A 144,179-nucleotide genomic window follows, 5' to 3' on the forward strand; every position below is an offset into this window, starting at 1 on the left:
GCAGAATTCTATCAAACCTTCATAGAAGACCTCATACCAATATTATCCAAACTATTCCACAAAATTGAAACAGATGGATCACTACCGAATACCTTCTACGAATCTACAATTACTCTTATACCTAAACCACACAAAGACACAACAAAGAAAGAGAACTTCAGACCAATTTCCCTTATGAATATCGACGCAAAAATACTCAACAAAATTCTGGCAAACCGAATCCAAGAGCACATCAAAACAATCATCCACCATGACCAAGTAGGCTTCATCCCAGGCATGCAGGGATGGTTTAATATACGGAAAACCATCATCGTGATCCATTATATAAACAAACTGAAAGAACAAAACCACATGATCATTTCATTAGACGCTGAGAAAGCATTCGACAAAATTCAACACCCCTTCATGATAAAAGTCCTGGAAAGAATAGGAATTCAAGGCCCATACCTGAACATAGTAAAAGCCATATACAGCAAACCAGTTGCTAACATTAAACTAAATGGAGAGAAACTTGAAGCAATCCCACTAAAATCAGGGACTAGACAAGGCTGCCCACTCTCTCCCTACTTATTCAATATAGTTCTTGAAGTTCTAGTCAGAGCAATCAGACAACAAAAGGAGGTCAAGGGGATACAGATCGGAAAAGAAGAAGTCAAAATATCACTATTTGCAGATGATATGATAGTATATTCGAGTGATCCCAAAAGTTCCACCAGAGAACTACTAAAGCTGATAAACAACTTCAGCAAAGTGGCTGGGTATAAAATTAACTCAAATAAATCAGTTGCCTTCCTCTATACAAAAGAGAAACAAGCCGAGAAAGAAATTAGGGAAACGACACCCTTCATAATAGAGCCAAATAATATAAAGTACCTCGGTGTGACTTTAACAAAGCAAGTAAAAGATCTGTACAATAAGAACTTCAAGACACTGAAGAAGGAAATTGAAGAAGACCTCAGAAGATGGAAAGATCTCCCATGCTCATGGATTGGCAGGATTAATATAGTAAAAATGGCCATTTTACCAAAAGCGATCTACAGATTCAATGCAATCCCCATTAAAAATACCAATCCAATTCTTCAAAGAGTTAGACAGAACAATTTGCAAATTCATCTGGTATAACAAAAAACCCAGGATAGCTAAAGCTATCCTCAACAATAAAAGGACTTCAGGGGGAATCACTATCCCTGAACTCAAGCAGTATTACAGAGCAATAGTGATAAAAACTGCATGGTATTGGTACAGAGACAGACAGATAGACCAATGGAATAGAATTGAAGACCCAGAAATGAACCCACACACCTATGGTCACTTAATTTTTGACAAAGGAGCCAAAACCATCCAATGGAAAAAAGATAGCATTTTCAGCAAATGGTGCTGGTTCAACTGGAGGTCAACATGTAGAAGAATGCAGATTGATCCATGTTTATCACCCTGTACAAAGCTTAAGTCCAAGTGGATCAAGGACCTTCACATCAAACCAGATACACTCAAACTAATAGAAGAAAAACTAGGGAAGCATCTGGAACACATGGGCACTGGAAAAAATTTCCTGAACAAAACACCAATGGCTTATGCTCTAAGATCAAGAATCGACAAATGGGATCTCATAAAACTGCAAAGCTTCTGTAAGGCAAAGGACACTGTGGTTAGGACAAAACGGCAACCAACAGATTGGGAAAAGATCTTTACCAATCCTACAACAGATAGAGGCCTTATATCCAAAATATACAAAGAACTCAAGAAGTTAGACCGCAGGGAAACAAATAACCCTATTAAAAAATGGGGCTCAGAGCTAAACAAAGAATTCACAGCTGAGGAATGCCGAATGGCTGAGAAACACCTAAAGAAATGTTCAACATCTTTAGTCATAAGGGAAATGCAAATCAAAACAACCCTGAGATTTCACCTCACACCAGTGAGAATGGCTAAGATCACAAACTCAGGGGACAGCAGATGCTGGCGAGGATGTGGAGAAAGAGGAACACTCCTCCATTGTTGGTGGGATTGCAAACTGGTACAACCATTCTGGAAATCAGTCTGGAGGATCCTCAGAAAATTGGACATTGAACCTGCCTGAGGATCCAGCTATACCTCTCTTGGGCATATACCCAAAAGATGCCCCAACATATAAAAAAGACACGTGCTCCACTATGTTCATTGCAGCCTTATTTATAATAGCCAGAAGCTGGAAAGAACCCAGATGCCCTTCAACAGAGGAATGGATACAGAAAATGTGGTACATCTACACAATGGAATATTACTCAGCTATCAAAAACAACGAGTTTATGAAATTCGTAGGCAAATGGTTGGAACTGGAAAACATCATCCTGAGTGAGCTAACCGAATCACAGAAAGACATACATGGTATGCACTCATTGATAAGTGGCTATTAGCCCAAATGCTTGAATTACCCTAGATGCCTAGAACAAATGAAACTCAAGACGGATGATCAAAACGTGAATGCTTCACTCCTTCTTTAAAAGGGGAACAAGAATACCCTTGGCAGGGAAGAGAGAGGCAAAGATTAAAACAGAGACTGAAGGAACACCCATTCAGAGCCTGCCCTACATGTGGCCCATACATATACAGCCACCCAATTAGACAAGATGGATGAAGCAAAGAAGTGCAGACCGACAGGAGCCGGATGTACATCGCTCCTGAGAGACACAGCCAGAATACAGCAAATACAGAGGCGAATACCAGCAGCAAACCACTGAACTGAGAATAGAACCCCCGTTGAAGGAATCAGAGAAAGAACTGGAAGAGCTTGAAGGGGCTCGAGACCCCATATGTACAACAATGCCAAGCAACCAGAGCTTCCAGGGACTAAGCCACTACCTAAAGACTATACATGGACTGACCCTGGACTCTGACCCCATAGGTAGCAATGAATATCCTAGTAAGAGCACCAGTGGAAGGGGAAGCCCTGGGTCCTGCTAAGACTGAACCCCCAGTGAACTAGATTGTTGGGGGGAGGGCGGCAATGGGGGGAGGGTTGGGAGGGGAACACCCATAAGGAAGGGGAGGGGGTTGGGGTATGTTTGCCCGGATACCGGGAAAGGGAATAACACTCGAAATGAATATAAGAAATACTCAAGTTAATAAAAAAAAAACTGTGATAAATAAAAAAAAATGTGTTCCTTTTGTTCAATCCTCATACACTCCTTACTAAAGTTCAGGAATGTTTATGTGGGAGATGGGAGGAAATTGTTAGCGGGAAAATGGCCAGTGTGTATGACAGGTATTAAACCATCAACTTTGTTTTTTCACGTCCCCATGATTGATTGCTGTGGGTTGGATCATAAATGCCCCTCCACCAAAGGTCACTGTGTTAAAGGTGTCGTCTTTGTGAAGTATTGCAAGCTTGTGGGCAATCATAGACACCCCCTGCACAGGTCCCTGTTGTGGTAAATAATAAAAATAATGAAACACCAACCCACACTATCGCTGGCACCGTCAAGCCCCAGCGGTCTCACTACCATGGCTAGCCCCATCAGTGGCCATCCATCTAGTTCCCAAGGGTGGTCGCTGCCATACCAGTCCCATACAGAGATTGTCTATCTTGTGGCTCTCTTGCTGCAAACCCTGTTCACATTCCCAGCAACCTGATAAAATCAAAACACTAGAGGCTTTATCTACAGACAAAGTACTGTCCCAAAAAGGACACACTATACAGAATAGTTTACTGATAATCTCTGCTGAGTCAGGATAATCAGTCCTGCATTACTAAGGTCCGTTAGATGATTCTAGGCTGGACGGCTGAAGATTGATGGTCCTACGTGTTGCAAACAGAGGATTGTATGGATAGGCAACGGCCTCTACAATTATCTCAGTTCTAGAAGCTGTGTTAGACTTCCTGTATTTTCAGATAGTGTTGGTTGTTCTCAGATTTCTAACGGGGTTGAAGGCTAATTATAGTCTCATAGCCTACCCAGGCTATTTAGCATTGAGAAAACATATTTAATTAGATAGTTTTCAGATAGTATATAAGCTAGTCAAGTCCTAACATATAGATTTTAAGCCTTTCTTAAGCTAGGATAGATAACCGAATGTTCTATTTATTTGACAGAAATGATGGACTGCGTGTAAGATGTATTTTGTACTTGGTAAATTACAGAATGGTAGTAGTTGTGCTTGGCTTACATCTGAGAGAGAAAAGGGTTTTTTTGTAATTAGACAGAAAGGGCAAAATGTGGATTGATGTCTATATGTAGGTGAGGGCAGACATAAGATAAGGCAAAGCCTGCTATTGGGCAGTGAAAAAGAAAGGTGGGGATAGGGTTTTTAAAATGTAGGAAGGAAGAGGAGAAAAGGAAATGAAGGAGGAGAAGGATGGCCCACCCCTTGTGGCTTTAATTAGCCACAGGTAGCTATGAATAAGGACAATTCGTCTTATTTAGATGCGCAGTTTATATCAATATCAGTTGGCTCTGAGTTTATTATGTGAACATCTTGCGGAGTGAGAATTTACTGACATAAATCTGATTGATAAAGAGAGGGTAGGGTGGGATGGAAATTGGGAATATAAAGAGTCAGGTGGAGACATTTTGAGAGCTCTGGGCCAGAGTCTGCCAAATCTGAGACGAAAATACCCTGCTGATGCCATGTGACCTGGTGGTGCCGGTGATAGTGTGGGATGGGGTTCAGTTTTTTAAATATTACTGCAATAGGTCCCCAGATACTTAAGAATCCTTAATTCCTCATGAGGGGCCAGGGCTAGAAGTACATATTCCACCATTTCCTTTTATCTCCTATATATATCTATCAGGGGAAACCACAGTGGAGAACATTCATCTTTTGGAGATTTAAGAACCATTTGTGCTGTGCTGTATTGTCTTTAAGGGCTGCTCTTTTTTTAGGGCATCACTAGAGATGAGAAAAGCTGCATTTGAGAAATGCTGTCATAGTGGTTTTAGCACATTTTACCCTAATTACTGATGCTATTTTGTAGAAGAAGAATAACCTTGACACATTTGGGGGCTTTTAAATATAATACACTTTGAAAGAACCTCAGACTTCTATTTTTAAGTGTAACAATTTCATTGCACTTTTTTTTAAAACTGGAGCCATGTCACAAGTATGGGTAGAATGGAGCTTGTTTCGACAATTTTTAGGCAGAAATACAAAGATACCTAGAGCTCATTTACCTTTCTGTTTAATTAAAATTGTATTTCCCTATTAAGGAAATAAAACAATTGGTGCAAAGGAAGGGGGGAGATGTCAACCACTTTAATCCAAGAATGTAGCAGAATTTGTGTAAACATTGCTTTTACCAGGTATTGGGGGAGAATTAAAACATTTTCACAAAGATTTTACAAGGTGGGAGAGAAGAAAAGATTTGAATTCTTTGTCATAAACACACATTTTATAGGAGTCAATAGAAAAAAACCCACATATTTAATATTCTCTACATTCTTGGACATAAAAATTCATTTAGACGTCACCGGAGTAGCTTTGGTGACAATGGGATGTCTACACCCTAGGTGCCTCAGTTAAGCTTACCAAGAGCTGAGAATGGTTCTTCATACAAAGACGCCACACAGGAATGTCACAAACTCTGAGTGAAATTTAACTTTTCTGTTGGTAAGTTGAGTATCATGGTTATTTTTGTTGGGATGATGGAAAACTGACCTACTAGGGACATAGCTCAGTATACAATTAGTATACAGAGTCACTAAATATGTAAACATCATTTAAGTGTCCAGTGTGTCCCCCACTGCCCCAGTGTGTCTCCCACTCCCCCAGCCTCTACTGCTAAACTGCCTTTAAGAGGGTGTCTTCTATGGGGAAGTGCTGTCTCCTGGGTTTTCATGGACACTCTCTCATTTGATGCTGCTGTGCTACTAGGATGAAATTTACTTGTGTATTTGTTATCCTTTTGCTCACACATTTATCTAGCATATATTTATAATGCATTCAATCTATTTCTGGCCTGTCTCACAGGAAGGAAGAGATGCCTTTGTCACTCTCTGATTGTCACTCATGGTAGATGCTGTGTTCATTCTTCATACTTGTGGCCGGTTTTGGTACCTCTGTCTTCTTGCCTATATACTTTCTAAACATAACTTTCCTACTTTTGTGTTCTTGGTCAAAAATCGGCAGTGGTTTTAAAAAGTAGCATAATGACTGGCTGAAAAGATGAATTTTTAACATTTAAAGTTGGAAAAATAAGTGATTTGAACATCACTATTCATTTTTGCTTCTAATTCAGAAAATATTTGTTTTTATATTTGTCTTTTGTTTTCGCTAATGTATCAACATTTTTTTTTAAAAAAAACTCATCTTTTTTTAAAGCTATTATAGTATGACAATGCCAATCACTCATCTAGATCCCAAGGATCAATTAGTGAACAAAACTGACAAGATCCCTCCAAAAATCACATTCTGGAGAGGGGAGAGAAATCCCACTGATACCGGGGTCAGCTTTTTAGCATGTCAGGAGGATGCATAACAAGGATAAAGAGACACAAAGATTGGCAGGGGTCAGAGAGCTGGAGGGCATGTCAGAGTTCTCCATGCACAGCAAATAGCCTCGCACTGGTTTTGAACAAAATCTTGTGTCTTTCTCACACTAAAAGCAGACATTTTCAATGAAATGTTATCTATCGCATAGACAAGTGGGCGATTTCTTCAGACACAGGGGCTAGACTGGAATCACCTGGAATGAGCCATCTGCTTTTCAGGTCCTGCTACTTTCTGTAGAAAACACGTCTTCTTCCTCAGATGAATGGTCTGTGGGGATGGAAAGATCACTTAATGGTTAAGAGCACTGGCTGCTCTTCCAGAGGACCAGCGTTTGATTCTCAGCACCTACATAGAAACGTATACCTGTCTGTAACTCTAGTCCCAGGAGATCCTATGCTCTCTTCTGTTCTCCAAGGGTATTGCACGAACTTGGTGCATAAAAAGGACACAAGAGCCAAACAACTGTACACATAAAAAAGAAAAGAAAGAAAAGAAAGGAGGGAAGGAGGGAGAAAAAGAGAGGCAGAGAGAGATGGAGAGAGAGAGAGAGAGAGAGAGAGAGAGAGAGAGAGAGAGAGAGAGAGAGAGAGAAAGGTAGAGGTAGAGAGGGCTCTGCTTGACCAGGGCACTGTGTCTGATTTCTGATTCCACTCAAAAGTCCTGGAGCTCGGGGCAGTGGGACTGTGGGACTCTGGAACCACTGTGGGGCTGTAGGACTGTGGGGCTGCAGAGATTCTTCTGAGATTGAATAGTTCTTCCTTGCTCAGGACCTGGGAGAGTCTTTCCTTAGTTGGTATGAAGAGCCATTTTCCTCTCAAGGCAGCCCATAGGCAGAGCCAGTAGTAATTTTCCAGGGACACCTTGTTTGATGTAGCGATTATTTCTGAGTGCAAATCTAGCAACAGAGGGGTAGACTTTTCATTTTGCAGCCAAACCCAGTTCTAACTGGTGTCAACATACTAATTAGACACTCGAGAGACTCGGTTCTAGCTAGGGTACAGTCTGACTGCTTGTCACATCAGTGTTGCTTGTTAGAACTCTAGGAGTTCTGACCTACACTAATAAGACAGAAAACATGAGAAGTGCAACTATCACAAGAAAAGATGATTACTTAGAAATGTCAAAATAATCAGCTGAAAGACCTTCATAATTCAGAGCACTCAGCTACATGTGTGAATACTAGGTACGACTTAAAGAGCTAGGAAATTATGCTGCACTAACGTGAAACTTGAAAATATATGTATTTAAGAAAAAAGAAATTCCACTGGGGAAATAAAAATCATAAGGCTTTTAGCAATCAATACATTGATAAATATTTAGAACTTCTATGTTAAAAATGTTAAATGCTCTCTATGAAATACAAGTAGGTATATGGGAATCCAAACTGTACAGTGAGTGGGGTTTCAGGAAGCAGAGGTGTAAATTATGTGAGTAAGCTGGCTCCCCTCTCATTATTTTTAGGTGGATAGCAATTATATTTAGTGCGTTAGTTATAGTTTTATGAGGTAGCGAGTAGGAAGTAAACTATAAAGAGGAGGCATGCATATTTTTCTATACCACACATGCCTGTTTCTGCATTTCTTCTATTATCCTTTCTCGTTGGCAACGTGAAACTTACTTTGGCCAGCTCAACACTCCCTTCTCACCAATTTCTTTCCATTTCACCCACTTCAAACTTCTTCATGAAATGATGCTAGACTTAGTGGTCCTACAGACATCATCATCATTTATCTGATTCCATTCGTGACAACATGTCTTAGCCTGCATTTTTATCACAGCATCTGAAAAATCTTTGCCTGATACATATGAGGTGATGATGCAGAAGTGATAATGACTGAAGAGAATGCTTATGAAAGGGAAGAGGTAGAGAGGGCTGGAGTAAGTAGAAAAACATAAATCAGGATGTGAGTACTCGAGACTTCGCCAAGGATTGTTAATCTGCCTTCATTAACAGCAGCCTTATATGTCTTCATTTATGGACGTTTAAGTCAGCAACTCTTTACATGAAACCTGTCTTCAAATGCTGCCAAAGCAAAAACACCGAGGTGGCTAAGAAATGGATTCAAAGAATCTATTGCAATGATGGCTCACATTAACTGCGTGTTAGGAAAACTTCATTGATTGCTTTCAAGTGTTAGCTATCACTGAGAAGGCAAAGAACAGACATCTTTCAAGATTTTTGTGGAAGATCAAAGTTTGATAAAGCAATTACAAAGATTAAATAATTATTTTAAACAGAGACTTAATAATTCCTATGCTTCCTTGTCTCTGATGATGTGCATGGGAAACAGTATTCTCCCTTTTGCCGTACAAGGTAAAACATTATGGGTAGCACCTTGTATCGTCTTTCTCGTTTCCATACTCTAAGGCATGATTTCCTCTCATGTAACATATATAGTTTGCCTGGCGTGGTGGCATATGCCTGTTATCTTTAGACTCAGGAGACCAACTCAGCAGAATCACAAATTCAAAGCCTACCTGGGCTAATAATAAGACCTAGTCTCAAAAGAAAAAAAAAAAACAAAGGAAAAGAGAAAAAACAAATACAAAAGAAAAAAAAAAGCATGTAATACAACCAAATCCAACTAAGACACAACCAACCAACCAAAGAAACAAACAAAAACAAACAAATCCAATCAACTTAGGAGCCAAGAAGTAAGGGAAATATCACAAAATAGGTAAGAGACTAAGAAACAACGTATGATCAAATGGAATTCTAAAGTTCATGGTTAACAATCTCTAATGGCTGAAACTGCTATTTATCAAGTATTCTCTGTGTGCTGTGTACTGTCTCAGTCCTTTTTTGCATGGAAAGACATTTGCCTTTTGTAACTCTGGGCTAATAAAAGCCTCATTTTACCAAAAGAGATCATTGCTTGTAGAAGTTGAGCAGATGTGAGCTTAAATTCAGATTTCAAGCGAGCCCATTTGAAGGTTCTTCTTTTCTTTCCCACACTAGAGGCAAGCACAGCTTTGGTGATGTGGATTTATTACTGCTTTCATCCCAGACAGAAGTTTTCTGAATGGGAGCTTTCTTTGATCCTGCAAGAATCCGATGCCAGCACCGCCCTGATGGGAGGTGGCATGAGGAGAGACAGTTGTAATATTCAATGGTCTGCAACCAATGCGCCAGGAGTCGCCGTCTTTCATCCAGACTGTGTGGACACATTTTAAAAATGACATCTATTACCACATTAGAAGCAGCCCATAATAGTCTCTTATACAATGTTTGTCTCAATTGTGGTTATTTAATGGCGATATACCAAATTCCAAAGGGCTCTTATGGTAAACAGACATAGTTCTCAGAGTCTGGTCCTCCCTCCTTCCCTCCCTTCCCCCATCCGCACCTCTCCCTCCCTCCCTCCCTCCCTCTCTCTCTCTCTCTCTCTCTCTCTCTCTCTACCTCTTGCCCATTCTCCATCTTTCCCTCTGTAATTTATTTTCTTCAGTCTCTAATTTTCTGGTCTTAGGAGTTTCCTCTCTAAAGGAGAAAGTTACATAAATTCTGTGATTAACACAAGTAAGACTTAAGTGTTAATGACATTGTTATTATGAAGAGGGAAAATTACATAAACCCAGTTGATCCTGGCATATGTGCAGAGGCACTCTAATGTTCCCCAGGTTAAAACTCCATGTTAAGCTCTGACTCAGGGCAAATTTGAAAGCTGAGTTAAGCCATGAATAAAGCCAGACTGGAGTTGGTGACAGCCCTCATCTTCAGCCGTACATGTAGGTATTAAGTGGGATGGGAAAAGCCTCAGGGGACAGTGACATACATGCTGCTGCAGGTCCCTAGCCTTTAGCAAAAGCAGAGGAATATCCTGTTTCACACTGTGGTTACATTTGTGGTTTCTAAGTGTTTCTTACCCTCCTTTCTCTCTTCTTTGAGCACAGGGCATGGTTATAATGATATGTAAACAAAATAAAAAATAATGAGCAATATCTTTTACAGTTCTAATTTAACATTATTAAAACGACACAATATTGCCTCAGAAGAAAGTGGTAGAGGGCAAATGCTGCTAAACAGAAATTAAGTACCAATATGCTGGCATATTATTGTCTACATGCTTGGCTAGATAGTGCTTTGTTATCGCTGCCACAGGCGAGCTATGCGTATGGGAAGATAAAAGAAATCTAGAAAAAATGTCCGACATTTTCTGAACTGTTTTGACACTTTTAAGAGCTGAAAGCAGAAGAATTTCAAGTACACTGAGCCTTTCCCAAGGCAGACACTCCACATTTGCTGCCAAGGATTCCAGGTAAGTGAACCAATCAAAATACCCAAGTGGGTTCTTGAAAGGACCATTCACAGGAACATGAACCAATTCTAAATATTGACAGATGTTGACTTTGGGATTCAGTGTCAAAAACATGTCAGCAACTTCAGCAAAGGAAAGAAAAAATCAGAATAAACAAAACGAATAGAGCGACCTTGAATATTTGTTGGATCTGGGGCTATAGGGATTTATTGTCTTAGGATTTCTGGTCTGTGTGCTTTTGACATTTTTAATGGGAGAGTTCATTTTGAAGAGTCATCACTTCCAAAACGGCTTATTTGATGCGTTCTTCACTTTCCTTCATGCCTAGGCATGAATATGTGTATTTTGCTGGATTGTTGTCAACAAAACGTCCCAACCCTTTTCACTGCCCTTGAAATTTTTGCATTTTATATAGGATGAAAGAAAGCATCGGGAGATTCTTCCCAGAATGGCAATATTTGTATAGTGCTTGGATTTGTCAAATTTTACTTATGGCCTTTGCAAAGAAAAGTACCTTGCAGACAGAACTCCCATCTGTATGTGAGCAACTGGGACGTCTCTTGAGCGGTGGGATCCTTACACTTGTCAACACATTTTGAAAGCTGTGTGCTGCAAACATTGAGTTACCTCAGACATGAACTAGGCAGTAGAGTTCGTACACTGGGAATGGTATAGCTAACAGATGGAAAGGAAGCTAGAGGGATGGGAATTGAGAAACATCTGCAATCCAGCAAACACTACTGAGACCTTCACGGCCCTCTGCAGGACCCCTGGTCTTAATCTTAACTGGGAATGGATTCTCTTCAGGTCGCTGGAATCATCTTTAGTTTCTCTCTTTAGTGTTTGACACTACCTATCTCACCCAACCGAAGCTCACAGAAATACAATTTCAGGTCTTGGAAAGTTTCCTGGGTCTTCTCCTGAGCCAGGGAGAAAGCCATGCACATTGTACAGTTTGTTCAGTCATCATGGTGCTTCTGTGAATGTGTCCACCCCTCTGGATGCCAGCTTCTCTTGTTTGTACTTTTTCAGTTCTGTCATCGAATCTCTCAGATAGTCATTTGCCTTCCTAAGCCAAAATGGCGCTAGATAGGGGTTCTTTTCCTATCAAGATAGTTGTTTTGGGAATACCATGCACCTCATTAATACTTTGGATATTTGAATATATACTTGCTAGCTCTGCCAGACTGGAATCCTTTTTTTTCCCCTACTTTTTTTCAAACCTGCTTTGGGAATGGTTTTTTTTTTATCTATGCTGATGTCATTACCTTCTCTCCTGAAGGTCCTTTGGTTTGTTTTTGTTTCTCTCGTGTCTTCCATGGAGCACTTCATTCATTCTACTGCCAACAGGCAGCCCTCTCCTTCTTCATGAGGATCCTGAGCAACAAACTTGGGTCACCAGGCCTTGGAGAAAAGCACCTTTACCTGCCAATTCTCCTCATCAGCCTCTATCTAACTTTAAGCACAGCCAATGGGCTTATAAATATATGTTGGCTTCTGTTTTCTGTTGAATAAAAGGTGGTGTATTTTGATGCAGAGGTGGAAATCTCTAGTTTTGTAATTACTCACATGTATACATCAGAAGGCCACAAACAGGTTGAGTGCCTTTGTGCTGCGAATTGTCAAATGTCACACTCCCTCTTTCAACTTTATAAGGACTTAGCTTTCCAGTCAGTCCGCCAGAGTTGCTTGTAGCCTTGTTTTGTTAAGATCTAGAGACGTTTTAGCGATTTTACCTGTCAGTAATAAACAGCGTAGGATCCATCTATAGTTCTGAAATGGCCCCAGCCATTCTGTAAGGCTCTGACCCATTGAAATCGGTGATTGCAATGGAAGACAGTGTGGCCTTGGTCTTGTAGCCAGTTTGTCCTTGTCAACTTTAATTTGAACACCATCCTCCCTCGCACATATGGCTGAGACATACAGAGTAATGCTTTCAATCTCTCTCTTCCCTTTGTTAACATTTACTACTTCTGTGGATGAGAATACGGATCTACCTAATTCATGAGCTTTCTAGTCTATGTTGAACAATTAAGTAAGGAATATCTATGCATTTTCTCTAGGTCCTATGTCTGCAAAAGAGAACCATGTTGAAAATTATCATGTGAGTACAGACAGATCCAGAATGGTCTGGCTTTTGTGTTGATGCAATAGATTTATTTTTCAATTTACCACCCATTCATCCAGAAAACTAAGTGACATCACCTTGTGGCTGAATTTGGGTATCTTCGAAATTGCCTTCTTAACGTTGATCCTCTATCATAGTGGTCCTCAACCTTCCTAATGCTGTGACCCTTCAGTACAGTTCATCATGTGGTGGTGACCACCCCAACCCTAAAATGATTTCATCGATATTGCTTAACTGTCATTTTTTACTGTTGTAAATTATAATGCAAATGTTGGACATGCAGGATATCTGGCATGTGATCCTCAAATGGGTCACGACCCAAAGGTTGAGCTCCACAGCCTATCACTATGCTCCAGGCTCAGAGTGGAAGACATATTGCAGCCTTATTTCTTGTGGCCTTCTAACATCCATACACAGTCTATAAATAGAAGCACACAATTACCAAGACAGTGAGGCTCGCTCATTCATTTCCTGGCAGATGAAGTGCAAGTTGCCAGTTTTCTAGCTATAAGGCTGACAGATATGCTCCTTGGGAACTTACGTCCTAGAAGATACACCTTTCAGAGAAATGAAGGATCAGAGAGTTACCTTGCTTTGCTTCCTTCTCATCAACCATTGTTGGAGGAGGCCTACATACGTTCAAATTCCTTTGGAAGTATCAAAATATAAGTACTTCGTGGGTTTAATGCTTCTTAAATGTTCAGTTTTAAAGTAAATATGCCATTCACCACTAACAATGTTTTTTCACTTTTTTACATTAACTATTAGTCCTCACATTTATTTATAAATTCCAGAACTCACTTGCTACAGTCTTGAAATGATCACAGTTACCATGATTACCCAGTAATTACTGAAGTTACATAAAAATATATGGGGGGTAAGCAATGTGCTTTAGCCTGCTGGTTCCACTGTAATGTAATGTCACAGGCTAGGCAATTTTTAAACAACAGAAAGCAATTTTCCTTTAGTTCTGGAGGCTAGAATTTCAAGGTGATGGAGGGTTTGGTGTTTGGTGAGGTGCCAGGCTCTCTGTGCTCCAAATGGCAGCTTGGAAGAGACACATTCAAGACCTAGCATGATGTTAACAATTATTAAACCAGTCATTAGTACATCTTGAATGTTACTGTGTGTCAAGTTTTGGGTAGGAGCAGCTATGAAGAAGAATTAAGCATGAGAAGGATAATGTAAACTAGTTTACCAGGACTGAAGTGAGTCTCATTAGGAGGAAACCTCAGAAAGCAAGGAAATCCCATTCATCGTAATAGGAACAGGTTGATGGAATCTGAGATTGAATGCCTGACACAAAGTGTAATCAATATACAATGATGTGAAGTGGAATGTGCATCAAATAAGAACGAATGTGTGAAGTGTTTGATGTGGGAAATCCAATGTGTGACTCCGAATTCTGCAGGTAATATGTGGAAGATATTCCGATTGATTCCAACCAACCATGATAGACCATGAAATAGGAAAAATAGTTAAGCGAGCAAGGTTAAACAGGTCCCCCGTGCCTCTACTGCAGGCAGCTATTTCCCCTTTGGAATTCAGAAAGGAATGTGGAGCATTTTTTTCAACACCACTTGGGATGCTTGTAACTGAGAAGATGATAAAATTCTATGAAAAGGTTGGCTCCATAAGAAAAAGAAAAAAAAAATCATGGCCATCACATAGACCCAAGAATGAGCATTAAGTATCGTTGGAACCAGGTGATGATGTAGTTGGCTGGAGAGAAGCTGAAGAATGAATGCATTTACTTGTAGATAGGAGATATGAAATGTATGGGCAAGTGCGATGCAGAAAGGTTGGGGACAGACGCTTGTTAGTTGTCTCCCATGGGACACAACTTGCAAAGCTGTAGGGAAGAGTTACCTTTGTAAAGTTTATCAAGTTTTAAAAATACTGCTGTGGAATTTTCATCAGATAACCCCATGGGGGAATCATCTAGAATCTCAAAGGTAGCTTTATACTAAAGTACAAACACCTCCCTGTGCTTTTAAACATGAAACCAGAATGTATTTCTCAAGCCATTTTTAGTGATCATTAGATAAAAATGTAACCAACGTTTGACAATTAATGGATTTATAAAAAAAATAGCTTAAGTATAAAAGGAAAGGTCATAGTACTTTTTGTTTGTTTATTTTGTTCTGTTTGAGAAAACACTTTACAGGCTACTCTGGAACTTGCAAAGTAGCACGGGATAGATTTACACTCTTGGTCCCACACCTGGCATGCTTTCTACTTTAAATAGAAATTGTTAGTGTCCTCCACAGTGTGACTGATGCTGACCTTCTCACTGTTCCCTTAAGCACATTTCCTGAGAACTCATGGTGACCATTGCTGAGCATTTACAATAACCCTCTAGTCACTGTGAGAAATAAACAACCTGGTGTTGTCTCAAAGATATCCTACCTCTAAATATACAAACTTAGACTCTTGCGTGACTGTAAAAGGTCACAGGTCAACTTTTTGTGTTGGATTTCAGCTGTGCATACAGAGCCATTCAAACACCTTCCTTTTTTCTTCTCAGGGGATAGACAAGATACGTTTCCCAGGTTGGACAGGAAAATAAGCAGGAAGATGAAGTGGAGCTTACAATCTCAGATAACTCGAATGAAACAGCCGTGTAGACCTGAGCCTCAAAGTTCACCCAGTATGAGCCAGTGTTAAAGATACAGGACTTAAAAGACAAGAATTTATTTTGAATTACATGCACAGACACACGCACACATAAAACTTCTAGCCCAGATACCCAAAACTACAAAGGCATTGGATTCTCTCGGAGTAAGAGTTTCTGGTAGTTGTGAGCTGCCTCATGTGGGTTCTGGGGACCAACCTCAGGTCCTCTGAAAGAGCAGGAAGCTCTCTTAACCACTGAGTCATCATCTCTCTAGCCCCGCAAACACACTTGCAATCTAGTGTTATTTTAGTAATCTGTCATTTTGGGTCTTTGCATAATGAAATATGTTACGACTGTTACGATTTCTAGAAGCAATTAATATATCATGTTTAGAAAACATTTGGCATAAAGAAATGTATCTATACTTATAACCGCAGAAACATCTGCAAGTCTGCCTTTTATTTAATTAAGGCACATAAAAGGATGAATCTTGTATGTCTTCTCCAAAACAAGTTATTTTAGATAAGCTTATTTAGTTGTTCTGCATATGTATCAAGTTTCATTTTTGGGGGGCTGATTAGAAGGCACAGTGGTTGCGAGCACTGGCTGTTCTGGAGCACCTAGATTTTGTTCTCAGAATTGTCTGCAACTTCAGTTTTAGGGCATCCCATACTCCTTTAGGGCCTTTGATGGCACTAACCATTTCTATGGCATACAGACATACATGAGGCAAACAGTCATACTCATCATGGTTTTTTTCTTAAATCTTCAGTTTTATTCTAGTTCTCGAGGCTATTATAATTAATATACAGATTTTGCTCAAACGTTTAACCTTTTTGTTAGAAGCATTCTGAGAATTTTCAAAGCCAAGTAGAGCTTAGAAAAAAAATACTTGCCTAGCCATCACCAGTAACAGACATTCACAGTCTGCTGTCCAGCATCAAATAAGGTTACACGAGGTTAAGGCATTTTGTACAGTTGACTGAGGATCACTTAGTAAATATGGAGAAGCCAAGACACGGCCATGGCTGATTCCCCTGAACTGGCATTGTATTGTTATTCATGTATGCAGATAAATATATGATGAAGTAAAGAACTAAATGTTTCCTGGTGCATATACCTAAACTCTTAATGTCCTACTGTCCTACTGTTCTATGCGGTATTAACTATTGAAAAGACCTTCCCTTCTCATAGTTCTAGTGAGAAAATAGGAAGAATAGAAAAGATGGAAGGGACATACAATTTTGATCAAAAACAATGATGTAGCTCATAGAAGGGACATCTGCAAAGCGTTAAAATAGAAAAGAGAAAATGATTGTGGGCTTCTGATTACATGAAATGGACCTAAACCTTGTCCCTTCTTCCTTTATGATGTCATGCACTCTCTTGACTCATTGCTGAGGAATTTGCAGTTACCATCATTTGTAGAACAGGCACATAATTTCCCTCAAGCTATCTGGAGGAGCTACAGAAAATAAAACAATGATTTTATGTCATTGCTGTCTAATGCCCTGGGAGCTATCCAGCCCACCCACACTCTATCAAGATGCCATTATGGGAAGAATAAGCTCCTTGTAACCCAGGGCAATACAATTTCAAGTATGTGGTGCTGTGTGTGCCTCTGATCATTACAAAAATATCCATTCAAGTAACTCTCAGCCATCACAGTATTCATTGCCCGCATCTAATTCTGCACTAGACCATTTGAATATAAAAGTTTCCAAAGAAGATATTTTGTCAGTTGAAATGGAGGGAGGGCCTAGTTTACTTATAGATTCCTTTCAAGTCCCTGTACCAAGCGTCTCTTTCCATGTGCGTGCCAAAGGAAACAGATCCGAATGTGTGGCTAAATGGGTTCCTTCTTACCATCTTCCTGATATATGTGATGACTGGGCCCCATTCCCAGAGATTCTGAATAAATGGGGTTGAGACAAAGCCTAGAACAGTACAATTTTGATGTTTCAGATTGTGTGAATACTGGTCTAAAGACCAGATGTTAGGTCAATTTCTTTTCTCATCTGGCTTAACAACAATAGCTCCTGTAGAAGGAAGTTGTTTGTGACTATGCAAAATGTTATTTAGAGCAAACTGCAACACTCCTTATCCATGCAAATTATAATCAATCGAACACACAGTACCTTTGCATTTGAGCTGTTTTAAAACATTATTGCTTTGAGAGTATAATATAGTTACATCATTCACCATTTCCCTTTCCTCCCCCACAAGCCCTCCCATCTACCCTTCCTTGATTTCTCTTCACAATCAGGGTCTCTTTTCTCAGTTTTTGATGCAAACACACACACACACACACACACACACACACACACACACACCAATTGAAATGTGACAATTGAGCTATTTGGAATAAATGCTATGTGATAACTGGGGTTTATACTACAGACATGTCTATGAAGGTGTTCCCAGAGAGTTTTGATTGGGACAGGAGACTCACTTTGAATGTGGGCAGCATCATTCCGTCAGTTGTAGTTATAGATGAATGGAAGCCTGAAAGGGGCAAAGCAATAGCACAGCATCTCTTCCTCCTTACTGTAGCTACAGTGTGATCAGTAGCCTCACCTTCCCGTTACCATGTCTCCTTTCCTATGGTAGACTGTATCCCCTCAAACTGTAAGCCCAAATAAACTCTTCCTGCCTTAAGTTATTTCTTGCCTGGTATTGATCACAGCAATTAGAAAAGTGACTAAAGCAAAATAAATAAATAAATAAACAAACAAATAAGTAAATAAATAAATATTGGTCACTAAGAAGTGAGGCCATTGCTGGCAAAAACTAGACTGCTTCTTAATTGGCATAAAACACTTAATAAGGAATTATAATCAAGCTATGAGTATCTTCCATGTTGCCTCTTTGGATCAACTTTGATTCATAACCAAAGGCATGCTCAGGTATAACAGGCTTTCTATTGCCTTCTGGTTATTTCTACTTTCCTTGATGCTTAATTCCTAATGGTCACGTGCTCTATAGGATGGAGGCTAGTTCAACACCTCACAGTGGTCCTATTCCTTGAGCAGAGGACGCAATTTTTAAAGTCAGCTAGAACGGTGAGCCAAAATGTCTTCGTTCACATGAAATGATATTCAGAGAGCATGAGCCGCCTTTGACTGCTGGTTATGGTTTCCTGGGAATGTTGCCATATCTCCTTACTGTAAGGGGAGCCAGCCTGAAGTCAGGCTGCAGATGAGGGAACAGAAAGATGGGAGGAAACCTAAGTCATTTATTATACAGTTAAATCATTGAATCAAGTGTCCCTAGAATTTCTTTCATGCTTCCTGTTTATATATGGATATCTTGTAATATATTTTCCATATTCTGTAGGCCATTTTCAATTTTGTTTCCATCTATTTGCTATTAGGGGTATCTTTACTGAAATACCAATTTTAAAAGCATATTCACCTTAAAATTAATTGAAATGATCAGAGTGTTGCTATACTGGAGTCTCATTTTAGCACAGCCTAAATGGACAATATGGCTGCACAAATGATTTAACTTCTGTTGGCTTCACTTTCCTCATTTGTATAATGGTACAGCTGGGCGGGACCATCTCTAAAGCCATCCTAAGTTTCAGTCCTTGGAACTATTTAATTGCCATGTGAAATATATTGCTGCTTTAGGGCCTCAACAATGGGGTCACACGTATATGCTCTAACAGCTACAGAACACAATGACACATATGTAACATGATGACCACATGTATGCTTTGATGATGCTCCAATATCACTCTAGTTACATGCTCTGATTGATAGAGAATGAATTATTACTACTATGGAGTTACTCGACAATTACAGTCCTTTAAATGATGCTGTAATTTAAAAAATAGCATATCTCTAATATTTAGAACTTTGAGGGGAGGGAAAAACAACCCAAGTAATACTTCAAACTTTTCTCATATGACACCTCTATTTACATAAATATGGGCATGACTGTTTAAGATGCAAAGTTAGCCGTCCAAATGGGACCAAAAAGGAAAATACTGGTTCTTTTTCTCTCTAGAAGTATACATTCTTCACCTTTGTGTGGCTATGAAGATTAGTTACATGGGGGAAGTGACATACAAATCCATGTATTGTATGCTCCATTAAAGCAGAGCTATCATGGTGGGGACATCTTTCACATACCATAAAACTGGTACCTGCAAATATTTTTCTGAGCAACCTTAAGTTGGATTTTTGTTTCCTGTCCCTTGTGACAAAAAAAAAATAATACAGCAAAATAAGCAAGATGCCAAGGATTACTATACATTGTTTCAAAATTAAAACTTAAGATGGGGCATGGACCCAGCTCAGTGGTTAAGCCTTTGTCTAGTCTGCACAAAGCCTTGTAGTTAGCATTGAGTAACACATGCACGTATGCACAGACACACAAGCATACATACACATGCATATACATATGTAATTTAATGCTTTTGGATAAATAGTAACCAGTTCAACAATGCCTTTTCCATCTCTTCTTTTTAGTCGTCACAGGCCTATGTCTGCTTGGGGAAGAGTTTCCTGGTTCAGTTCTGGCCATTAGTATCCAACCCCAGAATTTTCCACTCATAAGCATATTCCTGTGCTTTTTTTTTTTTTACAAAAAAATAGAAATATCATAGGATGCACCACCCTCAAAGATGAGCATTTTAATGTTTTAGTTGTGAATGAAATAAAATTAAAAGTAAAAATGATGATAGAAAATTAAGTACATGTAAAACAATATTTTAGAATACCATTTCTGATCTTTAAATTTATTTTTTGATAGGTTCATGCACACAGATAATGCATTTTAGTCATTTCAACCTCATCCCCTTCCTTACCCAGTCCTGTCCTAGTGAAACTCCTCTTCCCACGCAGTCCCTATCCTAGCTTCGTATCTTCCTTTCGGGTGTGACCCACTAGGTTTAAATAAGGCCACCTGCACTGGCATGAGCGGGAGATTATTTACTTGAGAATGGACAACTTATCAGTGGCCATACCACTGAAGAGAATGACACCGTCTCCCCAGCAACTGTTAACTGATCATGGTTCCTCATCTAGGGATGGAGGCCTCACGAGTGCTCCCCACTCCAAGATAAATTATTTCCAGGCCCAGTCTTATGTATTTCTTTCCCAGGCAGCCACAGCTGCAGGGAGTTCATGAGTGCAACTGTCACAGGCCAAAAGGAAAATGCCTGCGTCTTCTGTCTGTCCCATTCTTTCTTCCTACTCTTTAGCAGTACGCTCCGAGCCTTGACTAGGATGACAGAGGCGTCATATGTAAGGTCAAACCCTGTACTGTAAGTTATTCTGGACACTTGGATCAGTCATGAGTCTCACTAAATGGCATATGCTACAATTATCCCTTTCTTCTTTTTTTTTTTCTTTTTTCTTTTTTTTTCGAAGCTGGGGACCGAACCCAGGACCTTGCACTTGCTAGGCAAGCGCTCTACCACTGAGCTAAATCCCCAACCCCTATCCCTTTCTTCTTATTCCCTCAGACCCAATAAGCTGAGCTGCTGTAGCTACCTATTATTTTAGTTATTAGTCCATGCAATTTATTTTTGGTCTTCCTTGCCTCAAACACTTCTCTAGTTCTTAATTCCATAAAATTCTTTGGCAACCCCTTGTTCCTATGAGAGACAGAGGGAAAGATTAAACCCTTTCCCATTGGCCTGGTGAGCTCCTGTGGTAGGCCCTCTTTATTTAATCCTTCCTTTACTGTGTCAGATACCTTTACCTATGAATCTGCATTTGTATTTAATAATGCCTCTGTTGTGTGCCTTCCATTTCTTGGTGTGGTTGGAAATGTGTTAGCTATGATTAGCAAGATTCTCACGTCTCTGTTCTAGTAAGACAGAATGAAGTGAGAATGGGTTTAAGCATCGCCGATTTCCTGGTCCTCACTCGAGGTCAGATCTCTAGTGGCCGTCCGAAGCTCTGCGTTCTTTATCAATTGTTCTGTCCTGGCGCTTAACTTGGAAAAGGAGACAGGGGACTTCTGGGTCCCCAGTGTCAGGGTCAGATCTTCATTTGTGTACTTTGGAATCTACACTTCACACTTGACTAAATGTTTAGTCATTAAAAGCAGAACACTCTTCTGAAATCAGCTCGAAGTCATTTTAACCTGAACTCTGTGCTGGGACCCTCTCGATTTGCAAAGTTGTATGTTAGGATAAAAATCTCCTCATAAGTTAGACCTCTGATAGTCAAGGTTACTGGATCTGCTATTTGAAATCATGAATATGTCCACGCCCTTTTTCTTTCTTCTTTTTTACCTTCCCTCTTCCTTTCCAATCTTTAATATGTTTGTGTGTGTGTGTGTAATTGTGTAATACATAATTTATAACTTATAAAACTATATATAATTATACATATATCTTCATTGGTTCATTTACCCATTCATTCATCCATAGGGGCATAGCTGGCCTAGATGTTGTCAATATGACACAGAGAAAAGAACAAAGAGCCTATACTTAGCTTAGCAACTTTATAGTCCATTAGGAAGAGAGACTGAAAACTGAAAGATGAAAAGAGTGTGGCTGGAGCCATGAAGGCAGGAGTGAGCACAGACCTACAGGTTAAACATCCGGGACATCTAGTCTAGCCAGGACGACCGGAAGTGCTTCCTGCAGAGCTGATAATAGATGGAAGAATTTTCTTGGCAAGAGAAATTGTGAAAGGACCAGAAATTATAGGGAATGAAAGGAAAACAATAAACTTACATTTTACTCAAGACGAAAGCCTCTGTGTCTTAAGGGCAGAATGAGTATGGAGAGACTGTCCAGGAAAGGCCACTGAGGGCAGTTTTATAAGCTGCGTGTTGTCTGAGGGCACTGATCCATGATGGCGCCTGTAGTTCAACTAACCGGAAGTGGGCAATTCGGGACCCTGTTCTTTAAGTTATCTTACTAACAGTCACACTTCCGTTGTATTTTTGTACTACCATTTTGTAAGCTGTCGTCATTGGTGGAAACTGGTTAGTGCTCCAGGGCGAATTAGACATGGTGGAGTGCACTAAGGATCACAGCATTTAGGAGGTCAGGGTGTGAGGACCAGGAGTTTATGGACAGCCCGGGCTATACAATGACTCATCTCCAAAACCAAAACACAAATAAAATACTTTATTGCTTTTCTGTGTTTTATTTCTTGCAATGATCTCTGAATTTGTAATTATTGTAATATATAAAAGTTAAAAGTTTCTGTAATAGTATCTAATGTACTATAACATAAAATTAAAATAATAAATAAAATAAATAAAAATAAAATTAACTGAGATTGCTCCCTAAGCATTCAAAGTAAAATTCTAATTCAAGTAAAATTAGAGTTTACTTAAAGACCATTCTCAATTATTTTCATACAGAGTCAAAACCTGCTGTCCTGTGATGTCTGTCAGGGAATTTAATTAGTGAAACCAAGTCTTTCAACCATCTCTGGGAACTCTTTCAATAACAAAACCCAACTCAAAACGGCATTTAAAGGGAGTGATGCACTCTCATGTAATTAAAACATCAGAAGGAAACTCTCAGACATGCCCTGTGATATTTTAGTCTCTCTTACTGTTTCTCTATACTCGTGTCCCTTTTGCTCCCAACCACATGTCATTTTTGTTCCCAAGGTTTTGTTTCCCATGCTGTGACGGTACTAAGGACTCAAGCCTTTAAGCCATATCATGTGCTGTCTTCTCAGAGGGAGATTATCTTCCACCCCAAGTTCATCATCTTATGTGTAGTTGGGTTGGACATCCTAAATTAAATCACTATTCCGTTTGTGAGTGAAGAGCTGAGGAATAGGAGTCCCGATTGATGCAGAAATGGAAGAGCTGTGCACGAAACCAAAGATACATTTCTCCTGTGCTGTGCTAGAACTACATCGCCAGTTTGGGGGAGTCAGTCATTACATCCTTGGGAATTTTGCAAGTAGTAGTTATCTACAAGCATTATTAAAAATAAAATTAGTGCTGTTAGCAAAGGCTTAGTAATTAAGACTATTTACTGCCCTTTCAAAGTTTTCCTCATCAAGTGGGTCACACTCTTCTGTAATTCTAGCTTGAGAGGCTCCAGCTCCTTCTTCCGGTCTTCGGCGACAACTTCCTCACATGCACTCCATCCCCCACAAAACAGAGACACATATAGATATATGTAATAAAAATAAAATCACTCTTAAGAAATTATGTATGCTGTTAAATTATACTAAACATAACTAGAATGCCTGTGCAGAGCACACCGCTTCCTAATCATTATACTGGATATTACTGTCAAGCACACTCACAGGGTGATGTATATCTATTTCAGTGCCATCTGACAGGAAGATGGTACAATATACATCTGTGCATATCTTAACTGCATATCCAGTGATGCGATTTTGGTGGCGTGAAAATAGCCACAGTGAGCGTGTTTATACCATGGAAAGGGTCAAGAAGACACGGAACCTGTCTAATGCTCATCAGAGTCAATAGGGAAAATGAAGTCAATGAACACAGCGGTGTTTTATTTAGCCATAAAGAATTAAATTACGTCCTTTTGAGGAAGTGGCTAGAAATACAAATCATCACAATAAGGAAAATGAGCCGAACTACAAAAGAACAATGTCATCTTTTGCTCAGACACAGATGCTAGATACGTTGCCACCGGATAATGTAATCTGCTAAATGCAACACATATGGCACGAATGGAGAACAGGGAATCCATGTTGGGAGACAAAATGGTATAAAGGAAATGAGGAACAGGAGATGGTAAAGGGTGTAAGAAAAAGTTCAACATCCTTTCTTTCATGGGCCATCCTAAATTTCATTACATACTTGTTTATTCATAAGACATAAAGGGGTCTTAGGAGAGGAGGAGGGACTTCAAGGGAATTGCACTGGGGGCGATGGGTATAAACTAACGAATGACATATATGCATGACGTGTCATAGGGAACACATATTTTAATGAAAAGGTAAGACTTTAAATAAAACAAAACTTACCTCCCAATATTTGTTCCTTTTGGTTCTTTGTGGGAGTGGTGAAAATCTGACACACCGGGGCCTGTCCCTGTCCTGCCATCTGGCACCTTCAATTTACTGTAGCATCTCCGTCCAGGATCCCCATCATTTTGTCACCCAGAACTCAAAGCTGAGGTTCTTATTGGATGATGTTGCCACCACTAAAGAGACATTAGGCAAAGACATCAGACTGGGTTTTGAGTCTAATCTGGATTTGATAGAGTTCAAGGGAAAAGCTGGAAAGTAAGGTGGCTACTTCTCCCACGGTTGCTTGCCTTTGTCTCCTTTACGTCATACTCAGTGACGGAGCATTCTTCCCAGGTAACTCTCTAGTGTGCCGATGAGAAGCAGGGACCTGACTTATGGCTTTGTCACCATCGTTGGTTAGCTGAGAGTTAGGCAACATCTGGAAAGGCACCCTTTGATTGTCACTGAACATCACAGTTGACCCTCTATATTCTATCCTTCGATTCAACCAACTGTGGATAGAAAATGTTTGAGGGAGGGGGGAATGTCTGCCCTGAACATCTACAGATTTTTTTCTTGTCATTTTCTCTTAACAATGCAATCAGAGAAACTTCATATATAACATTTTGAATTAGGGTTTCTAAAGTAATCTTTGGGTGACTTAAAGAATACAGGAGATGGTATGTGATGTATATGCAAATAGCATGCCATTGTTGTACATGGGTCTTGAGTATCTATGAGCATGCATATCTGAGGAAGGTAGAGACCCTGGAAGCTGTACCATATGGGTATCTGTGCTCAGAGATAGCTGTAGTTGTGCATCTGTGCGGTGACATCCATAGTGAATGCAATGTTGGTGACTGACTGTGACAAAAGTGACCATGTGACATCTGAGGCTGGTCAGGGAATTGCGACTTCTGCTTTTCCTTTCTGAATTATTATTTTTTTTTAGGGAATCCAGATGGAAGAAGGCCTGGGAACAGGCACGAACCCCTGTCAAGAATCCCACAGGTATAGAACTGAAGCAGGCTGCTAGTCAGCAGTGAGGTGTCAGCTGCAAAGATGGGCCATCGTCCAAGCAGTCGCTACAGCTCCGAGTCAGAGTGTCAATGGCTATGATTCCAAATGGTATGCACTGTGATGAGAGGCTGTGACTTGAAATGACTCATCTGAACTGAAATGTAGAAATAAATTTCTGATTTTAATCTGTAACCGTTTGGAGGTTTGTCATCATGGGCATAATCCGTACAGGCAAGATGATATATATATAAAACGTGCAGGCATCAGTGTCAACACATAGCAAAGGCTATGTATTTGCCCTATATGGCTGTATTTTAGGTGTGCCTGTCTATACTGTATCCAGTTCTTTTTGAAAACTCTCACCCTTGGTCTGACACGGGAGCTCAGTTCCATCCTGCCCTTAGAACAGCCTGCTATGACTCTAGCAGTTCATTCCTTAGAATTCAGGCTATATACTAGATATGGATATCGACCATATGGATATAGATATAGACTGTAGATTACATGTATTTTTATGGAGAAGATATTAACTATCCCTAGGAACATCTTAGCCTATTTCCCAGTGGTTTTCTTTTTTTCTTTTTTTATTAACTTGAGTATTTTCTTATTTACATTTCGAGTGTTATTCCCTTTCCCGGTTTACGGGCCAACATCCCACTAACCCCTCCCCCTCCCCTTCTTTATGGGTGTTCCCCTCCCCATCCTCCCCCCATTACCGCCCTCCCCCCAACAATCACATTCACTGGGGGTTCAGTCTTAGCAGGACCCAGGGCTTCCCCTTCCACTGGTGCTCTTACTAGGCTATTCATTGCTACCTATGAGGTCAGAGTCCAGGGTCAGTCCATGTATAGTCTTTAGGTAGTGGCTTAGTCCCTGGAAGCTCTGGTTGCTTGGCATTGTTGTTCATAAGGGGTCTCAAGCCCCTTCAAGCTCTTCCAGTTCTTTCTCTCCCAGTGGTTTTCTAAAAGCAACACAGAGGCTTCTAGTCCTTCGCATTACTCTATGGCTCTCCATTACCATTTTCCCTATTTTATGTATGTGTTTTCTAAAACAAGTGAACGTCCATCCAACTTCTTGTCCCCATCCTATGCACCTTAAACTTCAAGGGTTAAATGTGTAAAAGGGAAGAAGAGATACCATTCCCAATGGGGAACGTGAGGAGAAGTGACAGTTTTTGGTCTTCAGCATTCATTTACCTCACTTTCAGGATATCGGGTGCCTGCATAACTGACAGAGACTCTAAGGATCCACTAGGCTGAGATGAAGTACTCAGTATCTCCCTTAGGTAGCTATCAGATATCCCAGCAACAACAGATGTCCTATACGCCTGCGCGGCATTTCATCACACGCTTAACCAATCCTTTCTTTACATGGCTATGATTGGATAAGAGGGATGTCTATTTGCAGTTTGCATCTTGCATCATTACTGGCAGCTTTCTTCTCATCTCTACTACTCGCACTCTGGAAAGAACAAAATTGACTGATATCTGTTTCTCTTGTCTCCCAACAAGATTAAGTTGTCTGGTACGTTCCTTTGTTCTATATCCTTTGTTGGTTGTTGTATCCACCAACATCCTTTAACGCTAAGAAGGCCTTTGTTGCTCATGTATTTCTGGACCAACACTTAGTGGTGTTGCCTGGACATGACTCGACACAGTGCCTTACTCAGGGACCTTTCCTTCCATTTTGAACACTAAAAGGACAGGTGACTTGATCCCATGGTCCAAGATTTCCAGATACGTCGTCTGACAATTCACTGGCAGATTCTAAATGTGGCGACTTCGTGGCTCCCATCTAGCGACACCACTTGCAGTGTAGAAACACCAGATTCCGAATGGGCTTGTCACAGTTGGGGGACTGTAAGGAAAACTCTCCTGAAGCAGGAACTTAGGTTTGTCAGGGCCACAGCCTGCATCTGGCAAAGTTTCAGCGGATGAAAAAAGGTGCATGTGTGATGTGACTGTGAAGATGGCGGAGGGAACATGGATAGGGTGACCTTTAATGGCTAGGCCTGCTACACTAAAACAGATTTTTCTGAATGTGGGAAAGCACCAACTAGAAGAGAGAGTAAAACAAAGGAGCAACAGAAATACCAACACTGCCACGCCTTTGAGGCATTATTACTTGAGGTTCAAATGTCTGATGTGATTCAATTAATCTTTTTAGGATGCAGCTACATTTGAAGACGCACAAAAGCATGCTGAACAGGCTGAGGGAAATGCACACATGAAACAGTGAGGTGATAGCCTCCACCCCAAGATTGAGATTGCAATGTGTCAGCTTCTAGCCCATCACACATAAACCAGACAGGGACTAGCTTCTTGTCTGCCTCACTGTGACACTGTGATTTTGCTGTCTGGTGCATTTTGGGTCACATCTGTTGGCTGCATTCTCATCTCCGTGAGATTTGTGCTGGCTGATAGCTTCAAGCCATGGCTAGCTATGCCTGCGGCTCTCATTCCTTTCTTAGGATGTCTCCAGGGGAACATAGTATGTCTAATGTAGGAGTCTTGACCTTATTAATCAATACATGGTGTCTACATCCAGGCAGTGCCATATGTTTCAGGCTAAGAAACTTTATTACGCTTACAATTATTTATTAAAATGTATTTATTAAAACCATTTATTAAAGCTTACTCTACTTTATCAATATCAAACTTTTGAAACAGATTTGTTTACAATAAACATGGCTGTTTCTCTTTGGCTTTTGCGTGTCTTTGGCTCCTGCATTATCCCATCTCTCATGACAAACTGATTAAAACAACACTGCTTCAACCCTAAAATTTGGCTCTCGTCTCCACGAGGCTTTAAATTTCACCATGCTTGTCTGTGCTCCAGCCTAGGGAGGCCTTTTGCTAATGTTTCATGTCTGTGTCGTGAATGAAACCCTTGATTTCCTTTTGTAGACACATGTAATCTAAAGGCATGCAACGTTTTGCAAATGTTGGCTCGTATATTAATTTCATAAGGTCTTATTTGGTCTGTCGACCAAGTTTTGATTACTTCCATATTGGTCTTAATTGCTCTAATATCCCCAAAGACTTTCCCGTTCCGCGTATCCCTTTATCTTTGCTTCTTTTATCTCTTGCTGTGAGAGTCCAAAATTGCTGACATATTCAGTGGGTTTAAATCCTGAGCGCTGCAGAAGAGTTTTCAAATCTGTTTTAATTTTCTATACTCAGCTGAGGGCCATGATGCATTCTGTTCCGTTAATCTGTTTTTAATCATAGCTGTAAATGCTAAAGCAGTGCAGGAGAGAAATGGCGCATAACGTGAATCTAGACCGAGCACGCTTTTGTGGAATTGAATTCTTATTCTCGTCTACCTACAAGGTTTGTTTTTCTGGATTCATACCGAGTTGACTTATAGCAAAAGGTAATGGATCCAGAGTTATGGTACTCTACTGAAGAAAAGCTCAGGTTTCGAGTGTTTAACATGAGCACTAATTATTATTATCTCTGTAAGTAATAGTGTCACAATAGGACAAATAGGTAGAGAGTTACTATTTATATTTTATCTCTTCTCAGCTAGGATAAATTCAGCTGCATAAAAGTAGTACTTTAATAGCAATGGTACCAACTGCTCTTACTAAGCGCTCCAGGGGACCGAGTCCTCATCCATCTCTTTTCCGTTCTGGAGGTCATCTGTTTTATACTCCATGACATGCAAAAGCGCTTCCTAGACTGCAAAGGTTCACACTCCCAGATGCCAAACTCCTCATGAGCAGGAAGAGAGGGGACAGAAGCATGTGCCTCTCCTACCACAGGCCTCTTGACTTTTATCTTTCTCCCAAGGCCTGAGCTATCTTTCCTTTATGTCTTATCTAGAATAAAGTTGTGCTACGAAGTCACCCGTAGACCAGATAGCTACTGGTCCTCATCCCTACTAGTTAGGCTATCCATAATCATCCTGGCTAGAGACTTGACAACACTTGAACAAGGGGTTTTGTGAGCCAGCAGGGGTAGGTTGGATGAGGAGCAAGGGGCTGGAGGTGAGCACCTCTTACCACACTTAGTAACTATTAAAAATTCATGTTTGATTATATTTACAAGGTTTCTGCTATTGTAGTTTGACCTATGAAGTCAGCTAAAATGTTTCAAAGTGCTGCCTGTTCATTCACTATTCCTTGCATTTAAAAATAGCATGTCTTATTATTATATTTTCTTCCCAAGTTTAATGGACAATATACAGTATACTATTGTATTCATGTGAAAAGGGAAATAGCAAAGGCATAGGATTAGAGAAAAAGTGTAAAGAGGAAGGAAGTGAACAAAGGCCGAGTTGTTAATAATTTCATTTGCAAAATCTCTTCTGTGGAACAAACACACAGCATGTGTTTGTCCTATCAATGGAGAGTTACTTCCTCAGAAGAAAACGCTGGAGCTCAGTGGGTGAAGGGTTACCAGGAGTAGGACATAATTCTGCTGCAGCCTCGGGCCACTTAGCTAAATGAATAAATACGGATGCGCAAAGCTCATGTCTTCAGGCATTTATCTTCTGAGTCCTCTAACTCTTTGTTCGAATTTGGACCTTTGTGCTGAGTTAGAATAAAAATAGAAAGAGCTAGTGTGAGGTAGGACGACTTTAATTCTTAGGGCTGTCTCTGAGTTGACAATGAACTCTTAGCCACCAGTCCAATATTTGTGTGCGTGGGGCAGGGTGCTTTCCCAATTTTAGTTTACAATTTAAAGGAAGTAGAATGACCTTTCTCAGGGTTCTCTTGGGTATAAATGAATAAATGATAGAAATTCATTATATACTGGTTGAAGCAAAACTTAGGAATTCTGGGAAAAAGTGTTTGGATAGCATAGACTCAAGTGAAGAATTCAACAACCATGACTTAGGAGGTTGTAGTATCCTGAATCACGGACTCAGATCTAAGGTGCTTGTACCTTTGTATGTTCCGGTGTCTACTGAGCATTTCCTGGCCTCAGTGTTTTTCAGGTGTCAAAAGCAGCACTTCAGATAGACTCCAAGTGATATGCTTGATGCAATAGACAAACATTTTGTTTTTCCAGACAGTTTTGATAAAGCCCAAGTATGGACTTTGAGTAGAAACTATCTCTTGAAAGTGGGATGAAGAAAGCATGCTAAGCCAATAGGCTAAGAATGACTGAACAGTGGGATGACTGATCTGCTATCTTACTCTGCTTCCAAGTCTAGAACCACTCATGTTTCCTGGGGTTGGATGGGGCTATATTCTGACAGACCCAACTGAAGTTGAAAAGGGATGCAATACATTGACCCTCAAATGGCATGGCTTGAGAAAACCGTCCACTGTGCAGGACGGTTGTTTATCGTCCTGGCTAAGCTGGGTGATGGGAGCTGTGGCTCTCTGCTGCCACCGTGACTCAACAGAATAAGTAATTTGCTGCATATCAACAGCCCTAGGAAAAGGTTAAAATCCAAAGTCCCAACAATGGCTCCTATAGAATTCCGATTGCTTTTGTACACCATATGACATCATAAAAATATAAGCCGAACCATTGTACATTGAGAACTGTCAGTACCAGGGTGAAACGTGCTCCCTCACCAACCCTCATTGGAACTGTGGCCATCAAGCAGCATTTCCAGAAGAAAAGGGCTTTTCTAAATGGAAATGTCTACTCTAACACAGACCTCACTGTTCCTGATTTAATAGCGTGGCTACTCTCTGATAGGACAGATTAATGATGGCACCTGCTTGTGGCTTTGAAGGGCCAGTGTCATGTTTCTGTCATGCATAATCCAAAGCCAATTTTCAGAACAATCTTAGAACTCCTGGGCCTACACAAGCCGGCAAAAACTGGTCCTTTAAGTTGTCATATTCTCCTAAGTGCTACAAACCTCCTCCAGTCACGTGTCTCCAGCTCATTCTCATCAAAGTCACCGCTGTACACACATACTCATTTATTTCATTATGGAGGCACTCAAGGGACCATGCAAAAAACAGCCACTCTTATCAATGCTGCTTTCACAGCAAAACAGGAAATAATGAAGTAAACCAGAGAGTAGATAATCTAATTGCCACTTCTGATAAATACCATGAAGGAAATAAACAGGATATTATGGAAGAAAATGTTTGTGAAAGATCTCCATGGAAAGGTTTACTTGCCCTTTTATTTTCTTTATAGAATTCTTTATAGTCCTCCTTACGTGCAAGGAGAGCAGGCTCTCCCTCTGATCCACCCCTCTCTGGGTTTGCTTTCTTCTACCTGTTGCTGTAACACAGAAAGCTCGAGAAGGAATAATTAATACAATTCCCATTGTTTCTTCTTCATTCATAGGGCCTTCCCTCATGAATTTTCTTAGTATTATTTCTCTTGCTGTGAATGGAAGTTAAAGAATCCGTCTTATATAAACCTCTTTCCACAAGGTTTATGCCTAACGGAAGGTGAGAAACCCCTGCTAGGAGACAACTGGTTATGGGAGAGGATAATTTTGGAGAGATCTTTCCTTAATTTTTTTCCCTAGTGTCCGAAGCAACAACTTTACATCTCTAAGTAGACATGCAACACATTAGGGTAAAACAATCCTTATTTTTGCATCTGTGTACATAAGCCATGCTTTATTTTGTATCATTCCTTGTCTGCTAAAGCCACACACATATGCTTATAAACAAACACAGTCATCATAATCCTACAGTATATAACAGAAAGCAAATATTGATCTTAAAGAAACATCACTGCCCTTTAGATTTGAGAGGGTTTTCTCCCATCCCTGAGAGTTTATACCATACTTTCTGTAACCTCCCTACCTTCCCAGGCACATGAATGTTACACTGCACAGCTCAGCATGTAACCAAAGTCCAGGATGGGGGCCAAATTCTTAATGTCTTAGCTGCCATGTTTTTTTCTCTCAGAGTGAATTGATATTTGCTTCATTTCCAAGCTGGCCTGCTGTTAGCAGTGATGGAAATCTGTGACCACAATCTTGGGGAGGCTTCCCAGAATTCAAGCTGTGCAGATCTGAGTTAGAAGGCTGAGAGGAATTTGTGGCTTGGCAAGGTGACATTTTATTTAAAATATGCTAACAGTGTTTATAAGGCACATTTAGTACTTTTACAACATTTTAAAAAATCAATGAAAATTTCTTGGTAATAAAATATGTTTTCCAGGAAAATTGTTTTGAAAGTTGTAGTCCAACACTCTCAAAAGCAAATAATTAGATTCTTAGCTTAATAGACATCAATGGCTCAGGAAGGGAGTCTTTTTTAACCCTACTCTTATTGACTTTTCTCAGGTTGTTTTCCAATACAGTTTTATTTTATAGTCTCCTATCTAGTCAGAAACACAAACACACACACACACACACACACACACACACACACACACGCACACACACATGCACACACACATACACAAATATACACACATATACACATACATACTTGCAGGAAACTCAATTTTAGCTAATAAAGAAGCTCCTTTATTATGATACAATTTTCTGAGTTCCTGAGATTTCTTCCATTCCCCTTGCCCCACCACCTCCCTCAGGTCTGCCTTAGGGATTTCCGAACTATATATTAAAGATTGAAAAAAATATGGAGTTTTTGTTTGTTTTGTTTTAACGTTCACCATGTTCACTAAAATGGCTGAAGTAAGGCATAAGGATACTTAATGGTCCAGCTGTAAGACAGAACATAAACACATCAAAATGACGAGGGCATTAAGATAAAGTTCACAGAAGCAGAAAGCAGCTGCAGATGGACAGTCAAGAGCTATCCAGTCATGGTTTATTACAGAGCAAATGAGAGGAGAGGCTAGAGGAAAGGCCTAGAGCAACTGCCATTGGAAGTGGATGAGAGGCACTCTCCATTCTCCCACAGAGAATAATAAAGGGATTTACCCCAGGAATTTTGTATTCAGCAGCTACCTCAAGAACAGATTCTGGGTCTCCTGGACTCCTAACTGCTGAATCAGTTTCCTGATGCCTGTGGGTGTGTGTGTACCTGTACAGTTCCCTGGCTACCACTGCCGCAGTTCATTAAATCCTTTCAGTAGAGCACCAAGAGGTGGCCGTGTGCACTTATATCCTTAGGGAGTTTTGTGGTGTTTAGTGATATTTTCTTTGCCAATGTTTTGTTGTTGTTGTTGTTATTCTGACTCTGTTGTGAAAAATATCACATTTTCTGAATAGAGCAAGTGACTGCTTGCAAAAATCACACACTCAAAGCAATAAACATTAGCTGGTGGACTGCGAATCCCTCTGATTTACAGACGCTCTCTGTTAACTCAGAGAAATGGCAACCAATTTTTAAGTTCTCTCGCTCTACTTCCTTCCCCAGTGCCAATGTAGAAACCACAGCTCTCATCTTAAAGGGAATAAAACAGTTTATTCTGAAGCCGATATGAGTGATCGTGGCCTGGTAACACACAGTTAGGTTACTCCCTAACTTCCATATTCCAATGTGGAAGCAAGCAGTTTTACAGGTTTCTATAGTTTACAGAAAGTCACTAATCAAGGCAACTTTAAAATACGTCATTGGAAGCCAGGCCTTGGTACACCTGCCTTAAATCTGCTGGTGGGCTAAGGCAGGGTGATCTCTATGAGCAAGTTCCTGGACAATGATACACAGAGAAACCTTGTCTTGAGAAACTGAAATAAATTGGCGGGTACACCAAAAAAAGCGAGTACATGAGGATAGGGGAATCTTTTCTAATGGGCCCAAGGTGTTATCTGATGACTTTCTCAGCTCATGGATTGGTGGAAGCAAGTGTTCGGCTAAGTTGATAGCTTCTAAGAGGTTTTTATTTATTATCAAGAGATGTTAGTTCAGATAGAGAGCAGGGCAAGGAAAGGCTGTTCCTAGAAGGCTAAAACTAGCCCGAGATAAAGTAATTAGCCTCTGCACCTACAAAATTCCAGGCCCCTCACAGTACTGAAATCCCAATCCATTCATCAGTCCCTGCAGATTCAAAAGCTCCTACTGGTTATTTGTTCACAGCCAGGCACAGCCTCTCTTTAGGAAACGTTGTTCGCAACTGGCAAACAGATTGGCAGAATCATCCTCACAGTCAGACCAAATGCTGTGTATGCTCTTCCCTTTCCGCACGGAAAGTTGGGTCCTGACCACACTGAACCTTCCATTGTTTGTAGAAGATGCTCAACGTTCCTCTGAAGTAGACATTTCTAGTTTCTTTGGAGACTCAGTTGTGCCATGTAATGTTGTTCTGGAAATTGCCTTATAAAAGGATGTCTTGCAGAAGCAGACACAAGAGAGGATGCTTTGCTGAGCACAGACACATGGTGTTTTTTCTGGAAGGGGCTGGTGAAAGGGCAGGTGATGTTTTGAGCAGACACTCGAGAGGACACGTGATGCTTGGGAAGAATATAAGTATAACCCAACAAACATGGACAAAGCTATTGCATTGGTTTACCTTGTAAATATTGCTGGTCATTGTTGGGCTTTGCTGACAATGGTCTTCACCCATGATGTCATTGTTTGTAATGACTTAGTAGATAGAAATGGAGAAATGCAAAGAACTCATGATATACTGGTGGCTTCTTGCCACTTTTGAAGACTCAGGTTGTTTGGGATACCCTCAAAATTTCTCATGGATGAAGTGCCATTGCTGACTCATGGATGGTGTTTGCTAGTGGCTCAGTGGCATCACTGCTGATTCGTGTGAACTGAACTGCTGATATCCTGACAACGGACTCCCTTTGTCCTATTAATCTTTCCCATCCACTACCTTTGGTGGGTAGTGGGCCAGAAGCGAGGTTAATGCATTTAAGTTCCCTCATAAAAGTAGGTCTTGAACCAACTAAGCCTACATTTGTCTGCCTTATTGCCTTTTGTTCAAGCTACAGTCTTTTGTCTTTGAAGATTCTCCAGTGAGCAAACTCCCATGCTTCCTCCTATCTGATGGCTCAACTCCTAGTGACATCATCCCTAACAACAGTGTCTTTCTGCATTCAGGACTAGATTTTCTTTCTGTGTTACCACAGGCCTGTAACTCATATCTTGTGTTCAGAGTGAGAACCTAGAATCATCATTTATGAAAACCATGCCTTTAATCACATCATCGAACTCAGAGCTGGAGTATTTTATATTATTAGATTCATACCTCTTATCCTTAGGAGAACCAGGGGCAGGTGCTGGGTATTCAAACTATGTTTACATAATATAAAACGATAATCTGCTTTTTCTATGAGCTGCATTTCCTGTAGAGCATCATTTCAACTTTTATAGTTTTGCTTGTTTTTTTAATAAAGGACACTTTGCTTAAATATTATAAGAAAACATAATATTAAAAAATTCCAGTACATTTGAATTTATTGTTGTTCTCAAAATGTTCACATGATAGTTTATATATATTTGGCCCAGGGAATGACATTATTAGGAGGTGTGGCCTTGTTGGAGTATGTGTATCTCAGTGGGTGTGGGCTTTAAGACCTGGAAGCCAGTTTTTTTATTTGTCTTCAGATGAAGATGTAGAAATGTCAGTTAACATGCTATTTATATATATATATATATCTAATTTGTATTGACTTCTTTTAAAATTTGATTTCCATATTTTTTTGCATTGGCAATTTATTTACTGTATCAACACACACATACGCACACATACACAACTGTATCAAGCATGGTCTCAACTCTCAGGACTGACTATTCTTTGTCATGTCTATTATAATATCCACAGAAAAACAGATTATCACAGATTTAAAATAAAATGTACTGAATAATGAGTCTGATACCATAAATTAAGGAAATGTGTGTGGAAAAAATTGATTATTTTGTGTGCGATCCCTCGTCAAACATCTAATTATCCATTATATATTCAAAATGTATAGTCAATGCTATTATGGTTCTTTTTATATATTCTGGGTATTTTATTTGCTTTTAATATTTACCTTACAAAAGTCTTCAGCACAAGCATTATTGTAGGTTGGTGGTAAACCTACAGAAATGATTGCAGTGGCGCTAACGGTATGTTCATGTGTTAAGATCATTAGCCAGTCTGTGAAGAACTCTCATAGCACATGATGAAATGGAAAGTGTACAGACTTCATTTATGGAGTTTGCAAAATGTAATATTATCAAGTATTTATTATTTCATTATTTTTATACAACATGAAATTTTGTACTTATTAAAGAAAGGAAACTTTAGAAGATATGATAGGAATTCTTTTATATTAATAGAATACATTATTTTAACTCAAGTTAAACGAGGGAAAATGAATGGCGATGAAACTGGTACAGTAGAGCAGATCTCAGCAAACAGTTGGTAAAGGACAGTGACAATTCACAGTGACAATTCACACTCTGGAGGTAGGGGAGGGTCTTCATTGTATAATATCTTTAGTGGTCTTTCCTGGTTTTTGTTTCTTTGCTTGTTATTGGTTTTAGTAGTTTGGTTTCAAAACTCTTTCAGAATTTGAAAATTCTTCTCAGTTTGAGAAATAAGGAAGAACAAGCAAGACACCATTGGTCTATGATCCACAGGTGAAGACTTCTGTTCTATACAAGAAAAGATGTAGCAACCAAATAAAGATGACTGTATCCTAGTGAAAAACAGAACAACTGCAAAGTTACTTGGGGACTGAAAGCAAAATGAAATGTTGTCTGTGTGGAAGAGGACACCTCCAAGTGGCACAGTTATACTGGAAGAGTCCGCGATGATGCTGAGACGCTCTGAAGAGAAGCATTAGGATACTCTACAGCTTAGGTTCAAATATTCTAGGAGAAATGGAGAAGGAAAAGAAAGTGGGAGCCAATGACTGATCTTGCTAATTTTTTTAACATTTATTTGTTATTTGTGTGTGTGTGTGTGTGTGTGTGTGTGTGTGTGTGTGTTTGAGAGAGGGGTAGTGGACAGGGAGAGAGAGAGAGAGAGAGAGAGAGAGAGAGAGAGAGAGAGAGAGAGAGAGAGGATCCACTTTAGCCTAAATCTCATGTCAGGGTTCCAAAAACACTTGGGAACCACGGGTCTTTGTTTCCCTTCCCAAGTCTCCCCTACAGTTACATTCGATAATCTCCATCTCCGTTTTCTACTTTTCAATACTGCTTATCTCTTTAATTAGCATGTTTGAGGTGAACGGTGAGCTGCCATATCCCCAACTCAAGTAACATTCTGCCTGCATTTTCCTTTTCCGACAATATTTCACTGATATATTCTAGTTGTGACTTTACTACGTAGCTGCACCTTTATCTAAGAAATAATATTAGATGGGGGTTCATAAAACTTCCAGAATCATTTGAAAATCCTTTTGTTTCATGCTGTATTGAAACTGGTTTCTTACTACCTGTCATGTGTGTTTCTTTTGCTCATTGGAATATAAGATTACAGTCAACTTAAAATTTCCCCTGGCGAATTGTTGGGAGCTATATGAAATGTTCTCAAAAGGTCATTGAAACACGAGTTCCAGAAGCTTCCAAAGTTAACAAGTAGAATGGATAATTCTACATCTGGAAAACAGCCCAATAAGGAATCAGATGCAATATCAACAATCTATATTCATTTAGTCGAAGAGAATGACTTCTCTCCAGTGTGCTACATCTGGAAATATAAATGTGAACTGTATACCTGGTACCTTGAGGAGATCTGAGAAAGAAGGCAGACAGATTAGCCAAGTGTGAACTGTAAGCAATACTTACAGTGCTAGAAGAATGTCTACGTTCAACTTTAGGAAAGACAGGCACTGGCAAAAGAGCAAGACAAGCAATTGTGGAGTTTAGTCCAAGGCTTCATTTGGAAGAAAACCTGGTTTGCTTTAGAGAAGTGATCTTAGCATCATCAGCATCAGAGGAAAACTCAATTGAGTAGATTGAGCCATTTATTTCTCCCCTTTGGCATCACGGCACACATCCAATGTGCTGGTTAATTATATATGTTTACTTGAATGGGCCACAGCAAACTTGTTCCCTCTCTGTAACCATAGACACCTATTTCCAGCTCTTCCTCCTAGAAGGTACATTTTTCTACTGAAGGAGAAACACTTTGAATATGGCTGCTTAAAACAAAGCCTCAAACATATACCCCCATGGGACAGTAAATTATGAATTGCCCCCTCTTGAGTTTCAAGTACAAATATCATTAAATCAAAGACTTGAAAGGCTGTGTGTTAAGCCTCTTCACCCTATTATAAGAGATAGTCTCTTGTCTTATTTATTCTTTTGAAATTTAGGCTTTGGATATAATTTTATGGGTTGGGGAGGGGCGATTCTTAAGTGGAACTTTGAAGATAAACTTGTTTTTCTACTCTGGTACAATCCATTTAAACTCACCATCCCAGTGAGCTCTGGACTCATTTTTAGAAGAAACTATATCCCATAGTCCAGAATTCCCCAAGATCTTTATTTATTTGATTTCTGCTCCCTGGGACCACGGCCCCATGACATGCAATTCTCAATTCTGTGTGCCTCCCAGGAAACGGCATTCATAAAAATAATTTCACAGCCGACTTCAATGCCAAACCAAGAATAAAACATTCTAGCACATTCTCATGAAGAAGCCAACCATGGACAACCACTGCTCCATTCTTTTTACACTGAAAAGACACCTCTCAGTAAATGCCATCAAAACCCTCTCCAGAACACACCACACAGTGACCTGCTTCTAATAGATGTGTCCTTGGATCCTGGACTCCAATATAAGCTAACTGGAAGGGGTTGGGGATTTAGCTCAGTGGTAGAACACTTGCCTAGCAAGCACAAGGCCCTGGGTTCGGTCCTCAGCTCCAGGAAAAGAAAAAAGAAAAAAAAAAAAAAAAAGAAAAAAGCTAATTGGAGCTTCACCAATTCCAGCTACTACAAATTTGAGGACATTATCAACGTTCACATCTTAGCAATTCTTTTCCTATTAATGAAGTACTTTGCAGGAGGGAATTCATATCAACCAAGTACAGAGAAGCTTCAAGCACTGAGAGTTCAGCATTGTCTCTTCCAAATTCAGTCACACACAGGTTTCTTCCTCCTGTTGTCCCTGGAGGACCACACTTTCTGCTCAGTTCCTGCCTGGCCTTTGTGGACATTCTGTGCCCTAAACCTCTTTCTCTCACCAGCCTACCTCAAGTTCCTTGTAGATTTGAGTGCGCTTTACTTAACAATCTGCCCAGTACCATCATGACCACATTTATTAAAACAAGATGGGAAAGCTTTCTGATAAGGGGAGGCTCCATCACAACCTAAGTAACCATTTGCAGACAGAGCTTCTCTCTGCATACTCCTGTGCTTTCTAATGGAAATTGCAAACAAACAACCCGGCCCTGGGGAGAGGAGGATCTCTCTGTGTCCCCACAATACTGAATGCCTTCTGATCTTGATTTATTAGGTCTTACAAGACAGGCAAATGGCTGGATATTTAAGTACACATACACCCAAATGTTTGCACACAGAGCCTGAGTTTACTCAATAACTTCCAGCAAATCACACACACACATAGTATAGTGTATATAGTATATATATATATATATATATATATATATATATATATATATATACTATATGTATAGTCATGGTCAAGGTATGTTCGGCCATGCCCATTATGAATCCATCATGTCTCAGATCCAATCTCTCGCAGAGTGGTTGAATAAGCTGTCGGACCCACACGAAGGTCTCTTTCAAAGAAAGAAGTTTCTTCTCTCGCTGAAATCAGAGCTTCAGCTTCCCCTCTCTTCCATCATGGAACTCCTGGGGTAACATCAATTATTGGGGCTCCAATATTTCAACAGTTTTAGGCTGAAGGGAGAGGTATCTCTTTAGAGTATTTCCTTTCTTAAAAGTGTGATTAAAAGGGGCTTGGAATATGTTGACTGTGGCTGGTTGCTCTTTCATTGTATCCACACAATGAAACATTGGTATACATGGATTTAAAACTCCACGGAGATCAGAAAGCGATTCCTGAGGAGGGCTGACCCCAATCAGTTTTCTGATTTTAGATGATGGCACAAAGCTACCAATGCAAGCAGACAAATTCCAACTAAATAGCTGAAGTAAAAATCTTTACTTGATTGCATCTTTAACTGAAATCTTGCCTATATAATATGGGCCATTCTCAATCGAAGAGCAAGACTCAGGGCTGAGCTAGACACAGTCACAGGATGCTGACTGATGCAATGAAGTGGAAGGAGGAAAGTGGGAGAAAGAAGCCAGGGCAGGAAATCCAGCCTCATATAATGAAGGGTCTTGAATGTCATGTCAAGGAGTCTAAATTGCATTCTGTGAGCTTTGGGGAGCCACTGACCTAATTCCAGATTGGAAATTAGAGAAACATAAAGCAGAGAGACTAATTATATGGCCTCTGCAAAAGATTGGGACCTGAGCCAATTTAGGGCATTGAGAATGATAAAGAACATTTCAGAGAAAAAAAATTTATAGACCTAATGACTATATTAGTCAGGGTTCTCCAGGGGAAAAGACTAAGTAAGGTGTAAGCTTCTATGTGTGTGTGTGTGTGTGTGTGTGTGTGTGTGTGTGTGTGTGTGTGTGTGTTCATTCTAAGAAAATGGCTCTTTCATTTAAGGATCTGGGGGAAAAAAAAATCAAAATCTGCAGGGCAGGAAGGAAGGCTGGAGATGTGTCCCAGGGAACAGTCTTCGTCCTCATTTAACTATGAAGATTGCCTGGTGGCAGAATTTGTTCTTGCCCTGGGGGAAGTCTGCTTTTGTTAACTGGGGAAAGAGACAGACTGTCACCGAGCACATCTGCTTTACTCAAAGTCTACCAATTTGAGTATCAATGTCCAAAACCCTATCATAAGACTCTAGCTGCCATGGCCCATTCAAGTAAACATACATAATTAACCAGTACATTGGACGCGTGCCGTGATGCCAAAGGGTGAGAAATACAAAATAAATGGCTCCGTGGCTCTTCCTTTCCATATTTGAGTGAATGGCGATGCCTTTTACCTTAGACAAAGTGCTGGTTACCTTTAACCCTCTACTTGACATACCCTGGGAAAAGATTCTTAATGAGGGACTATCTAGATCTGGTTGACCTGGAGTCCATGCCTGTGGGTGAGCATCTTGGTTGTTAATTGAGGTAGGAAGCCCATTGTAGGCTGCACCATTTCCTAGGCTAGAATGTCCTGAGCTGTGTAAGAGTGCAGAAAGCTTACAGACCATAAGCCATAGCACACAAGCATCAAGGTTGCCTGTTTATCCCCTCTCTGCTCTGACTGTGAGTGTGATGCTCTGAGTTCCTGCCTTGACTTCTTCAAAACAATGGACTGTAACTTGACATTGTGAGGCAAATACAGTCTTTCTGCTCGCAATGTCTCTTTTTGTCAGAATATTTTATTTCAGCAACAGAAATGAAGCCAGGGCGGACAGAAGTCCTGATAAGAGGGGACATATGCAATAGAAGAGATTTAAGAAGTTTTATTGATTATCAATGTTAAATCAAGTATGAAGCAAAATTTCTTCCATTTTAGTTTGTATATGAAAGGAGATGAACAAGAGGAGGGGGCTATTATGTAGTGTTTATACATGTGTCTTAGAGGCAGAGGCATTTTGGTTCTATAACCTAGACCAGCTATTTAACCTCTTTATGTATGATCTATAAAATTAGTCATTGTTTTTAATTTTTAAAGCTTTATTTACTTACTACCCCCCCCACACTCCGCTGTATATATGCATGTGCATATGCTTGTGTGTGAATGTATCTGTGTGTGGTGAGGGGACAACTTCCCCAGGCTCACTTGTTTTCTTCCACCCTGTGGGTGCTGGGACTCAAACTCAGAAGTCAGGCTGGGTAGTGTTTGCCCTCACCCACTGAGTTATCTCCCTGGTCCTGCAAAATGAGATTTTCTGAGAAACAAATATATTGTTGACACAAAGTAGCTCATCAGGAAGTGTCTATCCATAGGATACAGAGACAGTGTTCGGTCTGTATTTTCACTCTGTTGGTCTGTGCCGTAAATCAAGAACACTAAACAGATATCAGCCTTGTCCCCCGTGCCAAGATATTCTCTGGGGACATAGTTGCTGGGAGGGTCCTAAGTGACATTGTCTTCTGTTACAGTATGCTAAATGACTCCATGGTGACTTGAAACAGATAATGAACCCCACTAAGGACCTGTGTCAGAACCAGGGAATAAAGCAGACCCTGGTCTAGTTAGAGTCTGTTATTCACTGTATAACCAATGTCTGAAAGATCCAGTAATGGACTCACAGCATTTCATAAGTTCATAAAGTTCATAAAGGCTGTAAATAAGTATCACTTTTACAGAACAGTCCCTTTAAGATAATTTAACTACAGCTAACGAGATGCCATCTTAACTTTCTTCCTCATAGACATGAAGGGAGTAGCTTTTTCAAGTTGATGCGATAATTTAAGGATGGCTTGATACGTCATTCATGAATGGATATACTGTAGGTATTTCTCAATCAGATGTGATGCTCAGAACACAGAGGAGGGGGACTGTGAACCATGGGCCATGTCTGTATCTCTGCTTGCTTTTCAGAAAGGTTTATTGTAACACTGCCTCATTCTTCTGTATCTGGCGACTATTGCCAGTCAGGGATGAACAGTCACCACAGAACATTGCCTTTAACGTTCTTCCAATAACGTAAACTGATACTTGTTGTACCCAATCAGGATCACTCCCGATCAGTTTGAAAGATTCTGATGCTCTCAAGGTCATGTTCAAAGAATAATTTTATGCTGATCTCATGGGCAGAAGGATCCAAAGAGTTAGAAACAAAAAGGGTGAACAGAAGAAAGAACTGTGGCGTGGAGCTATTCCAGTGACCTTTGCCAAAGGGAGACATGAGATCCACCCTCTGTGCTGCTTTTTCCTAAACCAGGACTCAGATACTATGATCACAGTTTCAAGTTCTGGGTCAATTTCAGAATAAACCAAAGAGGTCTGTCCACTTCCGCTGTGCCTCAGTTCTCACCGTAGACACTAATGAGATACCATTGTGAAATCACAGATAGTAAGGTGCTTGAGGAAGGACACAGCTGACTGTGATTTTACAGATATTTGGGTCTCTATTCACAGACCTCGGTGGACAGATTGGATCAGGGAACTGCCTTGAATGATGGGCAGCATGGAAGGAAAAAAAAAGCACCAGGCACATCCATCAATCTCAATGCAAACATCGTCACTTCCAAGGGGCTGATGTCTGAAGAGGGGGAGGTAATTCCTGCAGGAGGCTCAAAGAAAGAAGCAGGAGAAAGAAAAAAAAAAAGAAAAGATTGCATTTACCTGAGTTGCCAAATCACAGCAGATGGTGAGATCTAAAGGGAGATAAACATTAGAGCCGGGAAGTAAGCAATTCATCCTGTCAGCCTTTAAGGGCTGCTGCAGCTGAAGGATCAGTTGAAGAACTAGATAGAGTCTGTAAGGCAGCGGTGTTTGACAACAATCAAGCCTGCCCATCAGAAGGACGGATGGAGAGGGGACCCGCAGAGAGAAGTGAGGTCCTGCAGCAACTGGAAACACTCCCGAAACTGGTGGGAGGCAAAGAGCAGAGATTAAGCAGGTGTGAGTAGTTGGAAGAAAATAGGTCATGCTAAAAGCAGGAGCTAATTGGCAGACAAGTGAAGCAATAGTTTCTGAGGGTGGAATACAGAAGTGTCAGACTGCCTTGGGCCAAGAGAGCAACTCTAGGTTGGTACCACTGGATTCCAGCCATCCACATATCAGAAGTTAAATAGCCTGAAGGCAGGGGACCAGAGTTCAGGTGGCTGACAATGTAGGATGGCTATGACAGGCTCCCAGGATGGCTTTCAGAGGTTGCCTCTTGCTCTTAGATGCTTGGCCTACACATTTGCATTTGTTCTTTGGGTCGTTGGTTCCTTTTCTCATTTATTCTACAAATGTCTGTTTTGCTAAGTTTCTTATCATATGCCAGACAATGCACTTACTTCTAGAAATGTCATGCTAGATGAGCAAGATAGGGTTTTCCCTTCTGGAGATCACATCATAATAGGGGAGATGCTAGTTTAGAGCTACATGGGATTTTTCACTTTTTTTCTTTTAATGAAAAATAATTCTCATAATCATAGATATAGCTATGTATTATATGGCACAGGGATCATTGAGAAACTTGTACAAAGCATAGGACAAAGTCAGTCCACATTACTATAACTAAAACTCATTTATTTCCCAGATGCTGTGGCTCTTATTCTGCTAACAAGATTCCATACAATTCCTTTATTTAAAGTTCTTTCTTCACCTAAAGTTTTATTAATCATAATTAATTGAGAAAATGCAGTTGTTTGATAATATTTTTAATAATTCTTTTTGAAAATTGTATTCATACATACATGCATACAATGCATTTTGACGATACTCACCTCGAACTCCTCCCTCTAACGTCTCTCAGATCCCTCCCACTCCTCTTTATGACTTTCCATCTTTTTGTTTTTGTTTTTAATAGACGACTTAGTCTAATCGGTGCTACCTATACACTCATGGAAGTGGTGTTATTCACAGAATCATGGAGATCAACCTGCCGGGAGCTACACCCTTGAAGATAATTGATTCTCCCTCTGTGTGAAGTCATCACAATAGTTCTTCAGCCATGGATGGGGACCCATAAGCCCCTCCATGCTGGAATGTTGATTGGCTTGACGTTGGGCAGATGTTTAGCAACCACAGCTACTGTAAAGTCATGAGTGCAGTGGTCCTGGCCTGTGCAGAAGACCCTGTTACATTCTGGTTCCTCACAAACTCTGCTTTTATAGCTTTTCAACTCCCTCTTTCTCCAAGGTCCCTGAACTTTAAGGGCAAATCGGTTTGATACAGTCTTCCCAAGTATGGCGAGCACACATAGACACTTAGTCTTTGTACTTTGGCTAGTGTACTTTTTCTGAATTAATTGCCACATATTGTACAGCAAAGCTCTCAGATTAAGATTGAGAATTAATCTATGTGTATAGAGAACAATTGGATATGATGTCCATTTAGCAAAATAATAATAAGTGGTTCAACCCTGGAGCCCAAGAGTTCACTCAAAATGGCTGATGATGGCATTTACATTACCAGGAATATGCTTCTTCTTGTAGAGCAGGTCGTAAGTACAATTTTAAAAAGGGTATCAGTTACCCCAATAGCATCTGTGCCCCTAATGCATCCGTGTTTGTGACTTGCCAAGTCAGCCATTATTGTATCTCGTAGAGTTCACAGCTAGGCAAAGCTATTGATTATGTTTTCCTTCTAAAGCCTGAATAGCTCCTTCAGGAACTATGCAAGTTAGCCAGCTTCTTGGCCAGAGCAATTTGATTTCTTCAGGTCCTGAGAAGAAGAATGTGTAGTGTCTTTAGTAATGGAGTCTTGCCATAAAATTTCTGGTGGGCAAGCCACGGCAAGTCTCTAGGGGTTTCTAGTCTCTTTTTAGGGGTCTTTTGATACATACACATCTGACCAACAACTCCAGGGTAGTATTCCGTGCCTTCATTGAATGTTTTATGTGGCATCCTATGGCTTCTGAGAGGGGACATTATTTACTGTGTACTTTTATATGAAATGTATATATTAAATGAAGATGGATGGATAGATAGATAGAGCTGATAAAAAGTACATTTCTGCATGGCTATTTTAAACATCCTTAGTGTTAGTACATTCTCCCAACTTTCTTCTCTGCCCTCCTTCAAATCCCTCTCCCTGTTTATCTCCTTCTCTATTCTCTCTCCTTCTCCTTCATATCATTGTGTTGATATGAAACCTAGAACATGAGTCAATAAACTTTTCCTTAAGGACGTAACTATAAAGCTGGCTGTTATAGCATACTTTGGAAGTAGAGGCAGGAGAATCACAAGTTCAAAGTCAACAATTTCAGCTACATAGTGACTTTATGATTAGCCCTGGCTTAAAAGAAGTTTTTAACTGCTTCAAATGCCTTAGCCATGTGGGGCACATAGCGTCTTTCATATTTATCTGAGTCTGCCATCACAGTGCAGAAGTATCCATAGCCATGTAAAGAGAACTAAGGTTGGCTGTGTTACAATGAACAGTGTCTATGAATACAGGAGGCAAACCAAGACTGGCTCATGGATGAACTTGCTCAACTCCCAACCTAGTATTATATATGAGGTCCAAGCTCTGGGGTATCATGTAAATACTGATTTGAAGGTCATAATTTCCTACCACACTGGTAAAAGTTCCAATTCCCCAATTATTTAATGTATTTTATTACCTATCTTTAATGTAGATGCTGTGGAATTTGGAATTACTCAAATAAGGAGGAGGAACTGAAAAGTATGGGAGACCTACTTTGAATGGTGTTACACGGCTTTGATGTTTCATTCATAAATGTCATTTACTACATTGTTTCTATTTCTTTTTAAAAGACATATTTATTCATTTGTGCATGTGTGTATGTGTGTGTATGTGTGTGTGTGCGCGTGTACATGAGCATGCGTGTGTATGCATATGAATAAATGTGAATGGTCAGAGGGCAGCTGCATGAATTAGTTCTTCCCTTTCTCCATGGAGGTCCTGGGAATCAAACTCAGGTCATCGAGGGTAGGAGTGAGTTATAGTACTTGCTGAGCAATTGTACCAACCAACATTCCCTGCTTATTAACCTACCCATTTTACAGATAAACCAGGATTGATGTAAAGAAGTCAATTCTCTACCCTTCAAACGTTCTCATCATTTACCATGTGTGATTGCTCTGCCTTAAACAAATGTATTGTGGTTAGAGATGGAACTCAGTGGTAGGGACTTTCCCTAGCATAGGCAAGGCCCTGATTTCAAGGCCAACATTACAATCAATCAATCAATCAATCAATCAATCAATATGCAGCTTTGCTTTTGTGCCCTTCAACCTGGCAATCTGTTTGTTAAACTGGAGAATCAAATGGATTCTCAGAATTTATACAGAATAAATTTCTGTATAGCATCTGTCTCTCTTCCCAGAGAATCTTCACCACATAGTTGTTTACTTAACATATAATCCTGTGTATCTCTGAGAATCTAGCAGGGGAGGTCAGTAGGTGAAAATAACAGGTAAATCTAGTGTTTATGCTATGCTGGATGCTGTTTAAAATGCTCACCACAAACTATCCAAAGAATCAGGCTTCTGGCCATCATGGCAGAAACATGACTATGCTATTCTTTACTTTGATTCTGTAAATATTCAAGAAGGTGAGTTGCCTTCTGCAGTAAAACAAAGGAACTCCATTTCCAGTATCCACAATCACCTACACTGTGCGTGAAGAATACAAAAGCTGCATGTCCTCTCTTTTTTTACACACCAAGCTCCCCGGCCATGGTCACCTGACCTTAATCACTTTGGATCACCAAGGGCCAGGATAGTAATTTGCTCATGGAGGGATCTCAGTAAATATCTGCCTGGTGAGTTAATGACTCAGCTGTAGAGGCTAGATAATTAACTGAATGGGAAGAGAGCTGGACAGCTTAATACCTTCTCAGAGTCCAGTTTCTCTCTCTTCTAAGGAGTTGTTGTTTTAACTGCTTTGTTGATATAAAAGATTAGGGGTAAAGACAGAGTGACATTACAAGCTTGAGTGTAATCCTCTCAGGTTCTAGTCTATATAACCTTCAGCTTTCCAGAACTCTGATGTATATGAGAGCTTTGATTTAAAACCCCATCATAATATCTGCCTTACAAGACAGGGAGCATAATGGGAAATCTGTTATCTTTTTAACAAGACTTCCACCCTGCACTTTTTTATGAGCTATTCCCATGTGAGTGAAATGTGTGTACCTCCTTTTCTGGCAGCTCATCAAGGCCTACTGGCACCTTTCTTGGATCTCTGTTATCCAGGTAAACGAAGGTAGGGTCTCTCACCTAAGAAATGGAGTTAAATTCAGCATCACATAGCTCTAGGAACTTCCGAGATGGGGAGAGGAATTGTCTCTTGATTTACTGGCAAGAGTAGCAATGGGTCTCAGGGATGACAGTGAATTAAGAAGAGACAGGCATTTACATCATGTTTTATGGTTTCCTAAAAATGACAAGATAACCTAATAATAGCAGCTGTTACTCATAAAGTCGTGTTCTGCTCGAGGAGTTATAAATATTTTCACATTGAGTCCCCTCGACAACTCTACAATATAGTGGTATATTTGTACCTATTTTCTAGGTAAATAAATGGAGTCCGGGGGTAAGCCTGTTGCTGTGCTCTTGCTCAGACAGCTGCTGGGAAGAACATTAGAGCTGAGTCTCTCCACTCTTGGCCATTCTCTGATTCACTGGGACATTGAGGGAACAGGAACGGATCACTTTTGCAAAATGAATCAAGTAGGACTTTAGGACTTCCTGTTTGCTGAGAGACTCTGGACACAGTTTTACTTCATAAATCATTTAGATGGGAGCCAGAAGCATTATGTTCTTTTTCAGCTGCAATCCCAATAGGTTTGATTAGCAGAGCTGGTGGACATCTTGAGCTATTTGTGAGCCTACACGCCTTCCCTTCTCAAAGCCTTAACCATGTGGATGAAGACTGTCTCACTGAGAAATTTCAGGAATGGGGAGGTTAACAAAGAAGGCAGAGTAGAGAACAGGCATACCTGTGAGATATTTATTCTTTTGCCTCAAAATAAAGAGAATTTCTGTAGTGTCTGGGTTACGACCCAACTCTGTCGTTTTATAACTTCAGCCCAAATGAATGTCATTCCCCATGCCTGCAAGTGACTTTTGGTGAATAAGCTGCCCTGTGCCAGCATTTACCTTAGACACAGTGGAACTCACATAGACACAATAGGCCCACAGGCTGCCTCCTGGAGTTTGCCAGTGTATATTAATGAGCAACATGTTCAAGAGATAATTCTATCTTCTCTTGCACTATTTGCTTTTCTATTACTGTGATAAAATGTCATGCGCAAGGCAATCGTTAGAAGGAAGGGTTTATTTGGGTTTATGGTTCCAGTAGGATAAGTGTCTGGCATGTGGGGGAACATGGCAACAAGCAGCATGCTGGGACAGGACACTAATGGCTTTCAAGTTGAGCCATGAACCACAAGCTGGGAGCAAAGAGGCTGAATAGGGAAGGGTACATGGTTTTGAAACTACAAAGTCCTCACCCAAGTGGCATGCTTCCTTCAGCAAAGCCGTACCTCTTAAATCTACTCAGAGTAGTCAACTAAGGACCAAATATTTGAACATCTGAGCTTATGAGGAACGTTCCCATTGAAACCATCACAGCTCTTGAGAAGCTGCACATCTTGTGCGTACAGGTACTGAATATCTTCCCAGGGTATTTTCACAAAGACAGCCTTAACAGGTAATCACGAAGAGCACAGGGCTGTTCTGCTGCCTGGCCAATGTAACAGAGATCATGGCTTCTTAGGAGATTAAACCTCCTTACAATAGAGTATGTTAGGCTCCCTCAGCTGGGAGGGTAACTGTGTTCATTTTCTGTCTGAGCAACTTTTCATTAACACAAGGTCTGGAGAGGCAAACAGTACAGGAGATGAACTAAAAGCTCTTTGCTAGGTTGAGAGAAAGAAAGGCCTTTGCTTTTGCCCCAGGAATCTCATGTGTTCTGCTAGGCTAATGCCTTAGCCTTCAGACAACACAAAAATCCCAGTCTTCATGATTCTTGGCAAAACCTAACATCCCACCTCTCAATAAAGTCCAAGACCATCTGCGTGTACAGCATGTCTTAATCAGAATGTAAACCAGAGTCTTAGCTATTTACTTATTTGTTTGTTTGTTATTTGTTTGCTTGTTTGTTTGAGACAGGGCTTCTTTGTGTAGCCTTGACTGTCCTGAAACTCATTCTGCAGAGCAGGCTCAAAACTTACAGAGATTTGCCTGCCTGTGCTTCCCAAGTGCTGGACTTAAATGTGTGCACGCCCCCCCACCCCAGCTCTGTCTTGATTTATGTTAAAAACTGGTGATGGTTGAGAGTCTTGAACCACAGAAACTTTGATTAAAACCTCATATGCTATCCCTTAACACCACCTGCAGGTCCTCATGGGTTCTCTATTTCCTACATCAAAACAAACCCTTTCCCACACATCTGCTGTTTCACCATAGCCTGTTGGGGCACTGAGTTTCATTGGCCAGTTTGCACAATTCCAACTGCTTGTCAGACTTGTAAGATGAGGTTTCACATATGCTAAGAGCAGTTCTATGGCTATTGGTCCCTTACTCAGGCCTTTCCTCACACATTCCTGACAATGGGTTCTTGCTGGCTATCACATGTTGAGGTGGCTCTTCCCAAATACTTTGTTTTAAGTAGAGGCCCTTGAACTTTTACATAGGGATAATTTTCCCTCTTATCATTTTGGCCCAGTTTCTGACACCGCTGGCTCTCATCCACCTTGTAACTGATGATGTTGTCACCTGATGGTTAAGGACAAGTGCTCCGTGCTTTGATTCTATATTTAAACCCTCACCTCATTGGATAGAATTTCTTTCTAACAGTGCATATTCCCATGGCGTTTATACAAGCTTTCTCAGCTGGTTCAGCAGGACAGTTAATTAGCACAGTCACCTCAGCTGTGCCTACACTAGTGGATGATACCAATATAAGCCCAGAAATGTTTTCAAATGATGGGCTATGTGAACTGAAGCCAAAAGAGCCCTGCTGTCTCTCCCTCATGTGTTCAAAGTCTGTTTAATTGTAGTTCTTCTTCCAAACTACAGATAACACCAGTGATTAGAAACAAAGACAAAAAGAAAAAAAAACATAACACCGATATTATATCAAGCCAGATAGGAGATAATCACTAGCTATTAAGCAACTTCATTTCCAAAGAGACAATATAGAGTTGCCTAGTTTTGAAAGCACAAAATAATGTTATTTTTACCCCTATCTAGTTCCACATATGGCAATCCTGCTGAGCCCTCTGACCAGGCAAAGTTGAGGGACTTGTTACAGCGAGTTTATTAGCTGCAATGGGACTGTGTTCCATGTAATGTGTGCCAGGAGGCTGCTACATGCAAATCGTGAACATGGTAGAGAGTTACAAAGGAAATTGGAGAGAATGGGAAGATGTCTCCATATTCTCCTAGAAGAAACCCAATAGTGCTTCACCCTGTTAAAATTTGAAAAAGCATGAAAAATTACCTGCTAGGCATTTTTAATTTTAAAAGAATGTTAAAAAAAATTTTAGATGAAAGTAAGAACATACTGTTTATAATACTGGGAAAGTCTTACAATATGAGGCTTCTAAAAGCCAGCCTTGTTCAACTGAGCAACAAGTACCTCCAGACCCACAATCTGATTGGTTTAATGCTGTTTGGCTTCTCTATGTGTGATGGGAGACCAGCACCTTTCCTTAATTGCAACATGCATGCTTTGCACAGGGACACTGCTCATGCAGTAGGTATTGGGGTAGACATCTTGGCTTGAGTCCCGACAGACCACACCAAACCAACATGGTTCCAAGTGGAAAGGGTTAATGAGAGAAGAAGAGAGGAAGAGGAGAGGAGTAACCACCAGCCATGAGCACGTGGAGGGAAGGAGGGACAGGGATGGGGAAAGAAGGGACAAAGGGGAAGAGGGACAGAGCAGGGATCAGGCAAAGAAAGAGAGAATGGGGAGGGGGCAAGCAGCTCCCTTTATAGTGCCAGGCAAGGTTGCCAGGTAACTGTGGGGTGGAGCATACCTGACTGTTGCCTGGTAACTGTGGGGAGGAGCACACCTGGCTATTGCCAGGTAACTGTTGGGGCAGAGCTTAAACAGAATACCAATATTAGGGTTCCCTTATTGTTGTATATTAATTGCACAGACTAATGAGTTGTACTACAACATACTCTTCCATGCACACAATGGAATTTTCACACAATAGGTGTCTTTTTGATCATATTCACCTTAAATAGGGGGTTTCATTTTGATGAATGATAATTGACCATTATAGACATGTCATTTGGGCGCTTTCCAAGAAGAAATATTTTGAGAAGCTCAGCATAGTAGAGTAACCTGGAAAATAAGAGACACATTAAAAAATAATCAAAACAATAAATGGTTAATGTGTGTGTGTGTGTGTGTGTGTGTGTGTCTTTCTGTCTGTCTGTCTGTCTGTCACAGGAAATAAAACAGTGCGAGCGGAAGATGCCTAGTCATAGGTTGGCTATTTTCCCTCTAACAAGTGAGCTATGCATTGACTCTCTTGAGCAGCTCTGAGGGGATCAGCGTACTTGGTAGTTTGTGGTTGCGAGTTCATGGGGGTCTCTGCATTGCTGATGTCATTGTTGCTGTTGTGGCTTCTTGTTCTTTCTTTCTCCCATACATTAAGACAACAGACTTCTCATAACCAATGACACTTGGTTATGACACTATGTGTCAATCAAGAGAACATACATTTGTGTCTTTCCGACCCCATTCAATCTTACATCTATTGTGACGAGTCTTTTTGGAAAGTTTTACACAATCACAGACGTTATAAGACATAGATCCCTACTTCTGAATGGAAGAAGACAATTATTACATCTAATTAAATAGTGGTCTGACACAAATCCCCTATTTGTTGTGTGATCACCTATTCCTAATTAGGGATTTATGATCTTATGTACATGTTTCTTGTTCCTGATCATTCTTGCTATAGCTGAAATAATCCTAAGAAATTCTCCTGCTTGACTAGGTTTGAATATGTATTCCTAGGCATTGCTCTTCCAGTCTGGCACAGGGGAGTATGAGCAGTCCATTCAATGTCATCATTACAAGGTCTTGTATGGCAGATCCAGGAACTACCTATGTCTTGCAGGAAACACAGTGGATAATGTTACTTCTATTCTGTTCTGTTTTTCTATATGGAGAGAGAGAGAGAGAGAGAGAGAGAGAGAGAGAGAGAAAGAGAGAGAGAGAGAGAAAGAAAGAGAGAAACGAGGGCAGTGTTTCGAGCTGAGAAAACTTTAATGGTTTTTAAAGACACGTGTAAGAGGTATGGAAGGGAAAGGGAGGGCCCAGATAAATATACGTGCATGTGGGATCAATTTGAATTTTCTAGGCTGAATGGAAACTCCATAGAAGGAGTGAGCCTCAAGAACTATAAAGATATTTTAATGGCCCTGCAAACTTTTACCTGTCTCAACTTTTCAGTCAATTACAATTATGTTCACTGACTATCCAAAACTTTGATAGTTTTCTCTTTCAAAGAATGACATTATTTTCACCTTACTGGTAATTTAATGCCCAATAAACTACTTAAAATATAAACTACAGAGATGTATTAATAGTATGGTTTGTCTGGATATGGTAATTCAGAAGCTGGGGGAGGGAGAATTGCTTCAGGTTCAAGGTCTAGACATACTTAATGGAAAGCTCTGTCTCAAAGGAAAAAAGGAAAGAAAAAAGAAAGAAAGAAAGAAAGAAAGGAAGGAAGGAAGGAAGAAAAGAAAGAAAGAAAGAAAGAAAGAAAGAAAGAAAGAAAGAAAGATATCGTTTGGCAAGTCTTAGATTGACTTCACAGACTAGGTTCTGTGCTCGGTGTCTTATCAAGCAAAGCTTCAACTAGAAGAAAACTTAGCTATCTGAGCAAATCTTGCACAAGTTGTTTGTATGCATAGTAGTTGTCCATCTTATGTCAAAGAAACAATTTCTCCAATCCTTGTAAAACACAGCTCTCTATACCGGTGTGATAGGAGGGTCAATGCAGAAAGGATTTTTACCCATATTTGCTCTCAGGAGTTTTCTGTTTTGCCTTCTCAGTAACAACAATGAAGCAGTACCGGCATATTGGTGACTCAGAGCTCAGGAGAAAATGGCTGTATTGACTACATGGATGAGAAAAGTAGTACCACATAGAGCACACAGGGAGTCTTTGCTGGAACTGTCCGTTTGCCTGACAAAGGGCACTGTGGAAACTCCGTTGCTGCCTCTAGGCAGTTACTCATTGGGAGTGCCTTTGAGACATCTTGCCATCCAAACAAAGAGCTGAAGTTAATGGCTTAGTACTGGCAGGGCCATTCTTGCCTGCTAGAGAATACTTCTTATTTGCAAGGTCTGTTTAAAGACAAATGTCAGTAAATCTCTCATTGACGTTTACTTTGCCACATAGTTTAAGTGGGGGTAGGTAGCTTTGTATAGTTTGGACTTATTGAAATCAAATATTTACGACACTGCCATAAATATTTACATGAGAAAAAATTCAAAGTGAGCAACAGAAATCATAATTTTTTTTTAACAAAAGCTTTTTGTTTTTTTGTTTTTATTTCGACATGGGGGAAATACAGTTTGCAAGTTTGGCTCTTCTGGAAAGAAAATATATAATCTTTTAAAGAATCGGATTTCCTGTGGATCCCTGTCTCCAAGAGTGGTTAAAACATGACAGCATTAAATTGTGGACCCTGGGGGAGATATTTTACTTAAGGAAGCACACAGTTTCATATAGTTTTCTATGAGAAATGTCTGCTCAACAAATGTTGACTGACCAAATCTCACGGCTCCAGAGTAATTACTTCCACTTTGGGACCAAGGGATACATTTCTTTCCCTGGACCTAAACTGTTCTACGGTGTGACAGGTAATTTGGCCTCGAAGCATTGTGCAGAGCTGTCTAAAGGCTAGAAGGGAGGGAGAAGAGTAATTGGTTTGTCACCCAACAGCAACTGCGACCGACTCCGGGTCTGAATGTCTCTCAGCACTGCAAAGGTTTTGGTTCATATGCATTTGTTCATGTGTTTCTTTATTATTTTTCAAGGACGCAAGGCTAATACTGTTTTTAAAAATTGTTGATTGTGACGGGCCTGGTAGGATAACTTCAACAGTTGTGAGAGAGAAGGAGGTGGATCTCTGTGAGTTTGAAGCCAGTCAGGTTAGGTAGTGAGATCCTGTCTCAAACAAAACAAAGCACACCAAAACAAAATCCCTGCTGATTGTTAAAGGATCTGAGAAATGGTTTTGAGGAGGCAGTAAGGTAAAGAAAGAAAAACCCAGCCCACTTCCCTCCGTCATCCCTTCCGTAGCTCATCTGCTCTCTCTGGATGCTTTCCTTCAAACATACTCATTTATTTGTGTGCCTATGTGGCAAAGAGCAAGTCAGAAGACGACTTACAGGACTCAGTTCTCTCCTTCCATCAATGTGGATTCTGGGGATTAAACTCTGGTCACCCGGGCGTGGTGCCAAAGCCCTTTTACCCATTGCACCATGAAAACAACCTCTCAGAGTGCTTTCTTCCCCCACCCACAGTCTACTGTTCCTCTAATCACCTCACACCCAGCTTTGTCTCCTGCTTGTCCTGCCTCAAGCTCCTCTCCTCCCTGCCTCTCCCACCTGACCCACTTCCTTCAGTTTTCAGGAGTTAGCACTCTGCCTGGGCCTCAGATTACAGAAACGCTGCAGCCCTGTAAATGGCCTGAGGGAAGGCCAAGCTCACATTTCATGGGCTTGGAAATTTAGAATTACAAATTAATCTACAGGAAACAACTGCTTGAACAATTTAAAACGGATGTGCACACCAGTCCACCCAGACCTCTTGTACTGGCCACCAGGCAGTGTACGGGAGCAGTCCCATCTGAGTTTCTGCTTGCTGGAGTCTTTCTTGTATCGCTTGCTGCTCACTTCTTTACAAGGGTTAAGCAAGGTAATTGAATATGCCATAACCATAGCTCTATACTGCTAACAGAGCCATATTCATTTTCAGCTTGATGAAATTATCAGGTATTTAACAGGCATTGGGTTGTTTTGACTGCAAAACTTTCATGCAAACATGCCTACTGCGGAACTCTGCTGTACGCCCTCTGTAAAGCTCCGTCTGCCGGTGGGCGTGGAGTGGTCAGAAAATGAAGCCCAGTGTGATCTTTTACAGGCTTGCTTCTCAAGACTTAGGGCTGCTTTTGGCTTTCAGGAATAGTTGATGCCTTTAATCCTGACCCCGATCTTTGAGTTGGTTTTGGTTCTATGAAAAGACATCAAATCTGTTATACCTTGAAAGAAATACCTTTTTGTGTCTGTTAATGAACATTTTTAGGTTGTTTTGTTTATTCTGTTTTGTCATATATGACATATCAGAAACCTTTGAGAAAGTGTTATAGTGATTTTAAGCTAAAAATAGTTCTCTCCATATATATATATATGTACATATATATATATTCCTCATTGAGGGGTAATGGCAGCTATATGCTTAGCAAATTCTAAAGTGGTTATGTATGACCTTTATTATGCAGACAATATTTTAAATGACTCTTACATGAATATTTTTGTAATGCACATTTTTAATGTTGGTGATGACCAGCCTTTGTTGATCTCTTTCTAATCCTTAACTAATCAATTTCTAATTCAATATGTGGTGATTTTAATGAGATACGCTCATATATTTGAATGGTTGGTTCCCAGTTGGTGGAAATATTTGGAAAGGATTAGGAGGTGTGGTCTTGTGGAAAGAGATGTGTCATTGAGAGCAGGTTTTGAAGTCTAAAAGCCCAACCAATCCTTCAATCCTAGGTAGGTCCCCCACCCCCTCTTTCTCTCTCTAACTCTAGGTCTCTATTTCTCTTTCTCTCTCTCTGCCTTGTGGTTGTTGTCTCAAGAGGTGAACTCCCCACATGCCAGTGTTATGCTGGTCTGCCTGCTGCCATGTATATCCCATGATGGATATCAACTCTGACCTTCTGGGATCATGAGAAGTTGCCTTACTCATAGTGTTTTGTCCTAGCAATACATAGCATGATACACAATACATGGTGAAGACCTATGCCATGAACTAGAAAGCACTGAACTAAGTATAATAGGTGAGTAGAGTTTTAGCCTTTATGTCTAATATGTGAAATAGTCAACATTTATTCAACCAAAATGTGTTAATAATTAATGTGTGAAAATGCAGGAAAAGTGGTTAACCTCATTTATTCAACTTTCTTCTGTCTATTTTTAATATCCCTAGGATGGAAAATATGAATAGGTTGGATAAGCACATGCTGCATTCATGTTCTTTATCACTAGGGGATGGTTTTGTAATGTCTCAGCAGTGCATTTCAACACACAGTTGCATTAACTATGTGTGCCAGGAATCTGTGAACCCCAAGAAACTCTTCATGGTGTACTAGACAAATACACTGTCATCACCCCACACTCCTTTTTGCTCTCATTAGGATGTTCTTCAATCTCCTCATGCACTGACATCATACTGGTTTCTCTGGTCCCAGGGTTAATGTAAGATTGAACCTCCTCCTTCTCAGTGCCTCTGCATCCCTCAGATGGATGGATTCTTTCTAATGGCTTAGCTGTGTGCTCCCCCCACCTGCCTCTGAATACCCCATTCAGGGCATGCTCCAAAGCAAGACTATCTAAACAATAAGAAAACAGGATTTCTGTCTTAGTTTTGTCTTAAATGTTCTGTCTAACTCTTCTATTGCTGTGAAGAGACACCATGACTAAAGTAACTAAAATTTAATTGAGGGCTTCCTTATAGTTTTGGAGAGTGAGTCCATGATTATCATGGAGGGAGCACGGCAGCAGGCACATTACTATAGTGTTAGCTGGGAGGTTACAAAGACTGGATCTGGTATGGAGTTTTGAAACCTTGAAACCCATCCTCAGTGACATCATGCAACAGAGCAACACCCCCTAAATCTTCTCAAACAGTTCTGCCAACTCAAGGCCAAGCATGCAGTTATACAAGCCTATGGAAGACATTTTCCTTCAAACCCATGTGTCTATTATAGTTAGCATATACATTCTAAAATTTTGGTTTCTTAAATTTCTTCTGAATGCCAGAATCACCAGAGTTTCCTGTGTCCTTATCTACTTCTTCCTTCCCTTTTCCATTGACCACATCCTATTCATTTCCACATCATGGGCTTTGTGGTCACATCATCATCATCAACAACCTGGTGGGAATCCCATTCTAACTTTCTTTTTTTTTTCTTTTTTCTTTCTTTCTTTTTTTTTTCCGGAGCTGGGGACCGAACCCAGGGCCTTGCGCTCACTAGGCAAGCGCTCTACCGCTGAGCTAAATCCCCAACCCCACCATTCTAACTTTCTTGTAGCTGAAGCTGCTACATCTGACTGCAGGTAAGACAACAGCGTTTAACTCAAGTTATTATCCCCAAATAACTCTTGTTTTCTGCTTAGTTCTGTGACTCTAAGACTCACTGATGTCAACAGATGGGGCATTGAGTGTATTTTATTCCATCGCTCTGATAGGAGATTAATAGCTCTAATCTTATTTTCTAATGGAAATGGCACCTGATGGGGCTCGTTAGTGAAGTAACGCCTTCAATGACCAACCCTTACCAAAGAGTAGCAGAGTTTTAGCTGTAAGTTCAAAGCTATATTTCTAAACAGCAGCTATATAGTCACAGAATTGCCCAACTTATCCTCAGCCCCATGTCTATCTCACTCAGAATACTCTTGCTTTTTCTATATTGTCAGTTGTCTGCTGACAAATGTGCCTTTCTTTCCCACAGACGACTAACCTGTATGTGTAGTAGTCCCTTCTGGAAAGAACATAAACCATAACATGACTTTTAAACAGTATTTTTTATTTATAAAATTGACCTTTTGCCTGAACGGACATTTTTCCTTTTTATATTTGATGCATACACCCGGGAACACAATCAGAAAATTCCTATTGATTGTTCTGAAGCAATTTAGTTCTGGTCATGGTTGTACTGGATTTGCAATTATACTTGAGGAGAGGTGTTATTGACTGGGCCTGGTAATTACCACACTGACATCAGATTCAGCCAGAGGTGAAGCTAACCTCTGTCTGCATGTTGGTGTTCCTGTTATAAGTGCTTTGCATGATTCTTTACATCTCGGGATGAAGAAGATGTACTGCTCCATTGCAGGCAGAGAATGTTTTTCTGCATGTGGTTAGTTTATCTCTGCATATGTGTACTGGTGTAGGATGGTTACTTATTGAAGAAATTAATTCTTGATCCCCAAAGCAATCAATCAAACAAAACAAAACTCATGATCACAGGCTGGAGAGATGGCTCAGCAGTTAAGAGCACTGACTGCTCTTCCAGAGGTCCTGAGTTCAATTCCCAGCAACCACATGGTGGCTCACAACCATCTGTAATGGGATCTGATGCCCTTTTCTGGTGTGTCCAGAGACAGTGATGGTGTACTCACATACATAAAATAAATCTTTTTTTAAAAAAAACCTCATATCACAGGAGGGGAAATAGTTTATATTTTCTACAAAGCAATGGCTTCTAGAAAAGGCTTATAAATTCTTGAATTATTCTTTCATCAAATATGTCCTACTTACTAGCAAATAAGCTTTCACTATGAATTTGAATTTCTTATATAAAATATTCACATCTCGTCTCATAGCAATGACAGTATGTTTATTCTTTGGAAGCTGAACTGTTTGTGTACACTGTCGTTGGTAGGTTTTAATGAATCTTCTGGAACATATATACAAGCAAAGGTTATGTGAAGCAAGCATTCTATTTTACTTAATGCCATGTCAGAACAGACAGAAACATATCCCAGTGTGACAACCTATTGACACATTAACAGATAGGCTTGGTTTAGCTATAGCCTAAAAAGTCTTTACACTGAAAGTAGGCAGCAGCAAAAGCATAGACTTGGATGTAAATAACAAAAATATACAGGTAATTCCTTAAAGGAATTCTCAACCACATACAGCTGTTTTTGTATGCCTCACAATGTACTTACTGTAATTTGGTAAATGAAATTAAGACACTCAGAATACTTATTTTTCCTTTTCTTTTATTGGATATTTTATTTATTTATGTTTCAAATGTTATCCCCTTTCCTGGTTTCCCCTCTGGAAACCCCACATCCTATCCCTCCTCGCCCTGTATCTATGAGGATGCTCCCCCACCCACCTACATATTCCTTTCTGCCTCCAGGCCCTGGCATTCCCCTATGCTGCGGCATTGAGTCTTCATAGGACCAAGGGCCTCTCCTCCCATTGATGTCTGACAAGGCCATCCTCTGCTACATGTGCACGTGGAGCCATGGGTCCCTCCATGTGTGCTCTTTGGTTGGTGGTTTAGTCCCTGGGAGCTCTGGGGGTCTGGTTGGTTGGTATTGTTGTTCTTCCTATGGGGTTACAAACCCTTTCGGCTCCTTCAGTCCTTTCTCTGACTCCTCCATTGCAGTCCCCATGCTCAGTTCAATGGTTGGCTGTGAGAATCTGCCTCTGTATTTGTCAGGCTCTGGCAGAGCCTCTCAGGAGACAGCCATATCAGGCTCCTATCAGCATGTACTTCTTGGCATCAACAATAGTGTCTGGGTTTGGTGACTGTATATGAAATGAATCCGTAGGTGGGGCAGTCTCTGAATGGCCTTTCCGTCAGTCTCTGCTCCACACTTTGTCTCCGTATTTCCTCCTGTGAGCCTTTTGTTCTTCCTTCTAAGAAGGACTGAAGCATCCATCAGAAAACTTTATAACCTTGAGATACTTTAAATTCAGATCTTTAAATTTAGAACATGGATGATTCTCTACTCTCCATTAGTGATAAAAGACCATCAAGTTTTGTTTGAAAAGGCGAGTACCTAAAACTCGAAAATAAAACTTTGACGACTTTAAATTATATGTAGGTATGTGTGTGTGCATTTGGGTGTGCTCACATGGATATGGGCACCTGAGGAAAGAGACCCTGGATCCCCTGGGGCTGAGTTATAGATTAGTGTAAGCTACTTGATATGGGTGCTGAGAAACAAATCTAGGGCCATTGGAAAAGTAGCAAATACTCTTAAGCACCAAGCCGTCTATATAGCCCCAAGTCCCCGTAATTTGAAAGTTTGACAAGAAAGAATAATGAGTTACTTCTGCTCATCCTACTCACCTTTCAAACATCAGCCTGCTCGTGCTGTTCATCTCTGGTTAGCTTCTCCTTAGATTCATGTAACTTGAAACAGACAATGGTTTACTTCAGCACAGATTCAAGTTAGACGATGAAAGACAGTGTTGCCTTCTTATTGTCTCACAAACTATAATGATCCTAGGACCCATACACTCTTAAAGATATATCTTTCGGAACAGAACTCCTATTATTGTAGACTTGGTAGGATATAACCATGATGGGTCACAGGACTGAGGAATTCTGGTCACGTGACATTTCCAGTGTAATCTAGCCACAGAAATCACTGACATAGGGACAGAGCCTGAACATCGTGAATTCTTCCAACCTGAAGTTCAGATCATGAAATCTGCACTGGCTGCCTTCTGACAATAGTGTATTTTAGGAAGTTGGCTTTGACAAATTCAAGGCCCAATTAGTCAGAGGCAAAGCTCGTTACTATGACTTCAATGTGGCCCAATTAATACAGGGAAGAGAAGTACATCATCATATGGTAGTAAGAATATGCATCAGTGTCTCCATGTTCATCTTAGCAAGCATGCCTTGGTCTCCCATGGTGCCTTATAAAAGAGTGCAGATGTCCCCACACCACTTCACTATCACCATGTTAACCAGCAATGACATCAAAGGCATCAGCATGATGTCCTAACTAAAGGGGAAGAGGTAGGACAGTCTATGTTACTGATGCTGTGCTCTGAAATTGTTGGGAGGGAAGCTCGGCTCCACTGGCTATAGGAAGACCCACACCTGAAAACCTTGGAAGAACAAAGTTTTATCTAAGCTATTCTGGAAAGTTAGGCAAAAGCAAACATTGGGCATGTGCAGGGAGGATACAGCGTTCAGTTCCTCATTTTGCTTTTGTAGATAAGCTGTTGATCATCTCAGGAAAGGCAACCAAGTGCATCCTACGTAAGCTAAAATCTTTGCACAGATTTACTTCCATTTTCCAAGGGCCACACAGGAGTGTTGGAAATGGAATGTATTATCTTTTAAAGTGGATTCTAAACCCCCAGTATTTGGGGAATCATATTCTTTAAAAAGATTTTTTTAAATGTATGCATATGATGTTTGTTCTGTATTTATATCTGTGTACCACTTGTATTCTTGGTGCCTGTGGAGCTCAGAAGAGGTTATTAGATCCTCTGGAAGTGGAATTACAGACAGTCGTGAGCCACTATGTGGTTGTCAGGAGCAAAACCCTGGTCTTCTGCAGGAGCAGCCAGTGCTCTTTAGTGCCGAGCCTTTTCTACAGGACCATTATTATTATTATTATTATTATTATTATTATTATTATTATTATTATTATTATTATTACTACTACTACATGTTTACCCTTTCTATACTAAACAGTAGCAAGCTCAGGGAGATCTACCCAGCAAAATCAGTGAGATCAAAATATTGATCAGTCGCATTTATTCACGAAGTCGTCTTTTGCCGTAGAGTTCTTCAACTCCTCTTTGTCTGCAGATAGACTGCTTCAGTTTAACTTGTTAGCCAGAATTAGAAGCCAAAACAAAAGTTTGAATGGAATGGGAAAAAAATCATCTGAACTAAAAAATAAACAACTCTGAAGTCAGAACAATAAACTTTGGGCAGTTCTAAAGAGAAAATAAAGTTAACATGGAACTTTAAAAGATCAAAGGCATAATTCATTTTTCCCCTCAAATGAGTGTTAGTGTCTTCACATGTGCGAACTGATGTACAGTCACGACAGCATGTTTGATGTTTTGTTGTTGCTGTTGTTGTTGTTGTTGTTGCTGTTGTTTTTGTTGTTTCAATGACATTTCTGCAAATAACAGTGTCTTGGGACAGCTCTGAGCCCTGTGACATCTCCCTGATAATTGAAAACATTAAACAAAAGTGTGAAAACAAGAACAAAGAAATCTGAATGAAAATACTGAAACAACAGAGGAGGCCAGGTTCCAGGGAAGGATTGTAGTTCTAGAGTAAAGCAAACCCGGATTCTCTGCCCTCTTCTCTTTCCCTCATATTTATATTCCAAAAGATACAATTCTTTATATTTTAGACACACCACTAATTGACTCTCAGCCACCCTAATGTGACCTTGCCAGAGTTTTAGGGCAGGAATAATCTTTACATGTACAAACACAAGTTAGAATGCAGAATACCATGAAACGTGAGATTGAACCAGACAAACCTTTTCTCTAGAGAGAAATTTTTGGAGAACTTTGGGAAGGGTCTCCCGAGTTTCCCCTCCAACCTCTCTGCTCCCTCCTATTATGTGCACGGAGTGGGCGAGCTGCTCCTTAGCAACAGGGTAGCCATGTTCCTCTGTCATACTCAGGCAACCCAGAAAACAAATCATCACCGTCTCCCCGCTGCCGTGGCTGATGGCCATATTTAGTTACTGAGATCAGGGAGAGGCGGACTGAGGAATACTGAACCGAACTATTGCTCATGCCATTAAAAACTCAACTAGGCAGAAAGCCTAGGCATGGAGCCGTTGACAAAGATAAAGCAGAGAGCTCTGTGGCTTATCCTTAATTAGGTGTTGGCACTGGCTCTTGTCAAACAAGGGGAAGAGTGTGTCCCGCCACACACTGACGCACACAGACAGCCCCAGTCACAGTGGGAGAGAACACAAAATGCATTCAAGCTGGCACTGAAAGGGATTTAGATAAGTACTCGAGGTAACAAAAATCGAAAAGGAACGATGAGAGCAATGGTGGCTGTAGATGAATTGTAACCGAGTGTTATAATTTATTGTAGCTTATCAGTCTCCAGACAGCTACAGACCAACCTTTCTAGTGCATTTCTTGTATGCTCTCCTGGATTAAAGGTCAAATTAAACTCAACTGTTTACGTTCTTTCCTGCTGTCGTAGTCCTCCTTGTTACTCACGCGTGAGCACGGCATCCCTTAAGGTATCTCAGGCATGGGTCTTCTACACTTCGGGTGAAGCCAATGCCTCTCCTCCCTGAAAAGATTTCGTGCCCTTAAAATAATTATCTTGTAGGATGAGGTTACAAATATCACAATATTAAAAGGTCACTCCAAAGCTGCTGGCAGGACTACATGCACAGCTATTTGCCAGCTCTAATCGCTCTCACCCACCATCACGATTGTATTTAGGCGGCCATTTGACATTCTCGGATAGATAATGGTCTGGCCTATTAGAGCACTGCCTATATGTGTTCTTGACATACACAAAAGCTGTGTGTTTTCGTAATGTGTATAAGCACTTCAGACGGTAAGCTGTGCGCATTGCACGGAGCAGATGGCAGCTCTTATCACAGATAAAAGCACATATATATGTTTCTGTAACTACACTTTCAGAGGGAACGAACGGGTAAGAGAAGAGTTCCCTCCACATCGCAGCTTACATTACCCATCTACTTAGGCAGCAAACAGCATATGTTTTACTGCTTTGGAAAGGCGGTACTGGAGGGGGAAATAGGCTTAAAACAAACTCAAAGATAACCTGATGAACGAATATGAAATACAGTATGGTATGGACTGACAGGCTGTTCGGGGAGGGTGGGGTGCTCTTCATTAAGCCTTCTTCTCCAAGGCTGTCAGAGAAAAAATATAAGATTCCTTGTAAATCAGCTTCCACATTTTAAAAAAATGTTTTTAAAATTATAAGTGAATCCCAAATTTTGCATGTCTAGTGCAATGACTTTGATATTTTTCTGTATGAGAACAACTTGAACTGTTTATTGGAGTGATTAGAATTATCCATATATATATGTATATATATGTTACATAGTTACATACTTGTATACACACATAAGTCATTAAGTCTCATGACAGTAAACAGTTTTCATCTGGCACTACTAAAGTCTTTAACCAATGCTCCCACTAGTGTGAGTGAAAGGAAACGGTCTTCCCAGGCATCTCTGTTTTGAAAGGACATGGTTTTTATGAACATAACCACCTTGGATGGGGAGAATCTCTCAGAAACATATACTCACGATGAGAGCGGGTATGGAGAACTCGGAGCCCAACTCTCCCTACACTGCGTCTTAGATTCTGGTGTGGGACCATCTGGGTAATTGTTTTACATTAGCTATGTAAAGGTAGCTTTTTATTTCATTTATGAGTTTAGATTACTACCTTGGACTAAGATCTATTGATGCTCATAAACGGAGAGACAGCTTTAAGCACCCCACACGTACACATTTGTATTCTGGTGAGTCAGTAATCAACTGGAAGGTTAAATGGAGTTCAGATAATTTTTTTTTCTGGCTTTGGCTTTTGTCTCGTGTCTTTCAGCAAAATAGAATGAAGATGTCTCTATTTTACACCAAAAGATTCAATTACTTTTCAAATGCTGGATAAACATCTACAGATGAAGGGGTCTAACAAATGTATTTTTGTTCTGCACAAACTTTTGTGACACTTTTCCCTTCTCTCTTCAAGAACAGAGAATAGATAGAAGCCTGTATTTTAAGCAGGGCTCCTGTATCCCAGCTCAGGAACAGCCGCCAGGCAGCCAGCCAATCTCCGCAGCCCACTGAAACTCCGATTCCATCTGCTGCAGCAACACAATATATTGCACTGCAGGTCAAAAGCAGGGAGTCGGCAGTGTTAACATCACACTAATCTGTACAGACATTTGCACTGGGCTAGATAGGCTAATGTTACATGGGCTTTCAAAGCTTCAAGGCTAAGGAGCAGTGGTAATTGTCTCGGGAAGATAGAAGAGGCTAGATTCTAACAGAGGATATTCCAAGATAGCGAAGATGGATGAAATTGAAGAATGAGAAAAGAAATATCCTTTAAAAGGGACATGTAATTTGCTAGCTTGTTAAGCATTTATTTCAAACGCACCACTGGATCATATGTTTAGAAATTAGAAGCCTTTGTTTTCCTGATTCTTTTTCTTTTCTTTTCTTTTCTTTTCTTTTCTTTTCTTTTCTTTTCTTTCTTTCTTTCTTTTTCTCTGTCCTCTGGTCTTAAGCACATACACTTGCATAAATGTTTATACCTAGAGACAGAGAAACAGACAAGCAGAGAAACAAAGAGAACACTTCCAAGATTGCTACATGATCAATACAACTGTAATTGTTATTAAAAATGACGTAGACAGAAATAAAGAGATAGCTTGCTTTCAAACACCAATGTTTGAAAAACATTGAATCCCTGACCCCTTGGAAGACAGTGTTATACAGAAATGAGCATGTGACCTGAACCTTGTGCCCCTCTCCACCCATATTTACCATTCATAGACAGCTCACAGAGTTTTGAGAAATACTGCTACATTGTCAATTGCATTTCAGACAGAACCAACCAAGGAGTTTATTGTAGACCTTCTAGGAAAAATACACCAAAGGAAATTACTGTAGAGGCAAATGAATATACACAATGGAAAGTTAAGCCAATGGAATTGTCTTTTTCATTTTCAGAGGTTCATTTGGGAGGGCGAGAAAAGGGTAATTTAAGATTCACGCCTTTAGGCACATCAGAAACCATTAACAACTACATTTCAGGACACTGTAATGTATAAAAATTCAATTTAGACTGTTTGACTTTCTTTTTGCAGGAGAGAGAAAAATGTTTGTCTCAGAGTGAACTCCTTGAAAAGCCTGCACAATTATGAAGTATGAAGCTATGATTTTCCTGTAATTTGAAGGTACACATAGCTGAAATTTAAAAAAAAAAGCTGCAGTAGACAGACATAGATGGTCTCTATAATTTAAGAACCAGTGAAATCTGCCTAATTTCAGTTTTTCTTGCTTTATAAAGTCAGAACCAAGGGTTCTACATTATAAAGTTTTTACTTCTTTTTCCTTTTTAAACTCAACTATAAAAGCTGTTTGGAAATCTGTATAACCATCAAAATATTCAATCTCAGAAAATAAGAGAAAATTTGGCAAGCTTTTTTTATTGTTCTGGCTTAACACGGCCTCTCTATATTCCTTGTCATAAAATCTAGGTCATAAAAGGTACTAAAATTGCATAGACTAGAAGACTTCTCCTGGCCCCATCCTTTTCTATAGCCTTCAAACTAAATGAAAATTCACAGAGTACGGATTAATGAATATGCATGAGTCTTCATGCATTGACATACATATGATTTCTCATCTACAAAGAACGTTTGGAAGACTTGTTATCTGACCAGAAAAGCCTGTAGTAAGTTGAGATAAAGGAGACTGACTCCAATCCCTTCAGCCTCTGCCATTGCTTTATATTCTAATCACTGTGCTAAGCATCTGTCCCCGGCAGGCAGCCTGTTCAATCTAGCAGATAACGAATGCAGCGGATGGATGGATGGTGGCTGGGCTGGCCTTTCCCCACATGCACGTGAGGAGCCACTGTTCCATTTCTCTGATTACATGGGCAGCGGGGAAGCGTTCTCAGAGCTGTAATTGCCTCCGTTATGAAACATCTTCACCTGTTAGCCAAAGCTAAGTTGAATCACAGCAGAAATTATTAACAGTGGCTGTTTTCAAGCCAGCTTAATTTGAGCTGATGCTGCTGTTCACTTAACACAGATGAATAGGTGTGCAGGACGAGAGTCTAAGTGGAGATGACACACCAATGAATATTTGCTCACAGTCCTGCTGTGGGGAGCTGGCTTCCACAACAACAGACAATTGTTAAAAGCTAAAGGCTGGGGGAACGTTGGAGCTTTGGACAGGACCTACTCTGTAAGAATTTTCTCTGTGCTCATGAGTACTTCCTGGCTAGTGGCAGCTTTTGACAGCTGAATCATTTTTTCAATTAGTTTCCACAATTCTTGGCAAAGACAAAATAATCTCTCTCTCTCTTTGTGTGTGTGTGTGTGTGTGTGTGTGTGTGTGTGTGTGTGTGTGTGTGTGTGGTTTGGGGAGTGCTGCTTTGCTTCCAATATGGCCAGAAACACAGCCCCGCCTTTTTTTTTCAGAGAGCCGAGCAAGCATTAAAATTTAATGGTCTGCTTTCATTTTCTCTGCAGTATGCTTCAAGATGATTATAAATTACAGCATTCTGCTTACTTTTGATGGAATAAGTCATGTATCAGCATTTGATTTAGAAGCTATGTGTGCTTGACATATGAAGCACATCTTGCAGATGTGATTTATCACACAGCTCTTTTGTGTTTGTTTCAGAAGAAAACGACAGCACAGGAGGTTTGGCATGGTGACAGTGACAGCCATCCCATGGGTGGGGCTGGGGCTGTAGCTTTAGAGTATCGATTTCCCAGTGCCACAGTCATCTGGACATAGTGCTGTTTTATTAATACTATTAATATTAAAGACTCCTGGAATCCTCATGTTTGTCCTTCATGCTTGTTGTTGTCCTCAAACGTCTGTGCTATTTGTGTGTTGAAGTTCATGGGGAAAAATGAGCAAGGCATTACTTGAGAGGCGAATCACTTTACCAAGATGGATGGGATAGCACAGGGCAAGACATTCTCCCGTAACCAGCTCAGGAAGTCATTGTCTGATGCAATGCAGTTGGCTCAAAGAAGAAAGGGAACTTGCGGTTTGAGACCAAAGGGACAGATATCATAAGCTTCTGCCTGAGTCTTTGTCTGGTGCCTTGTTTGCCTCTGAGTTTATATTCATTGGGGAACTATAGCATGGCCAGTGTGTTCATTGCACTATCTCTTTACCAACTAGCTCTGATGGCACTGACTGAACCAGTCGTATATGAAATATACTAGTTATCAATCATGTGGTTAAGCAATCTGTTGGGCTGTGTTTGATTTATCAAGTCTTACCAATGACTCAAAGAGAACTGTGGAGATTCCACACATTAGCTCAAACTCATACTTCCCAGTGTGAGTTTAATTTGACCACACATTCCCCTTCTTTGCCCATTACTCCCTTCCTCTAAAGCCAAAGGTAAACCACCCTTTCCTGTGTGACTTACCTTTGTCTTCAGCATTTTCCAGCTGACTTGTGACCTCACTTTACAACTTCCGAGATTTGTGACACAGTGCTCTAGATATATGTACTGTTTCTCTTTCCCCATAGATTATCCTTTAAAGCCAAACTCTTCATCACTCCCTTTGTTTCTAGTATTATAGCCCAACACTCATTTTTGGGGTGGAATAATGCTAAATGAATAAACGTATAAATGAATAGTCATTTAACGTTTTGAAAAGTGAGACAGTACAAAACACTGGAAGATACTCCCTGTGTTTTGACTTATTATATGGAAACTAGAAATCCCAGCGTTTAGTTGGGTACATATTTTCCAGAAAAACAAAAGACTTTCTCAGCCAAGTTGAAGGTGGGTGTGGTCAGTTTCTACATCTGATCATGCAATGTAGTAAGGCATCACTAGACTCAGTCATTTTAGGATGGTATGGTAATTCTGGCAGTGTTTTTATCATGGCTGAAGGGAGGCTGCACTGGGGGAATGCCAGGCTTCATTTTGTATGTCAACATGTTCTTGGGTACGAAAACCTTGACTAACAAGGACATGAGATAGAGATGAAAATCTTGACTAACAGACATGAGATAGAAACAGCCAAACTACAACAGCCTTAGCTGGAACATTTCCTCTACTTCCTTGAATTCACAAAGAGAAAAAATTCCAAGGGTAAACCATAAGTCCTTAGCACAGTTTAGCAGTGGGATGGATTGATGCATACTTGTGGCAAAATGAGAATAATGTATCCCTTGTTCAAAAGCTAGAATGCATTCTAAGCTAGCCACAGCAGAGAGCAAAAGCAAGCATCAATGGTCCCTAGCTGATGGAGCCGATCTTGCTTACAGGGCTTGATATACAAGTCCTGGCAAATCTTGTTTAAGCTTACTTTGAACTCAGTCTCTCATTACCTACCAATGTGGGCCATAGTGACCTTCTGCATGTCTGGGACAGATGCCTTGGGGTCTTAGATCAGGAAACCTGTGTCAAGTGGCTGTAGTGCTCCTACTTCCTGAGCTGGCTTCTCTACATTTCTGAAGCCACAAAAGTCCTCCTAGCTTTAAAAAAGTCTTCTTTCTTCTATTAGTTCCCTCTGTAGCACATTTATTTGGGCCACTTTTATTGCTTCTCTTTTCATTTGTAATATTTTCCCTCAACTGACTAGAACATAAGTTTATAGAGAAGAGGAGCTCTTTCTTTGTGCTGCCCACTCTTCTGTGAATCACAGAGAGAGAGCTGGCTCTGTTGGGAGCCTTGCAAGCACTCACTGAGGGCTACTATACAGCACAAGAAGACAAGTCCAAGTGTATAGACACTTGACCAGGAACCACTGGAGTACGTTGATTAGATTTCTTGACTCCTTAAAGGTACTTTTTGCTTAGATTTTTCCCTTTTAAACATTATAATGTATTCACTTTTTGTGTTTAGTTATATGGTCATGGTAATGCAAAGATAAAGTTTGTGTGTGTGAGCATATGTGAGGAAAAAGAATTCCTCCTTGTCAGACAAGTTTGTATTGTAATTTACACACACACACACACACACACAGTGCTGCATCTTCTTACTGCCCAACAGTTTATTTCTGTTAACATGATTGTTTGATGTTTGTTATTTTCTCTTAATTAGCGTAATTTGATCTTAGGTAACTTCATGACTGGTAACAAGAAGGAAATAAAAGTTTCCAGCTCCCCCCAAAAGTGATTTCCTTACAGGCATATTTGTGTCAAAAGTTTCCATAAGCGGAGACACATAAAGATTCAGAGAACATAAGAATCAGAGAACGTGCAACTGTCGTCTTATGTGGGCACAGTCAGATATGGTGGGCTCTAGTCATCCATCCCAGCTGAACGTGTGTGTGGTGTGAGTCCACACTGAAGTGGGCTGTCAAATATACCCCAGATTCAACAGTGATGTGTAGAAAGTGTGAAACACCTCCTTAATAAATTCTCTGTATGAATCAGCTTTCACTCAAACATCTTCTACAGTTACTTACAATTACTCTGCAAGAGACATTTGATGCAACCAACAAAGCCAAGAAGCTGTAGCATTAACAAGAATTTGTGGAAAGGTTTTCTATTCCTTTAACTGGAGTGCATAATTCATAGGTGCTAAGAGGCAGCTTTGATCTGTAATATCTCTCTATAGGCTTTTGGGAATGATGATGAGGCAAGTGTCCACACATAGGACACAGAGAAGCAAGTGTGCTTTTCTTGTCTATATGTATAGACATCCTCTGTCCCTGCTATGTCTGAATTCTGGGTATAATGGACAATTTCTCCTTAAAAGGTACTGGCCAAAGGCAACACATGGATGAGCTCGTCTCAATGCCACCATGTAGAGCTAACATTGGGCACAGAGCAAGGGCTGGATTAAGGTTCCTGACCATGTGTGAAAGAATAGGTAGTCCTATTAGAAGAAGAAATTAAAAAAATGCCCTTCAAATACAGGACTTCATTCATTGCAACATAGGACAAAGCATTCTGTTTCATTGCCGTCCCCTCCTCTGTACATAAGACCTTAGAGTAACAGTAGACCTTTTGTCCAAGAGCCTAAAATACTTATTTTCATTGCAATGTATGAATTGTGTCATCCTTCAAAAGCTCTTTCCTGAAGTTGCTCCCATGTTTGACAAACAACAAAAGATTCTTGTGCGATAGCAATGTTATAAATCACAGTTTCCAAAGAACATGTGTGTATGTGTTTGTGTGTGTGTGATATGCATTCTCTATGTACAATATGAGAGAAAATATTTTGGTACAGTGACTTTTAACACCTCTCCTCAGCTGTTCTGGTAGTTAGCAATGCCTCACAAAGCCTCCTTATTCCTATTTGACTGAAAACGATGAAGAGAATAATGTTTTAGTGTCTATAGAAGCCAGCGTCCTCTAGAGTAACACAGAGGTTATAGAACAAATCATTCATCTCTCTATATGCACAAGCATACATACATGCATTTTGGTTTAATTAGAAGGTCACGCAAGTTTTGTTCCAGCCAGTCCATCAACGGTTGTCTATGAACAAAAGGTCCAAGAATCCACTAGTTGTTGTTCAGTCTGTGAAGGTGAATGCTTTACTGGTCTTCAGTATGTGCTAGGATCCTGAAGAAGTAGTCTCTAATGCCAGTGAAGGAATGGATTGAATAGTGAGGGCAAGAGCAGAAAGAGACAGAGACAGAGCTTCCTTTTTTCCCATGCCTTTATATACACTGCCAGCAGAGTATGGGGTGGTCCAGATAAAGGCGGATCTTCTCATCTCAGAATACCTGGATTAAAGTTTTATCTTCCAACCTCAAATATACAGATTAGAAATGGGTCTTCCCACTTTTAATGATTTAATTAGCGAAAAATCCATTTCTGGTATGAGCGGTTATTTGGGTCTTGGTTAATTCCAGATCTAGTCGAGGTGACAACCAAGAATCACCATCATAGTACCTCATAAGCAAATCAATTCCCCTCTTATATCCAAGGAGGAATAAAAACAGAAATTGGCCAGAAAATCATAGACTTTTGAAATCTGTAGGTCACATCAATATTAGGCATATGAACCTGCAGGTAAACTCAAATCCAGCCAAAACCTGAAATAAAGACAGTAAACACCATGACTTGTTTCTCTGCAGTTGGCTTCTGTTATAAAAGAGAACAGGCTGCCACTTTCTCATCCTGGTTGTTTGGCTGAAAAGATTGCCCCATCAAAGATTGCACTTTGGGGTATGCATTTTTCTCTCTAGGGAGCACGGTTCAGGGGCACAGGAGTTATGTGGATGGCAGACAAGCTGTGTGGATTTGTATAAAAGGTAGTAAGACCAGATTGGTATACTTAGCACAAACAGTTCTTTTTAATAAAATATAAACTGAAAATTGTCACCTGCAGTGGAACTTAGACATTCTTGTCACCCAATTCTCTAGAATACTAATTGTACGTTTTGTTTTGTTTTGTTTTTAAGAAAAAGGAGCAAAAGCCATTTCCTTTGTGCTCCACTTAGATTTTTTTCTTTGTGACCCATTGCAATCTGAGGAGCTTACATAAAATTCCAAAAGCAAGACAGAGGAGTTTTTCCTACAAAAAGAAAATGTCGCTCAAAAGTGAATACAAATTCCATATATTCCATATTCCATATATTTTATATAATATAATTCCATTATATTTTTAAACCAATGATCGCACTATCAACTTTATGTATAAGAAACAATTTCAGTTGATAGCATGTTAGACCAAAATGAAAGCAGGAGCAAAGGAAGTTATTGATCCGAATAGCAATAAAGATCTGGGAGTTTTAGTAGATGTTCAGAGCGCAGCTCAAAAGATTGCCACAAAAGACCAGCCCCTCCACCCTCCCGCATAGCTCACAGAATTGATACTCTGAGTCTATTTCTTCAAATTGCTATTTTCCAGAAAAAATTAATTGTCACTGTGGGTAGTGGACTGAGTGTGTTCCCCACAGTTCCTGTGTGTCAGTCTTACCCAGAATATGACTGTATTGGAAATAGAATCTCTGGAGAGGTAATTAAGTTAAAATGATCTTCTTAGGAAGGGGTGTATACCAGTACAGCTGCTGTCTTTGTAAGGACAGGATGTCAAGGTAACAGAAGTACACAGAGGTGAGACTCTGTGAAGGCACAGGGAAAGGATCAGTGACAGATAACCAAAACAAACCAAAACAAACCAAAACCCATGCCACACCTTTATCAGGAACCTCTAGCTTCCAGAACAGTCAGGACATAAGCATCTAGAATTCTAGCTACTTCTTCAATAAGCTCTGCCGAGGCAGCCTATGAGATGAGCATACCTGACATTTTCAGCACAAGCTTCCGTGGTCACATTCACTGGAGTTGCTTAGGTCATGCACCACCCTGGAACTCTTGACTAATTGCTGAGTTCTTGGGTTGGCTTCCTGGAAGCTACGGTGAGATTTGGGGAAAGGACCCTCGATGTGAGACTATGGTGGCAGCTGCTACCTGCAAGTGTGGACAGTCTAGTGGAGCACAGACATTGACTCCAACATGGTCTCTTTAGAGGTCTCCCAGATGTGAAGAAAATCAGAGAGTTCTCTCTGTCTCACCAGCATCCATGGGCATGTGTAGTTCCTTTGAGGTTAAACTTTGCTCTTAAAATTAGGAGATGTTTTCAAGGCAAAAACTGTTCTCTGAAAACATTCCTGAAATAATATTTTAGGTTAATCTTGGGGACTTCCTTGAAGATCCTAAGGGTTCAATCTAAGAACAGCAGTAAAGGGGCTGGGGATTTAGCTCAGTGGTAGAGCACTTACCTAGGAAGTGCAAGGCCCTGGGTTCGGTCCCCAGCTCCGAAAAAAAAAAAAAAAAAAAAAAAAAAGAACAGCAGTAAAACAGGATACAGCAAGTATGGTGTCTATTCGGCTGGCAAGAGCCAGGTGGCAGGGTTTTACTGAAGGTCTGTGCGAGGGAATGAGGGTCGTATGTTGCCTGTATGTTGTATGACATTACATCCTAAAATCCTATTTGTATAAGGACATCAGGCATATGGAGGTAGAATCCTCCCTAATAACCCGTTAATCTTGTTGAAGATATGCTGTCTCTGCTTTCTTTCTGTTCCACGTGACCCCTTCACACACAATCTACTCACTCAGGCCCCATTCACGTCTGTTTAGAGCAGTGACTTCCAACCTTCCTAATGCTTCGACCTTTAACACAGTTCCTTGTGTTGTGCTGACCCCAACCTTAAACTTATACTTGTTGTTGCTTCATTACTGTAATTTTGACACTGTTATAAATTATAATGTAGATATCTGTGTTTTCCAATGACCTTAGTGGCCCCTCTCATAGGGTTACTCAAATCCCAAAGGGGTTGCAACTCCCAGCTTGAGAACTACTTGTTTACAGGCTCTTCTGGGATATCCATGAAGATCGTCCATCTTTCCTCACATCTCTGCTTGGATGTTGACTACAGCGTTCTGTCTGCATCACTTTCTCATTTCATTTCCTCCCGTGTTTGTCATCACCTAGTTCTCTGTCTTCCCGCACAGTGAGAAAACATTTATGCTTTCTTTCACCATTGTTTTATCACTTAAATGCTGCCTAGGGTGGAGTTTCTTTACTGTTGCTGTGTTAAGGTGACCTGCAAAAGCAACTTGAGGGAGAAAGTTTACCTTGGCTCACACTTGAGGTTACAGTCAATCAAAGTGGACACATTGTAGCCACAGTGGCAGGAGCCTGAGGGAGACAGTCCCACTGTATCCATAGCCAGCAGTAGAGAGCAATGATGATTGCATGCTAGTGTTCTCTTCCCCTCATTTAGATCATCCAGAATGCCTTGCATCAGTTAACTTAGCCAAGAAAATCCCTCACAGACATGTCTAGTGGTCTATCTCTCTGGTTATTTTAGATTCTGTCAAGTTGACAACACTGCCATACCCCTAAACGTCAAGTAGAAAATAGAAATTGGTTTTGAATAAAGATCTTTTCCCACTCATTTTTATTTTCAGTAGTCAATCATTAGATCTCTTTTACTGAGCTCTTTGCCTAAAAAGATTAAACATGCACAGGCATGTATACATAAGCGCATTTAGGCACACATGTGTTTGTACATAGGTATTATCACAGGAGTCTGTGATACTCTGGAAGCTGCCTTTTCTGTCTGTGCTGGCTGCTTGTTTTGCTTCTTCTGTGGTGGAAGCAGAGCCATCGAATCCCCCAGACAGCATCCTGAGCCATCATTGCAGTCCAGGCAAGCTCTGCTCCCCTAGAGAATGGTACAGGTAAGTGAATTTAATATTTCTTGTGCTTTCCTTAATTATCAGTCCTTAATTATCAGGGTAAGTCATATGCACCAAATTATCATAGTAGGTTTGTGAGTTTGGAGGCATAGCTCAACATTTATTTTCGTAATCATGCCTCAAGTCCAAATCGCTGAGCTATTCTATGTCATATTATTCTATGTCTAAAAGGTGGCAAGAAGTCAGGATAGGATTTCCTTCGTGAAACTTATCTGGCGCTCACTAGATATTGAAAGAACTAGCAGATATTCTTATACCTATTCTACACTGTGGTCCTCACAGGCCAGATTCACTCAGTACGTATCTCAGCATGGATAGCCCCAAGCAGTGGGCATGAGAGTATGGATTTCCTAATCCAGTTTTTCAGAACCGGAGGGTCTTGGTTCAACCTGGTCCTATCTCACCATAAGTGGTAAGTAAAGCCAGAGTCAACATTATTGATATCTGTAAGGATTTCTCGGATTTCAAGAGCAGCTCAGCCCTAGTGTGACTTCAGTTTGTTCACTAACCAAGACTAAAGATGGACACCTGGTCCCATTAGAGGAAGCTAGGTAACTGGCACAGGGAAATTCTCCAACAGTTGGGCCTTTTTCTATAGAGCTCATTGTAACCGTACATTATCCATCCCTCACAACCATTTTTATAGTTTTTCCACCAGGATAGCCATCCTCTTTATTTAATTTGCTGAAGACATAGCGTGCTTATTCCTCAGATGGATGAGAAATCTTAGATTTACCTAAACTTATATAGTGCATGAAATTGATAAGAGGAACAAGTTACTTATGATTTTACAAAGTGTAAATATCCTTAAACACTAGACACAGGTGTCTTGACAGGTATTGGAGAATCTATGCAAACACTTCCTCTGGGATGTACTCCTGCTACAGTAATTTTAATAACAATAACTTCTTTTGTATGTATCATCTGCTGGCAACTCTATCGTGTTCCTATGTGTGACATGCTTGCTACTATTTTACTCGAACATCATTATTATTTGTGGGCATATGAAGAAGATACCAAGCACTGTTAAGATTAGGACTTTTCATTATGTGTATAAAAATGATTAGGTAGTTGAGATTTTAGTCAACTCCCTCTCTTCTAGTTTTGAGATAAGGACTACTGTTGATGTCTCTGCAGGCCAAGATAACTGATTTGGCTACGCCATTGTTTCTGTTTGGATTCATGAAACCCTGCAGAGTAGCTTTTAAAGTATAACAGATATAATATGAATTACAGGAGGGTTTAAGGGTTCAAGGCAAAGCCTATGGTTGAGAGGGAAAAGCCCAAGTTGGAGTAGATAACATGTTCATTTATTTATCTTATATGTTAAATGTGTGGTGGAGAAAGGAAAAAAAAATGAGCACTCCACATGTAGAGTAAGAGACTGTGGAAGAGTCGAGAGCTAGGCTCTATGGGGACATCAGACAATGGGGAGGATTGTGTTCATTTGTTTGTGAGTAGCCTGAGGCTTATGGAGGAGTAATGAGGCTGACTGCATATATGCTAGGATTTACAGAAACACAGGTTGGATGAGATAAACAAGATATCTTCCTCTGAGACAGGTCGGAAGAGATACTGCTAGTCATTTAACTCCTCCAAGTGGTATGCATGTTCTTGTATAAATTTGAAAGCACCTGGCAACACCACAAAAAGTTCTGTAGCGAGGTAGTAGGTTATCCATCAACTATGTACTCACTACACAGGAAGAGCCTAGATAATAAAGAATAGATCCTACTTGAAAGGAAGGAAAAGCAAAAGAGTATAAGAAACAGATTGGGGGTGAAAGGGCAGGTAAGAATACAAGGAAACAGAAGTGTAAGGAGTTAACATCTCATGGCTTCTATGATTCAGCTTCCTGTATCGAGAGAGGAAACAGATGTTTCATCCAAAGGGTATTCCACATGGATTGATGAAAAGATCCTGACCATTCAGGCCATAGATCCAGCCCCAAATCTCCTTAGGGTGCTGGGGCAGCAATGACTTCTTCAGTCTTGGTCAGCAGTATAAAAGCTGTTCATGTTGCCCTACCCAATTCTCAGAGCTCTGTCTGTGGTCAGGAACTTTTCCCAGAGGAAACTGACTAAGATTTAGTTACTCTAGGAGCCTGATCACAGTCAGGGAGCTTGGAATCAGTCTACCACAGCCCCTTGGAGGAGTAGGAGGCAGTTGTGGACCAAGGGGAGGGTGAGGCACAGACACTGAAAAGCTCAGGTGGCAGGAAGCTCAGGCAGTGAAGGGCTCAGAGGTTAATGGCCTTGCCCTCTTTGACAAGGAGCTGGACAACTTCAGTAGATACTTATAGCCAAGGGACAAAGGTCAGCTGGTTGCTTAAACTCTGTGGTAAGCCATGCCCTTTGAGAAATGAGAACCGTAAAGTTCAGGTCCAGTTGTTAGTCCCCTCAGCCTTGCATAATGGCACAGTGAAGGAAAGAATCCACAGAGTTCAGAGAAAGCCCACAGAACAAGAGAAAGGCTTTGTCAACCAAGTATCTGACAGAATCTTAACACCTAGATTCCAGAAAGAATTTAAAAAGCTAAAGATTTTTTAAAAATGCATATTTAAAAACTAAAATCTCTCAAATATCCAATTCATAAATGGACAAATGAATTTGAATAGGCAGTTCTTTAAAAGAGAAATAAAATAGTCAATGAGTAGCTACCAAACCAATTAGCATCTGTGATGGTTTGAAGGAGAATGGCCTCTGTAAGCTCATATGGTTGAATGTTTAGTCTCAGGGGAGTAGAAATGTTTGGAAAGAGTCAGGAGACGTGAACTTGTTGGCAGAGGTGTGTTACTGGGGCTGCGTTTCAAGGTTTCAAGAGCTCATGCTAGTCTCAGTCTCCCTCTCAGTCATGGTGTCTCTTTTTAGAAAATAGAACAGTAACTAAGGCACTATCTATTGTTATTAGGGAAATATTAATTAAAACTACATTAGCACTCTGTTTTAGCTCTGTCAGAATGCCTGTTATCAAGAAAACAAATAAAAGACACCATTTGCTGTAACCCCGCAATGACTGACCCTTGGTGAACAATGCCTTGGGTAACTCAAGAGGGGCTCCAGGAAAAAAGGCAAAGGGCCTTATACCTTAGGTACACTTTATTCTCTAGAGATAGTTTTTGGTCATGATTTCTTGCCTCCTCAACAAACATTTGCATTCAATTTATAAGACATGGTGATTTTGTTGGATATCAGGGCATAGTTATAGAACCCTTCTAGTCAGTGTACCCTGAATCTGAATATGGCCTTCTGCCTTGCTTCTGTGCTTTTCCAGGCACAATCTATAGTAGACACCAGGCAATTGTGCTTTAATTGGTTTTTCTTTTATAAGAGTTACCATGGTCATAGTGTCTCTTCCCAGCAATTGAAATAGGAACCCTGATTGCCTGCTCATGGGAAAGGAAACTAAAGTGACCCCTATGGAAATTCCTACAGCTTCCATAGGCAACCAAGAATAGAAATCTTATATAACCCAGCTATACTACTTCTAGGTCTGTACTCTTAAGTTATTAAGTCAACATACTACAGGACTACCTGCATATCCAAATTTATTATTGTATTATTCATAATAGTGAATGATATAGGGCAGACCTGGGTACCTATCAATGAACAGTAAAGGAAAGTTAGTGCATATACCCAATTTTAGTTCATTTACCCACAGAGAACAATTAAATTACTTCATATTCAGGAAAACGGATGATCTAGAGAACAAAGCCAAACTTAGAAAGCTAAATCATCACATGTTATTGCTTACATGGAATGTAGGTTAACTATGTATGTTAGGAGAAGAAAGAGTAGAGAGTTGTGGAGGGAGGTGGAGGAAGAGTAGGGTAGTGATACTACCCTTGAGGGAAGTGGAACTGATATTGGAGATGTTGGAAATATGTTAATTATAGACAAATTAATATGTGCATATACCGAACTCTTTTGGGCCAACATGGCAGCACTTGTCTAGTTGTCTGCCTAAGTGACAGGGACCTGGCTCACTTACCTTCATCAGTCAGCTTGTGGATTGGTTTGTAAAAACCAAGATAATTATTTACAGCAAGGAACATTAATCATCATCATTTTCTTAAGATATACAGTCCAGTTTTAGCTGTATCTTCTTAAATGCATCCATATGATTATGTAGGCCTTTAAAGTTTATAATGTGTGACGTGTTTTCTCTCACATGTGATGACATGTACCATAAAAGCAAACAGGCAGTCTATTTGGGGACAGGAAAGGCGCTAGCAAGAGTGTGCAGAAAGTGGGAATGGAGGAGTGGGTTGACCAAATAAGGTCAAATATGCTGATATATACATATAAAAATGTCATAATGAAACCCATTATTTTGAATAGCAACTGAAAACAATTAATTTTTTAAAAAAAAATCACAAAGGTATCCATCCATAAAACAATAATGCATGAGGTAAATAAAATATTCAAAAGCTGTAAATAGTACTTAAAATTTACCATGTATATAATACACAATTACTACACGATATAGTAAAGGAAGAAATTGAGATGAGTTTCCCTTTATAGAAACATGGTGTGGCCTAAGGGAAGGGTCTTGGACTCAGGGATGAGCTGAACTTTGGGTGTGTGTACACAGCAGATATTTTTTCCACAGACCTGAGTATCAATTTCACTCTGTGGAAAATCAAGAGGTTGGCCTTCAAGGCTGCACCTGCCCAGGACAGCCTGTGAGTCATTGAATCTAAGTATAAATTAACGCAGCTCCAAGAGCATAAGCGATTTCTAATTGCTGATGTGTGACAATTTAAAATAAGAAGCCAAAATGGTCTCTGCCATTAGCTCTGACACCAGTCTCCCTCGAAGACAAAGGTCAGCCACTTCAATTTCCTCCATCCTGCCGGCTCCATCCCCCAACAGGCATAACATTCCTGGCCTGCCTTTTCTTCATGAATCTCTTGTCTAGATTAATAAGTGTCTGATTTCTCTGAAGGAAATGGCTCTTATATTGAAGGTACATTAATTCTCTTAGGTCACTGTGGCACCATTTGCTTAATTCTATTACAAAGTGACAGACATAGATTCCATTGTCCTCACCCAGCTCATGGCTTCTGCCTAAACACCAAGAAAGTCATTTCAAACAAATAATATTAGTGTCTTAGAGTTTCCGTAAGTTATGTTCTTTAGGTGATCGCTCCTTAAAATGGTGTCACCTTGGTTTTTTTTTTTTTTTTTTGGTTCTTTTTTTCGGAGCTGGGGACCGAACCCAGGGCCTTGCGCTTCCTAGGTAAGCGCTCTACCACTGAGCTAAATCCCCAGCCCCATCACCTTGTTTTTTACACAGGTATTTAATTTTTCCTTGTCTTATCGTCCAGCAGATGGGAAATATTTCACAAGCTGTGGGCCTTCTGAAAGTGTTTTCCTAGGAAATGAGACACTCAACTGAGGAGCTAGGAAGCTACTCTCCACCTAGATTATAGACACAAGAAATTATGTTTTTTCCTATCCTCCAATGTAGAAATAGAAACCTGCAAGTTCCACAAGTCTGGATCCAGCTTCACGACTTGAACAACCCTGCTGTTACCATAACCAGAGTACAGGAGGAAGGAGTTGTCCATCGGCCTCTAAGACCTGGCTCTGTTAAAAAGCTAGAGAGGAATGGGCAAGAACGGCATTGGGGTTTCTCATCTTAAGTAAATAACTAATATCTACTTTGAATTAACACAGGAAGGTCATATCATATACACTTACATAAAATCTCACAGAGACCAAATGTAATTCTAGAAGAAGGATTTATATTTCTACCGTTTTGGAGGGAGAGTTGGAGGATATGAAAATTCATTGTGGTTTTTTTTTTCCCTCTCATGTTTATTTTGTAATAGCTGGTACTAACGAGGTCATTTCTTTTTTTTTTTTCTTTTTCTTCTTTTTAGAAAAATTTTGAACTAGGAATTAAATAATGCACACTTTAGTACGCAGTTGGTTCAAGAAGAAATGACAAGGGAAGTAGAAAAGGTCCTAAGACAATGGAAAATGGAAAATGCACACACTAAACCTCAGAAACCATCACCAGCAGAACAAAGAATGAAGTTTAAATCGTGACAAATGTGCATTCAAAACAGTCAAAGGATTTCAAAATGGCCTCCCTTTACATCTCAGAAGAGCTAAGAAAATGCCACCACTGTCCTAAATATAAGATTTACAGTAGAAAGGAAACAATACCATCAGATATATGTTTTTTGGGTTGTTTTTACTATTTTATAGATAAAATGTTGTAACCATAACCAGGAGTACAGCAGTAACAGATAAAATGAACAGAAAAAAAATGGGAAAAGCAAGGAAACCTTTGCCGTGGGTTTTAAAGATCAATCAAATCAGCAAACCCTTTGCCAGGCTAAGGGAGAAACAGTGACAGAGATTTGAGTGGCACAATTTAAAACCACGAGAGAAGGTAAAATTGGTGTAACTAAGTAAGGATAATCAGGAGACTAGGAATATGCACCAATGCATTGGGGGTGTAACTAAGTAAAGACGATCAGTAGACTAGAGATATACACCAATGAGTTGGGTGGCCTACGGGTGTGTGCAGTTTTATAGAGACTGTTGAAGCTTTGAAACATGGGAAAAAAATAAAGTAGAAAAAAGTGCATGATACAACAAGGACAGGGAGTCATGATAAATTAATATTAATTAAACAACTATTATTTAAATATTTAATAAATAAATATTAACAAAATAATATTAATAAGATTAATAAGATTAATCTCCCAACAAAGCTCACTTCTAGTTTAAAACTGTGTGAAATATTTAAAGAATTAATACCAATCCTTCCCAAACAGTCCCAAATTGGATAATTTCAGAATCACTTTATGAAGGCAGAATAACATGCCTAGAGGATTGGTCCTGGAATGCACGGATGGTTTTACACACAAATAAATTAGAGTAGTGAAAGGCTAAAGCGACGGGGAAATCTATGCCACTCTAATCCTAGGAAAAACTCACTTCAAGGCTATAGAAGAACAGAGGCGACTTCAAAAGATGATTGCCTGAGTTCTGAGATTAGAAGTTGAAGTAAAGCTAGGCAGAAGACTTGGCTAGACATGTCGCTAAAGAAGACATATAAATGACAATCCTCTGTGAAAAGATGATCAATATTGCTAACGAAGGGAATACAAATCAAAGAAACTATGCCATCTACTGCATACCTGTTAGAATGTTACTGTTTAAAAACACCACCACACCACCACACCACCACACGGGGGTGGGGCACAAGGGGGAGGGAAGGAGGAAGGGATTGAGGGAGGGAAGAGAGAGAGAGAGAGAGAGAGAGAGAGAGAGAGAGAGAGAGAGAGAGAGAGAGAGAGTATGCATGTGCTATAAGGCTGTGGGGAAATCTTATACACAGGCAGCAGGAAGGTTGTACTAGTTACTATTTTTTTTTGCTGTGATAAAACACCATGCCCAAAAGTAACTTGAAGAGTTTATCTGCTTATAGCTGTGAAGATAGAGTCTATAATGACAGGGGAGGCCCTGAAGCAGGCGCCCAGAGCAAGAAACAGAGGGAATCGCATCTCAACCACACAAAGGAAGCAGAAACCCCAAAGCCTTCCCAAATGACTTACTTCCTCCAGCAAGGCCACACCTCCTACTATTTCCATAACCACCCGGAGCAGTGGCACTAACTAGGGAGCTCAAATCTCCGAGCCTATGTGGGATATTTCTTATTCAAAATACTACAAAGGCCAAATGATAGCCACTATGGAAAACAGTCTGAAATTCCTCAATTAAAATTACAAGTACCTCGAGATCCAGTGAACAGTTAACCAAAGGGATTGGAAATCGAAACTTTGAAGAGATGTTTGCATCCTCCTGTTCACATTCCAGAAGACTGACAGACCTTAAATCTCCACCTTGTGATGGATTGATGGAGAAAATGTGATATATATACACAGCAGTGTATTAATCAACCTTGAGGAAGTGAGTTGTGTAACATGAACGACTCTAGAGGACATTGTACTAAGGGAAATGAGCCAATCACAAAAAGATCAATCCCCTGTGACCCTAATCACATGAAGTTGTAACATGGTCCAATTTGGAGAAGAGAATATAGAATGATGGTGGCCATAGACTGGGGAGGAAGAATGTGTGATCAATTCTGTCTTAGCCTGGATTATCTTCCAGTATAATACTGCCCTTAGTCTAATGGCATGGTCGTAGAGTCAGAAACTCTCAGTGGCTGTGTGCTGGGCCCTTTCTCTCAGAATATTTGTGCAATAGTTTTTGGGTTCATATGCTGGGCAGTGTCCACATGCTACAAGTCAAGTATATCGAGCTTCTGACTTGAGGGCTTAGGAATTGTTTGTGTTTACATTTGCAGGAAAGATTAATATTTTTGAATCTTGGTGTTGTTTCTGTGGTCTCTATAACAATAGTACTGTCTAAGCTGTAGAAACAGTGAGATTTTAAGCATACCCTGAGCTCTGTATGTACATGAACACCCTCTATGTTAAGGGGGTCACCGGCATGTAATCTCATAATGTTGTTTAGGTCAGCTGACTAGGAAAGGAATCAACTGTGAATGACAAGCATTTACTCTCCGTCTGTTTCTTAAATGCAGGGATGAAACGCCAAGGTGAGATGCGCTTCTGAGCCAGGAATAGTTTGAGAGTGTGAACACACTCTCCACACACCCTCTGTTTACTTGGAACTCCATCTCCTTCACCAGCTCTCACCCCTGTGTAGACGGATCCCAGTGTCCCACATCCCACACTCTTCATGCTCTGGTTATTTCCATATGAAAATGATCAATGCATCATGGGCCTTCAACTCCTCGTAACGGCTCCAGTGGCACATAAAAACCAAAGCAAATGTGTGTTCTTTTCTCCTGGTCTTTTGTCTTTGTCCTCTGATCATGCCAAAATCTCCGGAAAGAACAGAAGTAAAAGCTGACTTCCTGTATGTAGTGCATGGAATTTCCTTTAGTTTGGTTTTAACCAAGCCAATATTTAACCTCCTTCTTTATGCTGAGGCCAACTCTTAGTGACAATGTGAGTTGTGCCTTATTTTGCAGGTTGGTAAATAATTTTCAGGCATTAAGCATTGATTTTTCTCTTCATTGACATGTATAAGTGTATGGTTGTGACTCAAGTGGAGATCTTGCAGGGGAATGAAATGTGCTATATTTTAGGAGGTAAGACGCTGGGCTACAGGACTCTGAACACATGAAGCATCCTCTGCTCTATTATAAGGACCTCACACAGCTGCAGATGTTGAAGAATAGCTGAAGGAGTGACTGAAATTTTTTCTTGGCCCCAGAGACACAGGAAGGCGCAGATACTGAAAACCAACTCAATCTATAGTCCATTACATTGCCCTTCCAAATTGTAATCCTTCACACATTCCTTCACTTTAAGAAAGAAATAAAAAATGATGGTCTTTTTCAAGGCCCAAGTCAGAAAAAGAAAGAGGTATCTTTCTTTAGGAACTATACACCAGCTTTCCTATAGCTTCCCTTTGTTCCTACCCTGACGAGGGCTTATTTATTTATTTGTTTATTTATTTTAATCTTTATTAACTTGAGTATTTCTTATTTACATTTCTTTTTTTTTCTTTTTTTTTCTTTTTTCTTTTTTTTCGGAGCTGGGGACCGAACCTGGGGCCTTGCGCTACCACTGAGCTAAATCCCCAACCCCGCTTCACTCCTTCTTTAAACGGGGAACAAGAATACCCTTGGCGGGGAATAGGGAGGCAAAGTTTAGAACAGAGGCAGAGGGAACACCCATTCAGAGCCTGCCCCACATGTGGCCCATACATATACAGCCACCAAACTAGATAAGATGGATGAAGCAAAGAAGTGCAGGCCGACAGGAACTGGATGTAGATCTCTTCCGAGAGACACAGCCAGAATACAGCAAATACATAGTCGAATGCCAGCAGCAAACCACTGAACTGAGAATGGGACCCCCGTTGAAGGAATCAGAGAAAGGACTGGAAGAGCTTGAAGGGGCTCGAGGTCCCATATGAACAACAATGCCAACCAACCAGAGCTTCCAGGGACTAAGCCACTACCCAAAGACTGTATATGGACAGACCCTGGGCTCCAACCACATAGGTAGCAATGAATAGCCTAGTAAGACCACCAGTGGAAGGGGAAGCCCTTGGTCCTGCCAAGACTGAACCCCCAGTGAATGTGATTGCTGGGGGGAGGGCGGTAATGGGGGGGAGGAGGGGAGGGGAAGCCAATATAGAAAGGGAAGGGGAGGGGTTAGGGGGATGTTGGCCCAGAAACTGGGAAGGGGAGAATAACAATCGAAATGTAAATAAGGGGGTTGGGGATTTAGCTCAGCGGGAGAGCGCTTGCCTAGCAAGCACAAGGCCCTGGGTTCGGTCCCCAGCTCCGGGGGAAAAAAAAAAAAGGAGTGAAGCATTCACATTTTGATCATCCTTCTTGAGTTTCATGTGTTCTGTGCATCTGGGGTAATTCAAGCATTTGGGCTAATAGCCACTTATCAATGAGTGCATACCATGTGTGTTTTTCTGTGATTGGGTTACCTCACTCAGGATGATATTTTCCAGTTCTATCCATTTTCCTATGAATTTCATAAAGTCATTGTTTTTGATAGCTGAGTAATATTCCATTGTGTAGATGTACCACATTTTCTGTATCCATTCCTCTGTTGAAGGGCATCTAGGTTCTTTCCAGCTTCTGGCTATTATAAATAAGGCTGCATGAACATAGTGGAGCATGTGTCTTGGTTATATGTTGGGGCATCTTTTGGGTATATGCGCAAGAGAGGTATAGCTGGATCCTCAGGCAGTTCAATGTTCAATTTTCTGAGGAACCTCCAGACTGATTTCCAGAATGGTTGTACCAGTCTGCAATCCCACCAACAATGGAGGAGTGTTCCTCTTTCTCCACATCCTCACCAGCATTTGCTGTCCCCTGAGTTTTTGATCTTAGCCATTCTCACTGGTGTGAGGTGAAATCTCAGGGTTGTTTTGATTTGCATTTCACGAGGGCATCTTTAATTCATTACCTCCATCACAGCCTTTCATTTTCTGTGCAACCTAAAATGAAATAGCCATTTAACTGAAGTATAGAAGAAAAATGTTTGAAAATACGTAAGCACCGGGTGCTGTCTCAAACATGCCCTGCTTTTACCTACTAGGCTAAAAGCAGGGCTCTGCTCTCTCCATGGAGTCAGATAGAATCCTAAGAGATTTCCAGCAAGCAGTGTATACTTTTGACACAGCTAATCCTCACTTTGGCAGTCTACTTCATGGGTTTCCTCAACCTTTATAAGGCATTAGATGCTAACCTTTCATCTTTTGTCTCTTGCAGGACTCAGATGGTGCTCTTTGAATGGACCATTAGTTCTGTCTTCTTCTGATAAAATCCACTCTGCGGTCATTTTAAAAAATTTATTCTTCTCTCATAAATTACATCCTGACCGCAGTTACCCTACCCTGTTTCCAGCCACTCTCCTCCATCCACTTCCATTTCCCTTAAGAAAAGGGCAGGCGTCCTATGGAGCAACCAGATACGGCATATCGAGCTGAAATAGACACTTCCCTTTTATATTAAGGCTGGATGAGACAACCCAGCAGGAAGAGAAGGTCCCAAAAGTAGGTGAGAGTCAGAGACAGCCTCTGTTCCCACTCTTAAGGGTTCCACAGTGACACCAAGCTACCCAACCATACCATACACAGAGAGCCTAGAACAGACCCATGCAGGCTGCCTGATCCATGAATCTCCCTGGGAAGCAGAAATAGAATATATATCCACGACAGAATGTGGGCAGGTGCAAGACTGGAAGAGGAGTGATCAGGTACAAGGAGGATAGAGAGAGAGAGCGAGAGCGAGAGCGAGAGCGAGAGCGAGAGAGAGAGAGAGAGAGAGAGAGAGAGAGAGAGAGAGGCACTAGGGGAGACTATTGGAATTGAGGTGGGAGGCATTTCAGGAATGAGCTTGAAACCTAGTGCAATGGAACCTTCCAGGAATCTATGAGGTGAGCCCAGAAGGGACTGCTAGCAATGGGAAATCTGGAGCTAAGATGGAGCTTCCTCAATCATTTTTGGAGGAAGCTGTATAGTTTGAAGGTATGCCATGTCAAGCTCGGAATACATTAGATAATTCAACCTTGAGCACACCATGCCAACACACCTCCTTGTTAGGTTAGAGTTGTGTATTTTGAGTTTGGATATTCTGGATTATTGGGGTCCTTTGTGCCAATGTCTAACTACAGAATGCATAAGGATGTATTGAGTGTGTGTGTGTGTGTGTGTGTGTGTGTGTGTGTGTGTGTTTGTGTGTGTGTGTGTGTGTGTGTGTGTGTGTGTGAGAGAGAGAGAGAGAGAGAGAGAGAGAGAGAGAGCGCTCAGCTTGCCATGAACCTGATTTTATTAAGCACAAAAGCCTAATCAATTGCAGGGAATGATGTCAGGTGTTTTGATAGTCTGAACACTTGCCAAAATCTGATTGTGAAGTTCACATTTCCCAGTGGTCAGACATCTACTCTATATGATGTATTCAGCTGGAGAGATGGCTCAGCAGGTAAGAGCTCTGACTGTTCTTCCAGAGAGCTTAGATTCAAATCCCAGCAACCACATGGTGGTTCCATAATGGGATCCAATGCCCTCTTCCGGGTGTGTCTGAGGACAATCACAGTTTAGTCAATTTTTACCTGCATATTCTCCTAGATTGAATTCCTGGGGTGCTTTGGTCCCAACTTTAACTTTCAGTGAAAAATTACTTTTACTTAAATAAAGTCTTACTTTGTTAGTCTATACCTCTCATTGTGGCTATGTAACTTTTTCTATAGGGCTCATTCACCCCTGGTAGGGCACTAATGACATTTCAATCAAACAGCTCCTTTCAAGTTTAGCTTAGTGAACCCCTGAGTTTGTTGGGGTTACTTGCAGGAACATGATGAAGGATTTCTTACAGGTACATGGATGACTCAAGGTCAACTGTATCACCAGGAAGCCCACTACAGCATGGCTAATGACTCAGAAAATCTCTATTCCTCGTGCATTCTGTCCAACTTATAAGCCGTGTGCATGGCCAGAGTCATGTCCAATTATCAACTGCTTTCATAATCATGGGGAGGGATGCTGTGAATCTTTTAAGTTTCAGGAGTTTCTGGGCCCTTTTAACTTTCTCCATTTATTTTCTAAAAATTAAAAAATGTTCTTTCTTCCATATCCTAGTAAATATTTACTGTCACTTTAACAGGATCAAGAACTACTAAGGAGACAAACCTCTGGCCACAGTTCTGAGAGGGTTTCCACAGTGATTTAATTGAAGTGGGATGACCCACCCTAAATTTGGGCAGCACTGTTTATTTCATGGTTCGGGACTCCAGTGCCCTCTTTTATACCTGACTGTGGATGCAGTGTGCCAAGCTGCTTCAAGCTCCTCTCTCCATGGCATCCCTGCATGTTGGACTGCACCCTTGAACTGTGAAGCGAGATATATCCCTGCATGTTGGACTGCACCCTTGAACTGTGAAGCGAGATATATCCTCCTTCCTTAGCTGCTGTTACCAGCTTTTTTGTCCCAGCAAAGAAGAAATTGAACAATACACTCTGGGAGGAAGTGCTTTGCTTCAGAAGATAGAGTTCACACAATAGTAACCCCATCAGAATCTGGGCATCATGGAGATGTTCATACCCTCCAGGTTCCTACAAAACCATCTATCAGGTACTGACTCCATCCTGTCCAAGGAAGGATATTCAAAGAGGATAAAGTATGTATGTTTTATTTCAAATTTCTTCTTGTGTAGATATTCTCAAGATAAAAAGAATGGGGTCAGCATTATTGACAAAAATTAATCTTTTATTTAAAGCAAATCTTTGTCACATTACGGTTTTTGGATCTTTTATTCTATTTTTCTATATTTACTCACCTAGTGCTATGAAATCATCCTTTCAAACTTATCACATGCTGTCAACCACCACATGATTCTCTTAGAAGCTATTCTTGCCAGACCCAGGAATTGCTGGGCCATTGGGTGATGTATGAAGGTAATCAGTAATCCAGAATGAACACTTTACTAACTGTAAGTGTACATCTGTAGCCATTTCTTAGGTATTCAAGAAACATTGGTGTTCTTTGTTTTCTTCAAGCAAATGTAAGCCAGGGTTAGTAAATGGCACCCATAACCCCCTGCCAACTCACAAAGGCCAGGCAGTTGGGTGTCAGTCAGTTACTACTGGGACTTGAACCCAGTCCTGTGACCCAATGCAGTCTGCTCTGAACTGAAGCATTAAATTAGTCTGCAGAGACTTTCTCAACCTCCTTACTCTTGGTTTAACAATGGTAGGACTGCTCTGTGGTTGTGGACTGTGGAATAATATATTTGGCCTCTACCCACTGAATGCCAGTAGCATATCCTCACCAACTGTGATAATCAAAATATCTCAGATCTGCTAACTAGTTAGCTACATAATTTGTGAAGTCCAACAGAAGAGAAACATCAAGCCCTCTAAAATAAATTCCTTATTCACAGAACATAATGTAGCACTCAATATGACTGTAACAGAATAATTCTCTAACTACAAATCAATAAAAACCAAGAAAGCTGGAATTAAATCTTCTAACAAATACAGATACTTTCTAAATTGGATGTCTCGATTCTAAGAGTTTTCTGGTCTATATTTCTGTGAATTTATGGATAAGGTCATCAAGTTTATACTGGGAACCATTGCCTTCAATTGATGTAATTAAAAAAATATTTTAGAGAAAGGAAGTCTGTGACTCAATTTTAACTACAAGAAGTGTTTTACCATTCAACAGTTGCTAAAGCTATTCAGGACATTTCATGGGCTATGACAAATGATACATTGCTGGCAAATTATTTTAAGTATATATTTTGATATATCTAGAACTGGCCATTCATTTGTAATCAATTTTCTAAACCTATTTTTTTAACCCATCTTACAAATCAGCTTCATGTTTGCACTTAAATGTCATTTTAATGTTTCCTTTGATTGTTCCTGTGAGGTCAGTGGTTATGTTAGCCCCTGAAAGTGGTTTTGTGAGGTGTGCATGTGTGTGTGTGTGTGTGTGTGTGTGTGTGTGTGTGTTTCTAAAATTGTGCTTATGTGTTCTATTACTGTGGTTCAAGAATCAAGAAAGGTGATTTAAAAAATGCTTCCTTCCTTAATTCATTCAGTGCTTCATAAGAAATGGCGCACTGTTCTAGTATTCTGTCAGGTGTGTCTACCCACACATTTACCTCGATCTCTAGTTGTATGACTGTTTTTAAAAAAAATGTTCGTATGGATGCTATACTACCTTAAAATTCATTCTTTTAATTCAACATATATTGCTGAGCACTCAGTGAGCCAGAAGTCCTCTAATTTTCAGAAATAAAATAAACAAAACGAAGCCCTCACATAGTTGAGTAAATTAGGAAGTAAAACGTGCTACATTTTCATTGGGAAAGAGGGTTGCATTATCTGGAAAACCAAAGCGTTGCTAGGTTGTGTCTGGGCAGGGGTTGCTCTCTGCTGTAGGAAGTACCCTGTGCAGAAGTGAGGCTAGACTGAGTGATCGAGGGAAGGAGCCTCATTGGTAGACACTTGAGGGAAGAATGCTGCCTCAGAAGCCTTGGGATAGAGTAGCACAGTGTGCTTCAGGAGAAACAAGGCCTTCTTGAGACTGAGTTGCAGGAGGAGGTCATGGGCAGAGGAGTGGAAAAGGTTAAGCTGCTGGCTATGGGTTGTGTCTGAAGAGGAGGCTTGCAGGTCTGTGCAGAGCAGCATGGCCTGAGGTCTGTGCTGAAAAGGATCCCCTCTCTGCTTGCTGTCTTAATAAATCATCCCATCACACGAGGCCTTTAAGTGCCATTTAACTACACGGTGCTGGCACAAGTTGCCCTTTGGGGGCCTTCCTGGGCTTATTTGGGGGCAAGCAGAGATAGTGGGAAAGAGATGCAGCTCATAGACAGTGGTGGCTCTCAGCTATTGGCGGAGGTATTCTAAGATCCTGAGTGATCTCCCTGGATTCCACTGATCTCACAGGGTAGCCAAGACCAACAGTGGGAGGCGGTTTTTGGACCATTCCATCACCTTCATGAACCAGTAAATTCAGAGGACTCTCTGTCCATTTATAAAAGTAGAAGACTTCCTTTTTCACAGTGGCCTAGCCACCAGGGTCACACCTGGGTGGAGGTGAGTGTTGATGGGCACTTTCAAGGCTGAATGACCACTGTCATATAAACAATAACGAGGCCTGTTGACTTTCTATTGGTTATGAAGTCTAAGGAGGTTTTGTCCTGCTCAGCTCTCAGCAACAAGAAACACACACACACACACGCACACACACACACACACACACGTGTGTGTATGTATGTGTGTGTGTGTGCATATATATGCTTTGTAATTTTTTCCCCTTGAAACTGATGTCAGTAAGTCACAAGATGACAGACAAGCCATGCAGTCATACTTAGTCAGGCTCCCCTGCCCTTGGGTGCCTTATTAAAATGCCCATGGTCCTCTCTTCTATACTAAATCATATACTTACTTAACCATATACATGAGCTTCAGAAAAATGGGCAGATCTTTATTTTAATAATGAGTTACCTCCATGGTCTCTTTCCCCATGCTCTGCCACCCAGGGTTACAGTCTTATAGATGAAGATGTGTGGCTTTGAGCCCATCTGCAGCACATGGCTTTCCACCACCTCCGCAGTTTAGCTCCAGGTAGGCGAGACAGAGGCTCAGATGCTTAAAACCAGAAGTACCATGACACCAAATAAGTAAACAAACCAACCAAGAAACTCAGGCTCATTACTGCTATCATTTCACTGAGGACAGAGGGCCTTTCCTTTTGTCCTGTGGGCTGTTTTGCAAGTGTGGCATCACAGAAGAAGCATAGATAGGCTGTCAATAAACTCAACTTTGAACATCTATTCAGCGAGTTATTTCCTAGTGGGAGGGGAAAAACACTGAACCAAGGCTGGCGGTCTAGAGGGAAACTGTATAAATGACTTGTAGTTAAGAGGATATGACCCACTGTATAATTCATAGTCATTAGTCTAAGTGACACTTCGGCAGTCACTCTGCCGGGCACTCATGGCTGAGACCCAAACAGGCCACTCAGCTGCAGGCTCCTGTGGTCCTGTGATCAGGTTTCCCTGAAAGACTATATTTGGACATGAGGATTTTTCTTTCTTACATTCTTTTTATTATTTTTTTTTAGTGGAAGATGCTGCCTCAGCTTCATCATGTGTGCAGTTTAAAGGTTGCTCGGGTGATTCTTTAAAACTGCATAAAAGCAATTCTGCTGTGCCTGGGAGACAGTATTTCTGTAATGTTCCGTGCATACATCTGCATGATTTCTCAGAGCTAATTCAAATTTAATGCATTGGTAATTCCTTTCCCGCCGAAGCCACCCAGCGGTAATCTGAAGGTTACAGAATGATCTTCCGGCTCAAATAACACTTTTAGACCAGGATAAATGGAGAGGCAGGAATATAATGGGCAGAATTAGGCTTCAATGATAAATCCCACCCCAATTACCACTCTGAGTGAGGCTGACCAGAGCTTACAATGTTTTCAGAAGGATGATTGTAATATAATTTTAACAAAACAGGGAGTCAAGCTGTAGTGGTCTTCCTGAGGAAACTGTATATTAACCCAACATGACGACACGTGGACAACTTAGGGGATATTTCTCTAACAATTGGAAAGACCATTCTTGAGGCAAAATTAGGCTAGGATTAAAGTACTCATAAGAAACTCACAAATGTGTAAAGATCCAGAGAGGAATAATTTAGCTTGGAGACCGTAGAAATAGTGAAACCCAATTGAAGTCCAGATAAATAATGAAAATAATAATTTGGAGACTACGGTTTTTTTTAACCCTTTGGTGAGCTTTTGCAGTGTAGAATAAAATTGTATTTTATAGACACTAGGTCCTAGGATTAGCTATGTTCCCATCGATCCTCGATGTTTTCATTGGAGAATGGACTTCAATGCCAAGGCACTGGTTTACTGTAGTCTTGTTCTTCCTCAGCTGATGAGGCACAGGAACCCACGTGTACATAAATAGTCCATGTGCACTCACGTGCCCCTAAATATTTGCATACGTAACCATCTGTGTTCATATCAAGCTATCTCTCAACTCTGACGTCTCTGATCAAGAATGGCAGCCCCTTGATTTCTGCTCTCTCTCTATCTTATCCCCGAGAACATGACTAGAGAATCCTGTCACCACTTCGCTACAGATCCAGAAAACATGGTGACTCAGTGCTTTTCATTTCGCTCTGGCCAGGCACCCTCCTTACATTGGATTCAGTGGACTGGCATCACCCACAAGTCTGAAGGCAGTTAGCTCACGGTGATGTCTGTAGTGACAGTCTGCCAAACACCACATAGGCGTCTTCTAGTCGTTAAATATGATTCCCTTAAGGCTTCAAAACTTGTGAAACAGATTGCACGGCCATTTCTTGCTCTATGGTGGTTAAACAAAAGCATTTGGCTTCGCGTGTTAGGAACCTAGTAAACGTCAGAGAAATAAAATCACTAAAGGCTGTTCTTTCCCTAAAATAAGTTTTACTCATTGGCAGATGTTATCTGTTAGTCAAAAGATTGCAACCGGTAAATGCAGGGAGCAAGGCCCTGTTTCTTTCTTCTTCTTTCTTTTTTGAAATGACATCATCGGTGTCACTTACAAATCTGGTATTAATTATTTGATAGGCTTGAGGCTGATTTTGTACTACAGGCATTTTGCTGTTGGAAGGGTGAATGTCAAGGATGACTTATCACCCTGGGCAGTTAGAGGAAGGTTTAAAGCCCAATTGCAGCTACATCAGAGCCCACTACAGTGTCATACATGCTATACCAGCTTACTTTCCATAACCAGAGCAAATTTGGCCCAAGCATATTTCCACTATGAGGTTTTGGCTAATCTTAGATTTGGATTGTAAATCTAGAGGAAGCAAAACTAAAGGGAGAATTTTTGACTTAACAATCTAAAGTGGGCTTTTTAATCTCTCAAGTGAATTAATGAAGGGGGGGTCTGAAATGTTGTGAAATAATCCTTTAATGGAGTTTTAAGTGGTCAGGTCCTGAAGAAGTACTTCATCATCGTCATCACCACCACCACCACCACCACCACCACCACCATCATCATTTTTATTATTAGACTGGATTTTTAGGCCAAACAACTTTTAAAATAGAAATCTCTGGACAGAAGTTGTTAACTTCCTCTCTTTGTGTTGTAAAATCAAGGCTTGTTGAATGTTGTTTATTATGCAAAACTAAAACAAAAGCATAAATGAAAGCCAAAGTTTATGAGGTTGCTGATGCAATAAGGTATAAAAGTAGGCTTTGACATTCCAGATGCACTGTGGGGATTTATCCCCTGAGAAGAATAACCTTTGAAATAGCCGCCAGCCAAGCTGAAGGCAAAGACAGGACCCTGACCAACTGCAAAAGACATCAACTAGCAAAGGAAATAGTGTCCGACATAGCTAGTCCTTCTCCGTGCCTGATTGCTCTGTTCTCTGAAAAGTCAAACTGTCTTTCTCTTATGCTGACAGGTAGTTGATAATATTGCTACTGACAATGAAGTTCTGCTTCCGGTGTAGTTACTCACTGCACCATCAAGCTGGACACTGGATTCTTGATGCTAGCAAGTGCTTTCACAGTGGGGTAGGGAATAGCAAGGCACAGTGTAAACAGAACATGTCAAACCCCTCATAAAACAGGAAGTTCCTTCTGCCTCTGCCTGTTTTGGACATGCTGAAGAAACCACATGTGTGATTATAAAGTCAGAGTCTGCCGTGCTGCTCATCATACTGGAAGCATCGATATGGGTGTTCTCAGACACTTTCTGTGGGAATTCTAGTGTGCATGTGCAAATAGTGTTTAATATTCCCTCCCTTTTCTGCTACCTATTGAAACCCCAAAGAAGCCACAGTACAGCTCTGTCATCAGAATGTGATAATGCTTGGTGTATTGGCTGGTTTTGTGTGTCAACTTGGCATAAGCTAGAGTTATCACAGAGAAAGGAGCCTACCTTGAGGAAATGCCTCCAGGAGGCATTTTCTCAATTAGTGATCAAGGGAGTGGACCCTGACCATTGTGGGTGGTGCCATCCCTGGGCTGCTGGTCCTGAGTTCTATAAGAAAACAAGCTGAACAAGCCAAGGGAAGCAAGCCAGTAAGTAACATCTCTCCACGGCCTCTACATCAGCTCCTGCCTCCAATTTCCTGGCCTGTTTGAGTTCCTGCCTTGTGTTCCTTTGGTGATGGACAGCAATGTGGAAAGTGTAAGCTGAATAAACCCTTTCCTCTCCAACTTGCTTCTTGGTCATGATGTTTTGTGCAGGAATATAAACCCTAAGTAAGACACTTGGGTTTACGAATGATGTAAAAGTTAACATTCTTCTTCATCTGACTTGTCTCCCATTGGTCCAAGCAATGAGTTGATTTGCTCAAAAGAATCTTTGTCCATGTGTAAAATTGATAGCTCTCCTGACTTTAGCAAACTCTTGTGGTTCAATGAGTGTGGTCACATTTTACAACCATGGGAACTTTAGGTCCAGAAGCCTCCAGTCTTGTTTCTCTTCACTTTCTTATAAATGTCATCAAACAAATTGCAAAATGTTCTATTATCTCTGGGCGACATGGAGGTTAACCCTGTGAAGGAAAAAGTGGGACGGAGAGTGACCCCTGGAAGAGCCCCAGTCTGTACATGGCATTAAATCTAAGATGGCTCCCGGAATACTGGTGAGACAGCAAAAAGGAACCAAGACCAAATACGTGCCTGTCTCCCCCGTCGTCACAAGAATCATAATGGACAACAATACTCCTCCCACTCCTTCTGACTATGATTGGCCAAGGTGTTAGGGGCTTAGGGTTGGCTCAAACACTGTATATAAGCTTATGGACTGGACAATAAACTTAGATCTGCACCCTGATTCTGGTCTCTGGAGTCAGATTCCTGGGATTCGTCGCATAACTTTGTTGCCTCTCGCCCCCAATCCTCAGTCTCGTTCCCACAACTATCTAAGTATGTTTTGTCCCATAGGCCTCGAAAGTAAATGGCATTCCCACTATTTTTAATAGTTAAGAATGTAGGTCCAAAACTTAAAACAAAAGGATAAGAACATTGAAATGTAGTCATTTCTTTTCCAATCCTATTATCAGATTTCATAAAAGGTCGACATCATCCATTTATTTATTTTTGAGCCACAGTCTCACTATGTAGCCTAGACTTTCCCTGACCACAACATTCCTTCCTTATCATCCTGAGAGCTGTGGTTATAGATAAGTGCCAAGCATTCAGGGGGCTGAGGGAAGATGGTGGCCCCAAGATACCAACTCTTCCAAATCTTTTTGTAGAAATGACAGGCTAGCTCAATCATGGAAAAAGAGTCTCAAATTAATTTAAAGAAACTGAAGGAAATAGAAGAATGACTGTGAAAATCAGGGATTTACATCTGGCATTGGTGAAAGGAAAGGGTTTGATAACTGGTGCCAGGCTTGGGTCAGTAAGCACAGTAGTTGATTCTTCTGTAGGTCCATACGTGTTACCAAGGAGAATCTTACAGGGCTCTGAAAACAAGAAAACTTAAAAGTATCTGCAGAACTTCCGTATTAAAGAAAACACAGGTGTCAATAACAATTCAGTTGGGGAAATGTATCAGTGAAAGTAAGTTTTACTCTCTTGTGTTTTTACATTCAGTTTTGTTAGCCCATTTTGAAAATTGTAGCAAGTGGGTATTCATATTAGTTCAATTTTGCTTATTTGTTTTCTATATTTAAAAATTAACAAGGTGGATCTGGACTGCTGCTTTGGGGCCATTTCTTTTTGATTCCTCCTCCCCTTGTCCCCGAATGATGATTTTGATGATGGGTCTTATATATGCCTCCTTTCTCTTCATAATTCCATCAGGAAATGCCCTACACCACCCCCAGTATAGATCTGCTAAATTTCCCTCTTTCCATTTTACTCAGATATCTCAAGTCTGTTTTATTCTTTTCATTGTTTTAACTCGTGTCTGGAAAACATTTCTTGATGTTAATTTTTTCCCCTATGATGCTATGAGCAGTAGAGAAACATTTTAAAATGATCACAATACTAACAGGCACAATGAAAGATTGGAGCATTTCCTTTTTCTTTTTCTCTTCTTTCTTTCTTTTTTGTCTTAGCGTAACTTCTATGGAATAACTTCCATTTTTTTTTAGTTATTTTGAAAATGATTATTTCTATGGGTAGAGGTTAACTGTTGCCACTTAGGTTTAAAGAATGAACCTGTTAATTTCTGAATTTTAAAATCACATAACCCCAGTAGTCTAATAAAACCAATGTCAAGTGTTTAAGCAACTTTCCATAAAGCTTTCGTGTCCACTGTCCCCTGCTTCCTATGCACAATGAAAATTCTGGCTAAGTTCAGTGGCTTTTTCTTTTTCTTACTTTTCTTTCTTTCTTTTTTTAACCTGCTGCCAGGAAAACAGGAGAGTAGAGCTCAGCAAGAAGTAATTAAAGGCCCTGCATGAGAAACTCACATCACTGTCCCTGTGTAGATTGCCGGTCCTTCCAGGCCTGTCCCTTGACAATCACCTTCATGCTCAACTGCACTTCAGAGCTTGTTCGCTGCATTGCAGTGATGTTGACTCCCTAAGTTATTTGATGCCGGCCATTCGAAAACATTATCATTGAAATTGCTTCCTGTAACTAATGAGCATATGGTGTGTGTGTATGTGTGTGTGTGTGTGTGTGTGTGTGTGTGTGTGTGTGTGTTTCCCAACAGTCAAGCAGGGAAGCTTCATTGCTTCAGGACTGGGACTGGAAAGGTGGCCTTCTTAGCCACAGTGTAATGCCAGATTTCTAAAATGAGTGTCAAGGAAGAGATCCCTCTACCATGGGATGAAGCATGGAATTCTGAGAGAATGAAAAAAAAAAAAGCACCTGAAGTTAAAGATGCATAATGTACTGTGGGAGATTTCGAATATACTAATAGAACAAGATTCCCTTTGGATGTGCCAGAGGGAAGTTACAGGCATGGGACCAGAGAGAGATGTCCTGGGCTATACTGAATGAGGATGTGCAGAAGGCACTTAATATGGCTGTGCCGTGGAAGGTGGAGCTTGGCATCCTCTCCTCATTTGTGTGTCCCCTTAACTCTGAGTACTTCAGACTACTCCATTGAAATCAAACCACAAGGAGATGTAATTGGGAATGAGATGCAGAATCTCAAATGAGATCCTGCAGAAACTGAGAAAACATCAAATAAAACCCAGCCCTTTCTCATCTTTGGTAGACTCTTCTGTGAGTGTGCCCCTGATGTACTGGGATGAAGCGTGTCCTCCCACAGGCTCTGCTCAATGTTTTACATAAGGATGGTATTTTATCAGACCAGAAGTAGACAGGTAAGAAGGACCTGGGCTATCAGACCCTTTCTTTTCCTTGTCCACAGTCACTGTCTGGAACAGTTTGACCTAGTCAGAGCCCAGTGAATGTGTGACATGTGATAGTGACTGCAGGGTCATTTTCTCAAGCCCCAGTTGATGGATTACACAGTGCTTGCAGTCAACATGGACATGAACTGTGCCAAGAACACAGAGGCCAGGTACTGTGCAATTCTATATGCAACCCCAAGTCAAATCGAGATGAAGCTAGATCTGTCCTGAGTGTTTTCACAACACGATCTAATGACTTGTTGATTTGCTTACGGGTCCAGTTGTGCTTTGTGTCCCTTGCTATAGAGAGCACTCTGTGGTGAACCTTGCTCATCAGATCATTTCATTTTAAAATGCACACAACTGGAGTGTGATGGTCTCCAAAGCATTAAACCAGATACTCACTAAATGTCCTTTCTCTTCTACCGATAACAAAATCTAGAAGCCAATCCTTCTTCCAAAAGGTCAATGAGTATGAAAGCAGAGGCTAGCCCCTGCCTTTCCCACGCTGTGCCTGGTATCATCCTGGTTTCCTCCCACTATCCCCAGCTTTGGATAGTTCTATCACCCGTTCCTATGTACATTTGGATGTCATGTAAACATCTTTTGCAACAGATGACTTTTCATTGCATGAAAAATAGACATGGATTGGCTGCATTTCTAAATCTTATCTCAGGGACTGGATTTTCAGAAATAGCCATTGTTATAACTAACTGGGTTGTTAATTTGATTGGAACTGGGGTCAACTAAGAGGTATGTCTCTATACAAGGCTCTTGAGCACTTCCTAGAAAAAGGAACTGGCTATGGAGAGGTGGGGACACCCTTTATAAAGTGTACAACACCTTCCAGCAGTAACTCAGATGCAAAAATCTCCGGGAGAAAGCACTTCTGATTTCGCCTGTCTACTTTCGTTCTTTGATAGTGAGTGCATCTACTAATGTGTTGCTATCTCTGCTGCTGAAATCCTTGACATCGCCCTTAAAACACATATTCTTCAGCTTTCCATCACAGACTGAAGGAAAAAAAATGTAAGATTCTTGCTTAACGATGTGCAATGGTCCAATGGTTTAAGTATTTCCTCCAAAGTTCCTGTGTTGGAAGTTTGGTCCCTGGTATGATGATGTGATAGATAGTAGAACCTAAAACAACCAGGGCTTAATGCATCTTCTTTAAGTAATTTCTGTTGCTATTCATAAATTTCTCTGACAGAAAAACAATTTAAGAGAGAAAGGTTTTATTTGAGCTCACAGTTCTAGGCTATCAATGTGGGAAGTCAAAGCCGAAAACTAAAGCACCTGGTTACATGCACAGCTCAGGTGAAAGTCTAGAGAACGAACGTGTGCATGTTTACTTGTGTTCCTTTCTCTTCCTTCTCTCACTCTGACGAAGCTCTGAGCATAGTTGGCAACATGATGCCATGCAGATCCATGTGCTTTCTTGCTTTAGTTCAATTAAGAAAAGAAACTTTGGCCAGGTGTGATAGTGAACACTTTGATTCTAGCATTTAAAGGCAGAGGCAGAAGGATCTGTATGAGTTTGAAGCCAGCCTGGTCTAAATACTGAGTTCGAGGCAAGCCAAGATTATATAGTAAAATCTTGTCTCAAAACAAAAACGAAACAAAACTGACAACAACAACAACTTACACACAGGTATGCCAATAGGACCACATTGAAAGTCTCTTCCTAGGCAGTTCTAGAATGTGTTGACATATTAAGGTCAACACTCAGAGTCATGGTGGGTGCTGCATTTACAAGAACCCCACAAGACCTCTGAGTTTGTTGCAAGAGCAAGCTGAAAGACAAATCCTGACTTCTGTTCATAATGTGATTGCGTAATGTGGTTATGATTTTGCATCATTCCGTAAACCCGACGATTTAGACAAAGAAATGAGAGTAAGGGTTGAAGCAATGGCCCAGCTATTAGTCCTGCTCATCACCAAACCTGGCAATCTGAGTTTGATGCAAGACCCCATGAAAGAGGAGAGAATCAGCAATGACAAATTATCCTCTGCTCTATACACACACACACACTCTCTCTCTCTCTCTCACTTAGTATTTTAAAAAATAAATGGTAATGACAGTTCACTATGATACTTAGAAATTCCAGGCATGCCTTTAGATTCTACTAGATAAAAATTGTCAACATAGGAGTGTCTAATACATCACGAGCACACACATACATACATATATAGGAATGTTTTTCTTGCAGCGTCGTGGGCTTTTTATTATCTACTTCAGCAAATAGCTCGTGAGATATATTAAAATAATTCAGTAGTGAGACACAATTGATTCTGGGATACAATAACCACCTTGGTCGAGAAAGAAGGTAAGTTTCAACGATTTAACCATTTATCAGATTTGAAGAAAAAAATACTAATTGAAGCCGTATTCAGAATGGAGAGATTGGAAAATTCCACTTGGACACTTTATTTCATCCTTGCAAACATTCGCATAGAAATTCAATTCACTAATATTTGTAAAAATTTGCCACTTTCATTATCAAATATAGATGTTTTTTCTGCACTGTAAACACATTGTGATTTTCAATGAGAAGCTGTGAGTTATTTTCAATTTGCCTCAGGGAAAGTGTCAGCATTGAATACAAAAATATTTCATTGTAGTTTTTGCTAAATAGTCTTTTCTCTTACATCTGTATCTGTGATTTCTATTAGGAGATTTTCAAAAGTTTTTTTTTTAAAACTGTTGTATTTTTCTTCTTTGGGAATTTAATTCTTGTGTGTGTGTGTGTGTGTGTGTGTGTGTGTGTGTGTGTGTGTCTTTGTGTTTGTGGCAATGTAGGCCACATGTGGGTGGGTGCCCTCAGAAGCAAGAAGAAAGGAGTTATATACTATGGAGCTGGAAGCCTGACTCCAGTCCTAAGAAAAGGCAGCAAGAACTCTTTTCTACTTCACCACCTCTCCAGCCCCGAATTGACTTCTGTCTCAGCACTTGGGAAAGCCTTGCAGTCTCTGCAGATAGAAATCCCCATCATTCAACAACACGACAATCCCAGTTAGCAAACACCTCCTCCTTGCTGAGACAGAACAGAAGAAAAGAAAGCACCGAGAACATAGCAGAGATGCGTTGCCGAGCTGATTTTATATCGAAGGCACTTCTATGCACACACCTGGAGGCAGGAAGTGGGTCACGCGGCGTTCTGTGTCCGCTGTTCTCCAGGTGTGGAACTATGGTCAGGCACAGGCACATTGTGGCCAAATGATACAGAGGTAGAATTTAATTTCTGCTGGGAAGGTCTGTTTGTAACTCTGACAGAACTGCAATGCCTAGATTCAGTAATTATAAATGAAACAGAAGCTCTTGCAGAGACCTAGAACTCAAGGATCCCCTTGAGTTTTTCATCGTTGGTGAAACTTCCTAGTTCCTTCATTCCTAAAGGTTTAGCTCCAAGAAGAACCACTGAGGTATCAAGAGAAGCTTTCTGCTAATTTTGCGGTGGGTAATCAGAGAGCATGAAGTGGTTTTTGGTGGTTTGGTTTGCAGTGTGAAATTGTTCTCAAAGGCAATCGGGAAAGCAGTAATCAGGGAATTGGTTTGGTTAAATTGTGGTTGCACATTTTAACACTTGGCCTTTAAAAATAAATCAATGAGCCCTTCTCATTTTTAAGAGTGTTTGATTCGTCTATTCTTTGTGGCCTCCTGACTCACAGGTAGCAACACATGCCAGGTCCAGGTACTTGGTTCTAATTAACTCTGATGTTTCCAGCTTATTGGTTATTAGTAGGCTTCAACAATCTCTGACTAGGAGGTTGTCTCTGTGCAGATGCCTGAGTATGTACTCAAGTAATGAGCACTCTGAGTACTGGAATCTCACTATCTGGTTGCGCTGGTTTGAATGAGAATGACCCCGATAGGCTCATAGGTTTGATTAGTTGTTCCCCAGGGAGTGGCACTATTTGAAAGGATTAGGAGGTCTGGTTTTTTTGTAAGAAATGCGTTACTAGAGATGAACTGTGAGGTTTCAAAAACCCATTCTAAGCCTGCAGCTCCTGATGGAGAACTCCCAGCTACTTCATTAACATCATGTCTATCTGTGTGCTACCACCCACCCCCTCATGATGACAATGGAGTAAACCTCTGAAACTGTAAGCAAGCCCCCATTAAATGCTTTCCTTTATAAGAGTTGCTGTTTTCATAGCATCTCTTTCCAGCAATAGAACACTGACTGAGACATTGGTGTTGTGTGTATACTATCTGAATCCCATTCAAGACAGCAGGGAAACCTCACTAATTTGAAGAACATAGATCCACCATTATCTGGACAACTTTGGGCTATCTGATGTTTTAATTAAATAACAGCAGAACATCTATCTGACTAGAGAATCAGAGCTACTTAGAACCTGACCCATTCTGACAAGCCCTATATCGACTTAATGAGGTTTTTCTATTTGTTTTCCTAAAAGGATAAAATCAAGTGGAAAAGGATTGTTTGTGTCAAGCACAGCTTACCCTCCCCCCATTCCAATATCTAGCTCCCCCTCCTGAAATATGATCCAAAATTATCTTATGTGCTGAGCCTGTCTTGACCATATTTTTTTTCCCCATTAGGATGGCAAGGCTTGTTGTGAACAGTATCTACATTCTGATTTCTAAAGTAAAATCTCAATGAACTCCATAAAATTAAGCCTAAGTAAAGTGACAGAATTGAAAGTGAGCTATTTATTTTCATAAGCCAGACCATCACTGACTTATGCTAAAAAATATGTATTTGTGTCTGCATATGTCCTGGGAATATAACTCGTCTTTCTGTCTAAACCGTGCATAGGTGTGTAGATCACACAGCAGCCTCGTTTAAACTCTTAGAGAAGACTGCTTCTCTCTGAGTGCAGGCTGACTCTGTATTCCCAGATCTTCCACTGGGGCGTTAACAGGCAGATCCATTCAGCCAAGGCATCCAGGGCTTTCTCAAGCTGCACTGCAGATTTGGATTCCAGGCCATTTTAGCTTATGGATGGATAGAAATGGTGGGTTTGTTTGTTTGTTTGTTTGTTTGTTTGTTTTTGCTTTGAAGTGGTTTGTAGTAAATTTCTCTCTGTAGTAGTAAGCATTTCTCAGAGTGGGTTTTATTGTCTCAGTTTTTAAATTATGGCTACCGGTATAAAATTTCATACGAAATTCAGTTGGTCCAGGTAAGATAATACACACTTTTAATCACAGCACTTGGGAGGCAGGGGCAGGTAGATCGCTGAGTCAGAGGCCAGCCTGGTCTACAGAGCAAGTCCCAGGATAGCCAGGGCTACACAGAGAAATCTTGTCTTGATAAACCCAAACCAACCAGACAACAGCAAAAGCTATCGGCGGGATCTTTACACGGACTGTTTAGCTGGCATAGAGTCGTTTTTCTGATCCCAGCGGAACGCATTCCCGTGGACAAACATCTATGAAAAAGAAGATCACATTATCCCATCTCTCGAAGGAAATACTGGTGAGGCAGTGGTATATTTCGAGTTTTTAACCATATTCTTAACAAGATGGAAAGAAACACTGGAATTTCATATGTAACTTTTATAGATTGTGGCACATGTCTATTTTTGCCCTCGGTCTTGGCATCAATGAAAACACGATCGCGCTACCTTTGAGCCCCCGGCGCACCTTCTTGTGGTGCTGGGGGTTATTAAGATGCCGTGCTATAGCACTTTGCTGGCACATAACTGGGGCCACCTGCCTATCACAGGCAGCCCTTTTAATTGCTAGCTACAGGCAATAAATAAATAAATAAATAAATAAATAAATAAATAAATAAATAAGGCAACACATTTTGTACACAACTTTTATAATCCTTAAGAGTCCACACCCAAAGTCTGAGCCCAGCCTACTGCATGGGTAAGAAAAGAATGGCGCGCGTGCACACACACACACACACACACACACACACACACACACACACACCCTGTACCTCCCTGTACCCCTCCGCCACTCCACTCATCCCACACCACTGAAGTTGGTCTTTTCCAGTCTTTGGTTTACTGGGGCTTAGTTTGGTGGTGGATCTTGACAAAATAGGAGATGCTCACGGAACTGCCCCCAGGGCTGATTCTGTGTATAGAGCTATTGATTTTGATTCTGCCCCTTTCTGGCCTTCTGGAGAAACCGAGAGCTTATGCCAATTGAGGTATCACATTTGTAACTATGACACTTACCTTCTCTTTAATGTGGAATGCTCGGTAGCTGAGAAGCTCGGGGACCGTTAGCCTAGTGTTTACCGTTTAGTACACTTTTCCAACATATCAGAAATCCTATTATCCATTAGCGTATGTTTGATCCTTCTTCTCGCTGTAATACTAGACAAGGAGTCATAGCAGCTATTGTTCCTCTTCTGTTAACTTCCCTGTGGTAGACAAGCACAGGAGATCATAAAGCTACTCCCATACACTCTCCCAATCTGGGGCTTTCTTAAGAGATGGAGTTATATACATTTAGGTCTTTACTTAATGTATATATTTCAGTATTATATTTTTGTATAAGTAGTTTATACACAGGGCTCAAATATCAAAATTATAATAAAAAGAGATCAATTGAGAAATCATACTCTTCCTCTTGTCTGAGAATTTCTGTTAGGGGGTTCTAGAGGATATCTTAATTTTTGGTGTAGTCTTATGCTATAATTTTTTGTTAATAAACCAAAACATGTCTTTGTATATGTCGATAGAGACTATACTTTTATATGTATATGTATAATAGACTATGTTATTGAAAAATCTGTAAGTATATTTTATGCGACCATATAAAACTTTAAGGCAGGCATTTTTACAAAGACATAACAAAGCTTCATTTATTCAAAGTAGTGTTGTATGAGTATATATGATTTTTTAAAACACTATGAAAATATACAATTCATTCAAAGTATGCATGTGTATTAAAAGGGAAAAAAACTTAGTTTAATCCTTCTCCTACTGTTGGATACTTAGGGCTTTGCTGTAGTATTCTTTTATTTTATGTGAAAAACTATATGCCCTTTTTAAAACATACACTTTTTAAAAACGTAATCTTAAGATTTACTTATTTATTTAATGTATATAAGTATAGTGTCTTCGTGCACATGAGAAGAGAGCATCAGATCGGATTACAGATGACCATGAGCCACCATGCGGTTTCTGGGCATTGAACTCATGACCTAACAACAGCCCATGCTCTTAACCACTGAGCCATCACTCCAGCCCCCGATACGCTATTTTGAAGTAGGAAAGAGGACTTGGGATCATAAGATGGGATGTCATCTTAGATCATGTGACCCAGGTTGAGCACAGGGCTGTTTACACACTGAAAAAGGCAGAATATTGGGGGGGGAGGGTGATTATCTGCTGTCTGAAACACTTCACTGTCCACTGCTGTCTTTAAACTTGCAAGAACTGAATAGAAAACAAAGACTACATCACCTTGTAGGAATTGTGAATGACCCTCAACAAGAAACTGTAACAACAATAACAAAAGAACCCCGGAAGAAAAACATAAATCTTGAATTCTGCCAGCAACCTGGATGAGTGAGAAAATGAACCCTCATCCTTTAACTCAAAACCTGTGAGTTCTCTCCCTGAGCCTGCAGGAAGGGATGCAGTTCTGTAAAACATACGGGCTTTTACCCATGAGATCTTTGCTGAACTTTTGATACTGAGTACATTTTATTCTAACTGTATCGCTACGAGTATTTCTTACAGCAGCATAAAAACAGCAATATACCTTGCACAGGGTCAGGACTGTCTGAAGTCTACACAACTGATAAGTTCACTTCTCCACATCTTTGCCATATAGAACATGTGACATGCTTCTGAGGTTTGCGGGTGTGGTGGGGAGAAAGAAAGTGCAGGGTAATTTCAGATTTCAGTTTTCTTGTTGTGTCTGAGTTTAACCTCCGCGTTTCTGTTTACTTCCAGCAATAATGTGTCTGCCTGGGTTTGTTTCCTGGATGTCGATGTTTTCTAAACAAAGTCTAAGAATTCTTTATGTATCAGGTAAACACTTGACAGGAGAGACAGGAATGGGAGCTACTCTTCTCTTGGGATCATTTTGGGTTTCCTGTGAATGTAAACACCATTACTTTATTACGTTCTTTGGTCTGAATCACTTCTCTCATGGCCCCTTAGTAAAGCTTAAAACCCAGCTCCCAGGTTTAGGGTTGATTTTTATCATGGGAAAGAGGCTGCACTCTAGCGCCACTGGTGTAGCGAGGAGGGAGGGGGTGGAGTTAGTAACTTAGCCCTCAGTAAAACCTGTACACTTAGACTAGTTAGTGTTTCTCAACCTGTGCGTTGTGACCCCTTTGGGAAAGTCAGGTGTTAGATATTTAAATTACAATTCATAACAATAGCAAAAATCACAGTTATGAAGTAGCAACAAAATGACTTTATGATGGGGGTCACCACCACAGGAGGAACTGTATTAAAAAGTCGCAGCATTACGAAGGTTGAGAACCACTGGCTTAGACTAAAAGCTTCCCTGAGAACCTAACCAGGACCAGGAGGCATTTCCTGTCAGCTGAGGTGCGGGCACCATTATGCACCCTGAAACGTTGAAGGGTTTTCTCTTTTGGCGAGATCCACCAGCTCAGGTTGTAATTACCCTGTTAAATCACCGCTCTTCCCTGCTCTAGGCACAAACACGAAGCCCTCTGGCGTGGGAGACAGATTTGTGCTCACAGCCAGAGTCTGTGTCTTTTTAATTCAGAGCAGGTTTGCTGATAGCTAGGTGTGGGGGCGGGAAAGAAAAACTGTTATAATTAGAACGTCATGCGAAGGAACAATAAACACTGGAATGACGAGGTAGTGATCAGCATCCAGCCTGGACCAGAAGAGCAGTGATTTCGAGGCTGGCACTTCTGACAAGGCTATCAGTACTGGGTTCATTAACTGCCCTCGCTGCCTTCCGAATATTTTAAATGTGGCAATTTACATTAAAATGGATTTAGTGACACTGTCTCCTCATTACTGTCAGTTTACATTTGGGTTCATAAACTATAATTGTAAATAAAATATGCTTTTCATTACATTGTCTACTTAGTAGAAGATGGTAGGAAATTAGAGGCATAATCACGATTTAAATTATTAATTCAATGATATTTTTCAGGTGCCATATGTATGCACTTCACTGCGCCTAACGAGTCTGCACAGTGGTTAAACGAGGGCGAGGTTTCTGCACTCAGTCTCTGCTCACCCACCCCACAGAGTGGGGTAGGCTAAAGGGGCTTTTGTTCACTCGGTCAGCATACTCTTCTTATCTGGGCTATTATTTTCATAATATTCCTCCCATTTAATAATATCCCCCTTTCTAACTCCATGTTTTGTATGTACTGAGAAATAACGAGGAACAAAAAGTAAAGGCTCCTTAGCGGAACTTGGTACAGGTAACGCTGGCATTGAAAGGTAAGTAGAGTGGCTAGGACAAAACGGCAACCAACAGATTGGGAAAAGATCTTTACCAATCCTACAACAGATAGAGGCCTTATATCCAAAATATACAAAGAACTCAAGAAGTTAGACCACAGGGAGACAAATAACCCTATTAAAAAATGGGGTTCAGAGCTAAACAAACAATTCACAGCTGAGGAATGCCGAATGGCTGAGAAACACCTAAAGAAATGTTCAACATCTTTAGTCATAAGGGAAATGCAAATCAAAACAACCCTGAGATTTCACCTCACACCAGTGAGAATGGCTAAGATCAAAAACTCAGGTAACAGCAGTTGCTGGCGAGGATGTGGAGAAAGAGGAACACTCCCCCATTGTTGGTGGGATTGCAGACTGGTACAACCATTCTGGAAATCAGTCTGGAGGTTCCTCAGAAAATTGGACATTGAACTGCCTGAGGATCCAGCTATACCTCTCTTGGGCATATACCCACAAGATGCCCCAACATATAAAAAAACACGTGCTCCACTATGTTCATCGCAGCCTTATTCATAGTAGCCAGAAGCTGGAAAGAACCCAGATGCCCTTCAACAGAGGAATGGATACAGAAAATGTGGTACATCTACACAATGGAATATTACTCAGCTATCAAAAACAACGACTTTATGAAATTCGTGGGCAAATGGTTGGAACTGGAAAATATCATTCTGAGTGAGCTAACCCAATCACAGAAAGACATACATGGTATGCACTCATTGATAAGTGGCTATTAGCCCAAATGCTTGAATTACCCTAGATGCCTAGAGCAAATGAAACTCAAGACGGATGATCAAAATGTGAATGCTTCACTCCTTCTTTAAAAGGGGAACAAGAATACTCTTGGCAGGGAAGAGAGAGGCAAAGATTAAAACAGAGACTGAAGGAACACCCATTCAGAGCCTGCCCCACATGTGGCCCATACATATACAGCCACCCAATTAGACAAGATGGATGAAGCAAAGAAGTGCAGACTGACAGGAGCCGGATGTAGATCGCTCCTGAGAGACACAGCCAGAATACAGCAAATACAGAGGCGAATGCCAGCAGCAAACCACTGAACTGAGAATAGGTCCCCCGTTGAAGGAATCAGAGAAAGAACTAGAAGAGCTTGCAGGGGCTCGAGACCCCATATGTACAACAATGCCAAGCAACCAGAGCGTCCAGGGACTAAGCCACTACCTAAAGACTATACATGGACTGACCCTGGGCTCTGACCTCATAGGTAGCAATGAATATCCTAGTAAGAGCACCAGTGGAAGGGGAAGCCCTGGGTCCTGCTAAGACTGAACCCCCAGTGAACTAGACTGTTGGGGGGAGGGTGGCAATGGGGGGAGGATGGGGAGGGGAATACCCATAAGGAAGGGGAGGGGGGAGGGGGATGTTTGCCCGGAAACCGGGAAACGGAATAACACTCGAAATGTATATAAGAAATACTCAAGTTAATAAAAAAAATGAAGCATAAAAAAAATTAACAATAAAAAAAAAAGAAAGGTAAGTAGAATGTAGCAAGTGTACCAAAGGTAGAAAGGTGGGAATGTAGCAATGGAAAGAATGCTTGCCCCGCAGGTAGGAGGTCGTGGGTTTGATTCACAGCATCACATAAAAGTGAGTGTGGTCCAGTGTTTCATACCTGCAATCCCAGCACTCGGGAAGTCGAGATAGGAGCAAAGAGTTCAAGGTCATGCTTAGTTACCTGCAAGCCATCTGAACTACAGACTTTGAATTGTTAAAACAGGAAGGAAGGAAGGAAAGGAAGAAAGGGAGAAAGGAAGCTAGAAAACAGGGGGAATATATCAGTTCCTGATTGGTGGAATATGCGAGTGTTATTTTTTCTGATAAACTGTTTGAAAATATGAAAGAATTTTTTAAACGAAGAGAGAGTAAGCAGCCACATGGGTACTAAGAACCAAACCCAGGGCATCAGTGGGAGGAAAGGCCCTTGGTCCTGTGAAGGCTCGATGCCCCAGTGTAGAGGACTACCAGGGCGGGGAGGTGGGAAGGGGTGGATGGTGGGTAGGGGAGCACCCTCATAGAAGCAGGGGAAAGGAGGATGAGATAGGGGGTTCCAGAGGGGAAACCAGGAAGGAGATAACACTTGAAATGTAAATAAAGAAAATATCCAATAAAAAAAAAATAAAAAGAACCAAGCCCAGGTCCCTCTGTATGAATAGTAAATGTTGTTAATGGCTGAGCCATCTCTCCAGTCCCTGTCTAACCACTGTTTAAATTTGCATAAGAATGTCTCTTATGATATTCTTTTCTTCCGTTAGAATTTCACTTCAAATACACAAAGAAACGAGGTAGGAGAATTATTCATAATTTTTGAGTGCTATCGAGGAATAAGTAATTCCCTGCAGCCATCAGGGTTTGTCATGTGATTCTAAACATTAAAAAAAATAACAACAAACTAAAACAAAACAAACTAAACCGAAACAAAAAAATTCAACTCAACCAGAAAAAGGTATTCTTACATTTTCTGACCTTCAAGCTAGTATCATTACTGGTGTAGACACTGACTGCCATTTGACCTCTTAAACGGTTTCTTTTTCCCTTGCAAATGTACATTTGATGTAAGTGGATACTATTAGTTTATACTTTCCAAGTTTGTTTCCCTGTGAATATACAGGTAAGCCTAAATCCAGTATTAGCGAGAAACTCATGGGAGTGAGTTTTACAGCTACCCAGCAGGTGACATACATGAAAATGTACAATGAGAAGCTGTCATTCGATATGATTGGCAGTCATTTTCTTCCCAGAAATTTCATGTATTGGATGTCTTTTTTTTCTATAAATTTACTCAAAGAATGATTTAACTTTCTTTTATACAGAAGAATAAGTAATTTAAATGAGTCTGCTTTATCAGTTTTTTTTGTAAAAGGTAACTTTGGAAGTTAGAGAAAAGATTAAAAACACATTTTTTTGAAGAAAACCATGCAATTCTTATACCATAGTCATAGAGGATATTCAATTTTGAAAGATGTCTGTTTTCCATAATGATATTTGTAGTACTTTATCTTAGTTCATGCTTTCTTCTGAGATGGGAAAATAACCCCTCCCCCAATGTACTGGTATTTTGTGGAAGTATAACGTTCCCTAAACAGTTCAGTCCCTTCTGAGAAAGGCCAGCATAGAGAACGTGGCTTATTGGATATGGTGATTTAGTATAAGGCAGGAGTAAGTAAGATATCGCAGCATTTGTTCGGTGCTTGACAAATGGACCAGTGGAAGTCAGGGTCTAGAAAAGACCAATTCATGAGGGCGTTTACTGTGCAGGGGAAGATGGATTGGGAGCCAGTGCAGAATAAAAGGGCTTAGACGGCTGACTCTGTGAAAACCAGCCAGTGAGAGCATTCCCCCACTAACGAATTAGTTATGGGAACTGGTTCTTTTCTTTTGAAAAATTTGGAACAAGCAGGTCCTATTTCAATTAGTTTTATTAATAATTAATATTTGTTAGGCTGCAGAGCCCCATCGTACTTCTGGTTCTTCATTCATCAGACCCTTTCTCTTCTGTTCATTGGATTATAGGACTTCCTGGGAAGTTTTATTTATCTGGCATTTGACTTCCAGCAATTGTTTTATAAATGGCATTTCAGATCTTCGTGTTGTTGAACATACTTCATGGCTTCTGGGGTTTGTACTCTACTAGAAAAAAATGAATTTTTAATTCTAGAATTATAGCTACAATTTTTAAAACTCATGTGGTTCCACTGTTGTCTTTATATTAATAGTGCATCTGAAATCTACTTAATATAAGGACAAAATATTCTTTCATGCTCTTTTGGAAATATCCTTATTGTTCTCACATTGTTTTCCAGGCTTATGTCCAATGTAGTGTTATCTCCCCAGATGTACCAAAAATGTTTGGAACTTTCATTGACTTATTTATTAAAATCATGGTAATGTTCAAACGTATAAATAATGTTTAATTCATGCTTAAAAAGATACTCACAAAAAATAACCCCCAAAGGCTGAGGATGTAGCTCAGTGGTAGGATGCTTGTCACGTATGTGTGGGATCCTTCACTCTATCCACAGTGTAAGAAGGGGAAAGGAGCTTCTCATCATACCAGTAGGAGATGTGGGAGACGACGTCATGCATTGAGATCTCCCAGGTTTAGAGATCTCCATGCATTTCTCCATGGAAGATAGGGTGTAAGGTGTGTGGGAGAAAACGTGAGGTGGGGGCAAGCACAGATCATATAGGTTAAAAAAAAACCAGAATTCATATTGCTTAAGGATTGCTAAGATTTAAAAAAAATCTTATTGCACGAGGTGCTTGCCTAGATTTTATGTTTCTGGACCATGTGAGTGACTGCTGTCCATGGAGGCCAGCACAGTGTATCAGATCCACAACCGCAGAAATGAAATGATAGAAAGATTAGGTTGATTACCATCAGGTCAAAGCGGAAAGCCAAAGGAGGAAGAAAACAAATGCTCGTGTTTGGTGCTTAACGCACTATGAGGAACCCAACACTCCTTTTTGGCTTTCACATATTTGTAGGCATATACAGTACACACAATCACACAGACAGAAACACACACACACACACACACACACACACACACACACACGAATAAAAAATAAGTAATTTTTAAAGTAAGCAACTTTAAAGAAATTTAAAACTAGAACTGCATTTATTTTAACTGAGAAGTAGCTATAAAGTCTGTGTCACATTTCTTCTGTGATAGAACATTACGGCCAACTTATTAAAGGAACCATTTAACTTCCGGCTCATGGTTCCAGAGGGTCAGCATTCCTGGTCTTTACGGCATGTCATGGCAGCAGGCAAGCAGGCAGGCCTGACAATAGAGCAGCAGTAGTGAGTTCACATCTTGAGGCAACAAACAAGCCAGAGAAAGAAAGAGAGAGCTAACTGGGATTGGCTGGGTCTCAGATACCCCAAACCCCATTCCCAGTGACACAGTTCCTCCCATAATGCCACACCTCCTAATCCTTTTCAAATAATTCTACCAACTGGGACCAAGTATTCAAATGTCTAAGCCTGTGGGGGCTGTTACCAGTCAACGCACTGCAGTCTGAAATCTATACATCCAGTCCTCACTTCTTATCACGTGCAAGAAACTGTAAACATTTTCTACGAGATGTGGCAACTCAACAGGACTTACTCCATGCCACAAATGCATGAGCAGCCATTTCTGTGAATGGTGTATTTGTATTTTAGCGTGTATAATATATCAAAATAGTAACTGTTAACATAAGCTGATATGATCATAGGTACAGAACAACATTTAAGGAAATGTTTAGTTTAAAAAATGTAGTGAATAAAGCAGACGAACGCTTAGTTGATGATAGTTTGAAAATAATTTGAGGAAGCAAAATTGTGTTTAGTGATGCGTGACTGTAAAGTCCATATAAAACTCAGGTATTGCTGAATTCGGTGGCATGGATCAATTGATTGAGTGGAAATTCGACAGGACTGTAAAAGTGCTTACAGATCCCTGGTCTGCATCTCTCTGGCAGTGCCAGACTGTGATTTCACTGTAGGGAGAGAAGCTGCCACACATTTGTAGATTAGAAACATATGGCTCTCATTTTCTGGCCAGTGAGACTAAAGAGTTAATTGCACATATATGTCAGTCATCATCAGTCAGTCAATCAGGCAACTAATACCTTTAGGGGTCATGAATCTGAAAGGACTGAAGTTGATGGGAAGCTGACGTCCATGGACTGGTACCCATGTAACAGGTTGTGTGAATTAAACATCGCTTGTTTGTGCAGATGCTACAGGGGATTCTTAGCGCCTGGGTGTTCCTGGTTCCACAGCTGCAGGTTCCTGGAAAAGAGTGGAGAAGATGCTCACAGGCTTGCTGTTCTGCTAGGAACTGTCAGGCCATTGTGCAAAGACCGAGGCCCACGAAGGACTTCAGCATTCACCTAAGATAACCCTACATCCAACCATGTCAAATCACTAAACTTCGGGTTAGTAATGAAGCTGTCTGCAGAAACCACATTGCTGACTCATAAACTACCCTTTTTCTTATATCATAATATGTAATTTTATATTTATATAAAGAATTTGTATGTCTGATGAGTCCGGGTACTAAGTTTTCCCATAAAAGCGGAATGTAGCAATCATGAAGTTTTCAAAAATATCCTAGGGAATAGATCCTTAAAGTTTTGCTCATAGAAACACGCAATGTGTGTTAAAAGCTTTGATGGACTCAGGAAGATTCTTTTAAACATGGATAATCAAGAGGTAACCAAAAAATGTAAAGAATCTCATGAAGCGTCTTCTACGATGTTTAAAAATGCCTTCGTCGGTATCAAAGACTGAGGTCAGCATTACCTGGAAAGCTTTAAGAGGCACCAGACTACACATGCATGCTTGCAAAGGCTCTCCATATGATTATAATACACAATTTGTATCAACAATGTACAACGCCCCCCCTCTCTCTTTACAAACACTGGATAGAAAAATAAAACTGACAGCACCCATAGTTTAGACAAGCATCACACCGTTGTCTCCTGCCAGGTGCTCTTTGACTCCAAGCATCTTTACAACCACAGTAAATACACAGGCCTAGTTGTGTCCAGATGCTGACTCATAACACAGGCATATTTTAGTCTGAAGTTTCGATTGGAGCTGGCAAACAGAGAGAAAGGAAACAAAAATATTCCATGGAAAATTCCAAAGACAGGAATCCCCAGTATTTCCTCACTCACAGTCAACTCCTTTGCCAAAACCTCCTGCAGATGAACTACCCTGGCTGCCTTAAGTCTCGTATCCTTGACGTCTCCTTGATAGAGAGAGAAGAGTGAGGTCAAGACAATAGTGGGAGAGGAAAGAGAGGACCAGAAGATTCAAACTTTTACAAAGTGAAGTGTCAACCCTTGAAAATGTGAGAGCTGCCAAAATTGATGGGGTAAGAAAAAAAATGACCCATAGAAAATTAAAATGGCAGTTGAAATGTGGTGAGCGTGACCTGCCCACAATCGGTGAGAACAAGAGTTCAAATTTTCTTTCATGCTAATCTTGAGATTATTATTTCAACTTTAGCAGAAGTCTACATCTTTAAAGAGAGGGACTGTTTTCACTTCAGTCTGAAATAGTAAGCCGAATCCCAACAGAGCTGAGAGTCATGTGCTAGAAGGGTCACCATGGTGCTTTGCTTACACGACTAGAGTTCTCTTGCTAAGTGGAACAAAACGAAGTGGAGGATATGCAGGTACTCCATGGTGCCCATGGTTTCATTTCACAGACTTGATTTCTGGCAGCTGTTAATATCTTTTATTCCAGCAAGAAAGCATGAGTCTAGGAGAACCAAACACAGCCCTCATGTTTGTTCAGGCTGGTAAGTCTTCTCATTGGAGAGAATACAGAAGGAGTCCATTAGTTGTGTTGTACTGTTCTTTTAACAGCCTAGCCCTTCACTGACATCACTAGCAGCCCAGAGTCAGGATCTTACTTCCCCAAGCTACTTGGCAATGAATTTTCTGTCTTCAGGCACTGTTGTCATCAAAGAGTTCTGTTTCAAACATGTGACAGTTTTTCGCACACATGACAGTGCAAGAATCAAGATATTTGCAAGTATGCAAATAAAGGGCAATGCCACCTATATGATGGGGGACACAGTGGAGGCAGTGGAGGAAGAACCAGCAAGAACCAGCCAGACATTGGCTGTCTCTGAGACGCACCATCCTTCAGCCCAGCATTCAACTGTGCTAGCTCTTTGAGACTCAAAACAATGAAAAGGCCAGTACTCACTGAGATTATAAGAATTCACTAGCAATTCAAGGATGCTTTCCGTCTCTACAGATACTTGGATTTTATTAAGACAGACAGACAGACTGTTTTAGTCTGTTTTCTGCTGCTATAGTAGAGTATCAAAAGCTGGGTAGTTTACAATGAAGTCTATCTGTCATCATCCTAGGTTCTGGAAAATAAATCTATCGAGGATTTGGTGTCTGAAAAGTATCTCCTTGCTACTTGAGAATGTGGCAGAGGACATCAGATGGGTAGAAGAGAGAGTGTGAGTTAATGGGTTTTCCTAACAAAGCTCTAGTCTTCCCAATCACAAGATCAGGGTACCAGTTCATAGCGGAGCTTCCATGACCCAATCACCATGTAAATATCCTACCTAGCAGCATGGCTGGACACCCCTAATCAGAAACGAGAGATGCTTCCAAATCCAAAATTACTAGTGCCTACATGACACCAGAAATGGAAATCTCCACACCTGATTCTATGGGTCAGGTCTCAGTTAAAACACAGGTGCCTCAGAGGAATTGCCCTAAATTACTTTCAGATATATATCATATAAAATTTAAATGAGGTTTCAGTAAAATTTGGGTCACATTCCCAGGGCATCTTGTTATGTATATGTAAATATTAAAAGAAAAACAAAGTAATAAGTAAGCTAAAATACTTCAGGCCCCAAGAATTCTGAATAAGGGACACTCAACTTCTACTGTCAGAATTGCTTTGACATGGGCATTTGATAAAAATCTCAGTGATAGTTATTCTGACAGTTTAAAAAAATAGATGGGAAGACATTTTTAGACCTTCATGAGAATAGTCTTTTGGGTGTCACTATACCTTTTTGAGTTGGGAAAGAACCTAATTACTGATTGGAGTAAAGAATTGGAATTTGATTTTTCAGTTTCTGAGAAACAGCCATAGTGTTCCTCAAGGGAGGATGGTGGTTCCACCAGAGGAAGCAGCATCCTCCATGAAATCATTGTTTAGCAGCCTAAATGGCTCAAAGCTAATAAGCAGTGAATGTTACAGTCAGGCAGAAATTACTTCTTTTTTCAGAGTCCATTCCACAGATATTTTTCTTCATGGGAAAAGGACATCTATACTCCTCAGTACTCTCAAAATTGTTTTTCACGCTGAAAACAAAAACAAAAAGCAAAAAACAAAACCACAACCTAAGAAATCCAAAGTCTTATATTACCACAAAGAACAAATTTCTAAATGAAATAATGATACTGTAAGGCAGGGGAGTTTCCTGAAAATGACAGTTTTAGATGGACTCTCAAGTGACAAAGAGAAAGGGAAGACTTATCTACTTCCCAAGAGCATGTGCTGCTATCTACTCTGTGAATATTTCCTAGGTTGGCATTCTCTTCCCCATCCTTTATATGGTCCACCCTCTTTCCTATGCCATTAGACATTGCTGGTTTGTTCCATGTAGGGATCACATCCACCTCTTGTGTCCTCTCAAGAAAAATGAAATTCAGTGTTCTTTGTGGCAGGAGGTGGTACAGACCTCACTTAACCCACCTACGGTTCTGTGAATCACCTTGAGAGATTAAGATCTCCATAGAGTTCTACCTGCAAAGATCATGTTGAATCTTAGACCCTGCATGTTCTTTATTGTGGTAGAAATAAATTTAATAGTCTTGGTTGTGATAGTATATGCCTTAAGGGAACACATTCTCCGGGTCTGGGAAACCTCCAGAGCAAGTTATAGGCGTGCAGTTTCATGAGTCATAGGTAGCTTTCCAGAAAACCAAACCAAACCAAACCAACCAACCAATCTACCAACCAAACCAAACCTTCACAAAAGGTTTCACAAATACTGACCGATGCTATGCTTCCTAACATCTGTAGTACATATGATCTGTGTTGACTTCTTCATGGATGTGAGGTGAAGGAATGGCGATTTGTCCAATAGGAATGGTGAGTATCTTGGGGTATCTTAAAAATGCACATGAAGAAGAAAAAGCAAGGCTGATGCCAGTGAACTAGAACACAGAGGTTCACTTTTATGGTCTGTGAGAGAAACGATTCAGACTATTCTCCGTCTCAGCTAAACAAAACAGAGTCTTGACAGCATGTGGGGATTGACTTAAAAGAACAGAGAATTCTGTTGCTTCTATGTATGAGTGAATTTGTGTATGATTATTACTAATATGTTAATCTTTCTAGGCCAATGACGGTTTACAGCATCTTTTTCTTTTCTAGCTAAAATAAAATAATTTAGGTTAAATCTATCCTGAAACTTAACTGAGGATTAAGGTCTTTTTCAGATGCCAAGAAAACTGTTCAAGTTGATACAATCCCAATTCTTGTCATATTTTTTCTATCAGAGTTTGTATATTGATTTTTCCAATACATCTCCCATGCTCCATTGTTCCATTCTTTGTTTGACCCTGTTTATAAGGAAAAGTTAGACAGATACGTAGCAACTAAACAAAGCAGAAATCCAAGCTGCCAGATTGGAGGAGGATAAACCCCTGTCATCAGGAGCTCAGTCACAGCTTTAAGAGTTATAATTTCTGATGTTAGGCTATCACTTTTCTGGGCAAGTACTAGTGTTGAAATCTATTATTATTACCCCTCTCCCCACTCCATCCACTGAAACATATGTCCAGCTTTCGAGAAAAATTCATGTGTGTGACGGTAAGACAGAAGCCTTCATAGCAGCCTTTAGACAGAGGCCACCAAGCTCTAATAGAATCTGCCATCCCTACATGCACCATTGAATCATGTTTATATGTAACTTGCATATTAAAAAAGCAACAGCCAATGTCAATGATGCCGATATAAAAATATCTTAATAGTCAGTAACCGACTAATGAATACTACTGTAATAACAGTTTAATTTGAAGAATTCTGACAGCTGGTTGCTTTGATGAGAGTGGTTTCCAAGGAGTCCTTGTCTCACGCTGAGAGCATCCCCAGCCTGCTGATTTATAGCAGCAGTGCAGAACTGTTTAATGTCACCACCTCTCAGCTGAAGTAATAATAAACAGGGATGTTATGGTTTATTTTTCTGTATGAATTGTTCAGGCTCTGAATGGTAAGTACCAACTAAATAGGGATAATAGCTGCCATTCCCCTGGGTGCTGTAACCGGTATAGAGCCCCACCCCCAACCCCTTCTCTTAGCGAAGTTTATCTATCAGAATGAATATAGAAGTTCTTGATTTCAGGGAGAGATTTTATTCTTTTTCACAGCTCTCTTGCTCACCCCGTCCTGCTTAGCAAATATAATTGTTCTGCTTCTCCATTATCTCTGAACTTCCCAAGATAGTTGAAAGCAGTCAGCTAAGACTAGAAATATATGGTTCTGCAACTACCTTAATTATACTATGTGACTTTGTGTTTGATAGGGAATAGCAATGTCTGGGAAGTGAATCTAATCTCTGCAGATTCAGGACGATTGCCAAAAAGATTCATTGATTTTTTCCCCCACACCTCCTTTTGCAGGAGTGCAATCTTTTATTGTATAAATGTCAGAAGCTTCAAATTATTAGGAAACGTGTCAAGGAGCTTAAGGTATAATAACATTCTTTAGAGAGCTTGGTGCTGAAGACAGAGCAATGAAATGTTCTAAAAGCAAACATGTCATATGTTCTTAGGGAATAAAGCTCTGGGATTCATTTTAATTTGTCATTTCTAACGGGATGAGGCTTCCACTGGGTCTTTTGATGGGAAAGCCCTAGGGATGAAACATAGCTATTCCTCTGCCATCCCTGAGCCTTTATAAGCACCAGATTGTAAAGACATCTGCAGTCCTGGAAAAGAAGGCTCTGGTTTGGGATTTGAGGCTTCAGAGCTAGACTGTGAAAAATCATTGGGTTTGCCCTGGTGATAAGGCCCCAAGAAGAGAATCAGGAATAAAATGAGACCATGGTTTGAACCGTGACTCTTATCTCAAATGAAGCTGTTTGTCCTATAATTAAGGAGAACTCCTTAGCACTGGGCAGTGTATTATTTAAGATGACTTTAATTACTAGTGGTTACTTTTGTGACAGTGTGACAAAATATCCTAGGGAACGATTCAAGGGGAGAAGAATTTGTCTGAGTCAAGGTTTCAGCTACGGTGCTAGAAGGGTGGTAGAGAGCAGGTCATCCTGAAGACCTGAGAGAGAAAGGAGTGGGGGGTGGTGGAATATGTCTGATCTTTAGAGCATTCTCCTTTTCCCACTTCTATTCTGTTGTTTCCAAGACAATGGGTGGTGCCTTCCACACTCAGGATGGGTCTGTGTCTCCTCAATTAATCTTCCCTGGAAATTGCCTCCTAGACACAGCCAGAGGGATGCTTGACTCTTCTGTGCTTCCAATGAAGTTGATGGGATTAAATCATCAGAGTACAGACTGGAACATCTATACAGCATTGATTAAATTGATTAGATAATAATGAGAGGAAAATGATTTACCTCTCTGGCAAGTTCAGAAACTGGGCAGTGTCAGAATGTGAGAATGAGAGGCCAGTGGTGTCATTGGGGCTGAAAACCTCTCAGGATTCTCAGCTATGTACTGCATTCTGGTTGGGATTCTGGGGCTCATTACTAGGTTAGTCATGCCTTGGACCTCCCACACCTTTCTTTACCCATTCTTTGTCTAGAGATCACCAAGGAAAGTCCCAAAGTTATCACAGATTCAACTATCCTTCTTGGTCAGATATACTTTAGTCATGAATCCTGATGGATGCCCCAAAGGAAGTCAGGGTTACTAGAGAGACAGTGAATGAGGGGCAGAGAGTGAGCCGTGGAGTTTCTAGAGACGGAAAACTCTTCTTTCTGGGGAAAAAAGTCAAGATTTTTCTTGAGGCCAGAATACATAGGTTTTTTACTAGAAACATTTACATGCTATGGGATTGGTGTTCAAATTTAGCTGAAAACCATAGTCCTCACTACCCAAGTAAAAGTAATTATTCACCTTCTCATTCACTGCTCCCAAACTATCTCCATGAGACTTCTACTACTCCTCCATGGCCACTCTATGTTCTAACTGCACTAATCTTATACCATTTCCTTACCTCCACTCTTACATGTTCCTCCCCGTCCTTCACAAGTCCTCTTTTCTTTGACCAAACATATTTTTCTAACCCCCAAATGTTCAGTTGGAGGATGCATAGGGTCAGATGGAAGAAAGGACAGGCTAAAGTACGTCTGTGTACCTTCCTGTACATGTCCGCATTGAATCTGTTTTTGTTTACAAGTCGCTTAACCATATTGAACCAAAATTTCCTGAAAATGAGTACAAACTTGAATATAATTTAAGTTTTACTGTAAGCTTGAGGTGAGTTAATGTAATATTAAAAACAAACAAAAAACAAGCTGAGGCAGTGCCATGAGTCAGTAAGGATTAGCCATGATTTCCGTGCTCCAGAAAGTCATTCATTGACCTTCCCATAGTTCTCTTTCCACTCATTGCATGTGTATACATTTGTCCCATATGTCCACATGTGATAGGATGATGGGATCTCTTCAATCAAACACTACTTTTCATACAATAAACACATCTATAGTGCTAGCAATCACTAGTTCCTTCATACAGGCTTAAGAGTCACATTCTGTTCATTCAGAAAACATTTACTGAGAATTCTCTAGGTGATCTACAAAGCTCAGGATCTACAAAGCCAAGTGACACAATCTCAGATCTAATGGAGGGAGTAAGCATTAAGTCTTACAAGTATGAAGAACTCCAATGGAGAAGTACAGATCCTGTGTACTGAAGAGCCATGGGTTTATATGTTTGGGATATAAAGCCCATATTTCCTTCATTGACTAGAGGTACAGGTAAATATGATTATTGCACAGAGTTGTTTTCTATGTCCCATGCATATAGCAAAATAGCTTATATCCATATAATGAATTATTAGATATACCCTGTGTTGTGACAACAATTATGCATAATGCTACATTTTCATTATGGAATCTCTGCTTCTCTTTTATTATTCACAACTATGTTGCACAACATATTATTACAGCTAAAGGTTAAACATAATAAACGCCAATGTATTAAAGTAATTTTAAGCTCTGAGACCTAGAGAAGTGTGGAAAAGACAGTAGACTCTCTCTCCACTGCTTTCAACCTTGTATCTCTACCCCATGATACCATTGTTTAGTGAGTGACATAAAAGCAAATACAGTGAATGTATTTGTGACAGAAGGTATGACAAGGAATACCTGTTGGCATTATCCAACTGAGCAGAAAAAGATAGCAGGTGGAGAACGTTAGCTGGATTCTCCATTCAGTGCCCAGAGCACCATTGCAGCTCCTAGCCTTGTTTGGAAGGTTAAATAATCAGGTCTACAGGTTAGAAAATTTTACTCAGTATAGTTCCAGAAACAGAAAGAAAACTTAATAGCTTGATTCAGGGCTGTTACTAATGGTGTTTCTACTGCAATCTCTCTTCTATCCTCAGTTCATCCTTGGAGATGAAACTTAACTATCACCTGAAGTTTAAAACTGAAACTGATCCCTGCTGAGTCAGGGATCATTGATGTAGTTGATACTTAACCACTTTTGATCATTCAGTTCCCAGATAAAAGGCACACTATTTTTATATTTATAATAAGTCTTGACTCAGCATTAGAGATGGACAGATGTCTACCCTCTATGTTATTATGTCTATCTCCCTGCCAATAAGCCTGAGTTATGACTTGCTATGTTTTGCGTGGGCCACTCTTACTCTGGGTCAGCCCACATGATCAGTTCTTATAGATTCTTTACCCCATGGCATCTTCTCTCCTTCCAGCTCCTCGTGGTCCCCCAGCCTCCAGAACCCCCCCCAAACCTCACCTATCTTTTGCCCAGTTATAGGCTATATAAATTATTATTCACCAATCAGGGATAACTTGGGGTGGGGGTAAGCTTACACAGCATATCACTTGGGTCTCTGTGCAGATTCTCTCATCCCTGGAGGCAACCACTATTTAGCATCACAATATATAGCAAAAGACCAACCTTCAAAAGATCATCTTCACAAATCCCCACTGTCCCTGCTGAGCTCACACATGACTTAGAAAGACTCCTCCATCTCCCTGAGGAGCCATGAGCTCCTCCAAGCAGGTCAATACCTCATCCATTTTTGCATATTGAGTGTCCAGTGTAGTCCTTGACACCAATGGATTCTTTAAACACCTGCTGAATGAATGGATGGTCTCTTATCTTCAAAACTCTGGAACGTATGATACAGCATACCACACAACGAACACACAGTCCTCTGCCTCAGCTCTTCAGGACTCCTTAATAAGTAAGGTCTCCTTGAAAGGCAGAAATGTGTTAGTCAGGAAAGACTGAGAATTTGTATGCTAGGGTAGCAGCTCACACACCCCGCACTTATGATTCATTGCGTCTTCCGTGAAGATAGCAGATGATTCAGTTACTGTCACGAGAAAATGAGGCACTTAAGTGAGTTCCATGCAAATGAGGACTCCAGAGTGGGAAGTCTGGGGGATCATCTCAATCAGCACTTACTTAAAATGGACAAATCCCACCACACTGACTTCAGAGGTCAACCCCTGGGTGCTTTCTCTAAGAGAGGTGGGAAGATGGGGAGACAGGGAGGAGAAAGCAGGTAGAGAAAGAGAGGAAGGAGAGTTTGGAAAGCAGGCGTTCTGAAGCACAAGTTCCAGATTCTGTTTTTAGACCCCCTGAGAGATTATTGGACATTATCATGTACATTTCTCAACTCTCTCATGTACAGAAAAGTAATAATTGTCTTGCCTGCATGGTAAAGCCAACAGTTGAGGAGTAAGAACAATTTGAGATTATACACGGTCAGGCAAAGAGAACTCAGGTTCAAAGCCAGGAGATCCACCGTGTGTTCGCAGGCTACTCAGTCTCTTCTCTGTAGTCAGAAAGAAGAGCTGTGCATAGCAATCTCAAGGGCTCCTTCCTCTCTCCACACACATATTTTGAAAACAAATTTTATGAGATCGTGAAGGGAAACAAACAAACAAACAAACAAAAGGAACACATACAACGAACAAAGAAAAAGTAAGACTATCAAGATAACTAGACAAATGTAAGCCCCCAGCACATCAAATATTATAGTAGAGAAGGGCCATTTACTCCAGATGGCTAATTGGATTGAAGATTTGTATGAATATACATGAAAATAACATGCAAGGGCTTAGAGTCTATGGGAAGTAGACCAAGGCATTCATACAGATTTTTTTAAAACTAAGAATTCCTCAGGATAGGTTTAGCTCACTTGGTAGGGCTAAACCTTATGTGGCATGCATAAAGCCCTGGGTTTGATCCTCAGTATTCTATATTCTAGGTATTATGAGTCATTCCTATACTAAAAGCAGGAGCTCAGAAGTTCAAAACTACCGTCAGCTACATAGCCTGGGGTATATGAGCACCGTTCTAGAGAGAGCAACCAGGGCTGGAGGTAGAGTGGAGGGATGGCCCCATTTAATTTATAAACACTGAAAACAAACTTTGTAGAGCAGAATGAGACAGTATCACCCATGACTCATTTATATTCTCCAGGTTCATGGCTTTAATGACAGTGACTGTTAAAAACAACCCCCCTCCCCTTTCTCAGTTTTATTACAGGCTGTTTGTAGAGACGAAATTCTGTTTAACTTTATTTGTATGGAAGCTCTCATTCTTCCTACTAAAAATAAAGATATTTAAAGAAAATGTGACTTTTAACAATGAAAGCGACTAAATGGAGCATGTGCTGAACCTATTCATCTTTGACAGCCTGACTGCTCTCAGAGCCCCACCAAGAGCATTAAACCAAAAGATGCCATTTCACACAGACAGCAAATTCAAGGCTCTCTTGGTCCAAGCAGCTCTCTGAATCTCTGAGGCAAAGGAAAATTCAAGGGAATGGGAAAGGGAATGAGAGATGAGAAAACATAAACACCGTAAGTGAAGGAAAGAAAGATGTATGAGATTAGTGAAGCTCAGAGTGCCGCCGCCATCATCGTGAATACAAAATGGCTCAATGGCAGAGACTTCCATTTTCAGTACGTTTCCAACCAATTTCTTAGCTGTTCCGGGACGTGTAGCTCAATGATAGAGTCCGTCTCTGAGAGATCCCATCAAAGCAAGAGGACAGTTAATATCCCGCCAAGAAGAAACCACAACAAACTGAGGGCACGTGTCCTCCTTGTATGCTACCAGCTCTGCCTTTGACCCCACAAGACCAAGTTCAAACTGAGAGGCAACAGAACCCTAATATATCGTGGAAGACAATATGGAAAGATCAGCAGCAGCGAAACCCAAGAGGAAAGAAATATTGAGAAGGGGCAAGGCGTGCTCACTTTGACTGGCAAATGGCAGTACCTCGAGAGCTGTTATTTTTGTTGCAAGATTTGCAAAAAAAAATTAAATTAAATTTGAATTATTGTTCTATGCTGCATCACCCACAGGTATAAAGTTCTTCACTTATTGAACTCTATGTCTGTTACAGGTGCGGCCATCTATTGCTAGTCTCTGGGAGTCTAAGCACTAAGTTAGTAATGAGGTATTTGAACGAATCGTGTGCAAACAAATCAGGCTTCAGAAACTTCAGTGCAAGTATTTTTACTATTGCTGAAAAGCTTCCTCATCCAAGTCTTTTGACACAGAGAAACTGTAAGATTTCTGAATGGAATTCCTGAAGAAAGTGAATAGAAGGTGGAGGGTGGCGGGGAGAAAGTGAATAGAAGACCCTCTCCCCTGCAGGCCAAACATAAGTTTTGGTTAAAATCCAAACAGCAAGTTTATTATGAAAACCCAGTTGGAAATGAAACTTCTTTCATTTCCTTTTGGTTTGTAATTATAAACACACACACAAACAAACAAACAACAAATAACACGGTTAGATAATAGTGCTTGTTGCCCAATCTGTGAACTTGAATTTGACTTGCCATGGTGGAATACAATTCCAAGTTGTCTTCTGACTTCCACAAATGTTTACATATGTAAACATGGTAAGCATACCCACAACATGTATACACAGGTAAGTAATTGTACTAACCATAGTAATAATACAAATTATAAATTATAAGAACATCTTACCGTGACATTAAGAGAGACTTTCTGGCCATTTTTAGCTCAGTAAACATCCTGAGGATATGGGATTCAGCTCAATTATTCTCACTCAGGCAACTCTTAATACTTAAATGTTATTTTGTGAATTTGCTCTTATAGATCAATTATGAATGAAGACACTGGGAGGCTAAGGTTTCTCAGAAAATCACTTATCCATTCTACAGATACTTCTCTTGAGAGGAAACCTTCTTTCCCAGTTTTTCCAGTTTTTTATTATGAAAAACTTCAAACGTGCATCAAAGCTCAAAGACTACTACAGTGAACATCTGTGTCCCCATCACCCTTCCACGGTAACATTTCACTCTACTTGTTTTATCCTCTCTCCATCTGTCTAACCATCCCTCTAGACATCCATCAAGTCATCTTATTTTTCTGATGCATTTGAAACTACATTGCAGATGTCAGTACGTTTCCCCCTCAGCACTTCATCATGCATGTTATTAGCTGGAGATCAGTGTGCATTTCCAATATTATTCTTATGATGTAAAATGGATATAACCTGAAAGCCACATATCTTAAATGCACCATCTGTGTTTTAGAAAACGTGCCTCTGTGTTAGGAGGACTCAGCGCTGGACTTAGATCTTCGGTCTTTCTCAAAGGTCTCCCCAATGAAGGCTTGGGGGCTAGTACTATTGAGAGATCCTGGAAATATAAAAAGTTCAGGTTAAGTGAGAGAGATGTTCAGGTTACTAGAGACATGTTTTTGAAAAGGATAGGGGTATCAGCAGCCTTTGCCCCCCTTCTTTCTCACTATGGGTTGAAATGAGTGGCTTTATCAGACTACACATTCCACCACGATGTTTTACCTAGACAAAGGACAAAAAAATCAATTGAGCCAACCCATCCTGGACTGGAACCTTTGAAATTCTGAGTCAAAATATTTTGTATAGCACGAGAAAGCTAGCAAACCTAGCCATGTAGCTAAGATACTATCATTCTAGAATTTTCTAGGACACAACTTGTCCTCAGTCCTCTAGAAGCCAAAACTGTTCTTATTTTTGTCCTCAGTTTAGATTAAATGTCTCTGGAACGTTCTGCACCAGAATGGTATAGTATATAGTCGTATATCTTTTAATCACCATACTTCTGGGTGCGTTGGCCATTTGTGCTTGTTACTTTACAGCAATATTGTGATGTTCACAGATGGAGGGAATTTTTAAAAAGAAGTAGTGACCTTAGGCATACTGTAGAAGTGTAAATATGCCATTTTCTTCAACTAACTTATATGTAAAATATTAAGTTTGCAGTTCTAGAAAGAAAGAAAAAAGCATTGCTGAGCTCTCTCCCCTTCGCCCATAAAGATTGACTATGGCTTAAAATAGCCTGCAGTTGTCAATGCTGTAAATCGTTCAGAAGGAGATGTCAGAGCTTTTCTTCCTGCTCTGCAAAAGAAAAGTGTATCACAGATCTCACATAAGCGACAGCATTTCAAACTCTTAGCAAGATTAGACCATTATTACTGCCCAGGGATAAAATGAATTGTGGATGTTTTAAGTGTTTCTCTAAAGAGCTGAATATGTTCAAATAAAATTTGCTCATATAAATAAGGAATTCTGAATAGTTGAAGCATTGACGTCTATGGAAGTCTGCAGAGGAAAAAGAAAGTATGCAAAAACAATGAATATGCCTTCAAAATAATTGGGAAGAAGTACGCATAGCTTTGTGTTGTAGAGCAGGCAGTTGTAGCTGAGGAGGGGGAAACAGAAAAATTCCTTTGCGGACGACTTTATATTACAGTACTAGAAACTGAGCTCTACAGTTAGCAAGCGATCAAATAATGACTTTGATGGTACATGTGGTTGGTAACATGAGAATTGTTCCTCTGGGGCTCATGTATTTCAACACTTGGCTTTATCATAGTTGTCCTCATCGAGGTCTTCGTCGTCGTTGTCGTCGTCGTAGTAGTTGTCGTCGTCTTTAACGGGGTCTCACCATATAGCCCTAGGCGTCTTGGAACTTACTATGTAGACAAGGAAGACCCCAAACACAGGTATCCGCCTGCCTCTGCCTCTCAAGTGCTAGGATTAAAGGCATGTCACACAACAACTGGCCATGGGGACTTTAAGTTTTATATCTTCACCCTATGTCCACTTTTCTGCTTCCTTTTTGGGGACGCAAGTGATCACCCAGCTTCTAGCTCTGCCACTATGGCGTTTCTGCTTACCTCCATGTCTTGCCTTGCCTGATAGATTTAGCTCCCTGGAACTGTAAGCCAAATAACTCTTTCTCCTTGCGTTGCTTGTCAGCTTATTATATCACCTGAAAAGAAATTAAGACACTGTATGATTTAAATGGGAAATGTCCCCAGACACTCAGGCATGTGAACACGCAATCCTAGTGGTTGGTGCTGTTTGGGAAGGCGGGGCATGACGGAGGAAGTATATCCCTGGGGGCGGGTTTAGAGGCTTATAGCTTCTGCCTACTTTTTACTTGTGCTCTCTACTTCCTGTATATAAAGTATCAGCTAGCTTTCAGTTCCTACTACTTGTGCCTTGCTGTTCCTGCCATCCCTGACGATAGCCCTGTGGAACTATTAGCCAAAAAGTAAAGTCTTTCTTTTATAGCTTTCGTCATGGCATTTTATCACAGCTATGGACAAGTAACGAATACTGCATGTGAAAACTTTCTTCCCTGTAAAGTTATCACTCCAAGAACCCTTAGTTCAGAGTTCTTTGCACATGGCATAGAAAGATTATCTTTATATATGGAAAGAATTTTAACAATAAAGTTTATATCCAGAGAACGTATATTAAGTCCTCTCACCGTCTTTCTTTGTCATCTTTATGTCATTTTTATGTTTCTATGTCATCAACCCAGCGCTCGGTTTCTAGGGCCGATTGTTTCAGATAAACATTACTAGGTATTACAAAGAGAAGGAGATAAAATATTTATTATTTAATATTTGTTTGATTAAATTTATTAATTACATTATCAGTCATAATTTGATTAAAATATTATTTAATATTTATATTATTACATTAAAAATGCTAATACCTGGAGCCTATAGAATGATAAGTCTCAACGATTCAACCGAGGTATCACAGAAGCTCTGAAATGGCCGTAGCAGCGAATCTTTCTAAATCTTTTTTAACCTGCTTCATTTTCATGGCTGAAATGGGAAAGAGGAAGAGGCCAATGTTTCCTTAGCTGTCTGGGTCAGAAGAGCCATCTGGCATTCATTGTAACTACCATGCGGGAACCAATAAACCCTGCACTAATGTTCCAATCTAGTCACTAATCGCAATAATCAGAACATCTGGTTAGGATTTCCCTTTGCTGGGGTGTCCCCAAAGATTTTATTAGGCATCAATTTCCCTTTGGATCTATCTTGACTATCAACATTTGTTCAGTTTACCCCACATCTGTCTCCCTTGAGCCAGGCATACATAGTCTTGTCTCTGATTATAGTCCAAGACAATCCGTATTTTAAAACTCTCAGGCACACATAGGCAGCTTACCACTCTAACAAAAGACTCAGATTCCTGTTATCACTGTAAGCTTATTGCCTATTCTCAACTATTTGACCTAACAACTGACCTTTTTTTTTTTCCCCCCTTTGGTTCAAGGTGTTACCAGAGAACTGGAAACACCACTTCCGGTGAGGTGATCTAAGGTTAGAACTGCCTTCCCTAAGGCAAACAAGCTAAATGAAGACCAGAGAATGTAAGGCACTTTTAAAGAAGTAGGCTGTGTAAGAAGGATCAAAGAGGATGGCTGGGAAAAGATCAATGAACAGTCATTGGTAAATGACAATTAGTCATTACCCATTGTAAACTTAAGATCTCAGAGGAAAACCGGTACACTCCTGTTGTCGAATCTACAAAGTTGAAAGATTAGATCTTGGTGATTGTAAAAATCTAAAAGTAACAGATCTTGGGCTGTTTTTAGTCCCCTTTATAGTCAATCACCACCCACCCCTGTGTTTGTTCTAACTTCCTTTTGACTATCAAATAGTATCTATAGAATGCATTAGCATATTGATAAATACAATAAATCCACAAACCAAATTATTACGTAGCATCTGAGGCCCACAGGGGCATTTTCCCTTGCTTCATAATATTCCATCTACCTGTGATTCCCAGCAATGCTAATTGCCATGGTTTTTGACTTTCTCTGTTCTATAACTAGTAAAATGTTATAACCACTTCCGTGGTGCCCAACCCCAGATCTGTCTAGACAATGGCCACTCACCATTAGCTGAGAACCAGGAGCTGAGTCAACATTGTTGAGGTTTTTAATTGACGCCCATGTGAAAGCTGAGCTTTGCACAGGATGACATGAGTCATGTACTAAAAACTGAGCTTCTAGCCAACCAAGAGAGAGATGTTAACTGCTTCTTATTATAGTTGGTTTTAATTTTGCATTCACTTAAAGCCTGCTCTCTGTGGCCCAAAACTTTGATGAGTGTTTGAGGTAGAGAGATACCTGACCAAAATTACGACAAAGCATTTACGTATCAGCATTTCTTAACTTTGGGCTCAGAAGGGACAGCAAACTCTGATTTGTCCTCACTGTATTTCCTGATCTTACAGTCAGTTTAGGGTCCCAACCTGCTTTCTGGGTTCACTTTGAACTAGGACCAAGCAATCATGAGCAGTTTGAGGATTGCTCCGCAAAATCTTACTACGAGAGGTTTTCAACTGCTGTTTAGTTTTCTAGAAGTTCTGATGGTTTGGCCATAGCCATGAACACTTGTCCCAACAGGGCACTTCAGAGGATCAGTAGAGCACACAGCTGTAATTCTCTGGCAGGCTGCTGTGGAAGGCGAGTCGGTGTAAGGATGAGAGCTGGGCCTGGGGCTAGGACCTAACTTGACTGGAGACCTTTTGATGTCCTCTCTACCAAGGGCTGTTAAATCTCCCCCAATTCCTTAGCTTCTTCCTTTCCCCTACAATTTTGGTTCTGCATTATTAAGAGGGCTCCAGAAGAACAGAACCAATAGAATGAACATAAAAGAACTGTCAGCTTTCAAATAATAACATCAGATTCATACCTGTATACTGAGAACCAGGTAGTTACTCTGTCATTGAGACTGCAGTCAGGGTAGACCCTCGATGGCTGTCTCTCACTGGTGTAGAGAGGGGACAGTGGGCAGTTGCTTAGTCCACAAAGCTCTGTGTTCTGGCAGTCAAAGTCTGGCCCCAGCTTCGTGGCTGTTTTCTGGGATGCCACTAATCCACAGTGAAAATTTACAAACTCTGGTTCCTTTCTTCAGGAAGAAGTCAGCAGTAGCAGCCACAGGGCAAATCATGTCATGGGGCCAAGAGGGAAGGCCAACCAGCAAAAGGTGAGGTGAGGTAATTTTCCTTCTGCCATGACCCTTTTTTTTTTTAAATCTGGGCTAATCCAAGAACATGCTGCCTTCCATCACGGTGGGGCTTCCAACTGCAATCAAGACATTTCTTCAGGTGAGGCTCCCTACTCAGGTGATTCTAATTCAGGCCAGTTGACAATAAAACCAACTGCAATGGCCTCCTATTGTTTTCTTGTTCAGAATCGTCTTGTGTAGCTGACCTTACCTCTTCAAGGCTGCTTCTCTCTGTTCTTCCATATCTAACATTGGGCTCAGAGTCCTTGCCTGATCTCTCTCTCTCTCTCTCTCTCTCTCTCTCTCTCTCTCTCTCTCTCTCTCTCTCACTTTCTCCTTCCCCCTCCCTCCCTCTCCCAATCTCTCTTTCTCTATTTATCTTTTTAGATTAGACTTAAATCCAACAGATATGTGTGTATGGGTGTATATGGATGTGTGTTTGGATGTCTGTGTGTGTACTCCAAATTTGGTCAATCCTAATGTAATAGAATGAAAACTAGGCTAGAGTTCTGTGAAATAATGGATTCCGAATGTAACCAAATGTAAGCTTATCTAAATTCTTTGGAGATTTCTCTCTCTCTCTCTCTCTATATATATATATATATGTATATATACATATATACATATATATATTTACATATATGGAAGTCATATATCAAAATTTGCTTCCCGTTCTAGCATTCCAAATTTGTATACATATTTTCATGTACCCAGTCTTCTAGATATAAATACTGTCAAGAAAAGGAAAAGTGTCCAGTCAGGGGGAAGTTCAGTAGTCTCCATGTGGCTGCACATAGAAATTTTATGAGCAGTTTTTACAGAAGAAATTATCTGGGTCCCATTTGGGCAATTACATTGAAACCTTGAAAACAAGGGCACACATAACTTTTTGAATCCCTAACATGTGACTTTAATATATCGCTAAACCTATGAACCACTGTAATGGTCGATATGAGTCAGTGCACACACTTCATGTTTTCCTGCATCTTATGGTGTAAATTGAATACAATACTTCCTGGATCACTATGGATACTAATTAATAAATACATCAGTTCACAAGGTAGAACGATCTATTATCGCGAACAAATTTTACCATTATAAATATAAACAGTGAATTTCGGCTTCAAATTTTAGTTGACTTTTACCATATACAGTATTTGGTCTGAAAGGCAATAACTTCTTGATCTTTGGAGGCAAAAGAGATTCATATCTTCAGAAAATTGTTACATTTCCTTAAATTATCTGATGACACAGATTCTTGTAAATCAAACAGGAAAATGGCTCAGCCAATCCTGGAGTATGAGTTCTTTCTTTGCCTATGACCTACATAGCGAAAGGAGAGAACTAAATCTTGCAAAATGGCCTCTGAATTCTACCAGATACATACACACTTTCATGAACAAGCACAATAATAATAGTGATAATGATAATAATGATAATGATAATAATAATAAATGCATTTTAAATGTCATGACGGTTCTTACTGTTTGTAACATCATAGACCCAAAGGAAAATCACCTGGATTTGCTTTATTGTTTATGAATTGACGTCATTACTTTTCCACACTATTGATACTAACAATGAAATTTCACACATATTCATGTAAGTATAAAGCAGTAAGTTCAGAGGACAAAGCCCATGAGAGAGATAAAATGGGTAACAGAAGTAATCGCGGTATATTACTGCAGCAAAAATCAATAAAGCAAATCTGTTATTCTTTTTAAGTGTCATATTACAATAATGTTTTCCTGAAGACTGTTGTCTGCATCCAATTTAGAAAGGCATCTGCTTGTGTTTGCTTAAAACAAAAGGGTGGTTGACTTAATGAATTATTTACAGGCATGCAATATGGCAACAGTGTCATTATGAACTCTCTTCTAAGATCTCCTCTGGCTACTCCTGGCAGGGTGTCAATTTGCTTGTTTTTATGGTAGGTGCATGAAATCGTGAAGCTATTCAAAGAAATGAGAAGCTACCATTAGACTTCCTAATGCGCACAGACCCAGTAAGAGGGCCATGGCAACAAGAATGGCAAAAACAACCATTCATTTGGCATTAACAATGTATGATGTAGAGTTCAAGCAGATGAGCCATGAGAATTACAGAAGCCTGGAAACTAGGCTAAAGATGCAAGAAGTCAAGACAGGGCTGGAGGGGAAAGAAAGCCAGGCCGATGGATGACTCCTTGCTTCTCCCTGACAGGTAAGTCACCTATCAGCCTCTGCTGGAGGAGTTCCAGAGAAGCTTAGAGTTCTGCACCAAAGTAATGAAGTAGAAAAATTAAATTGACCTTGAAGTTTATAAGAAATAAGCAGAAAGGGCGTGAGAAAAAAAATCATGGGTTTAAGTAGTGGGGTTATTAAAAGCCAATGATTTTCCTTAGTATCATCAATCCCGCATTTTCTTCTACAAATCAGTGCATTGCAGACAGACTCCGTGAAGACAATTGACTCGTGGCTGGAAGCATGGCTGGAACCAAGACAGGGCAGAAAGAACAAAACTCCATAGAGACAGCAATTTTTCCTCAGGTCAGAGCTACCTGTAACCTGGCAGGATGCCTGACTGCCTGACTTGAATCTCTGATCAGAGATGCTGGCTGGTGGGGAAAGGTGATGGGATAAATTTTCAATTTATAAAAATGGCCTCCTGAGAAGATTCTGTAAATAAAAGCCAATTACAACAGACATTGTCCCCCACCAGCACCTACAGTGTAAATCTCAGAAAGGTGTCTACAGATAGAACAGCTAGGAGCTGTATGTAGCCTTGTTCAGTCTTCCCTTGTCCTGTGTTGATTGCTGCCTACTGGGACCCAAGTAAGGTGTGGGTGTGGCACAGTTGATAAGGGCGACACTGTTCCTGCCTTCAGCATTTCAGTGTCATGGCAAATTTTCATTTGAAACTTTGATAAAGCCAGAGACTCTTGTTAACTAGTACTGTCTTGCAACATGTGTGTTGTACTCTAAGGGTTTTGATAGTTCAAAACTGTCCTTTTGTATTTCAGTCAAGATACAAAGATGAGGCTTGTAGATTGCGAATGCTGTGAAGGGAAAACCATTAGAAACTGAGAACGAGAACAATGTGTGAATAAATATGATTTATGTAGACGGCTTGGGCTGCGCGTTGTCTTGTGAGGGCATGAATGATTCTATAGTGAAAACAGCTGAGAGAAAAGAAGCCCTCAGAAGATTTTCAGGGTTTGCGTCCACAGTCAAGTTCCATTCAGAAGAAAGAATAAGAATTAGAAGCATCAGTGCAGACAGGAACTTAGCATAGCTGTCCTCTGAGACAGATGCAGGTACTGAGGTGGGGGACCCCAGTGGAGGAGTTAGGGAAAGCACCGAAGGAACTGAAGGGGATGGCAACCTCATAGGAAAAACAACAGTATTAACCAGCATGTACCCCTCAGAGCTCGCAGAGACTAAGCCACCAAGCAAAGAGCATATGTGGGCTGGTCTGTGGCTCCTAGCACATATGTAGCAGAGGACCGACTTGTCTGCTCTCAGTGGGAGAGGATGTGACTAATCCTGTGGAGACTTGATGCTCCAGGGAAAGGGGATACTGGGGTAAGGTGGAGTAGGTGGGTGCATGAGGGGGATGGTTGGGTGGTTGGGTGGTTGAGTGGTTGAGTGAAGGATCATTCTCTCAGAGGCAAAGGGGAGGGGGGTGGGGCAAAGAACTCTGGGAGGGGAACCAGGAAGGGGGCAACATTTGAAATGCAAATAAATAAAATAATTCAACAACAACAATACTACAACTACTACTAATAATAAAAGAATTAGAAGTATCAGGCCCAACCCAACACGAATAATGTTTTCACTGACTTCAAAAGAAGTAAATGACCAATAAATATAAGCCCTCAGTTAGAGGACTGGCTAATTTACCCTCACTCTGCCCATGGATGAGATTCACCAGGAAATGGGCAAAGTACATGTCTCTGCTCTTAGCTGGCCCCGGATACAACTGAACTATGAGATTGCTAAATGTCATGATTTTGAAAATTGTTTTATGTCTTCTTGTAGGGATGCAGGTATGTGGGAAGGACCCATGCACTGATCTCCTGACCCTTATCAGGTATGAATTGTACAGGTTTAGAAGAGACACTTAACCTTTCTGAGCTTTCATTTTTTGTAGAAAATTTGGGTAATAATGATCATGGTACATAATACCTAAATCAATAAACTGGTAAGACTCAAAATAACCAGTGTGATACCTCGAAGCCCAGTGTCTTGGCTCTCCTATTTGTGACCATGCTGTTCTCAACCATGAGAAATCCAATGTATACATCAAGAGCCCAAACAAACAATGACCACCACCTTGTTGGGCGGGGAGAGAAAGTGGGCCTGAGCTCATCAGCAAGCGTGGGCCTTTCATGTTGAATAATGCATTGCAGAAATGAAAGAGAGGCTTCAGGAGAAAAGGCAGAGACCTTTTATCACAGATACACTTTGTTCCCTGGATGGTTCTTGGACATGACTTTTCATGTCTCCTGTGACAAACATTTACATTCAATTTATAAGACAGGTTTATACTCAGTGGGTGTCAGATCATAGGTACAGAACTCAGTCTGGTCAATATACCCTGAATTTGCATATGGCCTTCTGCCTTGTGCTTCCCCAGATATAAACTCTAGTATGTGCCATACATTCATGTATAAATTGGTCTCTCCTGAGAAAGTTCTGGGAAAAGGCTGCTCTGGTAATATTTAGTATGTGCTTACTAATGATGTTTATTTACATGTTTTTCTGACCCTGTTTTTCTGAACTCAAGCAACCTTCCTTGGACCACTGCTTTCTTTCTACATTAGTGTATAAATGTACACGGAAGCTGAAGTAAGCCTGTTTCCAGCATTGACTGTGGTCAGCCCCATTCTTTCAGCCCCTCAGACCCACATCTGTATAAGTTACTTGAAGAGTTAACATTAGCTTTGCTTCCCATAGAATTCAGCTCTTTGGAAGGCTTTCTCCTCTCTCTTAAAATGTCTTCATATTCACCTTCCCATCTCTTATCACTTTCAAGCCAGAAGGAAGGAATTTGAAACTGCTGCACAGTTTGGGAAGAGCTTGGTGACCTGGGAAGGGTGGGGCTAACACAAACAGGACCCACTAGGAAGGAACAAGGCTCCTCTACTCTGAGAAGCAGTCATTTTCTCTGTATTGGACTTCTCTGCTCTTGTAGCTTAAGAATCAATACCAGGGACAAGAGACCAATGGAATCTGTCCTCCTTTGAAGAGAAAAGAAAGGATCCAGGTTCCTGAAATTTATTGAGAATTCAGTTGCCGAGAGATGGCAGGTACCCCTCGGAAGTGTCTGAGTACCCCGGAATGCAGTCTTCTAGAACTCTCTTTTCTTTCTTACACTCAGAGTACTGGGAAATGCTGGTGTTTCTCACTGTTTGATGTACTGAATGCCATTTAATTAACATTCTGGAAAATTACATTTGACTGGTATCTTGCTCATTTAATTTTAATATTTCTACTGAATTGACAACACAATGTTATTAATAATGCCTGTCATGTAAGGCCTACAATCAACAAATAGCCCAGAAGGGTGGAATAGAATACGCACTTTCTTCTGACCATATAGTTGATCTCAACTTCATGTTCATTTACAACTTTAACAAAAGTATATTTAAAACAAAGAGAGTTGCATAAAATAAATTTATGAACTGATACATTGCCCTATGTTTATATAAAGAATTTCAAAGAGGATTTTCAGGTATTATTTAATACAAGTAAAATAAGTTTATGATTATCTCAACAGGACAGATCAATTTGCTTCAGGAAGTTACATTTTGTTAATATTTCCCTTCACCAGACTGCAGCTGGCTTCTTACTGCAGAATCAAGGTGCTGGAGATCTTTGTATTCTAATGGCGTTCAACATTTCAGCATTTGGTGATAAGAAGTGGGTAAGAGAGCATCTACTTAATTCCCCTGTTTTCATCTTGAGGGACCTCAGAGGAACTCCCCTCAATCTGATAGATTTTTCTCAGTATATTTTAAAGTCACTTCGAATGCAGATTTATCTCACCGTCTATGGATATGATCATGTGACTGTATCCTTATACAGTCGTTTGTGGAGTACAGTACAAAATTAGATGTGGAGTCCTATGCTTAGAATTACTACAGACTTGAAGATGTGGCAGGAAGAGCCAAATGTGGGGCCTTTCTGAAGACATGGCTCTGTCATTTCACAGGGCACATGCCATTCAAGCCTTCCCTGTGTCAGCATGTAGATGAGAATGACCTTTAAAACCCTCAGTGGTGTTCCTAGGGCATTCACCTTTCCTCAATGACACTACATTCTCACTCGTTTTCATACTCATATTTGTGTTGGGCAAAGGTTTCTAAAGCTTTTAACATTACATTGTAATTTTTTAGTGTGTATATGTTATATACACACATACTATCTCTATCTCTATATCTATCTGGATGTATATGAGACATGTCAGATTATGTGTGTGTGTGTGTGTGTGTGTGTGTGTGTGTGTATGTTATGGGAGTGATTGTACACGTGTATAGAGTCCAGAGGTCATTATTAAGTATCTTTCCTGGTCATTTTGTACCTTATTTATTTATTTTTATTATTTTTTGACACAGGACCTTTCACTGAACCCGGAACTCAATGATTGGCTAGGCTGATTGGCCATTAGGCCTCTGGGGATCCCTTCTGCTTGCTTCATTAAGATCATAGCATTTGTTGCATCTGTGCTAGGGATCTGAACTAACATACTCACCCATGTGCAGAAAACACGCTGCCAATGGAGCTCTCTCTCTAGCCCCTAAGTTTTAATTATCTTAAAAAAGCCCCGTCCAACCTCAACCTAGAATTTCCCCCGTATCATGAAATTTGCAGGCAAATGGATAAAACAAGAAAAGATCATATTAAGTAAGGTGACCCAGACTCAGAAAAATGTTCCTTCTCATTGGAGGTTCTTAGCTCCAGATATTAAGATATGTGTACATATCCTAGAGTATCTAGAAATATCTGGAAAGAAAAAGGGACCATTTCTGGGGTAGAGGGGTAGAGGATCGATAGAGAGAGAAATAGCAGGGCACACATGACCTGATCAAAAAAATGTGACAAAGACAGAGGGTACTACTTAGGGATGGAGAAAGAGGTAAATACAGAAGAAGGAGTGAGGAAGGGAGGCAGGGAGGGAGGGAGGTAACATAACAGCAAGAATACTTAAAAATCATAATACTAACTATTAATATAAAAATACCTATAATACGTGTAATCCTATATAGCTATAGCTATAGATAGGTACATACCTATATAGATGTATAGTTTACATAAACTTCACACGAACTTTTCTCATCTGGGCTGGCAATGCTTCTTCCACCTAACAAAAGTCCCAACCCCAGGAGCAGGAAGTCCTCTTCTGAGTTGTTCATCATGGATTTCCACGAGACCCCAAAGCATACAGGTGATTGCTATTGTCCTGTCTTCTGAGATTTTCCCTGAGCCCTAGGTACAGGAGTAGTTTTGTAGCCAGAGGGTCAGGTAGCTTGCTGTGAGACTGCCCTGGGAAGTCAGAAGAGGCTGGCTACTTAAACATGAGCTGAACATAGACAACAGTGATTGACATGCAAAGGTAGACAGGGAAAGCCTACCAACGAAACCTCAACCCTACCCAAAAATCTATAGGCAACTGAGGAATGCTTAGAGTGAGAGAAATGGTCCTCCCCAGAGAAGAGCACACTGATTGGCTATCTAATACCAAATGGTCAGCTCTTAAAACATACATACAAATAACATTATATGGATTAGCAGGTTATAACTAGGAATATATATGCATATATATATAATTATGTAACAGTAACTAGGAAAAAGAATCCATGATTTTGAAAGAGAGAAAGGAGATGTATTTGAGAGAGTTTGAAGGGAGGAAAAGGAAGAGAGAAATGATGTAATTATAGTCTCAAAATACCTTCTCCCCTGACTTTAGGACCTTTCCCGCCACCCTCTCTCTTTCTTTCTTTTTTTGGTAAGAGTTTTCTATCTGATCATCTGTATACCACAGTGGATACTCATATTTCTGGAAAGTGATCAGTATTTTAAATACAAGGAAACTCCAGCTTGGGGTGAGACTCAGTTACTTGCCTGGATTCCTTAAGTCCTGGGTTGGATCACTCATATCACAAAAGTAAAAACACCAACAATACAAGAGCGACATGAAATGGAAGGTGTTTATCTTCTGAAATGGGAGCTCATTGCCTGACTGGATGTTTAGAATTCCCGCCATTATAGAACCAACTATCAGTTATGGCGAGCTCAGTTCATAGACTTAGCAAGATTGTGGCAGAGGCAAAGCCCTGAATCAATAGGGCTGATTGCTGTTTCATTCTGCTTTTAGACGTTTAGGAATATGGCATCTTTAATACTTTCTAGCAATTAGGAGGTTAATGGAACAATGTCTCAGCAAAGCATATCAGTTGTGGACTTGGCTACTGAACTTGTACAGATCTTCAAATACACGTTCTTTCCTCAGCTCCCGATAAATGCAGAAGATCGAATGTGAAACCCAGATACATTAGATCCGGGAGATGGAAGGATCCAGAGACCCTACCTCACTCCATCAGAGCAACTCAGCCTGGACACACCCACTGGCCCACACTGAACCACTGTGAACTGAATGAATATGTGTTGGATTATGATGGACATTGGAATGGTCAGTAAGGCAGCCAACACTACTCTGCCTGCCTGATACATGTATTTGAAAACTAATATATTGCTGATGTGTGGGGGCCTTAGTAGGAGCTAAGAACAAAAATATAAATACACATTTTAAATAGTGGTCCTCTTGAAGATAGTGGATTATATGAAGAGATATAACAGACGGTAAAAGAATGTTCTTGTTGTAGTTACATGCTAATATACTCTACCTAATGACACCAAGTCCAAGCAAAGGGAAACCTGACAGTCTGCCTTCCCCCTTGTTCCTAAGTTGTGTAGACAGTGTCGGGATCTAGATGGATGAGCGTATGGACAACTGAGAGCATAAGCAAGATGGGGCTGTCACAGACATACTTCGAAGGGGTCATCAAAAAAAAGAGCATAAACAAAAATTGATACAAACCACTAGCCAGCGTTGGTGGGACTGTACTGTACTTGAGATCCTGTTGCCCCAACCACAGAATCTGTTTGGAAAATTCTGGAACTAGCAACCCAAGAATGGTCAATTGAGAGAAGATTAGGAGATGGTGCCTCTTATCTTTCTACCTTCCTAAAAAAATAAATAAAAAATAAATTACCCACAGCTTTTAACCAGTGTTGTGCAATGACTTTAGCAGGAAAAGCAACAGTGAATCAAGTCAACCTTAAAGAAAGACAGACTGAAAACACTTCCCTTGACATGTGTGGATCAAGTGTTGGTGTGGGTTGCATTTAAGAAAGGATTGGACCCTTCTGCATTTGTTCCTGTTGAATGCTCTGTGAGATGAGATAAACTATTAAAATATTAAATCATTTCAGGTAAAATGAATCATGTGTGTTTTCCTCATAGATCCTAGTATTATTGAGTTAAATTTAGCAAGTCCGAGGCATATGATTGAGAGAAAAATAGGTGAAACGACTTTATTATCTCGGAAAATTCAACCCAGTTTTAGGTAGTTCCTCACTGGGAAGTTAGGCAGTGACAGACAGAACTGTGTAGATTGGTATGACAACTGATCTTTCTTTAGAGGAACCATGTTTTCTTCCTTGATTAATTAATTAATTTGGCTTCTTGACATAGGGTCTCATGTAGACTAGGCTGGCCTGGTTCTCACTGAGTAGCTGAAGCTGCCTTAGGACTCCTACCTTACTGCTTCCATTTTTCAGAAGCTTAGAGGGTTACAGCTATGACCACCACAGTCAGCCTGCCCTGTTTTTATTTTTTAACCAAGCATAACTTTCCTATCTGTACTATTTTGAAATATAACACACAGGATAGAAAAGTGTGCAAAACAGTGTCGGGCTTTTCATGTTTTCTCCCCAAGCAGCGTCTCGGAAAACCAAGCCTGCCAAGAACAATGTCAGAAACATCATTTGGCTACACTGATAACAGCATACCCAGAAGGCACTTTGTCTGACAATAGCGGTGCCAAAAAAAGAAATCACACTGCCTGTGGAGACTTTGAGTGGTTCACAAAGGTGGGCCATAACCAACAATAATGGCAGCATTGAGCAGAGCAACTAGAACTTTCCACACTGTGGGAGCTTCCTGAGGCTTCTGAGCCACTTTGGGCTAGCTGGGTCACTCCAGGAAAAATACAAGTCTCACACATTAGAACAATGGGACTTCAACTGTGCCAGCACCAACAGCAATGCAGCATTTCTCATTTATATCAATCTTTGAATTTCATTTCGGTTAATCATTGGAACCAATTCCATCAGAACAAACCTGTGTGGAAAATGGGAAAAGGTAAGTAGCTGGGAGGAACAGCCACAGGCTCTCACTTTGTAGAATTCTTGCATTTGTTCTCATTATTTAGCTGATTTTTATGACCACTGTGTGAGTGTACCAGTGTGCCCAAGTACATGTTTAGGCTGGAGGAAGATAAAATAACCATGAATATCTCAGACCTGAGCTAGAGAATGAAGGCAGACTGTCCCCAAAGACCAGAACATTTCTGACCATATCAAATGGCATCTGTGTCCTGGGTACTTGCTACATTGTGTACTCATTCTTGTCAGCTGGCTGAGAGAAGTGTCATCACGCAATGCTGAGGACAATAGTGTGTGTGTGTGTGTGTGTGTGTGTGTGTGTGTGTGTGTATTTCTCAGCTCTCAAGAGGAATGCTTATCCTTAGGGTATGCATTTTCCGTTATCTTTCAAATCTCCCAGAGAGGAAGTTATGAGGCTCAGAGTAGATCTCACAACCCCATCTCCCGAGAGAAGTATAAAGAACCACATGAGTTATATTTGCCTCCACATGGAAAGAATCCTCCTCTAAGACATCCATGTTTCTGATTGTGTTCTAGGGGATGTGGGTGGGGACTCTCAGGTCTTATGTTCTTGAAGTAAATAATTCAGTAGAGCACCACAGTTTAAGCAAGGAAAGCAATCCATGCACTCAAAGAGGAATCAGAATAGACCATCCTAGAGAGGGAATCCCCTTCCCCCTCCCCCTCCCCTTTCCCTTTCCTCTCCCTCTTGCCCTCCCCCGTGGGTTCCACAGTATGGATTTTAAGGGAAATTTTCAATATTAATAAGTTGAATAGCAGATTCATGAGATATGGTGTTGCTTTTTCCCATCTCAAATCATAGTGACTGAAGAAGGTGGCCATTAATGCACACGTGAGGACACTTCCTGGTGCCTTAGCATCTGATATAGGGGAGTGATCTCATTGCAGCTTTGAGGTAGTTTAACTGAAAGGGGTATTTCTGAGTGGCAGGAGACAGTTACCCAGGACTAGCTGCAGTTTTCCTTTGACACTGCATATCTAACCCTTACCAACCTAATATTGATTGTGCAACATTAACTTACCTACCAAAAAGCTTGGAAGCTCATTTGGGTCAGAGACACTTGTTCAGTCAGGATTTTTATAGGTGTCACACATTAACTAGGAGAGTTTAAGGATGTTTTAATAGAGGAAGTTTAGAAAGGTGTGGACAGAAGGCTGTGACGCCAAAGCGGACATATGCTGCTCCCGAATTCAGAGAGTTATTACCAGCCTGATCCAGAGAAAGCTAGAGAAAAAGCGACCTGAACAAACTAGGGACATTTCACAGGAGAAATGCTGGATAGACGCTGGGAGGGAAGTTCTGGTGCTTTCTTTTTTCTTCCTTGCTGTCCTATCAAAGAATTTGATGGATCTATCCAGAGGACTGAGGATCCTGGAAAGCTTCATGGAGCTGAGGACAGAGCTTAGAAGGGCCTAGGTTAGGTCTGGGAAATGGGCCTTAGGATCTCCAACACAAACACATCGCCCTTTCTCTTAGATCCATAACACCTGGCTCATTATGCCTCAATAAGCAGCTCTTTGATGAAGAGATTCCTCTGACATCTCCATAGCTTTTTCTTCCCGGCCTAGTAATCATACCACTCCCTATTCCCTGTCCTCTCAGAGCAACAGTTTGTATCAACTTGAGGCAACCCAAGAGAACCTGACCACAGGAATTATTTTAAAGCATAATTTCACCCAGAGAAATAACAGAATTCTAAAGAGCTCAAAAGGCCTCCATAAATCTACCTGTATAATTGCTGGTACATGGTCAAATCTTGAATTTTATGAACCAACTCCAGCAGCCCAGAGTTTACATCCTTCCTTGATCCATCTTCAGGATGGAATTTACTTCTCTAATAACAGGCTTCTCAACCTCAGGCAGGTCCCCGAATGACCATCAAACAGAGGCAATCTGAACAGCTGGGAGTATCTGGTGGTAGTAAACGCAGAGGTGCCTGACAAGATGGTAAGTGCTTAGCAAGTTGATTTAACTTACTTCCGTGAGTTCGGCTAGGCTCTACGCTCCCTGAGATGTGACTGCCTGGTAATGAAGCTTGAGGAGCTCCCCATCCACTCTCTGGTGCAGGTGTCTCTGCGCCAAAAGATACAGTGCTTTGCTGGGTGTTAATCATGGCATCAACTCGAGGCCCGTGATTTATAGGCCAGGCTCAGAACCCTTTAGGTAATTAAGTTCCCATAAGTCTGTGTTGTTAGCCCCTGTATGCACTTGCTTAAGCTAATTAAAAAATAAGCCAGAGGAATTCATTTCTTATACAAAATGAGATCTGATGTGCACACTGAGTATTGCACCTTCCCATGCTCCCATTCTACCCTTTACTGCTCA

At 40.5% G+C, this 144,179-nt stretch overlaps 2 long non-coding RNA genes and 1 other non-coding gene across 7 annotated transcripts; all 3 read left to right on the top strand.

The window, feature by feature from the left end:
- Nucleotides 1-55,676: 55,676 nt before the first annotated feature.
- LOC102546473 (uncharacterized) lies at nucleotides 55,677-96,449 on the top strand. Of its 5 annotated transcripts, XR_015642558.1 has the most exons (8): nucleotides 55,677-55,791; nucleotides 56,738-56,938; nucleotides 58,102-58,217; nucleotides 66,494-66,583; nucleotides 75,378-75,544; nucleotides 86,858-87,145; nucleotides 87,947-88,069; nucleotides 88,751-90,262. It is a non-coding gene; the product is annotated as an uncharacterized LOC102546473 (long non-coding RNA). The 5 variants fall into 5 exon arrangements; XR_015642561.1 differs by lacking the exons at nucleotides 75,378-75,544; nucleotides 86,858-87,145; nucleotides 87,947-88,069 and adding an exon at nucleotides 95,067-96,449 and having other exon boundaries at nucleotides 88,751-89,264; XR_015642562.1 differs by lacking the exons at nucleotides 75,378-75,544; nucleotides 86,858-87,145; nucleotides 87,947-88,069 and adding an exon at nucleotides 92,723-95,823 and having other exon boundaries at nucleotides 88,751-89,264.
- Nucleotides 96,450-104,518: 8,069 nt separating this feature from the next.
- On the top strand, nucleotides 104,519-104,654 carry LOC120098405 (small nucleolar RNA SNORA76). The gene has a single exon (XR_015643180.1). It is a non-coding gene; the product is annotated as a small nucleolar RNA SNORA76 (small nucleolar RNA).
- A 28,864-nt stretch (nucleotides 104,655-133,518) lies between these two features.
- LOC147999798 (uncharacterized) lies at nucleotides 133,519-140,828 on the top strand. Its single transcript, XR_015643133.1, has 4 exons — nucleotides 133,519-133,604; nucleotides 135,422-135,473; nucleotides 137,217-137,309; nucleotides 139,896-140,828. It is a non-coding gene; the product is annotated as an uncharacterized LOC147999798 (long non-coding RNA).
- The last annotated feature ends 3,351 nt before the right edge of the window (nucleotides 140,829-144,179 follow it).

The sequence above is a fragment of the Rattus norvegicus genome, chromosome 18 (genome assembly GCF_021556685.1).
Source record: "Rattus norvegicus strain SHRSP/BbbUtx chromosome 18, alternate assembly SHRSP_T2T, whole genome shotgun sequence".
Taxonomy (NCBI): Eukaryota; Metazoa; Chordata; class Mammalia; order Rodentia; family Muridae; genus Rattus; species Rattus norvegicus.